Source organism: Mytilus trossulus, chromosome 8 (genome assembly GCF_036588685.1).
Source record: "Mytilus trossulus isolate FHL-02 chromosome 8, PNRI_Mtr1.1.1.hap1, whole genome shotgun sequence".
Taxonomy (NCBI): domain Eukaryota; kingdom Metazoa; phylum Mollusca; class Bivalvia; order Mytilida; family Mytilidae; genus Mytilus; species Mytilus trossulus.
In genome coordinates, this window is record NC_086380.1 from 18,811,132 (window position 1) to 18,931,087 (window position 119,956).

Consider the following 119,956-nt stretch of genomic DNA (forward strand, 5'->3'; position numbering starts at 1 on the left):
ATTGTGTCCCTCTTCTTGCCGACTTGTTTCTTTATTATAAAGAGGCTGACTTCACACAGGAATTTCTTAAGAAGAAAACTAAGAAGTTAGCAATATCCTTTAACTCTTCGTTCCGTTATATATAAATGATGTTCTTTCACTAAATAATTTAAAATTCGGTGACTATGTTGATCGCATCTATCCTATCGAACTAGAGATAAAGGAAACAACAAAAACAGTTAAGTCGGTCTCATATCTTAACATCTAGCATTGACAATGAGGGTCGATTGAAAACAAAATTTACGAGACAAAAGAGATGATTTAATCTTTCCAATTGTGAACTTTCCATTTCTAAGTAGTAACATTCCAGCAGCACCTGCATACGGTGTATATATATCTCCCAATTGATACGATATTCCCGTGCTTGCATTTCTTATCATGAATTTCGTGATAGAGTGTTGCTGCTCACAAGGAAGCTATTAAACCAGGAGTTCAAAACGGTGAGGTTGAACTCATCTCTACGTAAATGTTACGGACGCCATCACGAGTTGGTTGACCATTATGGAATTTTTGATTCACAAATAATATCGGATATGTTCCTTACGTCGTAACAACAACCCTCTTCCCTCTCATGTATGAGACCTACCGAATTAGAATATTGACCGGATTTGTTATCACATAAGCAACATGACGGGTGCCACATGTGGAGCCGGATCTGCTTACCCTTCCGGAACACCTGAGATCACCTTTAGTTTTCGTTGGGGTTCGTATTGTTTATTCTCTAGTTTTCCATGTTGTGTCATGTGCACTATTGTGTGTCTGTTTGTCTTTTTACATTTTAGCCATGGCGTTGTCAGTTAGTTTCGGTTTATGAGTTTTACTGTCCCTCTGGTATCTTTCGTCCCTCTTTTATACTAGTCATAAATAATATAACATTATAACATAATCGAGTGCATCTCTTAACCATGGATTACCTAATACAAATTAAAGAGAAATACTATTTGTTTGTCTGTTTGTCTTTGTCATTTCTAGCCATGACGTTGTCAGTTTATTTTTGATTTATGAGTTTGACCGTCCCTCTTTTATATCCTGCAAGGTTTGTAATTATCATATCATATAAAATTAATTAATGTGTTCATTTTATCTTTGTCTATTATTTTATTAGATAAATAACGGTACAGATTTCAGATGGGTTATGATGACTGAATAATTTTTAAAGATTTAAAATATATGCAGATGACATGTTTTCCCATCATATTTGATTTTTTTTTTTTTTTTTTCCACAATGACAATTTTGTAAAAATAAAAAAAAAAGACATTTACAAGTAAAGTCTGATCCGATTGACCACTGCTGTCACCCAAAAGAATAAACTGTTTTAAATTTTCATCATCTAATTGACCAATCCATAATGTGAAAATATCTTTGATTTCTCTAATGATTAGTTTGGTTGTATTGCATTCGAAAAATAAATGCTGCAAATTTTAAGTATTATTATCCTTTTGACAAATATGACAAAATGTAAAATCAAAAAGGTACTGAACTTAGAGGAAAATCAATTCGAAGAGTCCATAATCACATGGCAAAATCAAATAACAAAACACATCAAAAACAAATGGACAAAAACTGTCATTTTCCTTACTTGGTACAGGCATTTTCAAATGTAGAAAATGGTGGATTAAACCTGGTTTTATAGCGCTAACCCTCTTACTTTGATGACAGTCTCATCAAACTCCGTTATATTTACAACGATGCGTAAACTAAACAGACAAAATACATAAAATAGTCAAAATATGGGCACAGCAGTCATAATCGTGTAACAATTTTAAAAGAACAATTTAACAGAACACTAAAACATCTATCTACAAACACATTCATTGATTTGCGTGTCTGAACTCAGAACATTTTATACGTCACATATATTTGTCGTTCTATGTATATACAAACATTTTTCCGTCTGACAATTACATTTTTTAAAGTCTAATTTTCGTATATATGACATTATGAAATCATTTCCATTGAAATTCTTTTATTGTATTAGTGATAATAACTATTTGTAGATTGCCCCATACTATTTTCCAATTAAATTCGTACTCAAAATTTTCTAGTCATTTGTTTATTATTTGGATAAATATTCTTAATCATGTCTTGAATATATTTGAGTTTCTATTCCTTAGGTTTGATGGTTATGTCATTTCTATCTTATATGAGCATTTAATCAGAAAGTTTCAATTCTATGTTTTTTTTTATAATAATTACATTATCAATTACTAAAATTTGTAAGAAGTCGATTGGTATTACATTTTCAACTCTTGAAAATTCCGATATTGATTAGCTATTCAAAAGAGGGACGAAAGATACCATAGGGACAGTCAAACTCATAAATCAAAAACAAACTGACAACGCCAAGGCTAAAAATGAAAAACAAAAACCAAAAAACAATAGTACACAAGACACAACATAGAAAACTAAAGAATATCACACGAACCCCACCAAAAACTAGGGGTGATCTCAGGTGCTCCGGAAGGGTAAGCAGATCCTGCTCCACATGTGTCATCCGTCGTGTTGCTTATGTGATTACAAATCCGGTAAATAGTCTAATTCGGTAGGTCACATTCATGAAAGGGAAGGGGATTGTAGTTTTGACGTAAGAAACATATCCGATATCATTTGTGAAACGGTTATTCCATGACGGTCAACCAACTCGTGATGGCGTCCGTAAAATTTACGAAGGGATGATTTCAACCTCACCATTTGGAACTCTTGGTTTAATAGCTTCCTTGTGAGCAGTAACCCTCTATCAAGAAAATCATGATAGGAAATCCAAGCACGGGAATATCGTATCAATTGGGAGATATATACCCCGTATGCAGGTGCTGCTGGAATGTTGCTACTTAGAAATGGAAAGTTCACAATTGGAAAGCTGAAATCATCTCTTTTGTCGTAAAGTTTTGTTTTCTACCGACCCTCATTGTCAATTTCTAGATGTAAGTCAAGATATGAAGCCGACTTAACTGTTTTTGTTGTTTCCTTTATCTCTAGTTCGATAGGATAGATGCGATCAACATAGTCACCGAATTTTAAATTATTTAGTTAAAGAACATCATTTATATATATAACGGAATGAAGAGTTAAAGGTTATTGCTAACTTCTTAGCTTTCTTCCTAAGAAGTTCCTGCATGAAGTCAGCCTCATAATAATAAAGAAACAAGTCGGCAAGTAGAGGGGCACAGTTTGTTCCCATTGAAATGCCGACAGTCTGTTGAAAAACATGTCCTCCGAACGTAACAAATATGTTGTCAATCAAGAAATCAAGCATCTTGATAATATCGGTTTCAGAGAATTTTTTGTTTGAATCAGAGTGATTCTTTACAAAGTAGGATGTATCCCTCCCTAAGACAAGATACTTGTATCTACGTTGGCCATTCTTTTTTATGAAGAAAAGTAATACCAACTCTTTCAATTTGTCTTTTAGTTTGGAATGTGGAATACTTGTGTAAAGAGTAGAAAGTCAAATGTTTTAATACTGTTACAAGATGAAAGAGAGTTAGATTGCATGTACTCTAAAAGATCTTTGGAATTTTTAAATATCCACATCTGATTTACGCAACCTCTAGAATAGGCAGTTTCACAATAACTTTGAAGCCCGTCTTTGATTGCTGATAAAATGGATGTTAATAATTTAGAAAGAGGTTTCGTGGAGCACTTTGAAGACCCAGCAATATACCGTTGTTTGTAAGGACACTTATGTAGTTTAGGTATCCAATACAGTGATGGAAGATCCAGTTCTTCATCTTTGGTTGAAATACCAAAAGAACAAAGAACAGACCTATGATTATCCAGGATTTCCTCTTTGATAAGTGTCGTGAGGGTATATGTTGAGTTTCCAAGTGAATTGTCTATACCTAATTCGTTTATCAAGCAATACATGTAATGACTTTTACAGACAAAAACGATGTTATTTGGGGCTTTGTCTGCGGGTACAACAATATATTTATCATGGAGGTCGGATAGGTGTTTAGCAACATTAGGGTCTTTAAAGATTGACGTAGAATGGGCATTGATGGACCCATTCAGTTTCTTAATTCTGATTTGTATTAACGACCTCACTGCCTTTATCCATTCGGATAGAGTGTCTACGTCTTCCTTCTCGCGCTTAGCCCATTGCCTGGCATAATCCTCGACTGAATCCATCAACATTCTATTGTATTTCCAATTGATTGATTTAGGCTCACGATATTTCGGACCTTTCGATAACACATTTCGTAGAGAGGTGTTATTAACAATGTTAAGGTCACCGGTAATGACGTGGCCAGCAGGATTATATGTGAATTGGGAACTAGCACAAGTGCAATCAGGAGGTTTAGACTTGAAGTCGTCAATATCGAAATCCTGCAAAACGCGTTTGTAATTGAAAATTTTAGTTGCAATATGCATTGTGTTGTATTTTTTTTTTTATTATAAAATAAAGATTTTTTTGGACAGTTCATACATTGCAGAAACAAAAAACAAAAATGAATGTTAATGTTATATTAAAAATACTGCTAACCATATAAATAAGGTTAAGATAAGTTACTACATGCATTTACCACTATAATCGTTAACATGTGTGTTTCCCCCAGTGTGCGATATTAAAATGAACATGAAATTCGAAATCAAATAATCAAAACTTAAGAAAGTTCAAAAAAATTGTTTGAAGACATCACCGATATCATTAAGATGCACCTTCAATGTTCATCAAGGGTATCATAACGATACCGGGCCTCATACTGCTAGAATATATAGAAGAATATATGGACCAACAGCTGATAACCATTTTGATTGCTCTATGGAGAGACAAATTTTACATTTTAAGACGCCGATATTGACAGCTCATCTCGTTAAATGTTTTATAAGAAGTAATTGGTACCTTTGGTTTGATTTGCTATTGCGTACATAGATTTAGGAAGATGTGATGTGAGTGCCAATGAGGCGAATCGCCATCCAAATAACAATTTATAAAAGTAAACCATTATAGGTCAATGTAAGGCCTTCAACACGGAGCGTTGGCTCACACCGAACAAAAAGCTATAAAGGGCCCCAAAATTACCATTGTAAAACCATTCAAACGGGAAAACCAACGGTCTATCTATATAAATATATACATATTCACATATGCAATTACTTTTTTGCAAATGAAAAGTCTAATATCCAAACCTTTCTCTGTAAGAACAAAAACAAATATTTAGCCCACCAGATCTTCACAAAGTATGCATGCATAACATTCTAGACCTGCTAAATACTCAAATCGGAAATATGCTCGATAGATCTCTAACTGGTACTGTTCTCAAATTAATGCTTATTCTAATTCAGGCTTTCAAACCAAATAACTAGTACAGTAACACAACGCACAAACGAAAACCACACCATTCAACATACCAAGAGTGTTGTACTTAAGTAAAGGTCACCCATAAAAGATTTCAATTTTAAAATCAAAATTTTCGCATTGGAACAACCATATTCACCTAAACATTTTAACATAAAACACAGCTCGAACAAACAAAAACCCTGCAAGAATATATGATGGGTGTGGGTAGAACAATAAAACAAAAATGTGTTCCATTCTCAACTTTATTTTAGAAAAACAATCAGAAAAATAATGTCTCTAACAAATAATCCATAGACACAGTTCAAGACAATATCAATATAACATGCTTAAATTTGGCCAACGGTGTACCTTTGGTTGAATCAATGCTATTGATCACTGGCAGTTGGCAACAGTTGGCCCAAAGTCTGGAAAAGCTTGTTACATTAATACAACGTGTAACTGTTGATTGAATTAAATATTTTGTCTACTAAATGAAGGCGACAGTAGTATACCGCAGTTCAAAACTCGTAAATCGATGGACAAAAAAATAAATCAGGGTAACAAACTAAAATAAAGGTTCAGGCATTGTTTATGGCTACATACCGGCCTTGGCACAATAACGGTGGTCCGATGTTTTGCAATGTTTGTTACAAGTTATACTAATCGTTGCAAAATATGTATTATTTACTATGTACATCGGTATCAATCACAGGCCCCTCATTGGGCTAATTTTGGATATCAACACAAGATGTGTTTGAATGAAGTTTGGTTTAAATTGCATGCCATTTACGCGTCGGTTAGTTGATATTTTGTTGGTTTATTGTAAATGTCGTGTACATTTTATTATTTTGTACAGGTTATTATTACCTGTACAGTTTTTGTTGAGAAAAAGATAATAACTTGTACAACTCGATATCTTTTAGTTTTATTTGTGTATTCATTCTTACTGCTTTTTAAGTAATAACTACAGCAAACATGACACTTTCAGCATAGTGGATTGAACAACAAGGTGCCACTTAAATTCGAACTACTGGTGAAAAGTGACAAATTCATTGAAAGGAATAAATAAAATGAAACTCTTTTTCTAATTATTTTGATTTATTATTTTTTCAATGGAGGGAAATATTCAATTGTTCTCTGACAGTTGGGTTTTAATTATAATTATTTATTTACTTTTTTTATGGAATTGCACAATTCTGAATCATTCAGACCCGTGTCAGTTATTCTCGTGTGTTTATGAAATCATCAACTCTTTATGTCAGCATTCTATATTTTTATGGTCACGTGACTTTGAGGTGGAAGTTGTCTATCATACATATATTAAAATTTTAGCCGGATAATTTCTCTGCTTATATTGGGAAATTGTGGTTTTCTAACTCCTAATAATTATTATTTGTATGCTTCCATGATTAATTCTAACTTCAGAGTGTGCTGTTCTAATCAGAGGGTAAAGTTTATCAACTTTACAATAATAAATAATTTCGTCTCCTTTGCAAATGAGTTAAATAACCTAATTCCTGCTACATTAAAACATCATGTCATCTTAAGAATTATTTTTGAAGTGCTGCCTTTTGGGAACTTAACTTGCCCTTTATAGATACAAAATTTAGTCCTGGTATCTATGATGAGTTTATTTACATTACTTAAAGTATCTTTTTATCTTTCACAAGACTAGTGTAAACTGAATTATGATTTGTACAAGTTATCATCTTTTCTCAATAGAAAATTGGACATGTAATTACTTGTAAAAAATGTTTGTACAAGTAATAACGTGTACAAAATAATAACATGTACACGACATATATTTCAACAATGTTAACAAAATTTCAATCTATTTTTTAAAATATGACCTGATTTTTTTTTGTATTTTTCGACTTTTTGAATCAAATAGACAATATAGAAAAGAAGATGTGGTATGATTGCCAATCAGACAACTATCCACAATAGACCAAAATGACACAGACATTAACAACTATAGGTCACCGTACGGCCTACAACAATGAGCAAAGCTCATACCGCATAGTCAGCTATAAAAGGCCCCGATAAGACAATGTAAAATAATTCAAACGAGAAAACTAACGGCCTTATTTATGTAAAAAAATGAACCAAAAACAAACATGTAACACAAAAACAAACAACAGCCACTGAAGATAATTTTGCTGGAACTGTGATAAAATAATAAGAGCTGTTTATTTAACAGTACAAGTTCATATACTAAGTATTCATCACAAAATACGTCATTATCAGTGGCATTAATCCGTTCATGTGACGCTCGCGCAGTTTGCCGTGACCTGTGATGTCGTTGATGCGAGATGTTCAAAGTTGTTTTATGGTTTACTTGTAGTAATATACCATTATATTATTTGATTATACATTTATCTGTGCTGAGTGTATACTATATTTCTGTTTACACAGTTTTGGCATTTTAGCAATATTTCATAATATTGCTATATCAGTTAGAGGTTTTGCTTGAAGGAAAATTGATTCAATGCATTATTTTTTCTTACAATGTCCTGTACTAAGTCAGGAATATGACAGTTATCATCAAATAGACTTTTTTATGTTGGCGTTTGTTTATATTGCAGTTCAGTATTTCTGGTGTTCCGTTGTTTCCTCTGATAGTTCCTGTGTTTCCAATGGTTTTAGAATGTTACTCCGATTTTTTATTCTCTTCGTCGACATTTTTAAACAACTGTATACTACTATTAAATTAATTTATAGAGGAAATATATCCCTTGCATGTGAATTTTGAAGTTTAGACTAAAAATTAATCTAATATTCACAGCACTTATTTTCCTTTTCAATAATCTAATATTGCATCCCCATTTTCTTGATACAGCTCTGCTGCTCACAAGGATGTTTTGAAACCAACAGTTCCAAGTTATGAAGCTGAAATTATTCATTCGAATATTGTATGGACACTATCACAAGTTGGTCGACCGTTACTGAATATTTTGTATTACTGCTAGAACCCTCTTTTTGTGTTGAGTTAATGAGATAACCAATTACCACTTATTCTTAAACTGTGTTCTTATGGTTTGATTTAACAACACACATGTGTCCATTAGGGGCTTGTATGCAGAGGTTTAGTTTTGATACCGCTGTTGATTGACTACTTATTCCTGTGGTAATTATTAGTTTTGTAGTCAGTTTATCGGTACTGGCATCATTTATAACAATCTTTCTTGAATTATCCTTTTTTTTATATTGATCATAAAAAAACAGGTTTCAACTACTAACTTTGGTATAATTTTACTATTATTCGTTTGGTTTTTTTAGGTCATAAAGGTCTTCAACTATTTCTGTTTTTATACGTCTTTTTGGCTTTCACATAATCACTTCTTATCGTTACTGATAAAGATTATCCAGAAATCGCTTCAAACGAACACAATTTATAAAGCATTGTTTTAGTTTTCGCTGAAATGGGTCTATACTTATGCTGCTACACTACTAGTCCTGGGGTATCATAATCCTAGTAGTCGGACTTATTTATAGCAAACCATTTTGTAAGTTAATGGTTAACTTACAAATATTAAGAAACTAAGATTTCAACTTTTAAAATGCACACATATAAAAGATTTGGTACACATCTTGGTTCCCCCTATATATAATCTATATTAAAGCAATATTCGGTAGAAGCTACAAGTGTGTAGTGTTTTATATCGCTTTTAACTGCTTGAAATATCATCAACATAACTGTTAATTTTTTTGCTATTTCTGTATTTCTCACAGTTTTGTCCAATCACTTAAAAGGACACCTAGGTTTAGGAAACTATTTGTGTTTTCTTAATGTTTAATGCTTTCTAAAGTGTATGTAAACACTAGCAGAAGATTTGCATTTCATTTATGTGTCAAATATGTTAGAATTTTCAAAAAATCAATTAGTATTAGAATTTTATATTTTATGAAGATTACCTTGACATGCATTTACAAATACTTGATAACGACGAATTTTTCTTGGTAACCATAATCTGATCAAAAGATTTAAATAAACAGTCGAGGTACACTGTGCACATTATTGCATTATAACGTCGATATTATACAGAAAAGGACAAACACATAATCTTTTCAGGTAATTTTTAAATTATTATAAAATTTGTCATTTATTTGAGCAACAATTTACTTGTATACAAAATTTACGCATAATTTTACTTTTTTTACTACTTTAAACGTTTAAATTTACTAGATTTGATAAATTGAGGTAGCACGTTCTAATGTTTTCATACCTTCACCTTCTACCATGAAAAACACATACGCTCCATATACGACTAAAGATCTTCTGAACACCACAAGGTTCACAGTAAGCTATCTAAACTACGCATTAGACATATTGTATAACTGTATCTTGTAGCTTTCATCTACTCATTGATCTATTTTTCTCTGTTTTATCTTCAATCATTGGGAAAGGTGAAAGCGTGTTTGTAGCGGAGTATCAAAATATGTATAACATTTGTACTATGTAAAAAAAGTGTTACATTTTTTTTTGGCCCTTTATTTAGCACTTTTGCCCATCGTTCTCTTTTTTGTAAACCAAACGAAGACTCTCTAAACTATTGAATATTTTTACTTTCCTTTTTATCTTTTTCTTCTTTTGCTATCAAAAATACATTGAAGCAACCTTAGCCATAACTTGCGTGGTTTGATTTAAAGAAGGTGTATACTGAAGCAGATAAATAAAGGGAAATATTGAAATAAATATTTGAAAAAAAAAGTAGTATCTTTTTTTAATGCCTTTCTCATTCTGTTTGTGTAATTCGAATAGGTGTACACATATTATTATATATCAAATAATAGTGTTTTCTTCTTTTTGTTGACCTTTTATGTCATACTGTTTATGTTTAATTCTCTTTTTATATTTCCTATTTGTTTCTTTTTAACTCACCTGGCCCAAAAGGACCAAGTGAGATTTGTCATCAATTGGCGTTCTTCGTTCGTCGTCGTCGTCCGTTTTACAAACTTCTTCTCCTTTGAAACTACTGGGCCAAATTAAACTAAACTTATTCCAAACCATCCGTATGATATCTAGTTAAAACATGTATCTGATGACCAAAACAATACCAAAATGTTCAATTCACCCCTTTCAGAGCTATTTCTCTTTTAACTCAACAAGTGACACCACAATTTTGCTGTTATTTAATTACTTTGATTTTTTTAGGGTGAAACAGCATGATATAATCTGAAAATTATCCAAAATTCTTAAAATATGAAACAAGGATTTCCTCTATAGATAAACGTATCATAAAAGGATTTAATTTTGTATGTACGCCAGTTGCGCGTTTTGTCTATCAAAGACTCATCAGTGACGCTCGAAAAAAGTTTAAAAGGCCAAATAAAGTACGAAGTTGCAGAGAATTCAGGACCAAATTCCTAAAGGTTGTACCAAATACAGCTGCTCCTAAATTGGTACTTTTATGGACATTTTGCAATTTTTGGTTATTATCTTGAAAGTTATAATAGAAAAACCACAAAACTGTTACTATACAATTGATCAAATGCATCTTTATATTTCTGTTATTGATTCTCAAAATTGCTTTTTTCAAAATTAAAAGATAAAAAGGGGGTCCAATCATATGTTCCCCTTCAAATGCATCGATCGTCCAAAAAGGGTGGTCCCAACCTTTGGACCCCTTTGGATCCGCTCTTGATACTTTGAAATAAAAGAGCGGATGTATGAAGAAATTAAATGTCGTTGACGACATCTTCTCTCTTTAACCGTTTGTATTGATACAAATATATATCAAAGTTGCTTTACACATACATGTGTAAACCTGAATCAGTAAATATGAAAAAAAATGTGTCAACAGGGTTTTTTTATCAATCAAATCAATTTCGGGTCACAGAGAAGTCAATTATAAGTCGGTGTTAAAAAAAATATAAATTCAAATGCAATGTGCTTTTTCAGATAGATAGTACATGCATTTGAGTTGTTTTCATCAAGCAAAGAATCTTTGTTTTATTGATAAATCCTTACAATCACTTCAAGGAATTTGTAAAATAGTTTTTTTTTAAAAAGGTAAACAATTAATGAGGGACATGCAAACTCTTAAGTCGTATACAACCTGACAACGCCATTCATGGTTAAATAAGAAAAAAGTGATAAAAAAACACAGAATAGAAAACTAAAGACTAAGCAAAACTAGCTCCACCAAAACTGGATGTGATATCTGATGCTGCGGAAGGGTATGCAGTATGCAGATCCTGCTCCACATGTGGTACCCGTCGTGTTGTTCACATAAACTTTTCAGGAATTATGTTAAAAACAAATCATTTTCGGAATTTTTATATATATAACCCGTTATGATTTTATTGATTTTTTATAAACACCTGAAAGTCATAGAGTTTACATAACTTCGGGTTTAAAGAGGTTAGTGTAAAACATATATATATATATATGTACCAAAAAGTAAAAACACAAAAATACCGAACTCCGAGGAAAATTCAAAAAGGAAAATCAAAAATCAAAAGGCAAAATCAAAAGTCCAAACACATCAAACGAATGGGTAACAACTGTCATATTCCTGACTTGGTACAGGCATTTTCTAATGTAGAAAATGGTGGATTGAACCTGGTTTTATAGCTAGCTAAACCTCTCACTTATATGACAGTCGCATCAAATTCCATTAAATTGTCAACGATGCATGAACAAAACAAACATACTCAAAGAGTAAAAATGTCAAAAATAGGGGTACAACAGTCAATATTGTGTTATCATCTTAATATCTCTACATAAACAACAAATGTAACAAAGAAGCACAAAAAGGCATACATTAATTTAACATTCTCATTTTGCTTTTCTTATACGGCTGAATTTATCTATGTAAAGTCTACCCATAATGATAGAAGGTTTCATTACTGGTTTAAAAATGCGCGTATGAAATTCGCACAGGTAGACATAAAAATAATTTTGTCGTATGACGGCATACATAAATGAAGACTTACGTAAAGTTTATATAACAAAAACAGACTTAACAGTAAAAGTAATAATAATAAATAAAATAATGGTGTGCTTTAAAGTATGACGGGATACATAAGTACAGTTTCACGTCAAATACGCTGAATTTATCTATGTAAAGTATACCCATAAATGATAGAAGGTTTTCATTACTGGTGTAAAATAGCGCGTTTGAAATTCGCACAGGTAGACATAAAAATAATTTTGTCGTATGTCGGCATACATAAATAAAGTTAACTCTATACTAAAGAGTAAAAAAAAAACCAGAGACTCCCAAAGAAAATTTAAAAACGAAAGTCTCTAAACAAAGATATAAATTAAAAGCTCAAAACATCAAATGAAAGAATGACAACTGTTACAGACATTTCCTTATGCATGTTATGTAAAACATGGTGTATTCAAACTAGTTTATAGCTACGTTTTATCTCTTTCTTGTATAACAGTCGCATAAAATTCCATTATATTGACAACAATCTGTGAGCAAGAGAAACAAACATTAAACTAGAGGGTAATTTTTATTTAAATTCGGGTACAGCAGTGAACATTGTGTTGTAATCTTAATCACTATAAAAACAAACAACTAATTCACTCAAAAAATAATATATCACAATCACACAATGGCGGAATGTATAACTACTGAGCCACACCGAAAAGACATTTCTAGAAATTGACTAAACAAAAAATATAAAAATTTACAAAGACAAATACATCAAACCTTTTACACGTATTTAAACTGATAAACAATACCAATACTTTTAATCTACACTTCGAGACCATCACGTGAGGTTGACAAAAAATATTTAGCAACAAATATCCACATAAATGTCAACCATGGAGATTGTTGCAGTATATGATTAAAATAAGGAGATATGGTATTCAATGGGACAAAAATCACCAAAGTTCAAACGAAGTAAAAGTTAGCAGTATTAGGCAACCATACAGTCTTCAAAAATGAGAAAAAGAACCTGACATGAAAAAACATGAAACGATTCAATTTTGAAAAAAATAATGGCCTAATTCATAAGAAAAAAAATTTACGCAAAAACAAAATGTTTGGAGTTACAAAATCAGGTAACGCAGAGTAAAGTCAATATTGAAATATTTAACAAAGGAAAGGGAAATGTGCCACCAATATGGGATCATTAGTGTTTTTGTTTTGATTCCGTCCTACTCAAAAATGCCAAAAAAATGTTTGTGTCTTTTAAGTTATAGGTTTAGAATTTTCCGAAAAAGTACATTTATTGGAATTTTATCTTGTAGGCGTTTACCTTGACATGTGTTTGCAAATATTTGATAAAAACAAGCTATTCTTAGTATAACTAATCTGGTCACCGACTTTAAAAGCAAACTTACATTATGCACTAGATCATACCACGGTCGATATCGTGTATAAGGGAAATCAAAAAAGGTAGTGTTTATCCAAAACAAAATGAACTTTTTCTAAAGTGCCATGCTTTTTTATGCTGTTTGAATCATGTTATTTTGGGTCCTCAATGCTCTTCAACTTTGTATTTATTTGGCTTTTTCAACTATTTTAATCTGAGCGTCACTGATGAGTCTTATGTAGACGAAACGCGCGTCTGGCGTATAAAATTATAATCCTGGTACTTTTGATAACTTTTTATATAAAGCTGTCAGTTGTCTCATTTGGGCAAACATTTTTAACGTTATGTCATTAATCGTTGTCAATTGCTGAAGGCTGTATAATCACAAATACTGATACCTGAATATATATATTATATGTTTCTGTCAAATTTTGGTTCTGTAAGTGTATGTTTCCTGACCGACGATATCAATAGTCAGGAAGACAACACATCTGCGTTAACATGAATTACCGTTTGATCGTGAGCCATCTACCTGAAGACAATGTCAGGATTGGAATGAATCCTTTGCAAAATCAAGCCATTTAACAAAAAGTATATTCATATGCTTGTTTGATGATGAAATATATTTTAGATACGGTATGAGTGCCAGGATCATCTTTTTAGAGATGTAGTAATGTAAATAAAGTAAAGAGAAAAACACGACACAACATAGCTTCCATGTACGCCACTACATGTTTAGATTTATTGTAAATCATCACGTTTGGTTTCAAGCCGTCTCGTGGTAACCAAAAATGGATCCGTAGGGGTTTAGTAAATTTCATAAGGGTTCACGACGTCACATCTACTGTAATTGGCGACGTCAACTATTGATTTTGTTGTGTTTCATTGTTTATTTTTCAACAAAATGCAGCAGAAAAGTCAAGCGTACGATAAATTTGTTATTCGGTTATTGACCCCTACAAACCATAGAGGGTGAATGAAATCCATAAGCATCACCCTTTTGGATTTCACTAACCCTCGATTGATGCGTAGGGGGTCAACAGCCAAATATATAACTTATAATATCGAATTATACTTGCCTTTCCTATCGTGAACCAGAAACATTACCGCAGTTCGTTGCTAACTGCAGTTTCGTTTGAACTGTAATTTTGATAAAACTGATATTTTTCAGATGTATTTTGTACTGTTTAAAGAAAACCAAATCACCAAAAACAGAAAAGAACATAATACCTAATTTGAATAAAGAAAGTTTGTTAAAAAGGAAAAATAATAATTTTGTGATTTCAACTAAATGATTGGTTACTAGTACTTAATAATGAAGAATGTGGTAAAAAAACAGAAAAGTACTTTCAAAATATAATATACATTAATTTGTAGCTGCTATAGTAAAACCTAAAGTAAATTGTTTGGGATATGTGTTTATTTAAAATATTGAGAGGCGAATATAGTTCATAAAGTTAATTTCCTGACTAAAAAAACTAAACATTAGAGAAATACCTCTTTTTATTTTTTTCGAAATCTGGACACAAAACAGATTATATAACAATTTTTAATTGACATTGGATTATTAAAATACGATGTAGTATTGCACGATCTAGTACAAGTGGTTGTTACATTGTAAGGAAATTGTGTATTGTTATGAAACAAGTTTACATGAGAACTAATGAATCATATGTTGTATGTCGTAAACTATATTGCATAGTATTGAATGTAGATCAAAATAAGATGATATATCATTTCTACATTTTAGAAAAACCATGCAGCAGTTATTTTTTATGGTTTTGTTTCTAGTAATGATTGGAAGTATCTGTGTTAAGTGTCAAGGTCCTGACGACAAATGGTGGAATCTTCTGATGACACAAGGATTAGCTTGTAGAAATGACACATGCAGAAGAAATGATGCGACATGCGAGTGTTATCTTACAATAGAACACAGGTTAACCATGATGAATGAAAAGGACAGAATTTTACTTTTACCTTTCAAGGGAAAATTTCGACCATTCAACAACGCAACAAAAACGTACAGTGAAGACGAAGATGACGATTTTATCGCTGGAGACGGATTTGGATCTCGTATGGTTATAGCTGTCAACCGCCGCTTTCCGGGTCCACAAATTACAGCATACGAGAATCAAAACATAATTGTACACATGCGAAATTTAATGCACACCGATAGTACAACAATTCATTTTCATGGTTTACACCAAAAACGAACCCCGTGGTCGGATGGTGTTGCTTTTGTTTCACAATGTCCAATTCTTCCGGGACAAATTTACACATATTCATTTTATGCTAAACCATTTGGAATAAGTTTCTACCACGCACATATTGGAGATCAGCGGAGTGCTGGTCTATATGGACCACTCGTTATCATACCATTATCGTCGGTGAATATATCCACTCCACAGGATGATAACGATGGAAAAGTTTACACGGTTGCAGTTCAGTACTGGAACCACTTTGATGAACCAGAGACATTGTACCAGCGCATGCTCTTTGGATCATTTGACCTTCAACGGAATGAGGTAATTAATACAACATCTGATATATCTGGCGCTAAATTTAGTCGTTTTCACTGTCATTCTGGTATAATAAATGGAAAAGGTCGATTTTACAATAAGTTGACGACACACAACCAAGCTCCTCTGACAAAATACGATGTTGAACCGAACACAGAGTATCGTTTTAGAGTCATTGGTGCAGCAACTTTATATCCTTTTCGTGTCTATATTGAAGGTCATAAATCAATTCGTATAGTTGCGTCTGATGGATTTGAACTCGAACCAATTGAAGTAGAATCTTTGATTATACATCCAGGGGAAAGAATAGATTTTATTTTGAGAACTGACCAGGCTTTAAGTAATTATTTGTTAGTAGCGGAAACCCTAGAGGTAGAGCCAGCTTTTAAGGATCAGTATCACGCAGCCGAAGCAATCATACATTATATTGGTGCAGATTATAATGATAAAGAACTGTATCCCCCTAAGGCAATACCGAATATCTGTTCAGATAAAGAGCCATGTAAGATTTTTAATTGTCCATTTATGTATTATCCAGAAAAAAACCGAATCTGTCTGACATGGAATGACGCAAAAACAATAGATCCAAATTCAAATATTGATGAAGTTAAAGGGATGGCAATAGAACGATTTTATAATTTTGCTTTTCCAGGAGAGAATGGTTACACTCCAGGGTCAGTAAATGGACATCAATTCCTACCCCCCACTGTTGCAGCATACGCCGAATGGAATAAGGTTGAACAAAACTGTGGAGACTGTAGTGATTCTAGCATATGTGAATGTACATACTACGACACAATAGATAATGACAATACCGATCAAGTGTATCAATTTGTTATGACAAACATTGGTAATGGAGCCGGCTGGTCACATCCTATTCATTTACATGGTCATTCTTTTTACGTCATGAAAATGGGTTTTGCTTCTTACCGTCAAGATGATGGTAAATTAATAGCAAATCGGGGGCAGGATAAACAAGATATTATATGCAACGATGGGAAAAATTTCTGCAACAATGCACAGTGGCGAAATTCGACGTGGTCAAATGGAAATCATCCTACTCTTAATTGGGATAACCCACCACAAAAGGATACAATAATTGTACCGACAGGCGGATATGTCGTCATCCGATTCAAGGCAGATAATCCAGGCCTCTGGTTTTTCCACTGTCACATCGACCTTCACAATACCAATGGTATGGGAATGATGATCAACGAATCTCCAAGTTATCATCAAAAAGTGCCAAATGACTTCCCTAGATGCAAGAGTTATATCGTTAATAACGGTGATGGTAGGTTTTTAAACGAAATATTTAGGTTACTGAATATCAATGTATATATACAGAACCATAGCATACCAAATATTGAAAAAGCTTGATATAAGTCAAAAACAATAAATAAAAGAGAAATGGTAAAGACAGCAACTAACGATAACTAGCGAATTACAGGATTCTGATAATTTTGTTAGGGGGTGAAGATGTGTTTAGCGCTCAACCGTTTATTTATATATGAAACACGTCATTCTTCGTATAAATTAGCTATGATTTAAAGATCAAAGAATATGCCCGAATCTTGAACTAGAATATACTTGTTAGTTTTGATGCACGTGTTTTAACAGTAGACTTAATTAAAATGCATAAGATGCAGACTTCAGCAGAATATCAATTGATGTTCTTATCTATCCATTTTGACAAGATAAATGATCGTGGTTTTTTTTCTTTATTTGTTTCTTAAAAATTGAGAATGGAAATGGGGAATGTGTGAAAAGACATCAACCAGATCGACCCAAGATCAAACGCAACCGAAGGTCATCAATTAGTCTTCAACACAGCGAGAAAAACATCGCACCCGAAGGCGTGCTGCAGGTGGCCACTTAACAAAACTAAGAACTACATTACTTCAATTTTACATTATTTATTCATCAACAGGATAATAACAATCCTATCATTACCTGCATGTAATGCTTTTCACTGTTAAATACGTTTCAGAAATTGTAATTTTTAAAAAACAAAATGAAGTTATCTCATTGATAAGAATCAAGTATCCAGTCTCGTTCGTTCATGAATTAGCTAACTATAACTAAATGGCAGGAAAATCCTTTTTTTTTCATTTGTCGCTGCTCATAACATAAGAAGGATAAGAAAAACGAATTGTAATATTTGTGGAACAGAAACGATCTGTTTAGTTTTTTTCTGTAGCGCATAATTCATAGTTTTAAATTTCCATTATCTTGTTTAGTCGTATGTATAGTTTGTGTATAATAAATAAGAATATTCGTAAGATACAATTCGGGGTAAATAATGTTTCCGTTTTGTTCACTATGACATATGTAAAAAATCATTAACCATTGTTGTTTTAGTTTCAGGATGTGATACTGTTACACCAACATTCGTCTTTAGACTGTCCTTGGCGGTATTTATGTACATTATCTCTGACATTGTATAGTTTCTTTGATTATCCTTGACGGTATTTATGTACATTATCTCTGACATTGTTATGATTGTATAGTTTTGCATATAAATTAACTTTGATGTGAAAAGTTTAGTTACACAAAGATAATTTAGGAAATATGTAGTTACGTAACTCACCGAATTATTGAAACTTATATTGTATGCACAACATATTGATAAGTTAGATTAGGTATTGTGTTATAACTTATTCGAAAGGATTAAACACAAAGTGTTACAATTTGCAAGGTTTTCTTTGTGCATTCCATGTATGTACGAAAAGTCCACAACCTAAACTACATGTAAATATGGAATATGGTGTAAATTAAAACAAAGATCATCATTAGAACATCGTCGATATACACACAATATCATCGGAGCTGTTTCGCTACTTTTGTACTGTTCAACGTGTTTGAAAGTAACTTTGTTACAATGACGTGGTATCCCGTCATTGCTCTATTATAATTTTTGTGTTCTTATCTTCCATTTTTGCAAATACGCTTTGTCTTTATGCATTATTGTTTTTTCCATTTTTACATATAAACGTGGCTTCGTAATTATACATCCGTATTTTTGTACAATGGTAAATGTGTGTCTGTGTACATTTTCGCTTATATTCTCGGTTAAAACGAAATCGCCAAAATAAATTCCGCCAATTTAAGAGTATATTTTAAGGAAAGAATCAACGATGTGAACCCGCGAAAATAATAACCGTCAAAATACATCTTTTTCAATAAAAATCACAAATTTTACATCCGCGAAAATAACCCGCTATACGGTATTTGTTTGTTTCTAAAGTGATTAAGATGATAAAATAACATTGCTTTTTCCGTTTGTTTAACATTTATACCTATATGTATATGTTTGTTTTGCACTCACATCGTTTTCAGTATAACGGAATTTTATGCGAATTACAACGAACTACAACAAACAGGTTTAATCCATCGTTTTCTACAAGAAAATGGCTGTACCAAGTCAGGAATATGATATTTGTTATCTATTCGTTTGATGTGTTTGAGTTTTTGATTTTGCCATTGTTTATGGACTTTCTTTTTTTAATTTTTCACAGTATATTTGTGATAATGCTTTATTTTAGATCTAATCAGATAATTAAATGAATGCTTTCCACTGTTTATATATATGTTTAGATACTTTTAAAAATTATGAAGTGATACAGAGATGTCTCATTGGCACCCATAACACATCTTCTTATATCTATAATTTTGTGATGTTCATTACTTTTCAAATATAATTATGTGTATGTATATGCAATGCTTGAAATTATTTGAAATCTACACTATCTAAGTAAAACATGTTCTTTTGTAATATTTACATTTTTATTTTGTAAAATGCCATGAGCTATGAAGCTTTATTATCTCTGTTCCAATAATACATAATGTAACCATTTATCTTTACTTAATTGATTTTTTTCATAATCTATAACTACATTCAATGAAAACAGCTTCATCAGTGGTATATTCTGGATCCGCACAGTTTTCTGTAGGATTCATTCAACCAATAAGATGGTGAACATAACACATTAAGAAAAGGTGCAATATTTCCAGGACTTTTAAATTGACGTACAACTAAATGTTTATGCAGCTTCCTACTCTGTATGCTATTTCTACATCCCTCATCTCCCGACTTGGGACAGGCACATATAGAATATGGCGGCGTTACCCATGTTAAGCCATTTCAATTGATATTTTATAGTGTTTCTTTCTATGTTGTGATGTTACAGTAATGTTTCAGGATAGGGTGAAGGTTGGTATATTTTAAAACGTTATAAACCGCTGCATTTGTTTCTTCCGTACTCACACCACATCTTCTTATTTCTGTTGAGGCCGCCAACCATCCTCCAAACCTGGAGAGTAGTGTAACGGCACAACACAAGAACAAACTATGCAAAACAATTAACGAAAATAAATATATGCAATACAACAAAACACGACAACCACTCAATTACAGGCGTACCTTGACCTATACTGTTTTGCTTTTATAAATTGTTACTTGGATAGATGGTTGTCTCATTGGCACTTATACACCATCTTCTTAAATCTATTTCAAAGTGTGACACTCACATATAGAATGATTCGAAGTTTAAAATGTTTAAAGATGCCAATCCTCCTCCTTGAAATAGTTAAAAACTCATAAGAAAGATATAAAGCAGAAAAACATCTTACAAAAGCACAGACTTGACGTGGCAGGGTATTTATACATCTCTAGAAACATGATTTTTTTTCATCACAAACATGCTATCTATATACAGCTATAAACCGCACGATTTGTCAATTAAGCAGAAAGTATTATGTTTGACATCAATGCCAAAAGTATTAAAATTTGCACCTACTTTGTTCAAATAATTAAAAAAAATTACTCCATACACACATTCATATTCTATTTATTTGAAACATTGCGCCGCAATTATCTATGTGTTAATTCTTGTTTTTTTTTAATTGGAATAAGTTCATATGTTAGCCCAAGCAGTCAGAATTCAACTTTGTCAAAACTTGCTCCCCATTACGCCAGTTCATTTTCACGATCGTAAAAATGGAAGCCATTGTAGGGATGACGCGCTACCAATTTTGCTCTTGATAAATGTATCCACATAGCACCATTACGATCCTTATATGTCAGTTGTCTTTTAAAAGACAGAAGTATCTACTAGCTAATTAGCATCATTGAATGATCTTGTCGGCATTGATTCAACTTAAAACTATTGTCCGATCGGTTGTCAGGTGGAATTTTCGAAAATTCTTTAACATTTTAAAAAAAATCTAATAAATATTTCGTGGAAGAACAGACTAAAAATTTGCAGTGGTTGAAGATTATAAACCCTTGTTGTCATTACACACACAACATTATTTTTTTGGAAAACATGCATTTTCATCATCCAACTTAAAAGACTGTCGTCAAGCACGTTTAGAAAAAAATAGGTAATCGAACACACCTTATCTGTTTTTGTGATTCATTAAAAGGTATTTCACTTGACCCATATACATTGTATTTCATCTTTTCATACTGTGATTTTTTTATGTTATAAAGTCAACTTGTAGGTTTGATTTAAAAAAATGATAGAATCTGAAGCGAGATGATATATCAAATAATCTTGATTTGTTCGTTTCAAGACAAAATATACACCTCAAACACACCCTAATATAAAAAGGTGCAATCGATTTCTCTTTTCGTTACAATTGTCACCCATATTTTGAAAAAAAAATTTGAGTCACATAATGGAAGGGCAGACAAGAAAATTACTGAACTAATAGATTGATATGTTCTCCGTCAATTGTAATAAAAGAATTTAAATCGGAGGTTATGCATTTTCTACATCCAACTTAATAGATACTCATGTCGTCGACTTGATATCTTAATTGTTCTGCATTACTATGTAATAGATAAATTGAAAACATATCCAAATGGTGTATTTCGAAAAAAAACACTTCGTAATTCAGACGAAAATTGTCGTTTTATTTGTTTCTTTTAACTTTTATATTTTTTGTTACTATAGTATAACAACATTACAGTAAGCATTTATCGCCTTCTCTTACAAAGAACTTTGATGAATTTTAACTGGGTGTCCGACTGCAAGTGAATGTCTACGATATAGAAATGTATCTGACTGCGGGTAAACTAAGACGGTTGTGGTTTGTTGAACGGAGTCACGTGATGACCACTTACGTAGGGGTTAGTAAATTTTATATAGGGTTCATGACGTCACGTCTTCTGTTAAATGTGTCGTCATCTATGGACTTTATTGTGTGTTATTGTTTTTTTCCTACAAAACGCAGTAGACAAAGTTCCACATGCGATAAGGGAGTATGTCCAGTAAAACCCCTTTTTGGCCCCAAAATATAGCAGTTTTACAAAATTGTTAAAATGTAAAATTTTAGTTATTTATTGGACAGTAAAATGCTTCTGCTACATAAATATGGGCTGTTTTTGACAACACAATGCACATATATCGGGTACTAGCACCATTAAGTCATACTGAAATAACTGAAAACATCACAAATTTAGCATTTTAGTTAAATTTAAGACGGTTTTCGTGTAAAACGAAAGTGGCCGCATTCTTGTTCATCCTTAATTTTGAAATGAAAGTTGTATTTTATGATAATACATAACATATATAAAGGTTGAGGATGAACACAGATGCGGCCATTTTCCTTTTTACAAAAACCATCTGAAAAGTGAAATTTTTCAGCATATTTGGTAGATTTTACATGTTTCTGCTTGGATCGGTGCGTTTTGAATTTTATGACTAAATCAGTTGAAATCTTTCACACAAACTAATTGATTCAAATAAAAAAGACATTTAAGTGCTTAAAAAGTTGTAAAAATCTTTCCTTAGATGAAACTGAAATTTTAGGCCAAAATCGGCCCTTACCGGACCTACTCCGTTGTTATACGGATCAATACTGACCCACTAAGGACCATAGAGGGTGAGTAAAATCAACTCGGCCTAACCATTATGAATTTAACTAACCCTCTATGGATGCTTCAGAGGTCAATAGCAAATCTTATAATGGTAACTGTTCTGGCAGTGAAACGTTTTCTAATGTCTGCATGGTTGATCGGGGAATTCAAATTCGCAACCACACGTCTGATCAGAGTGGGGACATTAAATCTGATATATCGTGTACGCACGCCCCTCGCTATCTTGTCGTTAATGATCCCTGCTACAACAAATATGCGTAGATTATTTGAAGCCAATAGCAACATATCCGACCGGCTCCCTGCATGTTTCAGTGTCGGATTATTGACGTTATTCGAGCTGCAAACAGTCAGTCAGTCAGTCAGTCAGTCAATCAGCTGTATCCATTGTAGTGTTGAAATACTCTTGGGATTTTTATTTGTACATTTAAGAAGTTCATAATTTGAAAGTGTTCATTGATAGGACAATACAATTGCTCGAAAATGAAGATATCATTGACTGAGCATACGGATAGACGAGTCTGAGTGCCAATTTGATAGCTTTTTTGTAAACTTTTAACCGTACGACATTCGACAATGAGCAAACCCACAAAGTATAGGATCATAAATACGTGAAGCGGAAGGGAAGGGGGCATGCAATGCAAATACAATAGAAAATATGTAAGGGTTCCGCGGAACCCAGAGTCTCGCCTACTTTTGCTGTAAATTGCAAGCTCAACAAAATTGAGGAAAAAAATCAATAAAAATATTCCGCTTGATACTATCTTTGATTGTAAGAAGCTTCTTTCCAAGTTTGGTAAAAAATCCAGGATAGTTTATGAATCTAATAAATGTTTTAAAAACTTTAACTGCAGACTGGATGTAATGTTAACTGGAAGAACAACTAAGTCCATTTATAAGTAAAATACAGATACACAGGTACAAAATATTAACAAAACTTCCTTATAGATACTAGCTTTTAATCATAAACTAGCTTCTGTCCAAGTTTGGTACAAATTAAAAATAGTATAAGAAAGTTATCAATTTTTTTTTTAAATTTAACCACAGAATGAATGTGTTGCTGGCAGAAAATCTAAGTCCATTTAAAGTAGAATACGGAAAAAATGGATTTATCGTTTTTACAAAATTTACTTCTGGATACCATCTTATTATCATAAACAAGCTTCAGTCTGTCCAAGTTTGGTACTAACCAAGGATAGTTTAAGAAAGTTATTAAAATTTTAATAAACTTTTACCACAGAGTGAATGTAATGTCTTCCCGCAGAAAATGTCCATTTATAAGTAAAATACGGAAAATATGGAATTTTATTTTTACAAAATTTACTTCTGGATACTATCTAATGATCATAAACAAGCTTCTGTCCACGTTTGGTAGCAATCCAGGATAGTTTAAGAAAGTTATTAAAATTTTAAAAACTTTACCTACAGAGTGAATGTAATGTTTTCCCGCAGAAAATGTCAATTTATAAGTAAAATATGGACAAATGGAATTTTATTTTTACAAAATTTACTTCTGGATCATAAACAAGCTTCTGTCCACGTTTGGTAGCAATCCAGGATAGTTTAAGAAAGTTATTAAAATTTTAAAAACTTTAACCACAGAGTGAATGTAATGTTTTCCCGCAGAAAATGTCAATTTATAAGTCAAATACGGAAAAATGGAATTTTATTTTTACAAAATTTACTTCTGGATCATAAACAAGCTTCTGTCCACGTTTGGTAGTAATCCAGGATAGTTTAAGAAAGTTATTAAAATTTTAAAAACTTTAACCACAGAGTGAATGTAATGTTTTCCCGCAGAAAAACTTAGTCCATTTATAAGTAAAATACGGAAAAAATGGAATTTTATTTACGCAAAATTTATATCTGGATACTATTTTATGATCATAAACAAGCTTCTATCCAAGTTTGGTAGAAATCCAGTATGGTTTAAGAAAGTTATTAAAATTTCAAAAACTTAAGCACAATATTTGTGGACGCCGCCGACGCCGACGACGGAATGTAGGATCGCTTAGTCTCGCTTTTTCGACTAAAGTCGAAGGCTCGACAAAAAAGGAATAACTGTTTATAGAATGAAGATGTCACGTATTACAATACTTAATTGGTTACTTTGACGTTGAGATCTAAAAATGAAAAGATTGTTCTCATTATTCAATTTCGTTTTTAAGGTGTAAAAGTTATGCTAAATTTCCCGGAACAACACAGGCTTGCTTCTGTGTTTCCTAATTCGAATTGGTTTGTCATTCGTTCTGATTATCTCATATCTTCTTTATTGCCTCCAGGAGGAGAGTGAAAATAATAAACATGATAAACACAAAAATTAAACAATTGAACAACATAGGCAAATTAAATCAGAAAATGTCATGATCAGTTGAAGTGAGTGTCAGTAACGGATATAACAGTTATATTAATCTTGTAGTAAAGTTCCAAATTTATGGATATATCGAACGCATATAGCTTGGAATGTCTCTAGTTGGTCGGTTTCTAGTGGAAAATTGTTCAAATCGCAAGAAAGTAAGTAATACAATAGTTTTTCATCAGACATGTTTGCAAGGAAGATACTAAACGTAATTGGATCGATGTTTATAATTTCACACCAAAAGTTATCACGTGTTTCGTCAAGATAGTCACACGAAGAAATGGCGTGAACTATTGGATCAAAAAACATTTTACCGCATCTGTCACATAGAATGTATTGCCTATTGTCATTGTCTTTTATTAAACAGCAAACAGAAATTGAATAATGTGCTTGTTTTCTAAGGTTTGGACGCTTCAATGCTATAGTCCATGCAGGGTGAGGTGTATAATCTTTTTTGATCATTTTAAAAGCAACAAAATCATCATCAATGTTAATACGTCTTGTCCAATTAACAATTTCGAAAGCGGTCACTGCTGTTTTCACAATACGTTTCCATATTAGAGATGTTGGAAAAAGTCCGGTTTCACAGAAATCGTTAAAATATGTTGATAACTCACACTTCCTCAAAATGTTTATAATGTCAACTGTGAATCCGAAATTTGAATGGCTTCCGTCGTTGTATTGAAAGTCGTTAACTCTACGAAATTAATATACGGAAAGATACACATTCGCACGGAAGATTACATATCCGTCCTAGAAAAAGAAGTTTCTTTTCATCCACATAACTTTCAATGCTAAACCAACCGATCATCGGAAGGCACATTTCACTTCGTGTGCGCCGTGGTAAACCTTGAATATTTTTGCAAATGTAGTGCTGAGTTCTTTCCAACACTAACCATTCAGTTGAAGTAAGTTTGCCCCATAGTTCACATCCGTACAACGCCTTCGGATAACATACTTGCTTTACGAATTTTGAACAAAAATAGGATTTAAAATAGCTGGATGAACACCTAGACGGATTAAAGATATAACGGTTGTACGCAGTGTTCTGCAAACGTCTATTGTACGATCCATCGACTTGAGGCTTGTATAAAGATTAATTCCACAATGTTTTGCCATCTTAACTGTCGATATTGGTTCATTATATAGAAGCACATCGGTTCCAATTGTAGGTTTACCAAAATGTAAGAGCTAACTTTTCCCTGCTGAGAACGCAAAGCTCCAACGGATGCTGTACTCTTCGCAAATTTTGACCATAACTTGTGAAGATTGGTGATCAGTTGCGATTATTGAAATTTCGTCAGCTTGAACAGGCGTGCTTGCGTTGAGGTCATGTATAAAAGCACCACGTTGGCTGGACACTAATTTGTCAATGAGGTCGTTGATAAAAATTAAGTACAGTTTTGCTGAAAGTACACTTCCTTGCCTAACACCGCGATGCAACTTGAACCAATTTGACAACTTTCCACCAGAGAATACCGCACTCGTGAAATCAGAATACATATTATCAAGAAGACACCATAATTTTGCGGGAAAGCCATATTCATATAATTTGATGCGCAAACCGTCGTGTGGGACAGTGTCAAACGCCTTAGTACTGTCTAATAGAACGATTTTGACGGGTCCACCTTTTTCAATGTAATGAAATTTAACATCTTGTAAATTGTATGATGCATTCATGCTACTTACTTGTTTTTGGTTAGCAACTTGCTGGTGATTCGGAAAATCGGGTCTCAATTTTGTAAGTTCGTTCTCAAGCAGTTTTTCAAATATTTTTATTTTTTTATTATTTTTATTATTAGCATTTAAAACTCTAAACCAAACCAAATGAATTCCATTCAAATAGAATGAACAAAGGAATTATTGATACGATGATACATGTATGCAACTAATCACTATCGTTGATAAGTTATTTGGTTACTTTGACATAGAGATGTAAAAATGAAGAGATAATTTTTATTATTATTTTTTTTGTGTCATCGTTAAGGTATAAACGTTATGATTAATTTCCCTGAACATTACAGTTTTACTTCCCTGTTTCCCAATTCGAATAGATTCGCCATTCGTACTAATTATTACAAGCAGTTGAAACTATAAACCAAACCATATACATTTCATTCACATAGAAAGAAAATAAAAGAATTATTTACGCGATGAAGATGTAATTAAGCACTGTCGTTGATTAGTAATTTGATTTCTTTGACATGAGATGTAAAAATGAAGAAATAACTCTTATTGTTAATGGTTTTGTATTTTTTTTTTATTTTTTTTTTCATCTTTTAGGTATAAACGTTATGCTAAATTTCCCCAAACGCTGCAGTTTTGCTTCGGTGATACCAAATTCTAATTGTTTAGTCATTCGTTCTGATAATAAAATTAAACATTTTAAACTCTATACCAACCATATTAATTCCTTTCAAATTTTGTCTTTAAATGTGTGTTTAGACCGTGTATATGTGCGCCAAACAATTTTCATTTTAAGCTGAAAAAATAGATTTTGCAAAATGTCAGAGGATGACACACTCTCTACAAGAGGCATTGGAAGAAAAATTTCAAACCTGACTGGATGTGGCTGATAATTTGAACACTTAACACAGCCATCAGGACGCCGAACTTCAGTTTTTACTGCCGGGCGAAAGAAGACAAAAGTGACCATATTTATATTCCCCACTCACCTTTTGGGTCGGTGGGTCATAATGCAGTTGAGGTAAACACGTTTCAAAATTTGGTTAGAATATTTGGCTCTACTGTCGTATCCTTATTTGAATCAAAATATCACAATCGATTTTTTTTTTTGGACAGCATCGGCATTTGAAAGATCCTCAATGCACAAAAAGAAGGGTGTATTGACGTTTTATTAGCTGTAAAAGAGAGGCGAAAGATCCAAGTACAGTCATCAGAAAAATACGACATACTGTACATACATAGAATTATTCATATGTCAAAATACCTTCATTAATAATGTCACATTCTAATAGAAAAAACATATCTTATCATTCATTTAGATTTTTATAATGTTAGTATGCTAAATATTTTTATAATGTTAGTATGCTAAATATTTTTATAATGTTAGTATGCTAAATATTTTTACAATCGCGTCTCTTGAATTAAGATTTTAAGATACAATTGTTTTGACAAACAAGATCTATAACATTTCTAACAAAGCAAACACTTATTCTAAACAAGAGTTATCCGTAGATTGGTAGGTTCGTCGATATACTGAGACGTATCTTCTGATAATATTTTCAGTCGGACATTACTAGGTTTCAGGGAGTCTTCAACAAAGTGCCCTAAAATGACGATATCTTCAACTTTTGTTTCAACAGCTTAATCCAATAAATGGTCTTTCAAATTAAAAATGTAATCCCCGGAATCAGGTAGTTTTTTTAAACTAATATAACCCGACTCTGGACCTGAATTTTAGAAACGTTCTAAGCAGAATCTACACTCCCGTTTACAGTGATATGCCATATATAGCCATGATCCATGCTCCCACCATGCACTTCCTACATACGTATCAATGTTGTTCTTATCACAACCTCCTCTTGAAGACCAATGCCGACAGTACGTTATAGAGGGATCACCGTTCAAACACTGGTAGTCTGAAATATATATAAAATAATCTTATAATAAGGGTATCCTCCTCGTATAGACCAATACGGACAGAACGTTACAGTAGAATCGCCGTTCAAACACTGGTAGTCTGAAATATATATAATTAGAACTTTATTATATCTTATCACACCCTCCTCTTGTAGACCAATACGGTCAGTACGTTACAATGGAATCGCCGTTCAAACACTGGTAGTCTGAAATATATATATAATTAGAACTTTATTATATCTTATCACACCCTCCTCTTGTAGACCAATACAGATAGTACGATACACAGGAATCGCCGTTGTAACACTGGTAATTAGACCATTATTATACCATTTTAAAGTGTCGTACGTCGAGTTAACTTTATTAATTGAATTGTAATATAATAAAATAACTCTATGAAATGGTATATTATGTTTATCAATATGATACCAAAGACAGTGGTGATTGGGCAAGGATGGACACATACAGGGCTAACATTATAATTATTTAAAAGCGGATATAGAATTTAGTATTCGAAGATTGACAAAAATGACTGATACATTTCAGTTACAGTCCTTTTGGATATAATCATGTTGTCTTGCCTCTCTCAATGGTCACCTCCTTCTTAAAAAAAAAGAGAAGAGAAAAAAAAATATGAGCTACGTTTGAGCAAGGCACATTAAGAATGAGTATATTTATAAGCAAAGAGCAGATAATTTTAGGATATTGTTTTACAAATTTTTCTGAGTGCTGCATTAATTTGAACAAATTACTTTCATTCGAACTAATTAAATGAAATGACAATCCATCTGTATTTAAAAATCAGGAATGAATGCCTGTCGTTTACTAGTATCGTGTTAATTAAGTAGACCAGATTTTCAAGTACTAAGTAGTTATTGACAAACACCAACGATAAGTTTCAACAATAAATATTCATGTGTCATTTGGGAATAAAATAAATATTTTAAGAGAAATAGCCTTGAACAATATTAGGAAATTGATTTTAAATATCAATTAAATTTATGAGCATATCAAAATTAATATTAATAGACTTACATGGAACGCAACTACTGTCGTACTCGCTTTCCCTCAAGCAGATTTCCTCGTCCTGGCAGCCGTGAGAGCCACCACAGTTTCCTCCTAATTTCTGAAATAAATGCATGGTATACGTAATATTTATTTTATGTTTTGCACAGAAAGGATTTTTCTTTTCGGTTTTGTTTCGGTTTCTTTTGCTATTCTTAAAATAAATTTTGGTGCTTAGTTTTGTTTTTTCTTAAACTATGTTAATATATTTTAATTGTGTTTCTATGTAACACTTATAATTATAAACTATTTTGAATGTGATTTTATGCAACAAGTTTAATTATAATATATTGTGTATGTGTTTCTATGCAAAAATTGTAATTATAATATATTTTTTATGTGTTTCTATGCAACAAGTATAATTATAATATATTTTGCATGTGATTATATGCAACAAGTATAATTATAGTATATTTTGTGTGTTTCTATGCAACAAGTATAATTATTATATAGTTTGTATGTAATTTTATGCAACACTTATAATCATAATATAGTTTGTATGTATTTTTATGCAACACTTATAATCATAATATATTTTGTAAGTGACTTTATGCAACAAGTATAATTATAATATATTGTGTATGTGATTTTATGCAACAAGTATAATTACAATATATTGTGTACGTGATTTTATGTACAAGTATAATTATAATTTATTTTTGTATGTGATTTTCTACAGCAAGTATAACTATAATATATGTTGTATGTGATTTTATGTACAAGTATAATTATGATATATTTTGTATGTGATTTTCTACAACAATTATAACTATTATATATTTTGTATGTGATTTTATGTACAAGTATAATTATAATATATTTTGTATGTGATTTTGTAAAACAACTATAGTCATAATATATTTTGTATTTGATTTTATGCAACAAGTATAATTATAATATACTTTATGAACGATACATTATACTGTCACTAAATATTTCATGTAAGAGAATAAGGATCAGATTCAGGACGTATCAGAAAATATCATTCAGGAGTGCAACCATGTTGCTGTTTGAACTGTCGTATAAACAGACACAAAACAATGCTTGTGCAAAGCTTAACAACAGTCGTACGGCAGACATTGCGTAGTTAATTACCACAAAATACATTTGAGCGCATTGATAGGATATTTTATCGAAAACAATCGAACTTTTTTGGCGCCAAAGTATAACCCTTTTTAGCGCAAGATTTTTAATCCATTTTACCTAAAAGTGAAATTATCAATGTCCATTTTAGCGACAAAAAATCATAAGAATAATTATCTAACAGAATCAAGATAGCACAGTATAGAAAATATTATTTCAATTGAAATACAGTACTAAAAGACTAAAAAGTTAACGCAAATGTTATAATTTATAAGTCCTGTATCTTTGTTTTGGTACATATATGCTGAGTCAAACACTTCATTTGAGATGAGCACGATATCACTTAACCAGCGAGGCAGTTCCGAGAGTCTATGTTGTGATCTATATTGATATCTAATATATTGCAATCGCCAATGGAAGTCAGCAGGGTTTACGAACATTCGTTGTTCGACCGTCTAGTCAATTGGGTGTCGTTAAAATATATCATTTTTATATATACTTACAGTTGGGATGTCATCCTTCAATGCAAACACATAACCATTTTTGAAATGTAAATTATTGATTGTCCATTCCATATTTGAAATGAGACATTTTTTGTCGACACGACCAAAACTAAAAGATTTGCATTTTTTAAAACTAAGGCAAATTTGAGCACACTGATACATAGATGGAACAGTGTTCCTTAAAACTACATGTCGATCCATTTGTCTTCCTTCCGTAAATTTGAATTTAAGAATAGACTGAGATTGAGGATAAATTCCTGGTATGAATAATACTGTTATGTACACATTGAGCATACTATTATACATTGTCTTTGACCGATAATTAATCACTTTTAGACTTTTTTCCCATTAAATAACAGTTTAAATTAAAGATTCTATCAGCTTGACGTGTCATTCAAATGTTGTTATACTTCTATACTACCCCTGATAAATCAAGTGAAAGTAATTTATACAAGGAGCGATGATTTATCAGTACGACTACAGGAAGTCAATTAAATGTATAAAATCATTAAACAATTAAATGATTAGATGATTGCCAATGGATTCATAAGTTGGTCCCACGAGCAACCGTGACTTTACCGTCACTTAAAAATTTCAATCATAATATTTACAAAATTATATTGGAGATCTTCAGAATGATTTGAATCAATTTAGGTTCAATGTACACTGTTAAGGTGTAATACCATCAAATCATGGTATGTCACATCCGGTTGCATACGAAAGTAGGTCTAAAAAAATATTCCCTTGAATTTGACCGTTGTAGGTAATTAATCCTACATTTTATTGCAGTAAAACTATTTCTGTGTCATAAACATTATGTCTTGGGAATTTCAAAACACAATTATTTTTTATTTGTGATTTCTATAGAAAATTTTGTAATCTTGAGGTTACATGGTGACTAAACCTTGTACACAGATAGAATAAGGGGAGAAATTTGATTGGTTAACTTCCAATGATGGTTATTTTCTTATATGCAATGAAATGTTATGTGAAACTTTTTCTATAGAACTGGACAGGATAAAACTTTACTCATGCCAAGTATTTTTTTATTTGAAACAAAGATAAATACTGCACAATTTTTTGAAAAGTGCAAATTTAACAAAGACTAATTGGGGAAAATCAATGGTTGTATTACACCTTAACAATCGTTGAATTGATTTTGATTTTGCGAACAGTTCCCATACATTATTATTATAGATTTCTGTCTTCAGTGTAATTTTTTTCCAGTCATTGTTTTTTCTTCTTCAGTTTGAATGCATCTCAAAAATACTTTATCTTCTGTGCGTATGCTTCTTCACTCACAGTCTGTTAGATATACATTTTCTGTGTGAATACTAACTAATATAGATTTCATAAGCCATCATGATGAATCGGGTACACTACTTTTGAGTCGTTTGAAAGGTAGTGAAGCATTCTTAGTTTTTTTATATTTTAAGTAAAAACACCGTGTAAAAAGCTGAAAGCCTGATCCTGTAATGTTGTTAAAAGCTGGTTTAATGTCCTGTCCCTAGGTGAAGAGGGCATTAAAGTTAACCATTGTCAGTCTGTTCTTTTGTACGTCTGGCACGAAATTTTTCCTTCTCTAACTTTACTTGGCCTCGGACAAATTTTTAAAACTTATACACAATACCACCAAACACCAATGATTTCGAGTGAAGAAAACTACAAATTTCAGAAGAATATTACGTGTGTTAATCTGCATCTTAAAGATTTTGCGAGTTATTAAAAGATTGTCCTACATGTATCGCATCCTCAATTTTGAATTATAATAATGTGTATTAAGGAATGTTTTCAGCATTCTCAGACATCTTTTCGTTTATTTTTTATTTGGTGAGACGAATTCACTTGTCGTTCTTAAAATCTAAAAAATAACACAATACAATACTTTTGTAAGATATCAATGTGAAGCGGATGGAACAGTTTTGACATTTTTCACCTGCGAATATCATACCTAGATCCTTTTCGACAGGTAAATAACAGTTTATTCAAACAACAACACATTCAAATAAGTTGATAAAATATTAGATATCATAGAAGACTGAACACGAATATTAACTAGATGTGTCAACACGACACGAAGGGCCCTGTCTCGAAAAGGTGAAAAATCTACTATTTCAACAACACATGTGGACACAAAAATGATAGTAGTCTCACATATCTAAAACCATCTAAATGTGTCAAGACATTTAGAAAAAACGTTCGCATAACAGTGATTTTCAACAATTTATCAAAGTCAAAAGCCCGTAGATTCTGCAAAAATTAGCGGAGCGGAACGAAACTTAAACTAGATCTGTAACTTATCATGGTTAACTGACATACCAAAAATCAACCCAATATCTCAAAGCATTGGGAACATAAAACCGTATAATAGTTTGTTGCAGAATGACAGAATGACGAACAAGGGTAAAACTATATGGGACCGACAACTTCGTTGCGTGGCCATACAAATATATTTAAACATGTGAAGCATTCTAGCTTGTGAAGTCATATAAATGAAATTGTTTAATTTCATGGGTTCAAATATTTTACAGCAGTACAAGATCGACGTTACCTCATACTTTGTTAATAGAGCTTAATGTTCACACGATCCCTCTTCTATATATACTAGCTTGTACACGTATGTGATTCAGCCAAATTTGAAGGAGTATTTTGTATCACACCGAATTCTAAATACTGTTAAGTTTAGATTTGGAACTGTAGCTAGTAATGGCATAGCAGACTCTGTTTAAACAAGTCCACTGACAAATCTATATGCACAAACGTCGTTTCTGAGTATAAAGTGTGTTGTTAATGCAAACTGTCTGCGGTTGGTTTACTTGTGTGCGAGCTTTGAGAAATGCCCATGATCAGTGCATTATTTATTAAATGTTTTAAAAGTGTTTGTACTTCTAATATTAGTTTCATTGAAGTCTTAGACGCAAATCTAAATATTTCTATGATTAAAACACTCTCATGTTGGAAATTTGATAAATATACCCTCAGATAGAATACTGAAAGTATCACCATTTAAAAATTAATAATAAGCCTTTTATTTATAAATTTGGGCTAATTAATTAACATGAATAAGAAGGAGAGTTGATGAAGATATATTGCATTTATACTATTTGGTAAGCATCTTAATTGATGATAGAGAATAGTTCATCTCAATCCATGTGCAATGTAGGTTTAGCTAATGTGCGACAGTGTTGTTCGCCTAATGTATGTTCGTTATGCTTAAAACACTATATTCGGTTATTGAACAACTTTTCAGCTGTTTCGCGCGTTTTTTTGGGTTAAAATTCACTCAACCCGTTTTACCTCCAATTAAAACCATCAAACTAGAACACGAAACCATGTTGCCATCTACCATTTAACAAGATATTTACTTCTTAGTAGGATTAAACAACCACCACAACCCGGCGTTATATACTTCTATCTAACGATACGCATAGGAAAGGAACTCGGCCTTTCATACCGTTATTTACTTTTACATGTGCGTAATGAAACTCAAATTATCCCAGTTTATACGTTATTTCAGGGTTGCATTTCTTATTATAATTTCCTTGACAAAGAGTTGCTGCTACGAAACTATTTAATCAATATAAAAAAGAATATTTGGTATAATTGCCAATGAGACAACTATCCACAAAAGACCAAAATGACACAAACATAACAATTATAGGTCACCGTACGGCCTTCAACAATGAGCAACGCCCATACCGCATATAGTCAGCTACAAGAGGCCCCGATAAGACAATGTAAAACAATTCAAGCGAGAAAACTAACGGCCTTATTTATGTAAAAAAATGAACGAAAAACAAACATGTAACACATAAACAAACGACAACTACTGAATTACAGGCTCCTGACTTGGGACAGGCACATACATAAATAATGTGGCGGGGTTAAACATGTTAGCGGGATCCCAACCCTCCCCCTAACCAGGGACAGTGGTATAACAGTACAACATATGAACGAACTATAAAAATTCAATTTTCCAACTTGAAAATATTATGGACGCCATAACAAGTTGGTTGACCGTTATGAAGAATATGTTTCTTGACGACGGCTATGTTCCTATAGACCACTTTCGAGTTTAAGTTAATCCTTAAACTTCAGCAGTGCGGATTGTCAATTATAAAAATTAAATTTGTCGAATAATTCGTCCAATGTAGCATCATATTTTCACAACCATTCGCTCAAAATGGGAACAAAAGTAAAAAAAAGGAACAAAAGAGACGATGCCCCTAAATGAACGAATATTGTTCACTAATGCCAAAGTTTGGGACTGAAATACAGTTGTCGTAATTACAATTCAAACGGGAATCACTTACAACTATAATAGCTCAAAATATCTAAACAATTATTCAATAGATATAGGAAGATGTGGTGTGAGTGCCAATGAGACAACTCTCCATCCAACCCTATAATAGATCGGCATCTATTTGGTTGTTATTTACCTTCGATTACAACTAGCCGCCTTTCTAACTGCAAACTAGAGCAAATAACAAGTAAATGATAAGTTGGTCAATATGATGTGGAATTAAAAGGTGAACTGTATATTTCTGAATTTTCGAACGTCCTGTGACCGCTGCTTTAATGAAAAAATATTGGCTTAAATATTTCGGGTCATGGAAAATAAACATTCTTTTTTAAATTTCAATACAAAATATATAAATGTCATCACTTCATGTACATATTTTCTACCGTTTCCATTTCATAACATAATAACCTAACACACGTAAAACTATAAATAAGATTCCTAGAGTTGCTATATAACAAAAATAAGGAATATCAATCCCGGAATCTTTTAGAACGTCGGTTATTGTAACGAATGTTGTATTTGCAGTGCATGACGGGTAAAGTTCAATTGAAGTTGTATTACACCTGAAAAAAAACAAAAAAAACATTAAACTAGGAAGGCTAAATTTACATACAAGTAAATATCAAATCAAATAAGTTATATGTTCAGTCGCCATGTCAAATAATAATACAACATACCTATGCTCTGAGTAAACTTTTCGACCAGCATACATTTAAGAATTGAATGCTTCTTTTTGTAAATTTATTGGCGCTTCATTCTAAAACTGTACGCACGGTCAACGTTTTACAACCCTATAAAGTTACAAAAAGAAGCATTCAATACTTATAATTACATTTTTTAGCTAGGATTATAAAAACACGATTTTCATGAAGTTTAATTTTCAAATTCACCTGTGCACTTTATTGTGGGACCTCGTGCCATCATGAATGAAATGTTATTGTCTCATGCAATTGCTTACGGAATAACATGTGATGTGCAATTAGCCAATCAGAATAACGTATTATAATGAAACATAAATCTAATGTAATTATTATAAATTAAAGACATGAATACCATACAAAGTCAGTGCACACATAATAGTTCAACATGAGACATAAAATATTTCTCATTTACACAATTATTGTATTTATGATCATATCAATATACATTTTCCCTATAAGATGATGTTCTCTCCCTAAAAATTCAAAATTATTTAACTATGTTGACCGCATCTATCCCATCGATTTTAAGATATAAAGATACAACAGATACAGTTAAGGCTGCTCATATCTTGACTTTCATCTGGAAATTTACGTTGAGGGTCGGTTAAAAAGGAATCTTTACGACAAAAAAAATATTATTTCAGCTTCCTAATTTGAAACTATTTATTCGTAAAATACAGACACCATTTCCAGTTGATTGACCGTTATGGAATGTATGTGTCACAAGATGACGACAGATATAGTTCAGTTGTCATAATTACAAGCGCGTCTCATTTTCCCTAACAGCACCTACCGAATAAGAGTTATAACTGGGTGTGTAATAATATTCGGACCACACAAAGGGTGCCACAAACAAGCCGGATCTGCTTACCATTTCAGAGCATCTGAAATGACCTAGAGTAATGGCTGGTTTCTAGTTGCTCAGTCTTGTTTCTATGTTGTGTTTTGTGTACTGTTGTTTGTTGGTCTTTTTTTTTTCTTTTTAGTCATAGCTTTGTCTTTATTTTTGACTTACAAGTTTGTATGTTCTCTTGGTATCTTGGAGACAATTAACAGCCACATTATAATCTTAAGATGACACGAATAGATGATAATTCTAATAGAGCTTTGTAGTAACATAAAAATCCGCACACATAGCAAATAGATGTATAATTCTTTAACAATGTCCTTTTTCGATCAATAATAAAATAAGCCCCTTGGAATTGAACTTTACTGAGTAATTAGAGTACAAACAAATGTGTCCTCAAAACACCATCGTTGGTTGGTTGAAATATTAGTTTGAGTACGACTTAAAAAAATATTCGTATTGTAAAGTTTTACGACCGAGAGTCAATGACAATTTATATATTATGATACATTTGCATTATGTATAAGAAAAAAATAATCAGATTGATAACAAAAAATAACATTACATAGTCTTACCATAAAACAGGCATTCCTTCTGTACTCAGTATATTGAGACAACCAAATACGTAATGGATAATTGACAAATATTTTGCCCATTTTATCCAATCAGGCAGATTGGTATTGAAAAATCCGGCTGAAATATGTACATAAGTAAACATAATAGTTATCAAAGGTACCAGGATTATAATTTAGTACGCCAGACGGGATTTCGTCTTCATGAGACTCACCAGTGACGCTCATATCAAAATATTTATAAAGCCAAACAAGTACAAAGTTGAAGAGCATTGAGGATCCAAAATTCCAAAAATACGACCTAAGGTAATCGATGTCTGGGATAAAAAAAATCCTTAGTTTTTCGAAAAATTTTGTAAAAGGAAATTTATAAAAATGACCACATTATTGATATTCATGTTAACACCGAAGTGTTGACTCCTAGGCTGGTGATACCCTCGGGGGAAAAACGTCCAGCAGAAGTGGCATCGACCCAGTGGTGTAAATAGTTATCAAAGGTACCAGGATTATAACTTTTGTACGCCAGACACGCGTTTCGTCTACATAAGACTCATCAGTGACGCTCATATTAAAATATTTATAAATACAAACAAGTACAAAATTGAAGAACAATGAGGATCCAAGTCTACAACCATAATATTCGTTCGCCCATTTCACACAAAAAAGTATTTTGGCATGAAAAAGTCCAGCTTAAACATAATTTTGTACGTAAATAGAAACTTACAATGATACAAGAAAATCATATAATTTGACAGTTAAGCTAATTATTATTGTAATTCAATTTAATAGCAATTATGTGTGAGAGCATTGTAAGAGGGCATTACGTATCTGAATGTTTCTTAATCGGAAGTAAATATGGATATAAAGATTCTTGAGAGCGCCATTGCTTAAGCATCTAAGCAGACCTCTTGCATGCACTTTTTGAAAGAAAAAATATTTATATCGTAACTTCTTTATATGATATGGTTTGCATTTTTACAAATCGGATTGCTCATTAGAATTTATTTTACTCACAAACAAACAAAAAATAATCGATAATCGATTTATCAACTAACGTCTAGGGAATATGTGTTAATGCTATAACAAAAACTTACAAAACAGGAGAGAAAACAGCATGTAAGAATTAACTGTTGTAAAACTAAGTTTCATGTCTGGCATTGCTGTTCCAATTATATGACCAATACTCTGAAATGTAATGTTGAAAAGCAAATAAACATTAATACGAAGGGAAAGGAAGACAAGAGACGAGAAAATGATGAAATTCCTACTGTATGACACGTGTACTTCTAAATGAAATAAATCTTTAAAAATGTTGAGGTACTTTTCCCTGAATTATTTTCCAGTAAGAGACATTGCAATAAAGAATTTTAAAAATCTAAAACTATAAAATATTTATAGGTTCCATGAACATGAGGTTCTTACAATATTTTGACACATTCCGAACCATACACCTAAATTATAAACATGATAACACTTGGCAGTTAATTATAAAAATGAAATAGATGACAAACACTCTTTATATATGTTTATACTTCAGGCAATTATAAAATTATTGTAATGAGTGTTTATGTTCTATTTCATTTCAGTTTTATATATACTGAAAAATATAATTTTAATCTCGAAGACTTAATTTTGCTCAAAACACTTAATAATAGTAAAAAATTGCAGACAACAACATTTTAAATATAGTTCATTTTTTTCATATAAGAATTTATCCAAACTGACTTATTTATACATCGTAACTCATATAAACCTTAACATTGAAACACGAAAAATAATGCAAAGCTTAAAGAAGTAGCCAAACTTTGATGTGTATATATACCTGTGCCACTGTGCAGAAAAGTAAATTCACGCCAAGAAAAATGGCGAATAAGACTCCATCTCCTATAGCAGACATCCAGTAAATGATGCAGTAGAAAAGTACTGGTGTGATCAGTATCAAAGGGAGATCTCTGGTTATTTTAGCAGCATAGTAAGCTGATAACCTATAGGCTCCAGCTTCTCTTTCCTTTTTTATTACACCTCTTTCTGCTGGAACTAAAATGAAATATAAAATTGAGAATGGAAATGGGGAATGTGTCAAAGAGACAACAACCCGACCATAGAAAAAACACAACAGCAGAAGGTCACCAACAGGTCTTTAATGTATCGAGAAATTCCCGCACCCGGAGGCGACCTTCAGCTGGCCCCTTAACAAATATATACTAGTTCAGTGATAATGAACGCCATACTTATTTCCAAATTGTACACAAGAAACTAGTTTACATGATATTTGAAGTCACGTGTGATTTGAGTTGATGGATTCCACAGAGTAGTATCTGTAGATTTCAAACAAAGCAACATAACAAAAACAAATTATCTATTGTAGTTTATATGGTACCAGACTCAAGTTAGCAAACAATAAGGTGTGTCAAGCTAGCGAACAATAAGCAATAAGAAAACGCGCCAAACTCATCATGCCAATATACCGAAGCCATGAAATAACATGAAACGTACTTTGAAATATGATTACACAACTATGTCGCTACGATAGAATAATATTGATTAAATCTTGTGTGGACTTAAATCATTCATAATACTTTAATGTGTATATATGTTATGTAAAGTTATGTAAAATATCTTGTCAAAATTGTATTTTTTAATAGACAATTCTACAATTTGATAAGTATACAATAACTTTTTAGCCATTAATTATTCTACGCATAACAACTAACAAATTTGCAGATTTCAATAAAATATGAAAAATTAAAAAGAAAACGAATATTCTGACCTGTCATAACCCAAGCTTGACAACAATTGAATCTTAATTGTGTGTCCTAAATTGAAGATATAACAACATGTTTTATCAGATCTGTAGAATTATTTCTCTCATTTTTATGCTGAACAAACAATATAGACAATAACAAAAATGCTCGCGAGAGACCTCTCCTATTGTGGATAATTAAATAAATAAACAGTTGACACATAGATATGTCTTTCGTTTTGGGCTATTGATAGTATAATGGAAATGTTGAAATTAAAACTCAAACATTCAAACTATTTAAAACATTCAAATCAAGGAACCATGATTGAAGGTGTACGGACAAAAAAATGCTCTTTCAAATGAGAATGTCAATGCTTATACAACTGCATGTCAAATACATGTACCTTAAGAACTTGTTTTGTTGGTGACAATAACATTGAAAAGGAGGAGCATGTATTGACTAAATGTCCTTTATATGGCGATCTTATAGACGAACTGTAGGAGATTTTAAACTTTGAAAACGAAAATATTAGTCCATGGCCGAATTCCGTGAAACTTTCATTCATTTTAGCGAGTGATAATATCAATGTGATATAAAAATGTGCCCAAACATGCAATAGATATAGGAAGATGTGGTGTGAGTGCCAATGAGACAACTCTCCATCCAAATAACAATTTAAAAATTAAACCATTATAGGTTAAAGTACGGCCTTCTTAATTTTAGACCGTAGAGGACGTTTTTTTACCGATTATATTATGTAAATATGTTTTATGATTTAACTTTTGTTTCATAATTGCTTTTTAAAAAATGTGTAAATACTAGTTCCTTTTTCATCCGTCTCTCATAAATTGTTTTAGAATGGCATTAATTTTTGTCAATAAGTTAAATTTTACAATGTGAAATGTGTATAATTGATTATGAGACATTATTATTGTATTGTATTGTAGGTACATTGTCATTCTGTTAAATTAAAGGATGGAATGATCACACTCGTACATGAATTAAGATTCCTTTTCTTTTGGACACAGATTAATGCCTTTGACTTAATTTTTCAGAACATTTTGAGAACGACTTTGTTGTGACGGGGCATAATACTTACACCCTGTTACTGTGGCAATTATACAACTGAATCCCCAATAAGTAACACTAAAGAAAATCTGAAAAAAAAAAAACAAATACTATGTCAGTAAAACACTATGTACAGAAAATCAAGCATTGGTTCTAATAAAAGACAATTAAAAGCAAATATTTAACACCACAACATTCTGTGCATGCCGGTCCAAAAGCTGGACGAAGTCTGTATCGCGTTATACTTGGAGGCAGTTTGTTATATTTATTTTCGATAAAATGTAAAATCGCAAAAATACTGATCAGAACTCCGAGGAAAATTGAAAACGAAAAGTCCCAGTTCCACTAGACCACGATCGCACCACGCTCACCGCGATCTAAATTAAATTCAGATCGTGGTGAGGTCGCGGTATGAGCGGCATGAAAATGTAAATTTTCGTTAATTTCACGATGCTACTACGTCCTCATTACGCTCCTACAACGATCCCGCTACGATTATAACACGTTCTCACCGCGCTTATTCTGCGACCTTACTACGCTGATCAAGATCTGTCTACGCTTATCACGTTCTCACTACGACCATACCACGAGTTATCCGATTGCAACACGATCTTACCACGCTTCTACTGCGATTATAGCACGCTCTTACCACGACTACACTACGTTCAATCCGCGATCTTACTACGCTCTCCTCAGCAATAGCGTCAACATCGTGTTCTATATCAATACAGTATCATTCCTTCAGTTCTATTTCTGATTAATACGTAGATTTCTCGGAAAAAATACAGTCATGTCACCAAAATATACTAGAGCACATGGGCGTAGTGTTAGGGTTGATGAAGAGACAGATGGAGCTCTGATAGAAACGAATCTTAATCAAGTAAAGATGTCGGGCCGACCAATCCGACCTAAATTACAACCTATTGCTGGTCCATAAAGCTGAAATGACGATAGTTTATTGAACGATAGCAGATATGAAACAGGTGCGTCAATAGATATAGGAAGATGTGGTATGAGTGCCAATGAGACAACTCTCAATCCAAGTAACAATTTTTAAAAGTAACAACTATAGGCCAAGATATGGCCTTCAACGCGGAGCTTTGGCTTACGCCGAACAGCAAGGTATAAAAGGCCCCAAAACTACAAGTGTTAAACCATTCAAACGGGAAAACCAACGGTCTAATCTTAGAAGGATGGTTGATCCGTTAGAGAAAATGGACAAGAAGCCCCAATTACATACTGACAAACAAAACCTGGGGAGAATTAATATATTTTATAAAATGATAATGAGAATAATGGTCGTAGTATGAACGTAGTCAGGTCGAAAGAAGAGCGTGATGAGGACGACAAGGGCGTGTTAGAATTGTACTATGGTCGTGAACAGCGTGGTATAGTCGTACTGGAAGCGTAGTTTGGTCGCGGTGAGAACGTGGTGATCGTAGTGAGGTCGTAATAACGTCGCAATATATGAGATCGTATCGCAGTTTCTCCGAATAGAATCACGCTTTCGCTACGCTCTCACTACGATGGTACAGCGACCTTTTTCGATCTTACTACGCACTTCGTGCGCTCTCAGCCTCTCACTACGCTTCTAATACGACCTGATTTCGCCACGACCGCACCACGATTGTTTTGAACATGTTCAAAGTTTGCCACCCTCATCACGATCTTGAAGACCTCACCACGACCGTGATACGACCTTACTGCGATCTACACGATCGTACTACGATCATCAAAATTTGCTGTTTCGTGCGATCGTGGCTTAGTGGGACTGGGGTATTATTGAGAGTTGTGTCATTAACAAATATATAACATCTTCTTATTTTCATATTTGATATTGATAAGAAATTAGACCAATGCATGATAGTCGGTAAGTCCTACATGTACTTATTTACTCCTTTTAAACCAAATATCAGATCATTTCTGTTTAAATGAGTTTTCAATAACTATTCTGGTTTTTTGAAGGATCAACTGCTATTGTAATTATATACGTAGCTTTAAAAGACGTCAACGAGAATGAGGAAAGACGAATAACTAACTGTTACCGTTTGATCACGTAATTTGGACTTGGATTGAGAGACGTCTCATTGTCACTCATACCACATCTTGTTCTATCCCTTTAAAAGATGTCAACGAGGAAAAGACGAATAACTTACTGTTCCCATTTTATCACGTAATGTTCTGTAAGAATAGTCTGTCTGGAAATAGAATATGCCAGCAAGCGTTGCTAACAGCAAAGACTGTATCACTTCATATTTGTGTAGGATTCGACCCTTTGATTGTCTAAATTGTCTCCATGTTAACATACGATACTGCATCCAAAACGAGGTTGGCCATGTTTGATGGGAATGCAAGGACGTCTCTTCTGTATCCATGCCAACAGCACAAATGTTATCGAACGAAACAGCCGACCCTGTTAGAAATTATTGATCATTTAATTTTGCGCCTTAGATTTAATCAGTGTTCTTAACTATTAAGCTTACATAATTATTTTTAAAAAAAAATATAGGAAAATCCATACGCAACTGCATGTAGTACATGAATCAATTAAAAATACCCATACCTGTATAAATATAATGATGCAAAAATGCGTGATACTTAAAGATAAGATTTATAAATAAATTACAAGTAAAGCGTTGGTGAATAATTGAAGAATTGCACAGAAGTTAAAGAGAATATTTGTCATTTAATTGTAAAATTAAATGACAGAAAAATAAACGTAAATAAAATAAATTAAAGAAAGTTTAACTTGTTTATAGAACAATTTCCTAAAAATATAAATGTAAAGTGTTTAATCTTTTAAGCATATTTGATAACGTTGTCTCAAAAATGTCCCCCAGCTAATTGATAAATGTGTCAGCTTCGAAGGCATAAAGATAATTGTATATACTTTTAAAATTAATAGACTTGAACAATTAAGATTAAGTAATTCTGCCTTTAACCGACAAAATCCATTGTTTATTAAAAGAGATCAGAGAAAGCTATTGTAATGAGTAACACAATATTACGTGTCAAATTAAGTCCAGTCTGCTATATAAAGTCGTGCAAAACTATTTGGTTCACTAGACTGTGAACCAGAATAAAAGGTAGTTAGCAGACTGGATTGTCTTTTAAAGGTCCCGTTGTCATGCCGAGTCCAAGCTAGTTCCCAAACAATGTAACATCTATGTGAGCAGTTCCCCGTAAAAAGAATCGATAAAACCATGAAAGAAAGACTACAACACGAATCACAAAGTCGGGACCAAGTTCCCGCATAATATATTTTGGTGGAGGACGAGTGGTAAAATCATCGGTACCTACAACAATGAACAACATGTAAAGATGGACTTCGGCACAGTTCGACAAATTACAACTAGCAGTCAACTGATGGACAACTAAAGAAAAGAACAGGACAACATAATAATATCAAGAGAACAACATGGCTGAACCACATGGTAATGTACATTTTAATTATTTTAACATTATAACACCTCCTATGTACAATGGTTCGGGTAACCCGTCAAATTGGTTATTATACTTCAGAAAATGGATCAAAATTAATTCAATAGCAAATGAAAATGCTTGTCATTACTTGCCGTTTTATTTGAAAGAATCAGCTAAAGTTTGGTTTGATGGTTTAAATGAAAATTTTCAAAATAGTACAGAAAATTTAGAAATAGGTTTAGTTGAACGTTTTTCAAGAGATGAAGACGATATTGAATTAGATGTAAAACAAAAGGAAAACGAATCTGTTTTAGAATTTTTCGACAGACTAAGAATAATTGCAAAGGATTTAGAAATACCTGAAAATTTAGAATTCATCATGGGTAAAAAGGGATTACTTCCTAAATCAAATACTAGCATAACTTTGAGTAACCCGAAAAATCTGAATGAATTAAAGCAAGCGGCAATAATAGCTGAAAAATGTGCTAACGTACGTAAAACAATAAAAGATTCTGATTGCTCAAATCTAAATGTAATAAAGCAAAATAAAGATCTAGATAAAATAACTGAGAAAATTAATACATTTAATTTGAAAATAAAAGATCAGATGCCACAGGTAAATGCATATAGAAATAGCAGAGTCAATAGGATGACAAAGCAAAATTATGCTTGTAAATATTGTGGTATGTCATATTACCATAAAAACCATAAATGTAAAGCAAGAAATAAAGAATGCTTTAATTGTAAAAAAGTAGGACATTTAGCAAGAGTTTGTTTCACTAAATCTTATAGAAATGTGGTAAAAACTAAAAGCTTTAAAAGTAGACAGAAACCACACAAGAAGAAGAGAGAAAATATTTATATAAATTTAATGGCTAATATTGAAGGAAACACTGTAAATGTTGATATATTAGGTATTAAAACAAAAGGATTGATTGACACAGGAGCTGCTGTATCCTGTATTTCAAGTTACTTATTCAATAAACTAGATAAAACTAAAATAAAAGTAAATTTGTCAAGTATAAACAATGTTTATGGTGTTGGCGGTGAAGGCATTTCTGTTAAAGGACAAGTAAAACTTCCACTTAAATTTGATAAAGAGCCAATTGTTTACCAGAATTTTTACATAATTGATAGAATTCAACACTCTTTAATAATTGGAAATGACTTTTTGGAATATAATAAAGCTAACATTAATTATCCCACTAAAACTTTAAACTTGTATGATGGAATTGCACAGATCGCACTTATAAGTACTAGACAAAATGAAGCTAAAACTCTTAAACAAATTGAGCTTCCAGCTAGGAAAATAAGCATTATTCCTGTTAAAATTCCTAAACAATATGTAGGGAAGCAAATAATACTTGAACCCAGCCAGTCTTTGCAAAATAAAAGCATTGTAGGTGCTGCTTGTCTTGTGTCGTCTTCAACCCAACAAGCAGTAATGCAAGTTATAAACCCAAATGAAGATAAAGTGGTGCTAAACAGAAATGAAATTGTTGCTTTTATATCAGAAATTCAACCTAACTCTATTCAAAATTGGTCTGATAAAACTGAAAAAGTTCATATAAATAACATTGAAAAGGGTCATAAAAAGCAAAAACAAAATTTAAACATTGATCTTTCTGAAGCAGACTTAACAAATGATCAAAAGGATAAATTAAGAAAATTTGTTGATAAAAATAGGAATGTGTTTGCAACAGATTTGTCTGAAATTGGCATGACAGATGTACACTTTCATGAAAGAGACACAGGGAATAACCCTCCTGTAAGTTTACCTCCACATAGAGCTGCACCCAATATTAGAACAGAGATTGAAAGACAAGTTGAAGAGATGTTGAAGTACAAAATTATTGAGCCTTCTAATTCTATTTGGCATAGCCCCGTTTGTCTGACTCGTAAGAAGGACAACAGTTGGCGATTTTGCGTTGATTATAGAAGGGTAAATGCTTTTACTTCCCCGATGCATGCTACGCTTGGAAACATGCATGATGTCTTTGATACTATGGGAGAAATGCAACCACAGATATTTAGTTCTATTGATTTATCTTCATCTTTTTGGCAGGTGCCTTTGCACCCAAATTCTAAACAAAAAGCAGCGTTTGTAACTCATTCTGGAATCTATGAATGGAATAGAATGCCGTATGGTCTACGTAATAGCAGTATAGCTTTTTCTCAGGTCATGTCACAAATATTAAGAGGATTGCACTGGAAGTATGTACTTGCATATATTGATGATATTTTGATTTTCAGTTAAACATTTGAAGAGCATCTGCTACATCTTGAAGAAGTTTTTGCTAGATTACGAAAAGCAAATTTTACTCTTAAGCCACAAAAATGTCACTTTGCTGTTACATTTTTTAAGAAAGTCAATTATCTAGGTCATATTATTTCAAAAGACGGTGTCAAGGTAGATGAATCTAAAATTACTATAGTGAAAAACTATCCGAGGCCTAAAAATCAGCACGAGGTCAGACAGTTTTTAGGTCTGTGTAATTACTATAGACGCTTTGTAAAGGACTATGCTAAAATCACAGTTCCCTTGAATAATCTTTTACAAAAAGACAAAGAATATGTTTGGACTGATAAATGTCAAATTTCGTTTGAAAATCTTAAACAAGCTTTGACAACTGCTCCTGTTTTGTCGTACCCAGATATGTCAAAACAATTTATTTTGACTTGCGATGCATCAGGCTCGGCCATTGGCTATATTCTAGGTCAGTTAGATGAAAATGGTAAAGAAAAAGTAATATCATACAGTGGTCGTGCTTTGAGAAATAATGAATTAAACTGGACTATTACCGAAAAAGAATGCTTAGCAGTTCTTGAAGGTATCACTAAAAACAAAGTTTATTTGTCTCATGCTAGATTCAAAGTGTATACTGATCATCAAGCTTTAGTTTGGTTACACAAATCAAAAGATACTAACTCACGTCTAGGTAGATGGGCTCTTGAATTGCAAAATTATGATTTTGAAATTATTTACAAAGAAGGTAAAAAGAATACAAATGCGGATGCTTTGTCAAGAATTCCATATAAAGAAATTGAAGATGAAATACACCCAAAGTTGTCTGTAAACAGTTTATTGGAAAATAAGATCAAAACTGAAATTAAGTTTGAATATGCAAATGAAAAGCCAATAATTGCAGCTATTGAAAATAATGAGGTTGATCTGAATGATGTATCAGATATTTCAAAATTACAAAGAGAATGTGATCAGTTGATCCCATTGATAAAATACCTTGAAACGGGCGAGTTGCCCGAAAATCAAAAAGAGGCTCGCAACATATGTTATGAACGAGACCACTATAGATTAAGTCAATCAGGTGAGTTAATTCATTTACATAGGTCAAGAACAAAAGGGATACCTAAAGCTGAAAGCATGATTGAACAATTGGTTTTACCGAAATGTCTAAGACAAGATGCTTTGTTAGCATATCATGACCACAATGGTCATACAGGCATCAAACGCACATACGCTGGTATACATCTTAAATATTATTGGTCAGGTATGTATCAAGAAGTTTATAATTATGTGACGTCATGTGATAAATGTCAAAGGTCAAAACAACCAACACACCATCGTCCGGCACCATTGCTTCCTCTTCCTATTGAAGACACTTTGTCTAGATGGCACATGGACATTCTTACATGTCTACCCAAAACAAAAGACGGATATCAACACTTATTGTTAGTAGTCGATAGTTTTTCTCGATGGCCCGAATGTTTCCCTCTTAAGACTCAAGAAGCTACCGAAATAGCTGAAGTATTATACAATGAGGTGTTTTCTCGATTTGGTGCGCCAAGAGCAATTGTATCTGACAGAGGAGCTAATTTTTGTAGTAAACTTATTCAGGCTCTATGTGAACTATTTGAAGTTCAAAGGTATCATACTAGTTCGTACCATCCGCAAACCAATTCAACATGTGAACGAATGAATCGAACGATCGCACAAACCTTACGAACATTAGTGGCGAAAGATCAGTCAAATTGGCACAAGTTAATCCCTAGTGTTATGATGGCTTTACGTATGTCCACAAATACTGAATCAACTGGTTATTCTCCATTTCAAATGTTGTTTGGTAAAGAAATGAACTTGCCATTTGATATTTCTGTTCAACCTAAAGATGGTATGAGTAAAACTGCTAAGAATCATCTCGAAACCCTTATTGATAGACTAAAAATTGTAAAAGATAATGCAGAAACGTCCGTAGAAAATTCACAAGAGAAAACTAAAAATAGGTATGATAAGAAAGCTGAAGCACCAAAATTTAGAGTTGGAGATTATGTCATGTTGCAATCTATGAAAGTACCAAAAGGTTTGTCACCCAAATTACACCCAAAGTGGGATGGTCCATTTTATGTTATTAATGTTGGACAAAACAATACATGTAAGTTAAGACGATGTTCAGATCACAAGTTAATTAAGTCTCGAATACATACAAATAGAATGAAACCATATATTGACCCAAGAGATCATAGGAATTTTCCTGATATTCAAAGAAATGTTGCTCAAAATAATAGAGAAAAAGTAGATGATATAGATGATGTTCAAAATGACAATATAGATAGAACACAAAATGATAATGCACAAATGCAACAAAATGATTCACAAATGCAACAAAATGATGAGACTAATGATGAAGATAATGACTTCATAGCAGAAAAATTACTTGCCAAAAAGCGTAGGCAAGGCAAAAACTATTATAAGGTCAAATGGGTAGGTTATAAAAAGACTACTTGGGAACCTGAAGAAAACATAGGCGAAGGTCTATTGGTTGAATTTTACACAAAGTTTACAAAATCAGGCACGAAGAGAAAAAGGCCAGCTAGTTTACTTGTAAAACAGACAAATCCATAAAGAAATATTGAATGTTATGAAACATATGTAGTGTTTAAATGACTTTATTTATAAGTCTTAATATCTGTTGGATTCAAACTACCGATAATGCAATTTAGCTTTCTTAAGTGACCAAGTAACATCGCAAACTATTAGTACTAATAATTTAGGCCACTGATATTGAATTAGGCCAAGTATGAACCATAAGAATTTTTACTGCTTTCTTAGTAGTATTTAGAATTAGTGCTCAGCTGTGTCATGACCAGCTACCGTGATTCATCTTGACTAGTTTGACTTCAAATTCAAAAATGCATATTTAGAAAACCTAGGTTGGTCGTATACTTTAGAACAATAAGCTGTTTTGTGGTAAACTTGCACTCCAAAGTACCGATAATATAAATATAAAAGAAATGAGAAAAGAAAATAATTAGCTTAAGAGAAATAAGGAGATATAATTGGTATTAGAATACTGAAAATAAAAAGAAGAAAAATAGCTAAAAATTACAAATAGTCGAGTTGCCACCTGCAAGACAGGGTAAGAGCTGATTTACGAAACCGATTATGACAAATAATTTTGTGTGCACTCGAATACGTATCAAATAACGTCATTGTATAGCAAAGAAAATACAAACTTGTAAAACAAAATTATAGAATGAGTGTGACAGTTATTTGTCCTAAAACATTAATGAATTTACAGTGTACTGTTAAACTTACTATAATTATATATATCTGAGTTTGCTCAAGCCTTTAGACGTAGCTGCACTCGCAACTATTATTTGAGTCAAATAGGCCAAAACTTGTAAAATGTCTGGAAACTTGTGTGTTGTTTTAATTGCGCGACCTTGTTACCTCTTAATACAACCAAAGTATATAGATATCTTGATATACGAATAAAACTGTATACAAAACATTGTTAATGAAAAAAAAAGTTGTTAGAATTTTTTAAAGTTCTGTGATGTACATAAATTGTTTTATTACTTAATATTTTTTTATTGTGTATGCATAAGCTAACTATTTCTATTGTCGTTTCATATTCCTGAGTATCCTGCATGGTGACTGGTCCGGGACTACAGCCCCGAAAATTAATCAGCTTAGAGAAAACTAGAAGCATTTGAAGGGAAATAAAGATACATAGTGACAGTAATATAACCTCAAATCTACATGACTCTATGAAAATTGACAGAAATAGAAAAAAACTGTGTAAAATAGTGTATATAGAACGATCAAATCAGAGGATTTATTCAAAACGGAGCAGACAGCCAGCACATCAAGATGACAAAATAACAAAAAAAACTTTGAATTATTATTGATATTATTGTTATCTCATATCAAACCACATATTGTTCTACTAAGTAATCATTATTAATTTTTAGGGACAAAAATTTTGAAACAAAGGGGTAATATAATGATGCAAAAATGCGTGATACTTAAAGATAAGATTTATAAATAAATTACAAGTAAAGCGTTGGTGAATAATTGAAGAATTGCACAGAAGTTAAAGAGAATATTTGTCATTTAATTGTAAAATTAAATGACAGAAAAATAAACGTAAATAAAATAAATTAAAGAAAGTTTAACTTGTTTATAGAACAATTTCCTAAAAATATAAATGTAAAGTGTTTAATCTTTTAAGCATATTTGATAACGTTGTCTCAAAAATGTCCCCCAGCTAATTGATAAATGTGTCAGCTTCGAAGGCATAAAGATAATTGTATATACTTTTAAAATTAATAGACTTGAACAATTAAGATTAAGTAATTCTGCCTTTAACCGACAAAATCCATTGTTTATTAAAAGAGATCAGAGAAAGCTATTGTAATGAGTAACACAATATTACGTGTCAAATTAAGTCCAGTCTGCTATATAAAGTCGTGCAAAACTATTTGGTTCACTAGACTGTGAACCAGAATAAAATGTAGTTAGCAGACTGGATTGTCTTTTAAAGGTCCCGTTGTCATGCCGAGTCCAAGCTAGTTCCCAAACAATGTAACATCTATGTGAGCAGTTCCCCGTAAAAAGAATCGATAAAACCATGAAAGAAAGACTACAACACGAATCACAAAGTCGGGACCAAGTTCCCGCATAATATATATCTTATCAAACAGAGTTGTGTTGTTGGATATCCTAAATTCATACATATGACTATGCAAAGATGATAAAGTCTAGTGCTCATGTATCTAATATATATACAGACAGAACAGATTGGTTACAGGGACTAAATCGTAATGGGGTCTGCGAAACACCGTGTCGCGCATACGATTGCTGTTGTCATTGTTAAAGTGTGATGTTGATTTGTCTCTTCCACGTAATTTAAAAGATTTTGGACATCAGTAAACTTCTGTCACATTGATTTAATTTTAACTTACCATTTGTCCTAATTTCAGCTTTTGAAATATCAGCATCAGATTTACTTGTATAGCTGTGATTGGAGTGACCATTCTGACCGTTTGAAAGAGGACTCTGCCCACATATTATTTCAAACTTTCTGAAAAATAATTTACAGTTTATATATATGTCCAAAAAGTTAAGATTGACTTTAAGATATTTTCTGGAGAGCCGTGGTGTAGAAGTAAGTGCATCGGACTACTAACCCAAAGGTTCCTGGTTCGATCCTCGCGCCGGGGAGAAATTTCAGGGACTGAATTTTCGACTCACCCTTGACACCATTTGCGAGTATGGTGTTGAGAAACGATGATAGTTCTTCGGAAGGGGGTGATAAGTGGATGACTCGGGTTAAGAAAGAGCCATTATATCTCTTGCACGTAAAGGACATGTACACCCTTGTAGATTTCGATAAAGAGCAGACTAAAGGCGCTACAAAATGTACAACAGATGCAGCATTTGGACCCGCAAAGTGGAAAGGGATTGATATAACTTGCATTAACTTGTTTTCCAATCCACTATAAATAAATATGTTTAAACTATGATATTTTCTTAGATTATAAGTAATTATCCTTAGTTTTTCGGCAAGGTATTTGCTTTAACTTTTTGGGGATTTTTTTCCCATGTCGAAATGATAACTTACTTTCCATCATTTTATTCAAGTGTTTCCATTATAAACCAGTTTCATAGTACAATTTCCTATTTTCGGATCATTATTTGTTCAATGCCATATTTCAATAGCATTACAACGATTTCTCCCTATTGTTGTTTACAGAAACCATTGGATAATCAAAACCTGATTGAAATCACTGATCTCCATCAATAAAAACTGTATAAAAAGTTATATTACTGCATAGTATTTTCACTTAAAGTTGAGGCGTTACTCTACCTTTTTTCAAAACAATACATTTATCATACCAGGAATAGATTACCTTAGCCGTATTTGGCACAACTTTTTGGAATTTTGGATCCTCAATGCTCTTCAAATTCATACTTGTTTGGCTTTATAAATATTTAATATGAGCATCACTGATGAGTCTAATGTAGACGAAACGCGCGTCTGGCGTACTAAATTATAATCCTGGTACCTTTGATTACTAATATCACAAATGATATGTACCATGTAATTTTAAAACATGTTGCGCAAAGGGAGCTTTGGAGAAAAAAGTTGTGCCGCAAAAAAAAACGCATTTTTGGTGCAAACGGATGACTCCCGACTTTTTAATCCGTATGCTTCTATATCTCTTCAATTCGTACATTTTTTTTTGTAGTTAAACCCTACTTGTCACGTCCTTTCTTAAGAATTAACAATCTTCGTGATTACCAGAACAAAATGATTACTTACTTATTCCTGTCGGCTTCCTCTAGTATTTTCTTGCTAGTCTCTTCATCTCTGCTCAACAAAGCAACTTCAATGAAAATGAACATGGATGTACAGTTACATACTTTTTCGAAGCAGTCACACAAACTACCAAACATCCGGAAGTTCTCAAAGATATATATATATATCTAACATTGTTGGGTTGATGTTTAGACGAGTTATATATTATATAATATATACAGTTTAAGATATCTGACTGTTTGGAACAAGATTATACGGCCATTGTGTTGTTAAAAATACACTGTCAGTCTAAATTAAATATGATTGAATAATGATAGATATGCTTTTGGGTGTTTTATAGATATGTGCCACTCATCTTGAACTTGTATATTTTATCTCATTCATTTACAGAAAAAAAAACACACAAAAGGACTTATTTTCGATTGAATGTTTGCAACAACTTTATTTACCTACTCAAAATTACTGTCTCCAAAAAAAAAATCTGTTTTTATGTTTCATAAAAAAGAAGATGTGACATGAATGCCAATGAGACACTGTCCACAAGAGACCAAAATGACACAGACATTAACAACTACAGGTCACCGTACGGCATTCAACAATGTGCAAAGCCCATACCGCATAATCAGCGGTAAAAGGCCCCGATAAGACAATATCTGATGTTTTAAAAAAAATAGGCAATAAAGCTATTTAACAAAAATAGAAAAAGAAAGACAAAAAAGAAAATCTGTTTTACATGTGTGTTTCAATGTGTGTTGGTCTACACTATACATACACCACAATACAGATAAAATACACTACTAATATGTAATGAGTCTGCCTGCTTTTTCTATATTCTACATGCGAATTGTTAATATAATTGTATACTTACGAAGAAAATCAGCTGGGTTGAAATGTATTGCACATGTCATTCCAATTCTCTCAAAGTAATTTAATGCGTCTGACGCTATTCCGAAATAAGCTACCTAAATGATCACAAATAAACATAATCATAAAAGCCATAACCACAAAAACGAGTTTATAGTTTACCAGTAGCGGTACTCATCCAGTTGTGGTAAAATTAGACAATAATTGAGCACACTGTAAGTGTTTTGACAGAAGATCCAACACAAAGGACAAAATTGACGAGAGAGTGCAACAAAATTAGAGATAAGGTATCCGACAACATATTTTTCAAAGACATTTAGATCTAAAATACTATAACGTGTGATAAATGTACAAACATGAGGTTAATATTTTAATGATACTAAAACAAACGAATGGTACGGGTTACGACAGCTGGGTTGTTTACTTTTTTTGTTTTTTGCATTATTTATCTGATCAATTATATTACTGAGCTTTGTCGTTCCCACAATGGTCTCTATAATTTGAAAAAAATGCACATTTTTTTGTGGCGCATTTCTCCACAATCTGTATTACATCGATAAAGAAATCCCCTTCTTAGTTTTGTGACGATGAATCGATATTTACACCCATATGAAATTGACCATAACATTTACTTTCGTACAAATTTTTGTTTGAGACTGAATTACAATCAAAACTTACTTTACCGTCCATCAACAACAGCAGCTTAGAAAACAAATGATAAACTTGACTAGATGGTTGATGGATTGTGGCTATAATGGTTTTGTTGTACTGAGTGGCATAGTCCTTAAGTTGAGTCATTAGATTATGTGCTGTAGTAGAGTCCAGTCCGGATGTAGGCTCCTATAAATTAACAAATAGTTGTGAAAAAGAACTCTATACGGTTCAACGGATCACATCATTGATTTATAATCTGGGCCGATTCATGAAATGTATTAAAGGTTACACCATTGGTGTAGAGACTGGGCTGATGCATGAAATGTATTAAAGGATCACTTTTATGTACTAATGTATAAACTGGGCGATCAATGAAGTGTAAACGATTACATCATGAATATGTAAACGGTAGATTCAATCACTTTTGGTCTGTCATGCTTGTCTTTCGTTTGTTGTTTTAGACATAACTAAGGTAGCTGGATCTCTATTATGACTTGCTTTACATTTTGTTGTGCCGTGGACTTTTATAAATTTCGACATGGTATGTCCATTGTTGATGACACAAAGTGGTTAACACTCTCCTTTGTATTTGGTCTCTGGTGGATAATGGTCTCATTGTTAGTCATATTACATTATTTCAATTGACTATTTCAATATATCTAACGAATCGAATTGTATTATTGCGACTGACTGGGTTCATCTATATATAAAAAAAGATATGGTATGATTGCCAATGAACAACTCTCCACACGAGACCAAATGACATAGAAATTAACAACTATAGGTCACCGTACGGCTTTCAACAATGAGCAAAGCCAATACCGCATAGTCAGCTATAAAAGGCACTGAAATGACAAAGTGAAACAATTCATTATGGCTAGTACATCACCCTTACATCAATCAACATAATATCAGGGTCTGTCAGGAATTCACATGCTATATTGGCTCTTTTCTTTTCACCACCGGACAGTCCACGGACAAAAAAGTCACCAATAACTGTAAAGATATGCATTGTTTATAAGAATTGATATGATTAAGTCAAAATAATATTATTATTTGATGCTTTATTAACATCGCAGAATGTTGACAGTATGATAGAAATGAAAAAAAAATATCAATACACTTAAACAACTCTCTGGTAAGTAAAAATGTAATCTTCGCTAGCCAACGCTGGATCGTAACCATTGGCTATAGAGAAGATGGTAAGTCTGCAAGTGGCCTGCCGCAAGACCACATGTATATGCCCCTATCCATCATATCACCAGTTTCCAGTGGTATGAAAACGTACCGCTCTTTATTCTGTTTGACCTAATTTGCAAAATGTGTAATGCATTCATTGCTATTTTTTGCATAATAAACGGGCATGAAATAATTGCAACTGCTGGTTAAACAAGTAAAACGAAACCGATAAATGTTATGCTATGCAGGATACAATACGAGACTGGATCGTAACCCTTAGTTAGCAAAGATGCAGTTTCTCGGACATTTAAAAGTCAAATAGTTCTTTTATGCCAGGTTATCATACTGTATGGTTTTGTTTTAAAGAGCTTCTCTTTGATGAGCAATTCTACAAATGATTCCACACAAAACATAATAATAATATCATTGATTTATTCAAAATGTTTTATTCTTAAGTTATAGTGACAGGTACATGTCAAGTCATCTACAAATGAACCTATCATTCAGTGGTTGTCAGGAGCCTGTAATTCAGTGCATGGTTGTCGTTTGTTTATTATGTTACATAAAAATATTTGTTAATCGATTATTTTTTATACATAAATTCGGCAGTTAGTTTTTCTCGTTTGAAATTGTTTTACATTGCCATTTCGGGGCCGTTTATAGCTTATTATGCGGTATGGGCTTTTCACATTGTTGAAGACCTTCCGGTGACCTATAGTTGTTAATTTCTGTGTTTTTGGTATTTTGGTATCATGGGGAGAGTTGTCTCATTTGCAATCATACCACATCTTCTTTTTTATAAATAGTTCTTATAGGTGTAATACTACCATTGATTTCCCCTATTAGTCTTTGTTAAATTTGCACTTTTCAAAAAATTGTGCAGAATTTATCTTTGTTTCAAATAAAGAAATACTTGGCATGAGTAAAGTTTTATCCTGTCCAGTTCTATATAGAAAACGTTTCACATAACATTTCATTGCATATAAGAAAATAACCATCATTGGAAGTTAACCAATCAAATGTCTCCCCTTATTCTATCTGTGTACAAGGTTTAGTCACCATGTAACCTCAAGATTACAAAATTTTCTATAGAAATCACAAATAAAAAATAATGGTGTTTTGAAATACCCAAGACATATGTTTATGACACAGAAATAGTTTTACTGCAATAAAATGTAGGATTAATTACCTACAACGGTCAAATTCAAGGGAATATTTTTTTAGACCTACTTTCGTATGCAACCGTACGTGACGTACCATGATTTGGTGGTATTACACCTAAAAAGCTCCGTTCTCATACTTTATAGTTTTGTTTTAAAGAGTTTCTTTTTGGAGAGCAAATCTGTGAATGATTCCACATAAAACATAATAATGATTTCATTTTTTGCCAATATTAGTTTTCAATATTCACCTGTGTGAAGACATTTCTTCAGATCCAAAGCCTTTACTATATCATCTATCCGGGTTTGCTTGTCCTTCACCGACACTGATTCAGCAATACGAATCATTGCAGTGAACTAACAAAAGTAATCAGATTAATAAGTTTAATATATATAAAACAAGAATGTGTCCATAGTACACGGATGCCCAACTCGCACTACCATTTTCTATGTTTAGCGGACCGTAAAATTTGGTAAAAACTCTAATTTGGCATGAAAATTAGAAAGGTCATATCATATGGAACATGTGTACTAAGTTTCAAATTGATTGAACTTTAACTTCATCAAAAACTACCTTGACCAAAAACTTTAACCTGAAGAGCGGACAGACGGACGAACAAACGGACACACAGACCAGAAAACATAATGCCCCTCTACTATCGTAGAATGGCATAAAAAAATAGTGCACGTACAGTTTTCATAATATAGGAAACTGCGAGCAAAAGGTAAATCAGTGTATTTTGGTTTCTCTTAATTGCTTTCGGTGTGGTATTGTGGAGTTTTCTGTAATTATTGTTGCTTAAAAGAGGGACGAAAGATACCAAAGGGACAGTCAAACTCATAAATCTACAACAAACTGACAACGCCATGGCTAAAAATGAAAAAGACAAAAAGACAAACAATATTACACATGACACAACATAGAAAACTAAAGAATAAACAACACGAACCCCACCAACAACTAGGGGTGATCCAAGGTGCTCCGGAAGGGTAACGTTGCTTAACGTTCTTTTCTGTATCTTTGAGTATTCAGCCGATCGCTATTGATAAGTGAACGATTTCCGTCTTCCATTATACAAACATGTTTAATGGTATAATTGTTTTGCTTATTATTGAGGGTTGTTCTGTGACATGAAATATGTTTTAAATCATCGTCCCTTGGGCACTTGTGAAATAAGTAGTAATCTCATCGATAAGCATTATTCTCCTCCCATTTATATTAACCAAACAGCCTTTCTCAATCTGAAGAAGCATTCAATAAACAATAGTTGTGTCTGTTTTGGTTCGTTGTTGAAAAAAAACCTCAAGACAAATCAGAGTCTGAAAACTTGACGCTTACTAGTTTCCAGAAAACAATTAAGATTGCAAAGCATGAACTCTACGAACTCTACAAGCAACCACAGGTGAACTCTGGTGGTTTTGAATATTTTTTTTCAGCAATTATTCTTATATTAGAAAATAACAAGTATGTATTAAATTCAAAGCGCTTTTCTGGATATCCCTTGATCCGTTTATATAATAGTTTAGACTTACATATAATGTTTCATACAGAGTTAAACTAGGCATGAACACATCGTCTTGCAACACGTAGCCAAGTCGACGTCTAAGATGTTTATTGAAATATTGTCCATTCATAGTTATTTCCCCTGACGTTGACTGAACTCGTCCAGCTATTGTGTTCAGAAGCGTTGTTTTCCCAGAACCTAAATAAAAACATTTCATTTGGATTTTCCGGATTACTTTTGTACAATACCGGGCATATATTTATTATATTCATGTAATGTGTATGTATTTACAAACATTTATGTTAATAGATATAGGAAGATGGGGTGTGAGTGTCAATGAGACAACTGATCCCCATCCAAATAACAAAACAATCCATTACAGGTCAAAGTACGGTCTTCAACACGGAGTCTTGATTTACATCGAACTTCAAGCTATGAAGAGTCCCAAAAATGACTAGTGTAAAACTTTTCAAACGGGAAAACCAACGGTCTAATCTATATAAAAAAGAATTGACATGATTAAGTAATTATAGATTATTACATGGCATTTTTCATATGGCCCTGGTATCAGCCCTAGACTCCCATATCAAGCCAGAGGGCTTTAGCCCGAGGGCTTGATATGGGTCGTGGGCTGATACCAGGGACCATATGAAAAATGACCTGTAATAATCTATTTATCACATATTTTTTAGGAAGAGAAAACAAATAGCTAACACCAAATTATGTTTGATATTTCATCAAAAATCAAAAAGATATTTAACGAAAATAAAAGTAAAAATGTATCACTGTGAGTTAAAATAAAAGTTCGTATCACACTGAGACTACTATATATATAGCACACATATTGTAGTCTCAGTATCACGGTAGGCCGGATAGCCAGAAATTAGTAGTGGTTTTGCTAATTAATATTCATAGTATGTAAATGAGAATTGTACCACGTGATAGTAGTTTAAATAGGCTTGACATAATTAAAATCATTAAAACACGGATATTATAAGTTGCCCGTCACAGAGTCCTTATTTACAATCACTTTGATATTTCCGTAAAGTTGTCAGGCGGTCAAAATCAAAACAATGAACGCGAATTTAGTGAATTTTTCGTGCTTTCGTGAGTTTATTCTTCTTGAAATAGTGACATTTTTATTTTACGTGGGAACCTAAAGTTCAACGACTACACATACAAGGTTTGGACTTGCTTATTCTTTGGAAATTGAAGTTTCAAATTTCACCCCGGCAACCTGTTTTTGTAAAGACCTTGTAAGCCAATTTTCAACACGAAGTTTGCAAATTTGACGTTTCAGCCATTTTAGCCTGAATTGTACACTGCAATGTTAAAGGCCTCTCGCTTCGATTTTTAAAATAGCTCAGGAACCTGTAGTTTTGCAACAACAGTCATTATGTTTCATTTAAATTGTGTATATTGTTGTGCATATTCATTTTCTGCCCCGGCAACCTGTCTATCACTTAAATTTAAATTAAAACAGACATTTTTTCAAAATTCCCTATCATTTTAATGTCATATCCGTGACCCGTATACGATTTCTTTAGTATAATATTCAAATAAGCAAAGTGGCGTTGATTTCTGGATATACGGTAAACAACGTTTTGTGAACAGTTTCAGAAATAATTAACAATAAATATCTTAATTCTAAGAATTGCAAATAGTAAACGAATTTTAAGTGTTACATTACAAATGTTAAAAAATGCTTAAGAAGAATCTAGCTATATCGCTACTCATTCCAGTGTGGCGTCATATATTTTATAAATTCTTTATGACGTCAAAATCATTTTACGGGAACTTTTGTGATTTTCACTGTTGATTTCTACTTTTTTCTTCTACAGCAGATTCGTTACTTTCTAAATTTCTTTTCATTGTGTTCAACTTGTTTACAAATAGTCTTTGATTAACAGTTTACCGGAAGTTAAACTCGGGGGCTTGATATGAATTTCGAGGGCTGATATCGATATCGGCCCTGAGGGCTGATAACCAACCTTGACTTCCGGCTATTATAAGCCATGCAAAAACGTACATATCAGTACAAAATATGTGATAAAGCAATTTTATTATGAGGTTTTGTGTTATCTACGCTGAGTAATGTAGAAATGAAAAACAAACATCAATTACATTAAAACAACCATCTGGTGAATCTGCAAGTGGTTTGCTGCAAGAAGAATCATATTATAACCTTTACATTGTGGAAATTGTTTATTTTTTGCAGTGCGAAAGCATTAACACATGAATTAAGATGGTACCCAACACTTTTACTAAATTTAATTTGGCTCGTTTAATTTTCATAAAATTTTGACAATGTAATTACTTTGACCCTTTAACAAAAATATAAAAATTTCAAAAATGTTGAACCAACCGTTTTGTCAGAAAAATTACACTGGTTATATAGCAGTTTGACAAACACCAATTTTGATCATTGCGAAGCTTAACATTCCCTTTACAACACAATGTAATTAAAACATTTAGCTATCTTTACAGAGTTATCTCCCTGTAGTGTTGGGTACCACCTTAAGATGTTGGATAGACATTGATGGGGCAGGTACTCTACAACACAAATGAAAAAAATACATCTAGAGGTCAACAGTTTTTCACGACATGAAATCCTGAAAGCTTCAAATCGTTTCGAGAATAGGGAAATGTGTTTGAATTACAAAGAAACAATGCGAAAATTAATTTGCGATAATACACAAGAGGTGGTTAGCATATTATGGGAAGGAGATAAAAAAAGAACATTTGCATGAAAGAAAATATGAGTAATACATGGCATTGATATAATTTGTCTGCATATTAATCGCAGAGATTTTTTTTAATAAACTGATTGCAAGTTTTCGAAATATGGTATCAAATCGAGTTTGAAAATTCGTGGTTCAAAATAGAATATGTAATGTATAAATATTAGAAGATGTGGTATGATAGTCTAAATAATTATGACGTCTTGTCAGGCTATTTTAAAAAAAGAAAAAATGTAATAGCCTTTCAAGATGTCATAATTATTTGGACTAGTGGTTATGAGTGCCAATGAGACAACTCTCCATCCAAGTCACAATTTATAAAAGTAAACCATTATCGGTCAATGTACGGTCTTCAACACGGAGTCTTGGTTCATATAAAAAAAAAATTGTAAGGGTTCCACGGAACCCAGTGTCTCGCCTACTTTTGCTGTAACTCCCAGGCTCAACAAAAATGAGGAAAACAATCAATAAAAATATTCCTCTTGATACTATCTTTTGATTGTAAGAAGCTTCTGTCCAAGTTTGGTAAAAATTTCAGGATAGTTTGTGAATCGAATAAACATTTTGAAAAACTTTTACTGCAGACTGTATGTAATGTTAACTGGAAGAAAAGTCCATTTATAAGTAAAATACAGATACACAGGTACCAAATATTAACAAAATTTTCTTTTCTAGATACTAGCTTTTGATCATAAACAAGCTTTTGTCCAAGTTTGGTACAAATTTAAAATAGTATAAGAAAGTTATTAAATTTTAAAAAAAATTAACCACAGAGTGAATGTGTTGTTTCCTGGTAGAAAACCTAAGTCCATTTAAAAGTATAATATGGAAAATATGGATTAAAGTTTTTACAAAATTTACTTCTGGATACTATCTTATGATCATAAACAAGCTTCTGTCCAAGTTTGGTACAAAACTAGGATAGTCGAAGAAAGTTATTAAAATTTTAAAAACTTGAACCACAGAGTGAATGTAATGTTTCCCCGTAGAAAAGCTAAGTCCATTTATAAGTAAAAAACAGAAAAAATGGAATTTTATTTTTGCAAAATTTTCTTCTGGATACTATCTTATGATCATAAACAAACTTCTGTCCAAGTTTGGTAGAAATCCAGTATAGTTTAAGAAAGATATTCAAATTTTAAAAACTTTAACCACAGAGTGAATGTAATGTTTCCCCGCAGAAAAACTAAGTCCATTTAAAAATAAAATACAAAAAAAATTGAATTTTATTTTTACAAAATTTACTTCTGGATATTATCTTATGATCATAAACAAGCTTCTGTCCAAGTTTGGTAAAAATCCAGTATAGTTTAAGAAAGTTATTAAATTTTCAAAAACTTTAACCACAGAGTGAATATTTGTGGACGCCGCCGACGACGACGCCGACGACGACGGAATGTAGGATCGCTTAGTCTCGCTTTTTCGACTAAAGTCGAAGGCTCGACAAAAATCAAGCTATAAAGAAACCCAGAAATGACTAGCTATGCATGATTGAATGATTAAACGATAGTTTACCTGTAGGACCCATAATGGCAAGAAGGTCTCCACTTTGTGCCCCTGTATTAACTCCATAGAGAATGTGCTTTGTCTTCACAGAAACAACCAGGTTCCGAACGACTAGCTGTGATGAGGATGCTTTCTTCTTCATTTCTCTACCAATCAAATAGCAAAGAGGAACGTTAAATAAAGTCACTTCTTGTTTCCTTGGAAACTATAATCAGAATGTTTTATGGATTTATCATGAGTTTACCATTTAATCTTCTCTGTACAGTAAAAATAAAACTGCCCCAACCTGTCTAAAAAAAAATTTAACATAAATCATACATAAAAAATAAAATTTAGGGTAGTCCAAATAATTATGACGTCTTCAAAGGCGTTTTTTTTTAATTTGTGTGACGCCTTCACAGAAAACAAAGGAAAATGCCCAACATGTCATAATTTATATTTCTGCCTAAGTTGAAGGAAATGTCACGTGCCCGAGATATTTTGCATCAATGTTATATTCAAAAAAAAGTTTTAACTTTAATTTTGTATACCAAACCAGTACAAATCATATAGCACACATTTTGATTAAGGGTTAAATTCTTGTGTAATGTACCAAAATGAGATTTTAGGGTAAACGCACACACTGGGTTAAAACGTGACGTGACCACGGGCACTTGAAGATACACTGTCAACGTACATATTGACGTACTTTCAACGTATTTTACCACCGGGTGTTAAACTAACTACAATCACGCACTTAATCTTGTAAATCAGATATCCGAAGAATCAAGGTATAATTGCAAATTTAATCATTTGGATTGTACCCCGAGAGAAAAACGTGTTTTGTTAATTTGTACATATCAAGTTATTTATTCATGTACTTTTGGGGTAAATAAAAATTAGGCTTTTCAGTGCCTTATTATGAAACAGCAAATTAAATATTAAATAGTTTTATAATTTAACAAAGCATGCAGTCTTGCATCCACAAGTATATATAGATTCGTTTATTATATATTTTTTGTTATATATATTTGAAAATTGTAAGTACTACTATTATAACAAGAAATCCGGGCGTATATTATAACAAGAAATTGATTGATATTCCTGTACTGTAATTTGGTCTGCTTGATGTTCTTTGCCCTCAGCCTCTCGACACACGAACTACAATGTACATGTGTGAGAGCTGATGTTGGGATCTTTACATGTTGTGGGGAAAACTAGCTGTGACAATGCCTATGATGGTGCATGGCATTGCTGCCGATATAGAGACAGCCCTGGATCAACTGACACCTAGAATTTCAAGATACTCGCTATTAATATAATAGCGGCTTAATAGTTTATATACTAAGGTTTGAATGTCCTAGTAACCCTTAACTGACTGTAACAAACAAAAGAATTTATGGTTTATGAGTTATCGACAAAATGTATATACACAAATAAAGTTGCTGACGTAGGTTGACCGTTGTCCGAACATTTAAGATGTTTTATCAAACTTTGCTAGACATATTAATCGAAGGTCCATTTGGCCACAGGTGAAATTTTATTGTACAGATACGTTTTAGTTTACGAGAGTACCTATTTGAAATATCCTACGCTTTAATAATGTATAGAACAGTTAAACAATAATTTCATATAGAATAGTTTACAGAGTAGAACTTATATACATTAACTTATAAACTTTATTAAAAAAATAAACTGCATTTTTCTAATACAATACTACTTACGGAAAAAAAGCTACCATAATTCCTAGTTAGAAAATATTTTTTATGTTGACTTTTTTGTACTCAGGAAATGGTGCTATGACATGATCATTTTTAAAACACGTGTCGACCGATGAAATACTGACCGACATGTACTTTTGAGTATGATATATGTTTTTTGTCATGTTATAAGGATGCACATGGTATTGAAATCTTAATTAAACATTGTGTTGACCTATATTAAATTGACCTGCAAGTTGTATATTTGAATATGATTTGTACTAATGGTCATATTATGCTATGTTTTATGATATAATGGTATTTATAAATAGAAGATGTGGTATTATTGCCAATGAGACAACTATCCACAAAAGACCAAAATGACACAGATATTAACAACTATAGGTCACCGTACGTCCTTCAACAATGAGCAAAGCCCATACCGCATAGTCAGCTATAAAAGGCCCCGATAAGACAATGTAAAACAATTCAAACGAGAAAACAAACGGCCTTATTTATGTAAAAAAAATGAACGAAAAACAAATATGTAACACATAAACAAACGACCACTGTATTAAACTTGTATGCATATGATATTAAAACCATGTATATGTCTTAGATCCTGTTAACACCAAAAGTTAGTAAAAATTGAGTTAAATTTGTCTTTACCTTAAATGTGTTCTCATCTGTTAATTGTTTTTTGTTGTTGTTTTTTTTTACATTATTTGAACATAAAAAAAAATTGGCACACGAGTAAACTAGAAGTACATGCATATTCAAATTACTTTATATAGTCAACAAATAGCCATGTTTATCCATCTGTTTCCTATTAAGTAAGAGAGTTCTGACGACACAAAAGTATAAATACCAAAAGTAAATCTGGGTTAGGGACGACATCAAACATTCAATGAAGGGTAAAAAAAATAATTCAAATAGTTTTTTCACTGACCTATGTAAGCTTATTTTGGGTCATTCTATGCTGTAGAAATAATATGTAAGTCGTGGCCACGAGTTACTTATTCGTCGCCACGATTTACTTATGCGTGGCAATGACTTACTTGTCCGTGGCCACGACATACTTGTCCGTGACCACGACTTACTTATTGTGGCTCCATGAAATCAAATTCAGATATGTGTATAGAGATTTATATATGCGAGTATTGGTAGTAATGGCTATATTGTGTGTGTGTTCGGGGGGGGGGGGGGGGGGTATAAGGGGTTAAAATCATCGTTTCTAGAATTCTATATCTGAAATATTTATCACTGGTCATTAGGCAACCAAAAAAACAATCAATAAAATTGAGAAAGGAAATGGTGAATATGTCAAAGCGACAACCACCCGACCATAGAGCAAACAACAGCCGAAGGTAACCAATGGGTCTTCAATGTAGCGAGAATTCCCGCACCCGTAGGTGTCCTTCAGCTTGCCCCTAAAATATGCATAATAGTACAGTGATAATGGACGTCATACTAAACTCCGAATTATACACAAGAAACTAAAATTTAAAATCATACAAGACTAACAAAGGCCAGAGGCTCCTGACTTGGGACAGGCGCAAAATTGCGGCTGGGTTAAACATGTTTATGAGATCTCAACCCTCCGCCTATACCTCTAGCCAATGTAGAAAAGTAAAAGAATAACAATACGCACAATAGCAATGTATTCTTCATATTTCCTCTTTTCTTTATTATGTTATCTATAGGTTTGGTCCCGCTCTACTCCTCATCTATTTTTTTGCACATTATTCTCTCTTTGTAAACCCTATTCATGTCAGGAAAAATGGTGATTCATGCATAGCATGATATAAGTCGTGGCGGGGGGGGGGGGGGGGGGGATGGCGGCTATGTTGGGGCGGGGGGGGGGGGGGATGGCGGCTATGTTGGGTTTTTTTTTTAAAAAGTTTGTTTCCTGTTTTAGGAGAAAAAAATAATTTGTATTTGATTCTGAGAAACAAAAATGTTTGTTTAACCCTCATCATATTCGCTAGCCAAGTCTCCACTCTCGCTCTCTTCACGATCGTAACCCTTGGCTAGCGAAGATGCACCCTCAGCTGCCACTATATGTAATGCTAAAATTGAAAGAAAAAAACATAGCCCCCCCCCCCCCCCCAGAAAATCAAATGCCTTGCATATTTTTTCTCTAGAGCATAGAATGACCCAAATAAACTTTCATGGTAATTGTACTTTTAACACTGCTATTTGATGCAACGTTTTGTCACCTTAAGGTATCCTCGTGCTCGTTTTTTTTTATCTCTTTCTTTCTTTCAGAGGCGTTCTGTTTGCTTCCGATTACACATTTCTAATAAAACAAACAACTAAATATCCGATTTATTCTTGCATCAAGCTTAAAATGCAAAATATATGATACCATGCTTTCTTGGCACATCTGCTTATTAGCTTGTTATAGAAATGTATATATTATATATAGTTCACATTCAAACTTTGTTGAACTTTATTTAACTCAAGACCATGTTAAGGTTCTTTCTTCGGTTACAGAAAACTATCAAAGTAATGTTTGCAATTTCCTTTAATAAATTTAATAAGAATATGTACTATCCAAATTAAAGTTTGATATAAATATAATTTTTACCAATTTAGTTTGGTCATATTTCGTTTGAATCATCACTTTAGTTGGGGTTTTTTTTGTGTTTTTTTGTGGGTTTTTATTTTCGTTTGTCTTTTTATATTATACAGATTCATTAGTTTATATTGTACATTTATTTGTTCAAGAATACGATGGATACACTAGAATTGTTTATATTGATCATTTAAAATTGCATGGTTCTTGTGTGAAAACGAAGAAAAACTTGAATGCCATTAATTATCTGAGTGAGTAGAACTAATATTATTTGTATAAATAATAGACACACAATGAAAACTCAATATTGCTTATGTGTTCTGTATACTAATAGTCTTCATAAAGCTTTAGAACCAGGACCTTCCAGATAGTACCGAAATCAATGTGTACTTAATTGGACGACCCTTACAGGGACCAACAGTGTAGCAGCATGTCAACCGACCAGATGTCATTCAAGAACGTACTTTGCTGATGTTAGTTCAATCTTCCTGTTAAAACACATGTCAATGTGTGGTAAACATTTGGCCTTACAGGTATCAACAGTCTGACAGTATTCAGTGGCGGTTCCAAACTTTTCCTAAGGGGGGCCCGCTGACTAACCTAAGGGGGGCTCTCCAGTCATGCTTCAGTGATTCCCTATATAATCAACCAAATCCCCCCCTTTTTGGTCCGCCTATGGTATTGCCACAAATGTGTAGTACACATATTTATAATTTATCAATTGTGAATGTAGAATTATGGTGTTGATGTCTTCAATTCTGTTCAAAGCTAAAAATGTTTAGGTTATTACATACATGTTCTTCTTTCGTATTGTAGTTCAAACATGAACAAATGTACATCATGTTTATCTTGTCTTACGCCTTCGTGGCCTTTAATACCACTATTCTACACTAATCACTATTGGCAAATACCACGGCAGATGGAAAATACCATGTCTAAAAATAACATGACTAGCTTTTGAAGACTTCTAGACTTTTCGTTGAAACGAATATCATACTAACAGGCCTAGGAACAAATAGTGTACAGTCTTTATTCTGTGAGGACTATTCCACAAGCTTCTTCCCTCAATTACAACTAACTTTGGATAAATGTTATGAAGAAATATATATTTCATGACAAGGGATCATACAATCACCATGTTGGGAACAACCCCTGAAATGATTGATAACGCCTGTAAGTAATGACCACCCCTTTTATGAGGGGTAAATTTGAAGTATTATTTTAAACAAACTTTAATAACAAAAGAGCACATATTCCAATCATTTGCCAAAACGTTTCCCATAACAATGTGACCATCTCACATGATATAAAAATAAAACAGTTTCCAAAACACCAAAATAATCCCTTGAATGAGGAACTGTCCCTGAAACAAGGGATTATTTTGGTGTTTTGTTTATCCTTCATTTAGGCTGTTGTTTCCAATCAGAATATGAAACGATAAAGTGGATACACACGGGTGTGGTCATCCATGAAAGAGTGACCACTGATCAAAGGTCAATATGAACTGTATACGTCAATAGTATGTATATCTGGATACCATATAAGGAAAATTAAAGGTGACATTTAATATAAACTTCTAAATGTGGTGTTACAAACAAAACTAAAACAGATAAATACATGTAGCAAGTTAACGTTCAGATATCCGATGTACTGAAATTTAACATACCTTTGTTGCTTTTCAATGTGCGATGTCATTTAAATGTCCGTTTCATGATTCAATTAGCATACAATGATATATACAATAAGAAACATGGTTCAATAGATTTGTCCCACACGACTGACTTTAGCTGATCGTATGTTTACAATTATATTCAAATTGAAATTAAACCTGGATTACCACAGTGTTATAATTATTCATTGGTGTTAAATTACCCCTTTCGTACTTGCATGTTAGATAATCCCTTTTGTACTTAAAATTGAGAATGGGAATGGGGAATGTATCAAAGAGACAACAACCCAACCATAGAAAAAGTTACAGGTTAAGGTTCACGTCTAAATGGTCGTATTTTCACCTCAAAATTTACTCTGAGTACAGACAAACCTGCGCATCTGTAAAAAAAATTCAGTCATAGCATGCCCTAGATAAAATAATTTTAAGTATGTTTTATGTTTTAGAAAGATAAAAACTTACTAGGAAGAAGCGAATCGATCAAAACGGTTTTTATACGAAATAGCGATATTGTCTTACATCAACATTAAGGCAGCACCCATTTGATTTTCGGGGGGGGGGGGGGGGGGGGGTGGGGGGGGGCTCTATGGGTTTTTTTTGGAAAAAAAATGTTTGTGTGGTACCAGTTTTTGGAGAGAAAAATAATTTGATTTTGATTCTGATAAAAAAAAATGTTTGTTTCACCCTCAGCTGCCACTATATGTAATGTAAAAATTGAGAAAAAAAAAAACAGCCCCCCCCCCTTTCAGAAAAACAAATGGTTGCTGCCTAAATGAAACCTAAATACACGATTTAATATTTGTAGATGTACATATTCAATAATTATCATGAATGCAGATGCCCCGAAATTAGAAGATACATGTACCAGTGAGCAGCCTCAATCTATATATTAAACAACTCCAGATACCACGAATGAAAAATCTTGTGAAACAGAAGATGTAGTTACTATATTAACATAGAAAAAAATATAGAGAAGAAAAACAGTTCTTGTTCGATACCAAAGACTTTTCCCATTCGCATTACGACATCTCAGCTCGCCACTTGGCCGCTCTTTTACATCGCGATGACCGTGAGGGTATTCCGATGTGTGTATTGTTGCCACACAGAATTGACCTTCGTTTTCGACTGGTTATCGATCGTTTACATACGCGGACATTTTCGCTTGCTTTAAATAAGTTTCTTCAATAAACACTCACAAACATATGTTATAAAGAACACAAATTAATAATATGTCAATGTTATGACGTTAGCAATATATATATAATATATATAATAAAAAAGAAATGATTATACCGCGCTGAATTACGTCCATTATTCATAGTTCATTATTCAAAATTCAATAATGAATAATGAAATAGTTCACTATTCACTATTCAATATTTAAAAAAATGAATAATGAATGATGAAATAGTTTATGTTTCATTATTCAAATTGAAGCGGTGAATAGTGAAATAAAAAATTGACTGTGATACTATAGCTACAAAATGTATATTCCGTATTTCTAAATTTGTCTTTTTGGTGTTAGATAACAAATATTCAAATACATATCAGAAAAAATAAATAAAAACACTCTTTAAATTTCAATTTGATATATTTATCTAGTTCCTAGTTTCCGAGAATAAACTTGTGGGGTTTCCTAACCATTGTTAACAGAAATTCCTTGGTTCAATGTATGGATGACCTAAATACCAAAACATATTTTTTCAAAATTAAAATTGCTCTTTTTCATCCTTTAATATATATATTATAGATAAAACAAGTCGATTGTGCCGCAATGACCACCAGAGGGGTTACAGACGACCTGAATGCCAAAATACGCTTTAAAATTCAGAAATAGCCAGTTTTGAATAATGAAATGGATATTTTGAATAATGAAATGGACTGCTGCAACCCTTCAGTCCCTAATTAAGGCAAAATGTATACACCAAATTAAAGCTTATTGATAGAGGAATACACTTAGTATAAACGATATGTGCCGCAATGACCATTAAAAGGTTTACGGAGGACCTAAATGCCAAAATACGCCTGAAAATTAAGAAATAGCCAATTTTGAATAATGAAATGGATATTTTGAATAATAAAATGGACTGCTGCGACCCTTTAGCCCCTCATAATAGATATCCCTTATACCTCATTCGAAAGGTAATTACGAGAGGAACAAAAGGTGTATAGTCAACATGTTCCGCAACATATATTAGAGGAGTAGCGTAGGACCTAAATATTGAAATACGCTTGAACATTGAGAAATAATTTATTTTGAATAATGGAATGGACTGCTACAACCCTTCAGTTCTTAATCAAGACAAAATGTATACACCAAATTGAAGCTTATTGGTAGATGAATAAATTGAGTATAAACGATATGTGCCGCAATGACCATAAGAGGGGTTACGGAGGACCTAAACGCCAAAATACTCGTGAAAATTAAGAAATAGCCAATTTTGAATAATGAAATGGATATTTTGAATAATGGAATGGACTGCTGCGACCCTTTTTCCCCTAATTATAGATATATCTTATAACTCGTTCGAAAGCTTATCGCGAGAGGAGCAAAATGTATATAGTCAATATGTTCCGCAACGAATATTAGAGGAGTAACGAAAGAATTTAAATATCGAAATACGCGTGAACATTGAGAAATAGCTTATTTTGAATAATGAAATGGACTGCTGCAACCCTTCAGTCCCTAATCAAGGCAAAATTTATACACCAAATTAAAGCTTATTAATAGGGGAATAAACTGAGTATAAACGATATGTGCCGCAATGACCATTAGAGGGGTTACAGACGACCTTAAATGCCAAAATACGCGTGAAAATTCAGAAATAGCCAATTTTGAATAATGAAATGGATATTTTGAATAATGGAATAGACTGCTGCGACCCTTTAGCCACTAATTATAGATATACCTTAAACCTCATTCGAAAGCTTATTACTAGAGGAACAAAAAGTGTATAGTCAATTTGTTCCGCAACGAATATTAGAGGAGTAACGAAAGAATTTAAATATCGAAATACGCGTGAACATTGAGAAATAGCTTATTTTGAATAATGAAATGGACTGCTGCAACCCTTCAGTCCCTAATCCAGCCAAAGTTTATACACTAAAGTAAAGCTCATTGATAGAGGAATTAACTGAGTATAAACGATATTTGCCGCAATGACCATTAGAGGGGTTACGGAGGACCTAAATGCCAAAATACGCTTGAAAATTCAGAAACCGCCAATTTTGAATAATGAAATGGATATTTTGAATAATGGAATGAACTGCTGCGACCCTTTAGCCCCTAATTATAGATAAACCTTATACCTTGTTCGAAAGCTTATTTTAAGAGGAACACAATGTATATAGTCAATATTTTCCGCAACGAATATTAAAGGAGTAACGAAGGATTGAAATATCGAAATACGCGTGAACTTTGAGAATTAAAATTGAGAATGGAATTGGGGATTTGTATCAAAGAGACAACAACCCGACTAAGAAAAAACAACAGAAGAAGGTTACCAACAGGTCTTCAATGTAACAAGAAATTCCCGCACCCGGAGGCGTCCTTCAGCTGGCCCCTAAACAAATATATACTAGTTCAGTGATAATGAACGCCATACTAATTTCCAAATTGTACACAATAAACTTAGATTAAAATAATACAAGACTAACAAAGACCAGAGGCTCCTGACTTGGGACAGGCGCAAAAATGCGGCGGGAATAAACATGTTTATGAGATCTCAACCCTCCCTCTATACCTCTAGCCAATGTAGAAAAGTAAACGCATAACAATACGTACATTTAAAATTCAATTCAAGAGAAGTCCGAGTCTGATGTCAGAAGATGTAACCAAAGAAAATAAACAAAATGACAATTATACATAAATAACAACAGACTGTTAGCAGTTAACTGACATGCCAGCTCCAGCCTTCAATTAAACTGATTGAAAGATTATGATTTCATTATATGAATATCAGGCACAATCCTTCCCGTTAAGGGTTTAGTATCATACCATCATAACAAATAAATGTATGAGAAGAACATAACCCGTGTCATGCCATTAACTGGTTTTTAAATAAATGTGTTTAGTTCCGATGCAAAGACCCTATAAGTGAATCAATATTAATGACCTGACAACAGTATCGTAAGTATATCCCTTCTTAATAAGTCTATTTAAAGGTTTTGTTAGTTTCTGCGGTGAATACTGACATTTTTGTGCTTTGTAAAGAATATTTCCATAAAAAATTGGATGTGAAATACCTAAACGTATAAGAAGTTTGCATGTTGAGCTATATTTACGAATGATGTACTTATACCGATGATACAATTTAGTAAATGTTTTGACTAGTTTGTGATATCGAAAACCCTGGTGTAATAATTTTTCAGTAATACATAAATTTCTCTCGTTAAAATCTAAAGCATTGTTACATACACGAGCGAATCGTACAAGTTGAGATATATAAACACCATAAGATGGTGACAAGGGAACGTCACCATCTCAAAATGGATAATTAACGATTAAGCTGTCGGTTAGTGATATAGATATCAAAATCGAGGAAAGGGCAGTGGTCGTTGTTAGTAATAGCTTTATTTAAAGTAAGTTCAACAGGATAAATTTCTTTAGTATACATACTGAAGTCGTCATTATTGAGAGCCAAAATGTCATCCAAATATCTAAAAGTATTATCAAAGGAGTAGGTCCGGTAAGGACCGATTTTGGCCTCAAATTTCAGGTTCATCTGACGAAAGATTTTGACCACTTTTTAAACACTTAAGTGTCTATTTCATTTGAATCAATTAGGTTATGTGAAAGATTTTAACTGATTTTGTCATTAAAAACGACCCGATTCAAGCTCAAATATGAAAAATCTATCAAATATGCTGAAAAATGTTACTTTTCAGATGGTTTTCGTCAAAAATGAAATTGGCCGCATCCGTGTTCATACTCAATCTTTATATATGTTATGTATTATCATAAAATAGAACTTACCTTTAAATATTAAGGATGAACACGAATGCGGCCACTTTCGTTTCACACGAAAACCGTCTAAAATGTAACTAAAATGCTAGAATTGTGAAGATTTCAGTAATTTAGCATGACTTTATGGTGCTAGTACCTGATATACATTGTGTATGTGCATTGTATTGTAAAAAAAAAACCCATATTTATGTAGTAGAAGCATTCTACTTTACAATAAATAACTAAAAGTTTACATTTTAACAATTTTTAAAACTGCTATATTTTGGGGCCAAAGAGGGGTCTTACTGAACCTACTCCTTTGTTTATCAGATGTTGTTTCGAAGGGTCTTTGCTGATTTTTGTCATAAATTGTAACTCATAGCAATACAAAAACAGGGCCGCAATAAGTGGTGCACAGTTAGTCCCCATTGGAATTCCGATAACCTGATAATATACGGAATCTCCAAAGCGAACAAAAATGTTATCTAGTAAAATTCAAGGGCATATATAGTATCAAAGCATGTCCAATTGATATAGTTTTTTTGTTTATTGCTACTAAAAAATGACTTAGGCTAAAAGAGTTTGAACATATATATTCACATTCTGACTTTTTAAATGCCTATTTAATTAGGTGGGTGAATTTTGTCTCAATGAGAATGTGAGGCAATGTAGTATACAGGGTAGAAAAAATCCAAACTTTGAACTGATTCAAAATCACCTATATAAGCATGCAATTTATCAAGTACTTCCAACGAGTTCTTGACACTCCAAAAGTAATTAATTCCACTATTTTAGAAAGTCTTATTTGAACAATTTATTATCAGGTTTTTTATTGCTTGTTTTGAATAATGGAATGGACTGCTGCAACCCTTCAGTTCTTAATCAAGACAAAATGTGTACACCAAATTAAAGCTTATTGGTAGAGGAATAAAATGAGTATAAACGATATGTGCCGCAATGACCATTAGAGGGGTTACAGAGGACCTAAATGCCAAAATACGCATGAAAATTAAGAAATAGCCAATTTTGAATAATGAAATGGATATTATGAATAATGGAATGGACTGCTGCGACCCTTTAGTCCCTAATTACAGATATACCTTATACCTCATTTTAAGGCTTATTACGAGAGGAATAGAAGTATGATTATGAGAGTTCTTCCACACACCCATCTTGAGGTTGGGGTCGAGGGAAAATGTGTCTTGGTGGAAGAAAGAAACACACACACACACAAAAAAATCAAAGATAGAATAAACACAATGGATTTTAAGATTAAAAATATGTCTGATCAGAGGTCGAATACGGCGCAAGAGGTAGAAATTCTGAAAAAAAACTGGCCGCTGTTTAGGCCAATCGAGAACAATACTGCAACGATGAGGAAATTCTCAAATGGCTTAAAGTACAAATGTAGAGCAGGACTCACCCTGGATTGTCAAAGACATTAAAGAAGTTGACACGAAGTAGAGGTCTGCAAAATTATAACCTTGTGCTGGAAAGGGGAAATATTCGCACATGGGGATGTGAGAGATTAAACAAGCAGCTGAATACCGTCTTGGCAAAAAGAGAGAGACCGATGGAGCTGTGCAAATTGTGAGCTACAATGTATGGGATGAAAAAATCGAGACGCACCGGGTACGTTTCACGACTTTCTTATTTTTTATAAGGTTTGTAGGATCGGAAATGTTAGGACATATATGTTTTTAAGGTCCAAAAACTGGGTCTGAAAACCAGTGAATTTGGGATGGTGGTTTTGGGGTGACCTAAATTGATTTTGTTTATTGTAAGGATAAAGACATGGATCCAATAGTGAACATGGAGTTAGTAGTTAAAAACGTCAAAGCCTTGAGAGGTATAGCCAAAATGCACCACCTTCGAGGGTACTCCCGGTTAAAGAAATATCAGTTGGTTGAGAGTTGATAGAAACAAAGACAAATCTAAAATTTCATCGTCGTCTCAAACACGAGAAAGGAGATTATCACTTAGGCAAAACAACTTCGGTTGAAAGGGCTGTCGATATATCGACTGCTAAAGAGTGTACAGGAAAAGATTTGGGAAGATAGGAAGGCCATTGGGGTAAAATTGAGATACATTCGCCGAAGAAAGCCTTGAAAGATGTATTTACTAACTGGAATATGACCCCCATTATTGGCATGGACGTGCAGACCTTCCTTCGGGTCTCTCGGATGCCATCACGGGTGGAACTTATAGACGATTTGGGCGTTTTAAGGGGCAAAACAATGTGATCATGCACTGTAACCTTTGTAAAGATTAATCCAACAGGTAAGGCGGATGATAAGAACGAGGGATACTTTCACTCGGGAAACTAGATTTTCACCGCGGACACGGACTTGGTTGTATCCCTTGAGGAGATGGATGAAAAGATCGTAGAAAAGATTGCCCAGTGGACCTCTTACAAATTAGGGAAATGGTGAATACTTCCAGCGGGGGTGTATGCCTTCTCGAATATACCTTTCTTCTTTGTGATTCGGACAATCGCGGTGGTTTCATGGGAGGTATGCTGTCGTAAAGGTTCAAATACAACTTGTTTTCATGCTCCTTATGACTTGCAGCAACATGAGCCATCTTGATAGCGGTGCTTGGTGGTATTGTACTGGCGAACAAGATCGTCCCGGACATCAATATAAGTGCGTGTGGAGTTGGGTTAAAAGTATTTGAACATTTTCTCTTTCATGGTTCGGTTCCAACGTTTGACAATAATCGACTTCTCTTCGTTCCCGATAGAGAAGAGATCGATACCATGCTTTTGAAGCAGCTGATTTACATGTGTGTTGTAAAAACTCAGTGCTTTTGTCTGTCTATAGCTTCTTGGGCACACCGCTTGAAAGGCATCCCGCACCGTCACCTCCTTCTTGTTCCTGATTGGTATCAGCCAGCTATATTTAGGTAAGACATCGATAATGCTCAGGATAAATTTATTTCCCTTGTTGTCCCTGGAGAAGTTACTCATATCAACGAGGTCGGTCGCCCAGGTCATATCCATACTACCTCCGCTATACAGCGTTTATGAAACTAGCGTCGAACTGGTTTGTGCAACTCTTCATCATTCCAGCGAACATTTTTTTTAACACCCAGACCGACTTTGGTACGGATGATAGTACCGACTAAGCTACAGTCCAAGCGTTCGCGTGTGTTAGAGTTTAGAATGGTGTTAGGCGAGACTAGCATATCTTCGTCACTGATGGAGTTGCATGCGGCTGCATCCTTGAGCTGGGCATAACAAAGATCGTGCATGGTGATGTGTTGCTTGATGAACTTGATTAATGGGTTTTGACCAAGCCTTCGGGGTGCCATCTGGAAGTGGTCGCTTCCTAAGTTTAGTTTCTGGCCCGGTGAAGTTGTGTCTGGGTAGATGCATTTCCATGGGTAATCGGTTGATTAATTTATTCATGAACCCTGTACCAGTTGTAGCAACAAACGAATACTTCTTGGCATTGCACACCTTGCAGTTGCCAACCTTTCACCGTCGCCCGTTGCTGGTCATTACCTCGCTGGTGTAAACTGTGTCCGTCTTCCTACGACTTACACGCAGAGAATTATTTCTATTTTATTTTAATAAATGAACGTTGAAGATATTTCCTACAGTACTAGTGCCAACGCTCCCACGAAGAGTAATCAAAACCTCCTACCTCAGCGATCGATAAGACGGTTGATCATTGGGAAGTCGGACTGTGGTAAGACGACTCTGCTGAACAACCTATTCCTGCGAGATGGATGTCTCCGACTACAATCGATTGTTCGTTTTCGAATAACCGGTTCACCAACCTATCTACCAGCAAGCGTTAGAAAAAAACTTCTTTAAAGAAGATATCCGATACCTCCTACAGTGCAAGGGCAAGTCACCATACTCGTTGATCGATGTGGTCAACTACTTACCACCACCACGACACCCGAGTGGTATGGACACTTTCTTCTTCGAGCAAGTGAGCAATGTAACAGACCGCCGAGAACTTGATCCCAGCCGCAAGAACCTCATGGTGAACCTCATTGTGTTCGACGAATTGATGATGAGAAAACAGAACACGTGTGAAGACAACGTCGATTGTTTCTACCTGTGCCAGAACTACTTCACACTGCCCCACCAGTCGATCGGGGAGAATGCCAACTCCCCCTACCTCTTCCAGCAGATCTACAACACTTATAATATCGACCACTGCAACGATCTTACGAAGGAACAGTTTGACATTCTGTGTTAGGATTGCTGGTCCAAGCCCTGTGTATTTGTAACCATCGATTTTACAAGCACCAAGGCAAATGGAAAATATCGATTCAGATTAAATGAGTTCTAGGAGGTATAAGATAAAGAATGGATCAGCCAAAGTTTTCTTTATGGAACTGAAGTATGAAAAATATCTGGACACAGAGGAACCCCAGCCCTGCAAGTTCGAATGGCCCTGCAAATACATTTTTGAGTGGGTGCCAGTCGATATGAGGAGCATATGTTGAAAATGCGGTTGCGAGATCCTTCGCCCGATCTAAAGCGATGGAGGCGATTTCAACGCATGGAACTCCACCATTATATATGGTAAGGTGGAGCAATTTTCGCAACCCTAATGCCCTGACAAGCAGTGTGAGGCACTTGTCAGGGAGTTGCAAGACACCAAAAGGAAGATTCAAGCCAGTAATATGCAGCATGGCCTCGACAAGATTGAACTTAGCTGGGACCTTTACAAGGTGTTCAAGTCTTTGGTTGAGGCTCAGCGAGAGGCAGCTTCACAGATCACCAAAAAGATCGCAGACCTTCCTGTAACAGTGCCAGTTCTCCCTCCTCCACCGCCCGAGTGTGCGGATCCACTACTCATTGCACCACATCGGAGCTCGAGCACAGCAGCATCTGCAGCTAAGTATGACTACTTCCTCCGACCACACCTTTGGATTACGATCTGAAAACGATGATATTTTCATCGGAAGCTCACCAGTTACTTTTGACGGCGATATTTTTTTCATGGATAGTATGAAGTACAAAGTAACCCTTGGTCTCTGGAAAGTCATGATGAAAAAGAAACAAGAATCGTTCGAGCTCGACGACCTTGACGACTATGCAGAGATCCTGAAAACTTCCGGTGCTATATATGTATAAAGGCAATTCCATTCTTTCAAAAACCCCGAAAGCGAATCAAAATTACAAGTGGAAGGGAATCGTGTCCCGGTCTACATCAACCAGTAGCATAAGTCCACAACCCGAAGCCGTCGACAATGTGGTTAATAAAGTGACCCGGCCCCGAAAACGAAGAATGTCCATTCAACAGAAAATATTAAACGCAGCAAACCGCAGCATTGCTAACATCAACGATTTCGTGCAGCGTTATAACTAAATATATAATGTCCAACATCCTTATACATTTTTTGTAATCAGCGAAAGGTTGACCTTCGACGAAAGCCTCCAAGAACATCAGGTTCATGAATACGAACCTCAAGCTGATGCCAACTTCAATAATCCAGCTGAGATTCGAATCAACATCAAAACCCAAGACTCGTGCGCAACTCGGACGACGTGGCGAAAATTTACATGAGGACGTGGCGAAAATCCCCCTGCGTAAGATCTCTTGGTTTTTTTCTCACGTCCTTCTTTCCTTCCGATGAAAAACACTGCGGTTGTAGAAGACCATCCAGAGAAAGAGTAAGATCGGATTTGGTTTCCGAATACGACAGTGTGATTCTACAAGTGTTACCCAAACCTTACAGTTTCACTGGCGTTTGTCTGCCAAGAGCGGTCGGTAAAAACCGAGATACATCATTGAAGCCTTTCGGTAAAGGTACAATCGGACTCAAAATGCAGCCGTGTTCGACCACTGCCAGTTGCGAACTATCTACGTCACTCTCATCGCAGAACGTTACCCGTCAGTAGACTTCAATGTCAGTTTCACACAAACAAAGATCGCCAGAGTGTACAAAAATATCGCACAGTTCTGAAAAAACTAATACAACATGGACCGATTTATCAGCATCTGCAACATTAACCCCTCCGATTTTGTCGATATGTACCCATTGTTTGTCATTGATGTGAGTCACCAGTCCGGGCGGTTGAAAGAGTCGACCCTTGACATTCAGATCCTGATCGAGTTCGAGCGTAAAGTACCTGCAAACACCGAGGTATTTGCACTTGCGATTTCCGACAGAATCCTGCATTTTGAATCCGATGATCAGAAGATGAACGTCGTGTAAAAAAAGTTAAAAAATGAAAAACTCCTCATTGCCAGCCGCCCTGTCGAAGACTATATGCGATCGTGGTGAAGGTAATCAAATAATAAGTATGACGGAATCAAAGAGTGGAAGCAAAAATATTTGACAATGGTGTACCATAAATAAACACATGGTTGCATCACATGCCTAATAACACCAACTCCAAGCATGGGTTTGCCTTCATCGTTTCTGGAAACGATAGCCAAATCCTTACCCGGTTAAACCCCCACTGCAACTCAAGGAATCCAAGATCTACGAGATGGCATTGGTGAACCTGGAAAACAATAGCTCGATCCCTAACATTCATATGCAAACAGGTAACAATTCCTTCCGCTACTATCCCGACCATGGTGCTTACTGGTTTTCCATCGCACTAAGCACAGGTTCCTATATGACATCGAAGACATCTACAATGAAATCCAGCGGAAACTAAGGCTCAACAAACACAAAAAGAAGATCATAATAGATGCCAACGAGGGTCAGCATTACTGACTCTCGCCAAACTCTATCAAGTAGACTTCAACGTTGTCAATAGCATCAACACCGTCATGGGATTCAAGTGGCAGATGTACACGTTCGGTATGATTACAAACGGCTATACAAACGGGGGGCACATTGTAAATATCATCAGAATCAGCATTCTGGTGAATAATGATATATCAACCATGGAAGTTATGTAAATGTATGTATACAACAGTCTTCTATCTACAGTGGGGGGTTTTTCCACGCAGACGGTCCTGGTATGAAATTAATTCAAACCCCAAGAACCTAGTATACTTGTCAGTGATCTTGCGAACCAGCAATCGCATGCAAACATATCTCAACGACCAAGACACATCGATCTTAGAGGTGAACATCTCACCATCCGTTTTCATCTTCGAGAGGTATGAATAAATGACTTATCACAAACATGGTTTGAGCTTGACAAAAGGTCAACATAATAAACTACATATCTTTATTGTTTACGATGTTGGGATGTATTGATACTCATCCACGCCTGCTATTTTTTTTTATTATTGCCCCCTGCTATGGTTTTTATTAGATTTCTTACAACCACTGTTTTTGCCCTGTGTTTGTTATACCTGTCAGTTTTGTTATATTTAAGTCCATACGTCGGGCCTTTTATTACAGTTTTTGTAAGAGTTCTTTACTGCACTCCTAATTATTCCCTATTCCGTAACTGTGATCCTCATTCAATGTTATTTTGTATTGATCCTATACCCCTATTAAATTATCATGATTTTACGGAATGGAAAAAATATTATCAACAACACAACTTCTAGGTTATCTACGTGCATAAATAAACGTATTGGTAATGCCACTACAGCCAGATTATTTAACAAAAATGCACGTGGATATCCACAAATTTTCCCGTGCAATGCCAAAAAATGACTAACTTGTTTTAGATTAACTTCTCAAAATACTATAAGGTCAACAGTGAACGGGAGAACCTTTTCGCTCTCCTTTTCCTGTGATATTACCTGAAAAACTCAAAACCTAATATATGTGGTAACTTGAACCCAACCTAAGTGTGGTTTTCAATATGTGGGACAGACGGGACGAGAGTAATTCAGAAGAAATCAAGAACATCTGTACCGCTTTCATAGACCCAAAAAATTCAAAAGTTTAGTATATCAGCATTTAGATAAGCATAATCATAATCTGAAATATATAAAATTCCAACCGCTCGAAACCGTTCAAAAACAAACAGGAGAATCACTCAAGCAATTTGAAAAATCACGCGAAGTTCGCGAATTGTTTTGGATAAAAAGACTTCAAACAGCTTATCCTCTCGGTCTAAATGACCGCAATCAACGTATTAAACATCGTATAAATTATACACTTGCTGATCTGTTATCTATAATAAAGAGTAATGGCAGACATCAAGTATTATGCAAACTGGGTCAGATACCTATAAGTAAATTATATGCTATTTTTCTTGAGTGTGATAAAATTTCTTTTTTTAGCCCATTTTATGAATACACCCGTATTATTACAGCCTTTTGTCATCACAGGCATTTTCCTATTATTGATAAACCTGAAAATCGTAAACGACATTTTCTCAAATTAAAATATATAAATAGAGGTATTGATTTTATTAATTTTTCTAGCATATTCAATGACTCTTCTGTCTATAGCTTAATACCTCCATATTTTGATAATATAGAACAACCCATTATTTCGTATTCTTATAAAAAACCGAGCAGAAATTTGATTTTCAATTATACGTCCACTTGAGATTGCGAAACATCTAGTTTTAAATATGTTCCCTATGGTCATGTTATCACAGGAGACCTCAACATAGTCGATGACCGTGAAGTCATAACTTTTCTAAAGAAAGGACCGAAATACCGTCCGCCATCTACAATAGATTGGAAACAGTGTCGTCAGGTCATTAAAGACGCTCTGTCTGCCTATTGTAAAAATTGGTGCAAACGTGAAAAATCCGATAAAAAATCTTTAGACAGTTATTTGAATAAAATTATGAATACTGTTGATATTCGAATATCTCATTTAGAAAACAATTCTGAAATTAATAATAGGAACCATGATATACCCATTTCTAGAATAAAAAACAAACTCAAGGTACTCGCAGAGCGGTTTGTGTTCGTACCGGCAGACAAGGCAGCAAATAATGTAGTGGTGGTGTGACGCATATACTACACGAAAGTTCTTCAAAACGAAATTATCAATTCCTCTACATTCAGGTCAGTGCGCACCACAGAGAGTCAAATCGTTAACAAGCATACCACTGCCACTGCCCAGCTTAAAGCATCTTCCGAACATTTGAAAGTCCCTACCATGTACTGGTTACCGAAATTACACAAAAAACCATTTAAATTCCGTTTCATCTCCGCTTCGAGTAAGTGTTCTACTACTAATCTATCAGTGTTTCTAACCACCTCCCTTACTACTTTCAAAGAACTGGTTATTAACTTTTGTAATAAAGCTTATGAAAATAATGGTATTAATTATTTTTGGAGTGTTAAAAATTCTTTAGAGGTTTTAGATAAAATACATGCTCTCAATGGTCCTTACAATTCTGTTGACAGTTATGATTTTTCTACTCTGTACACTACACTTCTACACAATCTTATAAAGAAAAAGTTTTTGTATTTGATAAAATGGTCTTTTGAAAAATCTCATTGTAATTTTATTTGCTGTAACTCGTTTAAGGCCTTTTTCTGTAACGAAAAAGGAAAGTATGCTAGATACACTTACTGGAAATGTGAGGATATGATTGAAGCTTTAAACTTTCTGCTTGATAACATTTATGTACGTTTCGGCGATAAAGTGTATCGTCAGGTAGTAGGTATTCCTATGGGCACCAACTGTGCCCCTTTAATAACAGATTTATTGCTATATTGCTATGAATCTCAGTTTATGACCAAACTCAGTAAAGACCCATCATTGTTACATTTGGTTGATACATTCAAAAATACCTACCGTTATCTGGATGATATTTTTTCGTTGAATAATCCAGAGTTCTCTAAATATACTTCAGAAATTTACCCAAACGAACTTACTTTAACTAAATCTAACATAAACAGCAGCAGTTGTCCTTTTCTAGATTTAGACATTTCAATTTCAAACGGGAAACTTCACACTAAAATTTACGACAAAAGAGACGATTTTTCATTTCCTATTGTTAATTTTCCTTTTTTAGACGGCGATGTGCCTTTGGCTCCATCATACGGTGTTTATATATCGCAACTCGTTCGGTTTGCCCGTGTGTGTTCTGATGTCATAGATTTTAACGAACGTAATCAATGCATCACTGGTAAATTGTTGTGTCAGGGATTTCGATACCATAAATTACTTAAAACTTTTACTAAATTTTTTCATAGATACAAAGATTTGATTAGTAAATTTGGCTATACCTGTAGAAAGCTTATTAAAAATGGTATTTCTCATCCTAAATTTTATGGTAATATTGTACTTAAAGCGAGGACATCACTATGTGATCCTTGTAAAGTCATCGAACCTTTAAACAAACTTATAAGTAAGGGTTATCGTACCAATATTGTAATTAGATCTCTGAATATAGTTCACATTGGCACTAATATTGATTTTGTCATTAGCAAATTAAAACATAACTAAATTTCATTATCTTTTGAGGCGAGATGTATAGGGGACACAGCCACGTTTACTTTTATTTCTATAGAAGTCGCTCTTCACTATACTACTACCTGTCGATACATTTATTTTTGGCATTGCACAAGTCATGTCTTCTTTGACTATTAATGACGTTAAAATACTAAATCCCTGTGATGTGTTTTAGTCGATTTTAGTCTCTGATGCATGATTTTTTACTATTAATTGGTTTTGGCTTTTAACTAGCTGTCAGTAACTGCGAGTACTCTCAAATCGTATTTTCTTGTTAATTCGACCTGTTGATACTGTTTATAATGCTTTTTTGTCATTTTTTATTTATATGGATCTTTGCTGTATACCAGCTTTGATTATTTGTAATATCTTCAATTTTTCACTTATTCTTACAACATTTATATAAACTTCAAGATTATAAAAAAACGGTTTTTTTCTAAAGTGAACATTGATTGGTTAAATATTTCTCAGTGTGTTTGAATTTGTTTGTTAGCCTTTTGGTCATGAATGTTTGTCTCTAATATTTAATTAACTGTGCATTTGTATTCAGATATCGCAGATCAAATTTATACGTTTATTGGGTAATCATACGTTTTTTTGATTGAGTTAAGTCTGCCAATTGATATTTTATCGTATGTTTTTATATGTTGTGATGTTATGCTATTGTTTCAGAAAAAGGGAGAAAGTTTGGGCCCATTAAAACGTTTAATCCCGCTGCAAATGTTTGCACCTGTCCTAAGTCAGGAATCTGATGTACAGTAGTTGTCGTTTGTTTATGTAATATATACGTGTTTCTCGTTTCTCGTTTTGTTTATATAGATTAGACCGTTGGTTTTCCCGTTTGAATGGTTTTACACTAGTTATTTTGGGGCCCTTTATAGCTTGTTGTTCGGTGTGAGCCAAGGCTCCGTGTTGAAGGCCGTACTTTAACCTATAATGGTTTAATTTTTGAATTGTTGTTTGGATGGAGAGTTGTCTCATTGGCACTCACACCACATCTTCCTATATCTATATACAATGGGCTGCCAAGAAAGGTTTCCAGCCTCCATTCGTTTGTCCCATGCAAACCCGACCCACCTCTCGGCAGGTTCAAATGATTACCAAGCTTCTCCAAAAAAGGTACTGGTTGTATGAATCGGGAGCTGAGTACCACCCAAATGAAGGTAAACATGCAAAAGGTAGGTGGATTCCTTCTCATGTTGGCAGGGCTGGCAATTAGGGCACTCCCCATGATACCAAAAAACTATTCTAACAGCCTTGGATGTCGCAGCCTTGAGCGGTTTGGTCGGTGTAGCCGTCAACAAAACCTTAGGGTCTGGATTGTACCTGAAATGTGGTGGATGCGTTTGCATTGTCAATCCCAGTGGCAACGGTCTCTACCTCAAACCATCAAACGCCCGGATTACCTATGGGCATATACTCTACTTGAAGTGTGGTCAGTAATTCCACGAAGGAGCCGGTCTGATCTTATATTTAGATGCTAACACTCCCTTAAAAAACATTTCCCTCCTCGGTATGCTCCTATAAAATAAATGAACGATTTTAGGTACTGGAAGACTATAGTCGATTGTGTGTAGAATCAACTCGATGCAGAAATTTAAAGGTATCAAACTACCTTGAACGCCTATAAGAGTCTGGACAAAGCTGTATCTGTAGCCCTGGGTGCTTGTTCTGTGGGTAGTTTGGTGTTTACCAGCAGTACATTTGGTTCAGCTTTGACCAGTACAGGTGTTATAGCCACCCTTCCTCTGGGCTTTATAGCTTATTTGAATGCTACCACTGTAATAGACCTCACACTAATTTCTAGACATGTAACTAAAAAGAAAAAGAAACACCATGATACCTTGCGGTTTGCCCAGTCCAAAAAGTCCTTGTTTATGCAATGTGTCAGCTCTGCTTTAGCTGATGATGAACAGATCGATGATGTCGAGTTTTGCACAGTTCCATCGGTCTCTCTCTTTGCCCAGACGGTGGTCAGCTGCTTGTTTAGTCTTACACATCCCCATTTGTGATACTTTTCTCTTTCTAGCACAAGGTTATAATTTTCCCGAACTCACACCTCGTGACCTTCTTCTCGCGATTTAGCGCTATAAAACCAGGTTCAATCCACCATTTTTCTACGTTTGAAAATGTCTGTACCAAGTCAGAAATATGGCAGTTGTTGTCCATTCGTTTGATGTGTTTTATTATTTGATTTTGCAATTTGATTAGGGACTTTCCGTTTTGAATTTTCCTCAGAGTTTCGTATTATTATAATTTTACTTTTCTCAAGAGTGTCCTCTGTACTTATAAAAAAGAAGATCTGGTATGATTGCCAATGAGACAACTATCCACAAAAGACCAAAATGACACAAACATTAACAATTATAGGTCATCGTACGGCCTTCAACAATGAGCAAAGCCCATAGCGCATGTAATCAGCTATAAAAGGCCCCGATAAGACAATGTAAAACAATTTAATCGAGAAACTAACGGCCTTATTTATGTAAAAAAATGAACGAAAAACAAATATGTAACACATAAACAAAGGACAACCTACTTACCTTATTTTCTAAATTTTGAATCTCCTCAGTCAGTTGGATTTTCTGTTTTGTCCTTTCTCTTTTTATAAATGTCGAATAAGAAATAGTCATACCTCTAATCTCAAGGAGAAGGATCTCGAAAAATAATTGGTTATTTATTGCAAATTCAATATTTAAATCATTAATACCATGTAAAACATCCCTTCTATGCACTGGCAATACATATTGCTCAACTGTGTAAGTAAATTGTTGCATAGTTTTAAAAATTCAGGATCTTGAAGGAGAGAGTCAGGAAACTTCCAGAGGCCTCTGCCTTTTATAAATTCATTTATTTTTAAAGTCAAAATCACTGTTGAATGATCTCATCTGTAGATATTACCAGTGTTATTTCACAAATGTCATCTGTAAGGCTTTCAGAAATCAAAAAGAAATCTATTCTTGATTGTTTAAAAGTGTTTTCCCTCTCCATGTAACTCATGTAACTCGTTTTAGATCAAGGTGTATTTCTCTGAATGGGTCGATGCGATTCTTACATTCTTTAATTTCTTACATTTTCTCTCTAGATCTTGGATTGTTTAAATCTATATAGGGAGGGGTTTCAAGGTTGAAATTTTGAACAAGATTAAAGTCCCCACAAATAATACACAGCTGATTTCCAAAGAAATCTATAATTTCTGTTAATTTGTCATAGAAGCAGGGAGTATCAATATTTGGCTCATAAACATTTATCATAGTAAATCTCTTCTCTTCAATATTAAGATTCGATCCAACCAGATTGCAATATCCATCTCTTGTTAACTTGATGTATTTTATAGTCAAAATTATTAGCAACTCCTCGTTTATTTGAAGCAAATTAATTTAAAAAGCACCGGCCTTTCCATTTAGTTTTTTTTTTAAGAAAACGGCATCGTGTTCTACAAAATGTGTATTCTGGAGATAATATGTAATTAATTTATTTGAATAAAGATAATCAAAAATCATGTATACTTCAAATGGACAACAAATTTTGGCTTTCACCAATTAGTGTCTGGACAATATGTCAAATCCTATCTCGTTTTAAATCTAAAGAATAGTGTTACTGTTTTTAACATACCTTTAGTGCAGATGTTTCTTTTATCCTTAATAAATGTGTTAAAGTACAATGTGTATCCAGCATTTAAAGACGTAGAAATTCTTGGCAAACTGTTTCGGATATTCGTTGCACTACAATTTAAGTTCAAAACTAATTTTATGTGATTTATGAAAGAAGAAATGAACTTTTTTCCACATTTCCTTCATGTCTTGATTTTGTATTTTAAAGAAAATTGATACCAGTTGTAAACGGTTAATTAACCTATCAATTAATCTATCTTGATACATGCTATAATAAATCATCACTCTATAAATTATGTCCTTTCTTTTGGTTGTTTCCGAGTTGATCCATCTGCCTTGTGCTCTTGTGTATGACAAAAAATATGATATATGTAATAAGTTAACGTGCACTGTTAGTTTGGTATAATTTGTACTTTATGTGTATTGTCTCTATTTTATATACTTGCACATTTTTGTTTATCACGGTTTAAACCTAAAGATTAGTGGCACTGTGATTTAACATACCTTAAGTGCAGTTGTTTCTTTTATCCTTAATAAATGTGTTGAAGTACAATATGTAACCAGCATTTAAAGACGTAGGTGTGTACACGCTCTAACAAAATTCTTAGCATAATGTTTCGGATATTCGTTGCACTACAATTTAAATTCAAAACAAATTTTATGTAATTTATGAAAGAAGAAATTATTTTTTTTCCACATTTCCTTCATGTCTTGATTTTGTAATTTAAAGACAATTGGTACTAGTTGTAAACGGTTCATTAACTAACAATTAATTTATCTTGATATATGCTATAATAAATCATCACTCTATATAGTATGACCTTTCTTTTGGTTGTTGCCAAGTTGATCCTTCTGCCTTGTTTTCTTGTGTATGATCATGACAATATGTATGATACATGTGACAAGTTAACGTGCACTGTTAGATTGGTATTTGTACTTTATATATTATGTCTCTATTTTGTATATTTGCACAAACAAGTGATAAACAATGACAGTATAAAAGAGGGACGAAAGATACCAAAGGGACAGTCAAACTCATAAATCTAAGACAAACTGACAACGCCATGGCTTAAAATGAAAAAGATAAACATTCGGAATATAAATATATAATATGAAAATTCAAGCTGATATATATTTGTGTGTTTAGCTGATGTGTTTATTTATTCAAATTTGTATCAAATATGTCATGATTTAACATGTAATCAACCATTCTGTGAAACTTTAAAAGGAAATAATTGGTTTTTAATGCATAAAAAGGTGACGTGTTTACTCTTTATTACATCACACATGTCGTTATGATATAACTTGCTTTCATTTATTACAAAAACAGCTATTTTTTGCACAGTTTAAGATGACTGAAATTTGAAGTCGCTAAATCAATAGTGTCGTGGTTTGGTTCGTTTTCGTCATGGTTTAGTTATGTGATATTTGTCGTTTATGATAGACGAGTTATGATTAAAAAAAAAAACAAGACATTATACAACTATTGATATCCTGTAAAAATAAAAATAAACTAGCTCTTTGTAACTGCGTGTCATCTCAGATCCGTACTTTTGCTTATTTTGTGTATTTGTTATTTGTTAATGTGTTTTGTATCGATCTTTTACGTTTAACACTTTTGATTTGATTTCCATAGCTTGCCCTTATATTTCTCTGTTACACCATTGTCCAAGGTTAGGGGTAATGTTGGCGCGCCCGTAAACATGTTAAACACTGCATAATTATGTATGTGCCTGTCCCAAGTCTGAAGCTTGCATTTCAGTGTTTGTCTATTTTTGCTGTTTATCATATTTTTGTTTTTCAATTCAGACTATTATTTTTCTCGTTTGTATTGCTTTACATTTGTCATTTCGAGGTCTGTTATAGTTTTTTGTGTTGAGTGGGTTTTGTTCATGTATTTGTTAACCAATGGACATTCGGTCCTTACTGTTACTTAATAACATAACACTATACTGACATTTTAAATATTGTAAACATACTTATCTTCGCGTTCTGTTTATTTTTGCGACTTTAGCGAGTAGAAAAGCATTGCAAATTTAAATGGTTTCTAATATGTAAAACGTAGATTTCATTACTTAACCATAGCCTATCAAGTAAATTTAAAAATCCCGAATTTGAATCATCGCTAAATACGCTAAAAATATCTAAACGCAAAATTACGTATCCTCGAAAATATAAAGTTGGTTTACAGTAGCCGACTACGAAATGTGTAAGGCCTTGAAAACTTTTTCCTGTAAATGAAAGTATGTATTTACTTTGAAACATGTTAAAAGATATTCAGAATAAAAATTGTCATGTGTTCAAATTATCTCAGTAAAATGTCAGATACCAACAGCATTTAATATATACCATTTATCCAACTGTTTAGTCTTTTAAAAGATTTGTCCTTACTGCCCTTACATAAACACTTCATATCAATAATAAAAGGGCAATCACACTGGAAAGATAAGTGTACACATTGCAAACAATCTTTTTTAAACGCGTTGTTTTTAGGGTTAAATATGTTTTGTGAGATAAGGAACATAATCAATAGAAAATGGAGGTATAGTCGTGTGAAATATAAAGGGGCTTTATTTTATTCAAGGATGACAATCACGTCGCTTACTGCATTCACAAATTGTCAAAAAATAAAAAGGTAAGACGATAGTGGTTTTGTCATATAACAATTGATTAATTTGTGAAGGTTCAAATATCTACAAAGTTATAGTTACTTTACAATGAGGAAGTAATATAATGTTGATTGTTTCTCTGCAATTTTTGTTTACACCAACGGATTTATTGTCTGACGGTAAATAATGTTTTTAATCTTTAAATTTAATACTTTTAAAAATATGTTCTTAAAATGTTGATAAAACACTTGATTTTAATTATATACATTCATACTGGTTTACTTTTTAAACTGTTATTTGGATGGAGAGTCGTCTCATTGGCACTCACACCACATCTTCCTATATCTATATTTATATCACATCGTGTCTTAATTTAAATGCATACCAACTGGTCATTTCATACACAGTTGCTTATACAACAGACATGTTTTAAGCAGATTTTTTTATTCTGTCCACCACTATTGTCATGTTTTCATTTGTTTTGTGATAAACTAAAAATAAAGAAAGATAATGCTGTATTTTTTTTTCAATTTAATCACTTAAAAACGTCAATTGTCATAACACCTTGATTAACACATGATTAATGTATTATATGTACAGGCATACCTAGTAATACGTCATGTTTGACCATTCATCGTTTCACATGATTTCTGTTTTATTAGTTTAAGGAACAGTTGATTGGAATGTTCTTCTTGAAACAGTTTGTCCTGTTAACCATAACTGGTATGTGTTTTTTATATATACCAAACAAATACGATTAGCTACTTCTCAGTAATAGCGACAAATAACGGGTCATATATTTTAAGAAAAAAGTAAAGTAACAAAAATATCAATATAAGATATAAAAAAAGTTACTTTGAAAAGCACAAATAAACAGTTCTGTTTTCTGGTGAGTTCAAATATCAATTTTATCATGATATCAAATCTTCGACTCTTTCTTTAGGTTTTATCTGTTACATAGAAAGTTCATGAGTCCAGGATTTGATTTATTGTTGCTTTGTTATTGTCTGAAAATGGTATAGAGGCAAATGATTTATGTACGTACAAGACAAGAAAAAAATAATAAAATATGCATTGCGTGAAAAAGTTTTTCAACTGCACCATGTGCAACGAACAATGGTTTTTGATTTGTTTTTGTGTGTTAACGCCACTTTTTAGCACCACTTTGGGGATTTTTCATGCCGGCCAGTTTTTATTGGCGGGAGAAGCCGGAATGCCCGGAGAAAAAACACCGACCTTCGATAGGAACAGTGACAATCCTATATAGTCAATTAAGTTGGAGTCGAGTTCAAACAAACGATTTGGGTTCGAACTCACAACTTCAGTGCTTATTAGTTAGTGAACATGAAGTAACTCCTCTAACCACTCGGCTACCGAGGCTATTGCGACGGACTATGAAGCATTATTAGAAATCTATAATTGGATATGGATAGATTGTGCCTGGCAACAAGCAACATAAAGATAATTTGCCCTTTTGGAGGCAACAACTATGTAAAGAAATTACTGTAACACAATATTTTCAAAACCTGAATACTATCTTCACAAAAAAAACTTAGATTTGTCTGTTTTTGAAAGATGAGCTACATATATTTTAAGCTCAACTGCATGCAAATTGGACAGAGTATAAAAGCATAAATTACACAATAATAAGAGACAGTGGAGGAGCACCATTGCAAATGTCATGGAAAGACGCCCGAGACGAATGTGACAAAAGAGGATTTGCATTATTCTCTCCGCATCGAGATATGGTGAATTGGGTTCACTTATTTATGCAAAGGTAAAATGTATATTCAATGTTAGCGTTTAGTTAACTCATGTTTTTTTATTTATTGTCATTAGGTAAGGAAAATTAAGTAATAGAAATGTCTTAATCATTACTTGACAAGTAAAAGTTTATTTTCATTGGACAAGCGCAGGCAGAAAATAATATTTAAAATGAAAAGTGCTTCGAACGCATGCAATGTTTATGTTGGCAACACTTTACCGATACCTCTACTGGTGGACTATCGGTCCATGAGGGTATAACCAGATCCGTGATCTGTATGTATGCAAAGAAATGCTTTATAACAAACTATCTAAAATTTTCTCGTTTACAAATTTTGAAATTATACAGAAAATTTCAACTCCATCAGTGATAGTATGTTTTGCATAGGTTTGGTTTGTTTTACATATTTCATATTGCACTGTCAGGATGTCGAATACTATCTCGTGCTTTCTGTAGAAAGTCAAATCACAAAAATACTGAACTCCGAGGAAATTTCAAAACAGAAAGTCCCTAATCAAATGGCAAAATCAAAAATTCAAACATATTAAACGAATGTGTAACAAGAATCTTTTTCATGACTTGGTACAGGCATTTTTTTATCTAGTAAATGGAGAACCTAGTTTTATAGCTAACTAAACCTCTCACGTGTATGACAGTCGCATCAATTTCCAGTAAACGTTTCCTTCATTTTCAGTTTAACATTTTGCGTATTACATTTTAACGAATTCGCCGTCATTTTAATTGTGAATAATGCATGTTTGTTCCCCGACATGGTCACTACATTGCCTTTACATCGATGATGTCTTTTCCAACATTACGTTGGAGGAATTTTAATAGCAAAAGTAAACTGTAGTTGACTCAAACTTAAAATTGTTTGTCCCGATAGGGTTGTCAATTATATTCTTACGTTTTGTTACAACATTACAAAAAGGTAAACAAAATCAAGAAAACGCGTTTTTTTCTGTCCAGTAAAACTAAAAGGTTTTATGTACCACATAAGCATTAACTATGTATCGGTTTTTGTCAACGCAAAGCATTTTTCAAGAGATTTTGAGTGTTTGGTTTCTCATTGTAGCACAAAACAGCAATCCGCAATTTTCATTTATCATATCTCATTTCAGAAATGGTCTATCTACAACGTGGATCGGTGTAAATGATAGAAGTGTGGAGGGACGTTGGGAATGGTTAGATGGGAGCTATTTAACTTCGACCCAAGCTGCATGGATAGCAGGTACTTTCAAGGGTACAATTTAGTGCCTCTTTTTTTTTTGTACATACACAAAATGAAAAAGTAAACATTGGTGAACAATTTATTAAAAAACTAAATGTCATGGAGTAACATTTAAGATAAACGTTGTACGTTTTAAATTGGTTTGATGAAATACGTCAATTTAAGCTCTCTTAAAAGATAAATTAGACATAATATGATCGTGAACAAGGTAATTGACATGACTGGTGTTCCAGCACAAATTCTTAACGTATGTTCATGTCCAGAATCAGTTGAACTCTGATTAATGTCTGAATAATCAATTTTATAGTTTTCAACAACGAAAGCAAATAATGAATTTAAAATCAGGCTCAATGTTTCAAATCAGTACGTTTTCTTCTGAATGAAACTTTGGTTGTTCTGGAAATATATGCGTTCAAGCATATTATTTGCGCAGGGAACACCACTTTGGTTGGGCTCGTGTTGCTTATTCTTTAGTTTTCTATGTTGGTTTTTGTGTTCTTTTATTTGTCTGTTTGTCCTCTTTCATTTTTAGCCAGACGTTGTAAGTTTATTTTCGATTTATGAGTTTGACTGTCCGTCTGGTATCTTTTGCCCCTGTTTTAAAATAATTTTTTCAGCGTGAACTTTTATTATGGCAGTGTTCATTTCAATTCTATGTTTTTCTTTAAAGATTGAGCAAACATCGACTGTATTAATTAAAATCAAATTTATTACCATTGGACATTGGTTAAAATCCATGACTACTACTAATTAAAGAACAGCATCTGACAATTTTTATGACTTTGATACTAAATGTTCTCGATCTTTTTAAAGGAAATTTGTTGTAGGTATGCGAAGCATTATAAGCGGTTATTCCGTTAAATAATCATTTATATGTTATCTCTATATGTTTACATTTCTTAAAGTAGGCGCAGGTGGTGTTTTTTTGTTGTTGTTTTTTTTTTTTTTTTATCTTTCATGTTATTCTATTAACTAAATTTGAAATTATTTTCTTTGTCCGAAAATTTTATCAATTCTTATGAAATTTTTCGTAAACAATTTTCCCGTTTAAATTCAATTGATTGACAACGATTAATTCCGCCCACCTTTCCAAATTTTGGGCTTTCAGTCCTCGTGATTTTCGAGATTTTCACCTGTTTGGACGAGGCTGCCACTAATGTATCTTATGCAGAAAAAAGCGCGTCTTAAATAAACATTTGGACCCTGCTTTCTTTGGTGAAGGTTTTTTTAACATCAGCTATGCAACTTCAAGTAAGTCACAGGAATCTCTATGTCCTTGATAATTTAATCAAGGGCTTTGTTTTGTCCACATTTAGACGGACTTTGTTGGAACAGATTGAACACTCGATACAAGTTTCAGTACATTTTTTATTAAAGATACTGGTTTAAATTATACGATTTAATCAAAATTTCCGGTCACGTAATGTTTGAACTTTTTAACAAGGGACATATAGTAATATTGCTTTAAGGAGCGCTGCATATTCGTCATGTGAGCTATATAACAAAATCAAATGTTGTATTTAAAGGAGAACCTAACGACCATGATTCTAATGAAGACTGTGGAGTAACATATGGAAAAGAGTGGAATGATTTAGATTGTGAAAGGAAACTATCAGTAGTCTGTCAAATAGGTTAGTAATAAGCGCATCTAATAATATGTAATTGCTGTCTATGGCCTGTGGTTTTAAACATTTTCCTTTTTGATTATAATCAGGTGAAGGTTAATCGAGAATGTCACGTTCAACTGCTACATTATTTTTTCTGGATTCGAAATATTATAATTGATGCCATTTAATAGTTGTCAGTACTTGATTTGATGCGTACAGAAGGTGATTTTTTTTTTTTTTACAAATGTATCGAGTTTATTGTAGATTAGCACAACAGTACTCGTATATCATGTATTTACAAACTTATATACAAAATGCCTTCAATGCAGAGCATATTTACCGTTCAATAACACAATGTTCCTTCTAAACATTCTGATAAACTGATTTATTAGACATTTAACCGGATATTAAATTAATCTCTCGGACACTTTTAGAACTAAAAAGATATTTATAAATTTACGAAATATAGTTAAGATATGGCAATGTCAAATGTCGACCTATCATGTGTTTTATTGTTGTTCTACACATTTGAAGTATTGCTTTTGGGTTGGCTTTGTTATACCTGTCATTTTCCGTGTCGACTAACATATTAAATGAAATATCATTAAACTGTTTTAAATGTATCAATATTGCAGTACAGTTTTAGCTCAGGCTTCCGCACCCTTATAATATTGAATTCATTTGTTACTTTTTGTACTTGTATATTTATGCCAATATCCCCATAATGTCATAGTCTCAACATTGACCCTGCTAGTAGCGCTATTCCCGATAGTGACATTTTTACTGAGTGTGCTTTCGTACGGCGTGTGATGCATACATTAAAACTAGCGACGCTAAACCTGTGAACAAACAAGGTATCGCTCCTTTTGGAGTTCATTCGCATTCCTCAGATTCTGTTTGTTAACTTGATTTGACTACTAGTATTCGTAAACGGTTTACGAGATGTAAACATCTGTAAACTACTGCCATCTTAATTATTCGAATATAATGTTATTTGCACAATTGTATTGGGCATTACAGGTAGAGATAACTGTGTGAATATCCCTTGTGATAATGGTGGGATATGCAGCAACAGTATTTATGATGACAATCTACAATGCCGTTGTAATGATAGATATGAAGGAAATACATGTGAAAAAGGTATATTTAACTCTTTAAAAGGTGTAAAAGTTTTGGTCTATTCTTAGTAGTGTTCAAGGCATTAATGGTAATTAATGGGTACACAATGTTCATTGGTTCTTTGGTTTCTGCAAATCAATTCTTCACAGATATTTTTTTGAATGAGATAATTGAACAAGATAACAAGAACGACAAACAGAGTGGTATATTTAAAGCTTTAAGGTCGTTAGTTTGCTCAAAAGTTATGACCATAATAAACCGTTGAATCTACTACATGAATGTGTAACCAACATACCGAGATCAATGGCTAATTGAAAAAGGTGGAGGTTCATAAAATCTGACAAAATCAGACTCTAGATTTTATCAACTGACGGAACGAATGAAAAAGACTTTGGTATGTCTGATATGAAAGGGGGAAGTTCGGAGGGTGAAAAGGTTTGACTTACAAATCATTGTCTTCTTAAATGAACTACCCATGGCTGGACAAATCTTTAATTTTTAAATGACCGAACTTGAAAAATCATACCTAAAACTCTACTGGTAGGAACATACATACAGTTGTTTTGCTTCTTTTTTTCAGATTGCAAACCCTCTGCTGATTTGCTATTCATCGTAGATACATCAGGAAGTGCTGAAGAGTTTTTAGATACTGTAAAACATTTTATGACAAACATCATTACAAGGATACCAATAGGTTCAAATGATTTTAAGGTTGCATGCATTACATATAATTATGATGCACATATTATTTTCGATTTTTCCAAACATGTTAATTTGTCCTCATTAACATCTGCAATTCAGTCCATTGTACGAGGTAAGGGACCTACATATACAGTACATGCTCTAAGGAAAGCGAGAGAGGTATGTATTTTTAGAATAACATTATTGGTGGAATCAGAAAACATTTTATCTATAAAAGTAATATGTTCGTAGCCTTAAAAAAATACTCACAAGTTTTCGAGGGACATGGTTCGAGACTTCCGTTTCAAATTTCAGTTATATAAATTTCCTAATTTCTTGTATGTACAACTATATACATGTAAAGGTAAATATATCCTGCGACACACAAAATACACTTTTCAGCGAGTGTTTGATTCTTATAAATCCGAAAGCAAGATGTGGAAAATCAAAACCATGGGAAATCAAAAACTCAATATGGAAGAGAAACTGTAAATACCATGTCAAAATCATTTTCAATAAACTTGGAGAAAACATATGTCTGTAATGCTACTTTTGTCTTTCTTATATTCACCAATTGTTCAACGTTTTTATAGATTTTGTTTGACACATCAAGTGGTTCACGTCCAAATGCCAATAAGCATACTATTCTTCTTTACGATGGATTGTCAACTGACAGAAATTCAGTCTATGATGAGGCCAAACTACTTCACAGAAGAACGATGTTGACAGGTGTGGGTATAGGTAACTCTGTGGGTCATAGTGAATTGGTAAACATTGCATCAGATGAAGACCATGCATTTATATACCTCCATCAGGAAGACGTTTACAACAGACTTTTGAAGGACACTGCTGACTATGGATGTACAGGTAAGGGGCTAATTCGTGTATTGACATCTCGCGGTTCGTAATATCCATCGTCATGATCAGGAATTAAACTCATGCTACTTACCAAACAAGAAAAAACAAGAAAAACAAAAATATACTGAATAATTCAAAATACCGAAAGTTTGTATGGTTGTGTTTAATATGACCTTTCATCGATCTACGCCCCTGTTGAACGAAATAGATTTGAAAACCGTATAACAGAAAAGGGACTTATTAACCAGCAGTACTTAGAAAACAAAACAGTAAACATTATTGTAAAAAAGTAACGATCATTTTTTTACTTTTTTAATTGAAAATAATGTCACGTTTACTGTCAACAATGACTTATAATACATTAAGCGTTTATGAATATATGAAACAAATTTATCAGAATTCTAGAAAACAAATATCAAATACCAAAAAGAAAACAAATACTGTACGGATTTAGCTTAGGGCAGGCTTATGCGTATGTTTGAAAATATGATTAGCTAGAGTATTTGATGCAAATGTATTTGAAAAAATATTTAGATGTTTAATTGAAAAATGAAGCAAGTTATTAAACTCATCATAGATACAGGTCAGTGAGATAAATGTCCACAATAGACGTACAATGTAGACTCACAACAGAACAAGTATGTTAAATTTAAAATATTGATTAAAACGTTTGAAGCTACGACCAAATTAAAAGGGAACAGCACCTTAAACAATACAAAGTCAACAAAAGAATATTTGGTGTACATATCCAGGTTTTAATTTTGATTACATTGGTGCGTTTTATTGTAGATTGTGTTCTGTATTCTGACGTTGACATTATCATCGTGTTTGATGCACAAGTTGACGATTTCATCGAACGAAGGGAAGCATTAGGCCACGTTATAGACTATTTATCCTCATTTGGTTCAACAGCAAACATCAGCATAGGGTTGGTAACCAATTCAACAAATCCTCACTACATTTTTACAATGGATTGGTCAAAATATAAGAGTAAAGATGATATCATGAAGGTCGCATTTACGCTTGATCGAGATAGTAATGATAATGGAGCAATGCACAGATTACTTTGCTTTGTGGAACAATTCGGGTTTTCAAACAGTACGTGCAGCGCATTTGGAGCAAGACCAATTGTCCTTATGATTACAAATGGCAAATGGAGTAACATTGCAAAGGCCAAAGAAGCCGTTGCATCATTGCATGGTGAAAATATAGAAGTTTATAGTATTGTAACTAGTTCTAATATTTCAATGAAATCGTTCGAGAAGGTTCTTTTAAGTGGAAGTAACTTGATTTACATCAAAGAACAAAACGATGCATTAAGAATTTTGTCGCCGATGATTAAAAGATATAAATGTTCAGATGATATTTTCAAAAAAAGAAATTTGTAAAACGCTTCACAAATTAATTATATGTGTGTTTTGATTAGTTCGTCTGTCTGACTGTGAAATAGAATTTAACACATATTGTATTATTGAATTATATGAGAAAATCAACCTATATACGATTAAATCAACATGGGCAATACTGATAACGTTGTAATGTTTATATACATGTAAATCATAGTATTGCTTTTCGACCGTTCAATACGGGCTAACACGAGACGTTCAATTTTCAAGTTTGAATTCACTCACTTAACTTTGGATAAGCATGTAAATGGCTTTCTCCCTTAATGCAATTATATTTTTCCTATCCTAAGCAGAATTAAATAAGGCAAGCTTACATGCGTAAAACAAACAAAAGTGCAAAATCTATTAATTTGTAGTTATTGGTATTGATTGCTATCGAGTTCTGAAAGTGACATAATTTTTAATTTAGTAATAGTTGAGAAAGATCTATGCCAATTTCATGCTTGTAGCAGGATATGCACAATTCGTCTGATATATGCTTGTAACCACCGAACTATAGCTAGTTCTTGTTGTGTAGCTTTTTGTGACACACACAAATGTAATCAGTACTTAATTGGAACCGTTTGTCCGAAAGCTATATATTGCATTGGAGTGTTTTGTTGGTCATAATTTACCGCCATTACAATTCGACATTTTTTGCAGAAGTAACTGAGCTTTTACTAATGGTGGTATATTTTAGAATAATGCTTTTTTGAGACTGTTAGTCATAAATCTGTTATGCCCCCATCGTTAATTTGTTTTTTACTTTTTTTTTAGGACATTTTTTGGACAGAAAATGGAGAAACTAAACATTACTTTCTGTTCATAGCACTCACTATTCGTGGATCAAGGCTTCTTTGTTTACAATGAACGTAATACGATTATCATATAGGTTCTTCTGAAATATCCATACGTTAGCTAGCGGAGATCCATTCTAAATAGTCATCTTGTTCGATAGCAATCTCCGGCGCAGAGATCATATCCGATCCGTTCAATACTTTTTTACACTACACTCATATTAAGTGCAGTATTGGTTCCATAGTACATCACATGCAAATTTGTTTTGTTAGAATCAAGTTAAGAGTACATGATTCACTTTAGTTTTATTATTGTTGTGCAAAAAAGGTTGGTTTCACCAAAAACCTTCATAGTTGTGACGGTTTTTATCATCACTGTATCTCCAACTCTCAGTTTAATGGCTAAATTACCGGTTCCTGTCTGAATGTCAGTGCTACCACCTGCACTTGTTGTTTGAAATCAAATATTTTCAAGTTGTTGTTCATTTACATATATGGAGAAATGGGCATAGCTGGATGTTGACATAATCGTAGCAGTTATTAAATATAATCCCGAAATTTCACATCTGAATATTCCTGACTTTTGAAATGAATTAACGTTTGAGACACCATAAACACTTTTGATTATCTCGAATTTGATCACGGAGCCAGTTGATAAAGTTTGTGCATGCAGACATTGCAACTTCAATAGAAGATACAGCTGAAAATTAAATTAGTTCATTTTTAGCATACCAATGAGGTTTAATATTGTTCAACATATAAGAATCATACGACTATTCCATACATTCAAAATGTGGATAACATATGGTAAGTCCATTTGAATAGCTTAAGCTTTTTGTACTGAAAGGTTTGCAAACGCCAAAAATGGGCCAAAAGTAATAACTACGTTATAATTGCATTTTCAAAAACTTTTTTAAATATAATATACACACTACAATTACTTAGAAAATTAAAGAATTACATAATAACTACTCTAGTAAAGTAATGAATCACATGGCAAATAATATATTTCAAATAACTCGAATGAAAATAATAAACGAACTTGATAGTGGATAACGCTATCAGAGCAAAATCAGAACTTAATAACTTTTGAAATGCCTGCTGCTTGGTTCGGTTTATTAAAACCAACATTATTGTTTTTATTTACTCTCACATATGCCAATCCAGTCTACCGTTAATTTGTGCATACCATTTGTTTCTGAAAAGACATTTTCCTCTGAAAAATTTTGGATTTTTAAGCACTAAAACATTTAATTATTGGGAGTACTTTTTCCCTTTATAAAGCTATACACAGACGTGCTGCGTACGGGTTCTTCTTTTATGTAGGTCAGTAGATGAGACGTCAGTGTGTACTGTCTGAAGTTGTAAACGACTTTACAGTGAATAAATGAATATACATGGCTTATATTTGTTTTATTCAAATAAGATATGAACAATATGAAATAAGCATATGTGATATACAATGCCAATTAAAGCAATTCAACAGGTGCGACTTTATACGACTTCCAAAAAAAAGCAAAATCTGAACCGTATAGTCAGCTTAACAAGGGCCCGACATTACTTAATGTGAAACATTTCAGACAAAACTAAACGATATAATAACAGGCACATAACTCAGAACAGGACGAAAGTTCCGATTTCAGAGTACCCGCAAATACTGTAAGGGAGTTCAAAATCCAAAACAAGTAATAGATAAATAATGGTCTCAAAGACTACAATATCATTAATTGAAGTAAATATCCTAAGAATTTGGTGTAATTGGATATAAACAGTTTGAGCGAAACAAGATTTTGTGCAATGCAAACATTTATTTTAGATTCTGTGTTGAAATGATATCCGTTTAGAATTGGTTAAAGAAACAACAACCCAACCAATTAACAGAAAACAGCAAAAGGCCAACAATGCATATTCACCACAGCGAGAAAACAATCCCGTAAAGTAGGAAGGCTTCAACAAGATTGAATTTCATTTAAGTTGTTTTATAAACAACATTATTCAAAAAATGCACCATGTGTGTTACAAGAGACTTACAACCGAATATTTGAACCTAATAAGATAGAAATTAAGTAAATGTTTAAAAAATTATGTAAGTCTTCAATCCATATCGTTGATGTAGGGTTTTGGATAGATTGATTAAAACAAAATAAAATAACTAAATTACAAAAACATTTTAAAAATTACTTTTATTTGGCCAAAAACATACATGGTTATTCACAGTCACCACCACATGCACACAGGCAGTGCGACCCAATTTTTCCCATAATAACGACTGCGGCATTCTTTTTTTTTACATACTCAAGGTACAAATTTCTAACAAAATAATGAGCCCTCAGAAAGAGTTTTTTTAAGAGGGACCTTCTTTGTCCGTTAGCGGCTGGACTGGGTAGCATAAGAGCCAAATATCGTCCCCCTAAACACAAGCTTGAGTTTATTGAACGTTTAATATGCTAAAAAAGACTAGACAAAGTTGAGGAAACAGTCTCAATTAGCCTCCCTTTTGTACAAATAGTTACTTTCTTGCTTCGTTAACCATGTTAGTTTGTGCAATCCTACAGTTAAACCCCGGTGATTAAGGCTGATTAATAATCATTCTGTATGATAAATTCACATCTTCAAATGCCATCAATGTCTCCCACGCAGCCTTTTTTTCCGTTTCAAGCAAACAGAGAACTGTAAGATCGCACAAACGGATTGGGCTAACATGGTTAACGAAGCAAGAAAAAAACTATTTGCACAAAAAGGAAGGCTAATTGAGGCTGTTACCAAAACTTGGTCTAGTATTTTCCAGCATGTTAAACATGCAATAAACAGGCGGTGTTTAGGGAGAAGAGATTGGGATTGGCTCTTATGCAACCCAGTCCATGCGCTAATGAATTGCAAAGGGACAAAGGAGATTCCTTTTCTGACACAAAGGCCTAAATGTCTAAGGCCTTATCATTTTGTCAGTAGTTTGTACATTGTGGATGTAAGAAAGAATGCCGCGGTCGTTGTTTAAGGGTTTTAAAGATATACGTCTTATACATTGTGTCCATTAGAAGCACTAAAGAAAGGTTCCTGTATAGTGTAATGATAGTACATGTAGCATTACGTTAAAACACACTTCAATTACCCTTCCTAAAAAATCAGCTTATTTTCGTACAACGTCCGCATTGTTGGATTTTACCGGAATTAGGGTTTCTGAAGACATCTATCTCTTTAATATATCCAAAAGTAGTAAAAAAACAAAGGTTTGTACTAAATATTATGATAGTAGCATGATAATAACACCTATTCACATACTAGCCTTCGATATTAGGCTGATTAAAGTAGGACGTCCGCTATTTTGTATTTTACCGGAAGTGAGACATTTTTTTTTCAAATGCCTCCCTTTTTGAAATCAAAGAGTAATAGTTCAGAAAGGTCTATGCCAAATTTCATGCTTGCAGCAGGGAGTGCACAATTTTTAACAAAGCCGCCGTACTATTCAGCTATTATCACTACGGGAAAAATATTAAAACCAAAACGGCTATATAATACGCAATCAATCACAAGAGGAATGTCAATTGAATTGTTCGCTGAGCAAAAACATGCAAAATAAACAAAAAAGTCAAAAATCCTTTACAAAGGCTGTTTTGAGAAAATTGCAGTATAGTATGACCAACAGCAAATAAGACATCTCTCTATCTCGTACAACGAGCAAACCCCATATTTTAAAAATCTTGTGTAAATGTCTAGAAAATAAGTCTTTTTGTTGTCCTTTTTCCAAAGAAAGAGCAGGTAGAAATTAATTTTTGCTTTAATACTAGTATTCCCCTCTATCTGGTATATTGATTTTATGATGTTACCAATTATTTTATTTTTTAAATGTATGTTCTCGGTGTTGACCGTCTTAATGAGCATACAATTTTCGTTCATTCATTAGTACCCTTGTACAAATAATATTTTAACGAAATAACATGTAAGTACGTAACTTATCTTTTTATAATGTATGACAATGTATGAAAACAACTATTATTTCATGAAACTTTATTTTCTAGAAGAAATATATTTATTTTTATTGGTTTTAACATATTAAGGTACTTATTATAAACAGGTAATAAGATTTTCGTGCTTTGTAATTAGATAATTGATTGCATAATATCGAAAAGATTCCTCACAGAGACGGCCGTCATGGCTAAAAATAGAACATAGAGGTAAAATGTAGATATTGGCTTATAACTCTGAAACCGAAGCATTCAGAGCAATTCTGAAAAGGCGTTAAATTATTTATCAAGTGAAGATCTAGCTGCCCTTAAATTTTCAGACAAATTGGACAATCGGTTGTTGAGTTGCTGTCCCTGAATTGGCAATTTAAAGGAAATTTTGCAGTTTTTGGTTAATATTTTGGATATAACAATAGATAGAGATAAACTGTGAACAGCAAAGTAAATCTACAAATAAGTCAATATGATCCAAATGGTCAGTTTACCTATTAAGGAGCTATTGCCCTTCATAGTAATTTTTACCAACTTTTCGTACATTTTTGTCATCGTTTACAAAAATCTTTTACTGGGCCAAATAAAACCATACTTGGCCACAACCATCATTGGGGTATCTAGTTTTAAAAATGTGTGGTGGGACTCGTCCAACCAACAAAGATGGCCGCCAAGGCTAAAATAGAACATAAGGGGTAAAATGGTGATTTTGGCTTAAAACTCTGAAACCGAAGCATTTAGTTCAAATCTGAAAGTGGTTAAATTGTTTATCAAGTTAAGATATATGTGACCTGAAATTTTCAAACAAATTTGACAACAGGTTGTTGCGTTGCTGCCCCTGATTTTGTAATTTTTAACGAAATTTTGCCGTTTTCTGTTATTATCTTGAATATCATTGTAAATAGAGATAAACTGTTAACAGCAATAATGTTCAGCAAAGTAAGATCTACAAATAAATCAACATGACAAAAATGGTAAGTTGATCCCTCGAAAAAAAGGATCAATGCTCGTAAACTCAATCGTTGATATCAAAATTGCAAAATCTTGAGAAAGTTATGAAAGCGGAACACTTTGCTGCGGAAGTTTGTTATGAATATTTATGTATACTAGTGACTCAGCTTGTATTCGTGTTTACATATTTACTGGGGTCCGTTCTATTTTGAAATACTGTCAATATATAATTCTTCTCGTGGTACTTTTAGGAATAAGAGAAGTAGATATTTAGCATGATTCATTTTTCCTCTGACTCTGTTACAAGAACGCAACATTTGTTAAGGACCATACAAGTTTCAAACATCAACTAAAACACTGTTCATATCATTTTATGTAATACATCTTTCCAGGGTCATTCACTTCTTTAAATGGTAAAGATGTGCAAAGATATAGATATATAACGAAATAAACATCACTATCTATATTTTGTTGTATGTAAAGCACCTCAATTACATTAATTGCTTTAAAAAGAAAGTCCAATCAGGTAGTAGAGAAATAAATGTATGCACATTATTGTTAATGTAACTCTGAATCATTGTATATCTATGTTATAGACCATATAAGTATTTGGACCGTACGCGTACGGTCCGGACCGTGTACGTATACTCGTAGGGTCCGACCATACGCATACGGTCGGACCGTATGAGTATACGCGTACGGTCCAGCTGACTATACATTGTTCCGGATCATATGGGTTAAATTGAAACAAAAATTTATCAAAATCTTTATTTTAAGTTATATAATTTTTATTTGATACAACAAGATGGATGAAGTAAATAAGCGAACAATTGAAATTACATATGTGTTTAATTGTTTATCCGTGAGTTCTATTTTGTACTCAAGGCCAAGGTGACCATAAGTTCTACAAATGACTGTCATATTTTTGTTTAAATCACATGTTTTGATACTGCATGTTCCTTTTTGGTAAAGTTAAAAAATATTCAAAAAAAATTGCCTTCCAGATTATGTTTACTTCAGATAACTTCAATTGCAATGAGCATACTGGGCTCAAATTCATGAATTACTGACATGCTAAATACAGGAGATTAATAGGCGTGATTTTTAAAATAGTTAAAATATTAAGTTCTTAATTCAATAACTGTTGAACTTTTAATATTGATCTGTTATAGGATACATTTGTATCTAATAAAATTGGACAACTTCTTAATATTAGTCAGACAGTACGCGTACGGACCGACCGTATGCGTATTTAAAAAAAGTACGCACACGGTCTAGACCGTACGCGGACGGTCCAAATACTCATACGGTCTGGAACATCAAAATAAAATTTTCTTTGACTGCATTTAAAAGGAACAGAAAACAGGTGGCAACCATCTTATATATGATAAATGCAGGATAAGTTTTAAGTTTGTATATATTATTTATTGCAATATTTGACTGATGGGAGTTATTTTGTCCCAGAGGACATCATACAGTCAGTAGCATAATAAATTGCAATTTTTACATGTATACAGTGCCTTGTTCATATGTTATATGGGTTCAAATAAATTTCATACTTTAATTGTCTTTAAACATTATTTTTTAATTTGTGGGTTTTTTCCCATATAAAGTCTCCATTTCAACGGTAAAAATAATTGCAAAGGGAATTAAAAGATAAGATACTTCTTAACTATTCTACGATATGATTTAAGTCTCACATCTAGATATTACCTAGGATTACCTTGAACCCTCAAAAGGCTGCACAAAAGAAATGAAGACCAAAAAATGTTGACTTAGGAACATATTTTTTAAATAAGAGTTTGATGAACAAGAAATAATCTATTTCAATATTGTTGATTTAAAATTTAAAACCACAAGGTGCAGGTTGGTACCATTAATAGAAATATCAACCTTCGTCCCACAACGGTTGACATCTTTTTTGTAGTGTAACTACCTGCTTTAACACAATTTAAGCTACGTGTAAATTTAAACCTTCAATGATTTCAACAATTTTTGTTTTTAACAATGACTTTTTGCCTCGATATTTTATTATGAATGTGAACCTTGTCCTTTGCACAAAGACTCACTATGAAATCAGTACCCTGTTCATTTATTATTCAGAATTTACTAGTTTTAAGTTTGTAAGAAATGATGTTAAAGTCATAAGAAACCTCAAATCAAAAAAATTTAATGCACATGTTTTTAATAACTCAATGGATAGTTTTCATTATAAAACTTATGTACATATACTTTTTTTTCTGAAGAAAATTCTTTAATTTATTCATATTTAGAAGAAGTGTACTTTATTTTAATTGCTTCCTTCCAGCAAGCAATTCCCCCGACATATTCTCCGTATGCAAAGTGACCTCAATGTGACCCATCTCGTAAAAATCCGGTGGTCACAATACGCATGAATGTCCTTAAAATAAACTATTATCTGAATTTACATGTTAAACACGTGCTCTCGTTCCATGCTTTTTTGTTTATTTTTTGTCGATTGTTGACAAACAGGTGAACATCGTTAAACCTCGGCTTCAAAACACGAACTTTAATTACCTGTCATATTTTCACAACAACACTGACCGATTGAAAACAAAATGACGATCATACGAAATTTACACGAAAATATGATAAATTACGTGCACAGAAGACTAAGTTTAGGATGTTTGTATGCATTGGTTCAAGAATTAGAAGAACATTATTTTTCACCGGTCACTCGTTTCTTATGACTTTAAGATATTGAGATGTAGTACATATTATTATGCAGATCAGTATAAAATTTAGTCTGGCCTAAATTTTATCTAAAAACAAATTGAGTTATCTCCCCTAGAATACATATATAAATCTGCATTAGGTGTTATACCACTATTGATTTTCCCTATTATTTTTTGTTAAATTTACACTTTTAAGAATAATCCTGCAGAATTTATCTTTGTTTCAAATAAAGGAATACTTGGCATGAGTAAAATTTTTATCCTGTCCAGTGGTATGGAAAGAAATTCACATAACATTGCATTGCATGTGAGAAAAAAAACATCACCGCAAGATAACCAATCAGATATACCCCTTATTTGATACGTGTACATGCTTTAGTAACCATGTAACCTCAAATTTCCAAAATATTCTATAGAAATCTCAAATTAAAAAATAATGGTGCTTTGTATAACCCAATTTATATGTTTATGACCCAGAAATATTTTACTGCAATAAAATGTAAGATTTATAACCTGCACCTGTCAAATTGAAGGCAATATTTTTTTTTCGACCGATTTTCGTATGGAACCGGATGTGACCGTGACGTACCATGATGTGGTGGTTTTACATCTTAAGATTAGAAATGTCTTAGTTTTATATTATATGTTTGTTATGAGTTTCATTTTCTTTTTTGTTTGTTTATTTTATGTATACATGTATATTTATTTCAATACATGGATTTCTGGTAATTGTTTTTTATATAAAATATTCTTGCAGGAAGTTTTAAGAGGCTGGGACATGAATCATTGAGCTAAGGTTGGAAAGTGATATTTTTTTATTTTCATAAAAATGATGATAAATGCTCAGCTGAAACAAGAATAACACATAAATAAAGTTTTTTTCAATTTTTATCAAATTTGATGGTTTCCATAGCAACTATATACAATACACTTTATACGGACTAAAAATGCAATAATTTAAACAAAATATACAACTTTTTCAGCTTTGAAAAGAACAAAAAGCTGAAGCATATGGTATCTTATAAGTTTATCATTGCTTAATCATTTATTTTATAAATAAAATTTAAAAAAAATTTAAGTGAACAATTATTTTTTCTGTTGCTATGGTTACATAAAACTTACAACTTTTTGATAATAATAATAAATGCGAAAAACACCATTTTTCCTATGCCAATTAAAAAAAATCGCAACAGTTAATTTGAAGTTCTTTCTTATTCCCTGTTCATTTATAGTATAATAATTTATTTAAAAAAAAAAAAATGGGTAGCAAATGATTAAAATTTTTTTTTTAGTCTTGGTGAAAATTTAAAAAAAAATAATAAAAAAAATCTAATTTTCCAGAATAGACTTAAAAATACTGGTGTTTTATTATACCACGAGAATTAACATATATATAAAGAACACTTAATATGTTTCACACATAATCAGATTCAAAATATCAATATTTTGAAGAAAAATGTTGCATAGCAACCAAATAAAGGCCATAGCAACGTATTTCATTATTACTTTTTATCAAGTTTTGAGAACAGAATATCTTTTTTTATGATTAAAGATGGGTATATAATTGTTTACCAATGTCATTTATTGCTAGCTGTACCTTATTCATTAAACATTTTTTAAAAGTGCCAAAAAGGTTAAAACAAATCTTGGAGCGATAAAATTTAATAAAAAGTAAGAAGAATTTTGAATTTTGCAACACAAAGCTAAGCCAGATCATTTATATTTCTATCATTCTAACCAAGACAAGTTTGATATAGGTTAATAAATCAAATTGTATTGGCAACCTTATATGACAAATTAGAAAAGTGAGGATTTTTCAGCTAACAACAGTTGTAATAATTTACTGAATGACAAACACATACTCATAATCCCATTTCTCCATTCCAGAACATAACCATTGTGAGAAACATATGTATGTTTCATGCAAGATGCAAGCCATGCTTACCCTTCCTGAGCACCATAGATGCCTAACTTTAACCTTGAACTTAAACAGTCAATGAACCATGTCTGAAGGTGTCGGGTCATATAGTTTCATGGATACTATAGTACATGTATATATATACATGTCAATGGTTATTCAACTACATACCAAACATCATAGGTTTTCTTACAATATAAACTTATCATAAACTTAAACCATGGACATAATTCAGTCAGTAAGCCATGACTGAGAGTTTTTTAACATAAAATTAACATAGAATATTTATGATGTACCTTATCAAAAGACATGAATTCATAACAATGAATACGTTTACACTATAAGCAAGATTTGAATTGCAGCAGATCAAGTTTACGAGCCTATTCCATCTACGCCAGTGACTTACAACCTTACGACTTTTCACAGTGCGCCAGAGGGTTGCATCCTGTTCTGCAAATCATGTTTTGCTTATTGAATGATTTTTCCCCCAAAAGTTAAAGACACCAAAATAATAATGATGGAAAGACAGAGAGGGACATAACAATAAATATCATCTTTTTTTATCTTATAATAATACAGAAATATTTAAAAACAGGCTATATTCTATATACCAATTGGAATCCAAAAAAGTTTAAGAAAGACAATTAAACAGAAATACCATCATTGAGCATAGACTACAAATTGAATAATATAACAAAGTTAGTGGTAAAGTTAGTTCCTGGCCAACACTTGTAACTCTTCCAATGTCTCTGCAGCTATTCCAGCTTCCATATCTTCTTCATCATAAGAATTGCATGCTGTTTTTCTCTTCTCTAAAACAAGTCTACTAAAATATGAAGCAATCTGAGTAGCTGATAAAAATTCATCTTTGGAAAAAAATCTTTTTCCAATGCTGCTTTTAGCACTTCTCATTTCTAGGGAAACTTCTTCTGGGTCACACTTGTGTCCAGTTCTTTCTCCCTTTGAAAATTTTTCCTTTAAGAAAGAAATTTGCGTGGTTGTGAATTTTTTTACAGTTCGTCTTTGTTTTAGACCCCATCCTTCACACAATTTGCTGGAATTTTCAATTTCTGTAGTTTCGTGGCAACAGCTAGGTGAAACAACCAATTTCTGTTCAATTTTACTAGCATATTGTATCTTAGACTTATCAATTAAAGATGAAACCATTGGTTTTATTCTATGAGAACCAACATCCAAATGTCTGACCAAATTACCATACTTGCTAAACGTTGATAGACAATTTGGTTCTGAACAGGTAAACAGGTTGCTCCCATTATCATCAATAACTTCCTCAATATCAACATCTGATTGATCTACTGCAATATTTGATGCTTCATTTCTGCATTCTTGAACTATAACACCTTGCCTGGCTGTTCTGGATGGAATTGAACAAAGGTGGCCAGCAAAAGCTTCTACCACTGTAATATTACTGCAACTCAACAACTGCAGCTTTAGTGATGAATTGGTAAGAAACTTTCCTTCCCCTATGCCATACTGTCTGAACACCCTTATACCTGTTTGTTGGTAGGCAAAGTTGTTCAGGGTTGTATTGTTATTAATTTGAGATTTGATCTCTTTCTTGTTACAGCTCTCAGGAGGTAGTGCAACAACCACAGCTACATTTCTTAAACTGCATATCTGAAGTGCTTTCTTGAAATCAGCTGCAGTGCACACATCATGTCCTTCATTTACATATTTTCTAATTGCTGATTTTATGTGTGCAGCCCTCCTGTCACAGATAGATTTTCCTCCCTGAGGATCAGCAAAATCCATTTGCACAACCTTAATGTTTTCTTCTTTATTGATAAGTGCTATTTCACTGACTGCCAAAAAACCATGGAAACATCCAGCATTGTCTGACCTTATGTAAGCCTTTTTGAGGGAAGGATTCATTGTTGAAATTGTTGGAGAGTGTTTCTTAGTACAGCATTTGATGTTCTTGCATCTTGGGAAGCATTATCAAAGACATGGATAATGGTTTGCATTTTTAGGTCATCAGTATCAGAAGTATGATATGATCCTACACTAACATGCCAATTTAACCCTCTTTTGCCAAACCATTTAGACTGAGACTCTCTATAGCGCATGGGCAGGAATTTCATAGCCCAGTCTCTCTCTACCAAAACTTCATCTTTTGATAATTTATGCAGAATCTCACTTCTTGCTGTGTCCTGGTTATAGGATCTCAGGAGGTGTTTCTTCCACTCTTGGACCGCCTTTATACTCTGAAATATAAAAATTATACAGGTACATGAATATAAGTAAACATGTGAAATGGTGCATTTATTTATATAAGTTAAAGTTCAGTTTAGAGCTGTAATTTCAAAAGGAGTTTATTATTTATAATGCTCTTTTATTGTAAAATAAGAGCACTATTTGATGGCTCTCACATAGGTGTAAGAAAAATGATTGCTTGTAGCTAATTTGAAATAGATTCATTTATATTTCTAGTGATTGACATTATTACTTTCTTTCTTTTTGTAATGAATGTATCATTTTGTAATTCACTGTGTTTCATGGGGATATTAAGGTATATGTATTACAAAAAAAAATGTTGATGATAGATAACCTAATTTGTTTGATCTCTTGCACTATGTGAATTCAGTATTTCCTTTTACTTGACGTGTAATACAGTATGTTTTCATTTAATACAATTACTCAGTTCTTTTTTTTTGGAATTTGACTTTTAGATGAAGAAAAACAATGATATCGCAGCATTATTTCATACCAGTTTTATCTTATCCTGGTATTAAGATTTCTCGCTACATTGAAGACCTGTTGGTGACCTTCTGCTATTGTTTTTTTCGATGGTCGGGTTGTTGTCTCTTTGGCACATTCCCCATTTCCATTCTCAATTTTATTAAGATGGACACTTGTGTAATAAACATTTACCCTCATTCATATTTTTTTTCATTATGATATATGTAGTATAGAAAAACATATACAGATGAATACTCTGCCAAATATTATTAATGAACAAGTGTGGACACAAACCAGCATGAATAGTATCCACTATTCTAAGACTATAACATGGCAATAAATAGTTCCTAAGGATTGACAATTTATTCTACCAAAACAAAATTGGAACTTGATGTATCAGTTGTCATATATAAACTATATCATATACCAAATATAAAATCAAAATCTTTCAACATAATGAAAAAAAGTGTCAAAGACTGATAAGTCCAAGAACCATAACTTTGCAAAAATCATCAGACCACAACAGAATTTGAACTTTATCTGTAACTTGTCATGGTTAAACTATACACCAACTATAAAATCAATATATTCAAGAATGACATAAAACAAGAGGCTCTAAAGAGCCGGTGTCGCTCACCTTGGTCTATGTGAATATTCAACAAAGGACACAGATGGATTCATGACAAAATTGTGTTTATAGTGATGGTGATGTTTTTGTAGATCTTACTTTACTGAACATTCTTGCTGTGTACAATTATCCCTATCTATAATGATTGGATTCAGTGGAAAATATTAGTAAAAATTTACAAATTTTATGAAAATTGTTAAAAATTGACTATAAAGGGCAATAACTCCTTAGGGGGTCAATCGACAATTTTGGTCAGGTTGACTTATTTTTAGATCTTACTTTGCTGTAAATTATTGCTGTTAACAGTTTATCTCTATCTATAATAATATTCAAGATAATTACAAAAAACAGCAAAATTTCTTTAAAATTACCAATTCAGGGGCAGCAACCTAACAACCAGTTGTCCACTTCATCTGCAAATGTTAGAGCAGATAGATCTTGACCTGATAAACAATATCAACCCCTATCAGATTTGCTCTAAATGCTTCAGTTTTTGAGTTATAAGCCAAAAACTGCATTTTACCCCTATGTTTTATTTTTAGCCATGGCAACCATGGCGGTTGGTTGGCCGGGTCACCGGACACAAATTTTAATCTAAATACCCCAATGAGGATTGTGGCCAAGTAAAGTTTAATTTGGCCCAGTAGTTTTAGAGAAGATTTTTATAAAAGATAACTAAGATTTACGAAAAATGGTTAAGAATTTACTATAAAGGGCAATAACTCCTAAAGGGATCAACTGACCATTTTGGTCCTGTTGACTTATTTGTTAATCTTACTTTGCTAAACATTTTTGCAGTTTACAGTTTATCTCTATCTATAATAATATTCAAGATAATAACCAAAATCAGCAAAATTTCCTTAAAATTACCAATTCAGGGGCAGCAACCTAACAACCAGTTGTCCAATTCATCTGAAAATTTCAGGGCAGATAGATCTTGAACTGATAATCAATTAAACTCATGTCAGATTTGCTCTAAATGCCTTGGTTTTTGAGTTATAAACCAATAACTGTGTTTTACCCCTATGTTCTATTTTTAGCCATGGTGGCCATCTTGGTTCAATGGCCGGATCACCGGACACAATTTTTTAAAATAAATACCCCAATAATGATTGTGGCAAAGTTTTGTTTTATTTGGCCCAGTAGTTTCAGAGGAGAAGATTTTTGTAAAAGCTAATAAAAACGGACGACAGACGCCAAGTGATGAGAAAAGCTCACTCAGCCCTTCAGGCCAGGTGAGCTAAAAATGTGGAAAACCTATTTATCAGACAGACAGAGTAAAATCCCTAAGTCCACTTCAGCTTCAACGGTAAGGGGCTTTATGGGTAATTGGGAGATATCAGCAAATATACAATGGGATTTTTTACCTGTTCAACCATGTATATGGTGTCATCTTCTTGATCAGCTGACTCATATAATACTTCATCTGATGATTTCTCTATTTTTACCAGGGTTTCTGTTAAGTCATCACATTTCTTACACACTTGGTTGTGCTCATGTTGACAAGAAGCAGTATATTCTTTTGATTGATCTGATAAGGCAAAGTTACAACAATGGTCTGCAGTTTCAGATTCTTTGGAAATATGCAACTGAAAAGAATAAAAAAAATCATGTTATAATTATCTTCCTTTTTGTTGCAACTGAGAGGAAAGTCTGGAAGTTAATCTTCTTTTTTATATTTTTATAAATTATAATTGATGCTTACATTCAGCTGGCATTCATAATCTTTATTATCCTTTGTTTCATGGTCCTTTAATTCTTTCACTATTTCTTTCCGACAAAAAGTACACACCCCTGTAAGCAAAATGTAAAAAAAATTTTTACTTTATATTGAACTGGAGGATGTCATAACTGTTCATGACTAAAAATCATTCAAAGAAATGATAGGTCAAATACATACAAATAATATACAGCATGGGTTAGTTACAATTTATTATGTTGTTTGGATTTGGTTTATATGATTGATTGATGATGTTTTAATGTATTATCAGGGAAAGCAAATCCTGACATGATTACAGAGTGAAAAGTGAGGCCCCACATGGGGGGTTCCCATAATCACATTTATCATTAACTATTTCTTTAAACTCAAGAGTCTGTAATAAAAAAATCATGTAATATTTGGTTTAGTAATCAAGTAATCAGTAACAAATGGCCAAATAATCACATTTATAATCAATAACCCCATGAGGAGGTTCAAAGGTTTGTTATTCATAGTTTGAATATTGGTTCATTGGACTTATTCTTTAAATAGATTGTTACCTGATCCAATCTGTATTAATTGGTGTCTTTGTTTCCACAGATAAAGGGACTGACACAAAGCAATAGTTCCTTTCAAAAGAGGTTTCTTTCTTTTTTGTGTTTCCTTTCCCCTTGAACAATATTTCAGCATGCATAATTGACTGCTTCTCCATCCTAAGCCTAATCTGTACCTATGGTTTGGACAAATTGTGCATTGCTCTGTTGGTATATCAAACAATCCTCCACGATATTTTAATAAGTCAGCTTCATTATTGACATCTTTAAAGTTTATATGAAAACGTCTGCAGTGAGATTCAATGGATTTGGTGCATGATATCAGAGGTAGAACTTTGTTACAATCAGCTTTAGCATTTGACTCACAAAATATATTATTTACACTAGTAAATTCTCCAAAGCTACAGCATAAAGGATTTCCACCTGCAAAAAAATAGAATGATCTTTTATCAATAAAGTTAGAAAAAAATCAATAGTGAAATATCGCTTTATCAGCAAACATATCTAACATACGTCTTAGGCCTAAATCAATTTATTGTTTGTTTCCCCGATCCGGACCCTGCCAAGCCAGGTGTGGGTACTAAGGTAGGTAGGTAGGTAAACATTTTTTTTCTCCAAAAAACCTGAATATTATTGGATGATCTGGCAGGCCCGGAAATCAGAAATGAATAAAATAATATTTGACTTATTTTTAACAATAAAATTTCATGAGTAGGATCACTTTTGAAGGGTCGGTAGGAATTGGGGAAACAAACAATATTTTGTTTTAGGCCTTATATCAAAATTTAATTTATTTTCCAAAACCAAAAAAATATTTCTGACCTCAAAATTTAAATGACTGTAAAAGGTCTATTATCATAAATAACATACAAAAAATAAAATAATTCCCATGACCATATTTTTAAGTTATTGCATGGATAATTGTTTAAAAACAGTACAGTGGCAGGTTAAAGTAAATGCATATTCAGGAAAAGAAAATGATATTATGCATATTCAGTGACTCTTATTTGCACAAAACTCTTACATTGAACTGGACTTGTTAGAGCCAAAACTTCAAAATTGGGAAATTTAAGCAAGAATATCAAAAATCGAACCTTTTTCTGGTAATTCAAGCATCAAATTCAAATTTGAAGTTATATTAAATAACTGCCCCTCCCCCTTTTTGTATGTATGTGCCTGTACCAAGTCAAGAGCCATTAATTCAGTGGTTGTTGTTTGTTTATGTGTTACATATTTGTTTTTCGTTCATTTTTTTTATATAAATATAAGGCCATTAGTTGTCTCGTTTGAATTGTTTTACATTGTCATATATATAGGGGCCTTATATAACTGACTAGTCACTATGTGTTATGTGCTTTGCTCATTGTTAAAGACCGTATGGTTACCTGTTATTGTAATTTCTATTTCATTTTGGTCTCTTAAAGAACGTAATGTCTCATTGGCAATCATACCACATCTTCTTTTTTATACATGTAGGACTCAGATGTGTGATGGGGAAGCATAGTGCAATGGTGTTGATGTTGTGCTTTGGTCTGACGTTTTCAACATTAAATAACACTTTCAAAAACAATTTTAATAACTTCACCTTCTTGAAATACAACTAAAGGATTGGTAGGTAGGAATAGAAGATTTTTTTATTAAGGAAAGAATTCAAATAAATGTTTTGTAAATAGATTAGACCGTTGGTTTTCCGGTTTGATTTGTGTTTCACTGGTCAATTAGGGATCCTCATATAGCACGCTTTTTGGTGTGAGCTAATTCTCAGTGTCAAAGGCCGATCTATAATTGTTTCCTTTTTATACATTGTGACTTGGATGGAGCTAAACGATGAATTTACACAGACCTTCAAAGCAAAAATTGTTTACTGTTTATCTAAATATTCAAGTCAATATTTTTTTGCGCCTGTCCCATGTCAGGAGCCTCTGGCCTTTGTTAGTCTTGTATTTTTTTAATTTTAGTTTCTTGTGTACAATTTGGAAATTAGTATGGCGTTAATTTAATATCACTGACCTAGTATATTTTTGTTTAGGGGCCAGCCAAAGGATGCCTCTGGGTGCAGGAATTTGAATTTCTCGCTACATTGAAGACCTGTTGGAGAGCTTCGTCTGTTGTTTTTTCTATGGTCGGGTTGTTGTCTCTGTGACACATTCCCCTTTTCCATTCTCAATTTCAAATATGCCCCATTTAAACTTGGTATACTTTTTTTTACTTAATAATTCTGCGTCCAAAACAAATTAAAATTTTAAAGTTCATAATTTGACCCTAATAAAATATTCCATAGATTTCCCGAATGCATGACTAGCATGCTAACCCCTGCACCATCAAATAAAATGGGTTTTTTTACATGATAGCTAGACTAATGCATTTTACATTAGTATATCTGATGGACACAGTTAAATTTAGGTTTAACTGATATTTTATGTTTACATATCCTTTTGAATATATATGCGGTACGTATAAATATGCAGCAACTTTTGATTTGATATATTAAAGAATGACGTGATTTAAACATGTTGGCTCCTGTAGAAATTGTGACGCACACTCAACATATAATAAACCATTGCAAGAACACTTCGAGTTTGATGGGTCTTTAGGTGACTTGTTTCAAGGGGAAATATTGTTCCATATATATATTGAACATCATAACAACATATATACATGTATCACATTTTTTTTCAGTAATGGCCAAATGAATAAGAAAACTTAAAAAATTTCTACATCTTTTGGTATTTATTTTATAAAACTGGGTCATGACCACAGGAAGGTAGACTATCAATATTTATATATTCTATGGATAGAAACAAGTGCCTGTACGTGGTCTTGACTTGAAGTAACATTTTTGTATGTGCAATATTTTTTTCAAGAATGTCAATTTCAGTTGAAAATGACAGGACAATTTATGGTTGGGAACTTACTGTACTATCTTTATCTCTATGGAAATTGAAAAGTAATTTTTATCCTCCAGTCAACCCAGTAAGGCAGTATATATCCAGAAATTTTATGGCAAAACAGCTTGTGATTTGGACAGTGCTCATATTTTTTATTTGTACCTAGAAAAATGAATGGTTGCAGTGTGGTGGTTAATATTTTTCAAATTACCTGATTGTTGTGCCATAATTGTTGTTCATATTGTATGTACAGTATCTAATTGCTGCAAAAATCTTGTAAATCGTCTGCAATCCTCAAATCAATGTTGTTGTCTGCTGTACAGGAAGTGTGTAAGGGAGATAATCGAGTATCTCAGTTGTCAGGGGAGATAATCAAAACATGTTCCAACTGCATTTCATTCAAATTTTCAGCTTTCCGTAACTGTCCTTTGAGTCATTTGCTACCCGATTTTCTTTTATTTGTTTTTCAACTAGCATGTCTGCTTGTTGTTAAATGTATAACTTCAATGATAATATGTTGCGCTTTTGAAAAAATGAATGTTGAACATTAATTAAATTTATCGATCAAAAGGGGCAATAAATTACACAAACCACTCAAATATCCTTTGACAAAATGTTATAATTATTATTTCTATAATTTTTCCTTGATTTATTAACTTTTTACTCAAGTATAAACATTTTCTTTAATTTTTAAGCGTTTATTACATTGTAAAATGTGTATAATATGTCAAAGTACAAAACAGTCATTGGTTATATATGGATCCCAGGTGTAAGGGTCCTAATACACACAATAAAAATGGATTTCAACAACAAAAAGTGTTTTTTTGCCTTATATAAGATGGATACATGAAAATATCACCATTTGAAGAAATTCTATATTTTTCTATTTTCCATTTTTTTGCTGAAAAGCTCAACGATTCATGTCCCAGCCTCTTTAAAAATATTATGAAATAAGTCCTGATGTCTAGCATGAACTATGTTTTTCTTTGTTTTTACAAATATCATACTCTACCGTTGAAGAACAAATATTATGATGGAAGAAAAAAAATTAAAATAATGTCCCATATTTTTAAGGACTTCACATAAAGAAAAAACGGGGAGATATTTTCAAATGGTATACCCAGCATCTACTATTATTTATATACGTACCTCTGATAATCCTTGATATCCAAATTTTCTGATTTACATTAACGTTATAACTAAATTTATATATATATATATAAATTGTGATCAAGTTCGAGTTGTATACTGAATATAAATTAATAGTGTAAGGTGTAAACGAATTATGGTTATTTTTACCTCACTCATAAAAGACAGACAGACAGAAGAAAAAAAAACCATATTAAAATTTGAAGTCCAACTGACAAAGTCATGTCAAAATACGAATAACGATAAAAAGACAATTTTCTCGGTGTATTGAAGACTCATTGTCGGTCTTCGGATGTATTCTGCTCTTTGCTCTTTGGTCAAATTGTTTTCTCCAACAGGAATATTTCCGACAACTGCTGAGCTTAAGAAGGACAATGCTAAAACATATAAAACATATTGCTACATGTAGAAAAATTCCACATTATAATTTACATTTTAACTCTGTGTAGATCCATTATTTATGTTCCTTGGGAGATATGCATGAAACCTCTTGAATATGTATAGGTAGAGTTATTGACTGACAACTAATAA

At 33.0% G+C, this 119,956-nt stretch overlaps 4 protein-coding genes across 6 annotated transcripts; 1 reads left to right on the forward strand and 3 right to left on the reverse strand.

Moving 5' to 3' along the window:
* The first annotated feature begins 9,325 nt into the window (after positions 1 to 9,325).
* On the forward strand, positions 9,326 to 19,903 carry LOC134680658 (uncharacterized). The gene is made up of 3 exons (XM_063539790.1): positions 9,326 to 9,396; positions 15,352 to 17,411; positions 18,479 to 19,903. Exons 2-3 carry the CDS (start codon positions 15,359 to 15,361, stop codon positions 18,562 to 18,564), a joined length of 2,139 nt encoding a protein of 712 aa, XP_063395860.1. The 5' UTR covers positions 9,326 to 9,396; positions 15,352 to 15,358; the 3' UTR covers positions 18,565 to 19,903.
* An 8,558-nt stretch (positions 19,904 to 28,461) lies between these two features.
* Positions 28,462 to 32,104, reverse strand: LOC134681707 (uncharacterized). Its single transcript, XM_063541346.1, has 3 exons — positions 31,614 to 32,104; positions 29,998 to 30,088; positions 28,462 to 28,961 (listed from the first exon to the last, which is right to left on the reverse strand). Exons 1-3 carry the CDS (start codon positions 31,917 to 31,919, stop codon positions 28,780 to 28,782), a joined length of 579 nt encoding a protein of 192 aa, XP_063397416.1. The 5' UTR covers positions 31,920 to 32,104; the 3' UTR covers positions 28,462 to 28,779.
* Positions 32,105 to 36,035: 3,931 nt separating this feature from the next.
* Positions 36,036 to 69,533, reverse strand: LOC134680660 (uncharacterized). 3 transcript variants are annotated; one of them, XM_063539791.1, is made up of 15 exons: positions 69,368 to 69,533; positions 63,454 to 63,590; positions 59,226 to 59,395; positions 57,944 to 58,049; positions 56,249 to 56,349; positions 55,378 to 55,539; positions 54,704 to 54,797; positions 53,839 to 53,902; positions 52,478 to 52,596; positions 44,005 to 44,261; positions 41,880 to 41,937; positions 39,859 to 40,073; positions 39,131 to 39,221; positions 38,040 to 38,157; positions 36,036 to 36,479 (listed from the first exon to the last, which is right to left on the reverse strand). In XM_063539791.1, exons 1-15 carry the CDS (start codon positions 69,394 to 69,396, stop codon positions 36,296 to 36,298), a joined length of 1,905 nt encoding a protein of 634 aa, XP_063395861.1. In that variant the 5' UTR covers positions 69,397 to 69,533; the 3' UTR covers positions 36,036 to 36,295. The 3 variants fall into 3 exon arrangements, with proteins under 3 accessions (XP_063395861.1, XP_063395863.1, XP_063395862.1); XM_063539793.1 differs by having other exon boundaries at positions 63,454 to 63,730; positions 69,368 to 69,440; XM_063539792.1 differs by having other exon boundaries at positions 36,037 to 36,479; positions 63,454 to 63,734; positions 69,368 to 69,512.
* A 42,163-nt stretch (positions 69,534 to 111,696) lies between these two features.
* LOC134681468 (uncharacterized) lies at positions 111,697 to 118,601 on the reverse strand. Its single transcript, XM_063541105.1, has 5 exons — positions 118,488 to 118,601; positions 115,395 to 115,811; positions 114,841 to 114,929; positions 114,503 to 114,724; positions 111,697 to 112,032 (listed from the first exon to the last, which is right to left on the reverse strand). Exons 1-5 carry the CDS (start codon positions 118,501 to 118,503, stop codon positions 111,697 to 111,699), a joined length of 1,080 nt encoding a protein of 359 aa, XP_063397175.1. The 5' UTR covers positions 118,504 to 118,601.
* Between the last annotated feature and the right edge of the window lie 1,355 nt (positions 118,602 to 119,956).

Bases quoted from the DNA above. Each gene is read 5' to 3' on its own strand.
- LOC134681468 (XM_063541105.1), bottom strand. The intron at 114,725-114,840 runs GTAAGCATCAAT...TATTCTTTTCAG, and splicing joins ATTATGAATGCCAGCTGAAT to TTGCATATTTCCAAAGAATC. The intron at 112,033-114,502 runs GTAAAAAATCCC...TTTATATTTCAG, and splicing joins CCATATACATGGTTGAACAG to AGTATAAAGGCGGTCCAAGA.
- LOC134681707 (XM_063541346.1), bottom strand. From the start codon at position 31,919: ATGTATAATAGTATGCTCAATGTGTACATAACAGTATTATTCATACCA. The intron at 30,089-31,613 runs GTAAGTATATAT...CATTTATTTCAG, and splicing joins TGAAGGATGACATCCCAACT to AAATTAGGAGGAAACTGTGG. The intron at 28,962-29,997 runs GTAAGTCTATTA...TATATATTTCAG, and splicing joins CGACAGTAGTTGCGTTCCAT to ACTACCAGTGTTTGAACGGT.
- LOC134680658 (XM_063539790.1), top strand. From the start codon at position 15,359: ATGCAGCAGTTATTTTTTATGGTTTTGTTTCTAGTAATGATTGGAAGT. The intron at 17,412-18,478 runs GTAGGTTTTTAA...TTGTTGTTTTAG, and splicing joins TATCGTTAATAACGGTGATG to TTTCAGGATGTGATACTGTT.
- LOC134680660 (XM_063539791.1), bottom strand. From the start codon at position 69,396: ATGACATCGCACATTGAAAAGCAACAAAG. The intron at 55,540-56,248 runs GTAAGGGTGATG...GTTAATTTATAG, and splicing joins CTGATATTATGTTGATTGAT to GAGCCTACATCCGGACTGGA. The intron at 41,938-44,004 runs GTAAGTTATTCG...TTTTTTTTTCAG, and splicing joins TACGTGATAAAATGGGAACA to ATTTTCTTTAGTGTTACTTA.